The 141,786-nt window shown below is 51.4% G+C and overlaps 4 protein-coding genes and 1 long non-coding RNA gene across 9 annotated transcripts; 3 read left to right on the top strand and 2 right to left on the bottom strand.

The window, feature by feature from the left end:
- Positions 1 to 19,062: 19,062 nt before the first annotated feature.
- On the bottom strand, positions 19,063 to 41,320 carry LOC144580505 (uncharacterized). The gene is made up of 6 exons (XR_013530066.1): positions 41,114 to 41,320; positions 32,581 to 32,693; positions 26,705 to 26,978; positions 24,852 to 25,164; positions 23,808 to 24,316; positions 19,063 to 20,947 (listed from the first exon to the last, which is right to left on the bottom strand). It is a non-coding gene; the product is annotated as an uncharacterized LOC144580505 (long non-coding RNA).
- Positions 41,321 to 60,648: 19,328 nt separating this feature from the next.
- FOXF1 (forkhead box F1) lies at positions 60,649 to 64,369 on the top strand. Its single transcript, XM_002761235.7, has 2 exons — positions 60,649 to 61,667; positions 62,899 to 64,369. The coding sequence occupies exons 1-2, from the start codon at positions 60,692 to 60,694 to the stop codon at positions 63,057 to 63,059; spliced, it is 1,137 nt and encodes a 378-aa protein (XP_002761281.3). The 5' UTR covers positions 60,649 to 60,691; the 3' UTR covers positions 63,060 to 64,369.
- A 9,672-nt stretch (positions 64,370 to 74,041) lies between these two features.
- MTHFSD (methenyltetrahydrofolate synthetase domain containing) lies at positions 74,042 to 102,031 on the bottom strand. Of its 5 annotated transcripts, none has more exons than XM_008986329.5 (8): positions 101,988 to 102,031; positions 100,155 to 100,258; positions 98,709 to 98,822; positions 93,567 to 93,680; positions 91,684 to 91,774; positions 87,010 to 87,122; positions 86,427 to 86,552; positions 74,042 to 76,986 (listed from the first exon to the last, which is right to left on the bottom strand). In XM_008986329.5, exons 1-8 carry the CDS (start codon positions 102,001 to 102,003, stop codon positions 76,516 to 76,518), a joined length of 1,149 nt encoding a protein of 382 aa, XP_008984577.2. In that variant the 5' UTR covers positions 102,004 to 102,031; the 3' UTR covers positions 74,042 to 76,515. The 5 variants fall into 5 exon arrangements, with proteins under 5 accessions (XP_008984577.2, XP_017822477.2, XP_035138468.1 ...); XM_017966988.4 differs by lacking the exon at positions 98,709 to 98,822 and adding an exon at positions 98,855 to 98,968; XM_035282577.3 differs by having other exon boundaries at positions 101,664 to 102,031.
- A 14,611-nt stretch (positions 102,032 to 116,642) lies between these two features.
- On the top strand, positions 116,643 to 119,534 carry FOXC2 (forkhead box C2). The gene has a single exon (XM_002761236.5). The coding sequence runs from the start codon at positions 117,150 to 117,152 to the stop codon at positions 118,653 to 118,655; it is 1,506 nt and encodes a 501-aa protein (XP_002761282.1). The 5' UTR covers positions 116,643 to 117,149; the 3' UTR covers positions 118,656 to 119,534.
- An 8,781-nt stretch (positions 119,535 to 128,315) lies between these two features.
- FOXL1 (forkhead box L1) lies at positions 128,316 to 131,458 on the top strand. The gene has a single exon (XM_035282084.3). The coding sequence runs from the start codon at positions 128,491 to 128,493 to the stop codon at positions 129,523 to 129,525; it is 1,035 nt and encodes a 344-aa protein (XP_035137975.2). The 5' UTR covers positions 128,316 to 128,490; the 3' UTR covers positions 129,526 to 131,458.
- Positions 131,459 to 141,786: the final 10,328 nt, after the last annotated feature.

Below are 141,786 nucleotides of genomic sequence, written 5' to 3' on the forward strand. Positions count from 1 at the left end.
GCCCAGGTAACAGTTAGAGACCAGCCCAGGTAACAGTTAGAGACCAGCCCAGGTAACAGTTAGAGAGCAGCCCAGGTAACAGTTAGAGAGCAGCCCAGGTAACAGTTAGAGACCAGCCCAGGTAACAGTTAGAGACCAGCCCAGGTAACAGTTAGAGACCAGCCCAGGTAACAGTTAGAGAGCAGCCCAGGTAACAGTTAGAGAGCAGCCCAGGTAACAGTTAGAGAGCAGCCCAGGTAACAGTTAGAGACCAGCCCAGGTAACAGTTAGAGACCAGCCCAGGTAACAGTTAGAGAGCAGCCCAGGTAACAGTTAGAGACCAGCCTAAGCAAAACCCCATACGTGGGGGGGGGGAACTTAGCTGAGCATGGTGGCACTCACCTGGAGCCCCAACTACTTGGGAGGCTGAGGCAGGAGGATCACTTGAGCCAAGAAGGTCAAGGCTGCAGTGAGCCACTATACTCCAGCCCAGGCAATAGAGTGAAATCCTGTCTCAAAACAAAAAACAGAAAGGCACGTCAAAGACAGGAATGAAGGACGTTTGAGTATTTATAACTGGTACCTCTGAATGGTGGGATTACTCAAAATCTCTTTTGCAACTTGCTTATCTGATTTTTCTAACTTTTCCACTGTGAACATGTGTCATAGACGTAAATGAACATGAAGAATATGTATCCTTGGGTAACAGGGAGGACAAACACACATCGCTCAGATGTGTCGGCTCCATGGGCAGTGAGTGCTGGGCCCCACCAGCCAGGACGAGGAAGTGGCTGTCAGGAAGAAATGAGAATGGCAGCTATAAGGGACAGAGCCCTCGTGCAGGCCACAGGGACACCTGGCTCAGCGCCAGCCTGCTAAGCCTTGGGGTTGTTAGCGCCAGACCAAAGTAGAAAGCAGTGTGGGCAAAGACATGAAGAGGGCATACCGGCGGCCGCTTTCACATGCGGTCATTTTCTGGCACTTCACACACAGAGCTCAGCAGTGCTTTGAATATGATGTCAGAGCGAAGTCGCCTGTGCAGCTCCCCATGCTGGGAAGCAGCAGCCCGGTAATGCGACCTCATCCCCCTGACCTAATCCATGGGCTGCACCGCCAGCTGATAAAACAGGGCTCGGAGGAGCCTGGGCTGTTGATTCCGATGTGTCTGACTTTGGGTCAGGCCCTGTTACTTCCCAGCAATGTGACATCTGACGAGTGTCCTAACCTCTCTGAAAAAGTGGTAAGCTGGACTCAGTTTCGTCATCTGAATAATGGATAAAATAGTAACAGTATCCTCACAGAGCCGAGGTGAGAATTACATCCACAAGGCAAAGGTGAGCTGCATGGGAAGAAGTGTCGAAAGGATCCCCTGCCCTCGTGGGGCCGTCATGGAGAGCCTCCTTCAGTGGAAAATTCACACTGCAATTTGCGCAACACATATTCATTGTTAGCAAATATCAATGCTTAAGAAATCATCATTCCCAGAGCATGTAGCTGCAAATCAGATTATAATCCCCGCCTCAGTACTGCTAGGCTGTGAAATTTTCTGTGTGTGGGTTACACCTTCGTAAAGTTTACTTTAAAAAAATCCCTGCCTTTCAAAGTGTCGACTACAGGCTGCTTTTCATAAAGAGACTTCGACATATCCTCCCAAGTAAACTGACACACTTGGATCTTCGTTGTAGGACCCAGTTCTAGAAGACTTAACTTAAAACAATATTCTTTTTTATATTAAAAGCACAACAGTTTATATACAAAAAACCCAGAGGGCACAATCGAGCTGCTGGTTTTCACAACACCCGCAGGGTGGCATCTGAGTCTGCACGAAGGGCATTCTTCCCTCTCAGCCACTGAGAAAGTACTGGAGGGGCAGGCTTAGACCTAGGTCTCCATGGAGGTGAAAAGCCCTCCAATCTAACTTCTGAGACGAGCATCTTCCAAACACAACGGCCTCCTCAAGCTCTTGCCATACACAGGGCTCAGAATGCCCCTCAGATGCAGAGTGTGGCCGGGCAAAGACTGGGAAAGGCTTGCAGGACCCAACGCAAGGCACTAGCAGTCCTGCTTCTAGAATGACAGGCAGAAATAGCACTAACAGAGCTTCTCAAAACATCACATCTACACCCATCGGGGAAAACCGCAAAACAGCAGCAGCAACGTTTCTCTTCTGAGTTAGTAAAGGGTTGTCACCTCCAGCATCCTGCCACCACCTGGCTCCATGGAACCACTCGCCCTTGACAAAGACCTGCTTCGGGGTGTCTTCCTGAGCAGGCCACAGTGAACCTCAAGCACTTTCAAGACAAGGTGCAAACTCATGTGTCTGAGCCCCCTGAGAACTGGTGTGTGCATAGTAATTGTTTTCCGGCTAAGGGGCAGATCAACTTTACCGTGAAAAATGTTATAGCACTGTGACGGCGCTGAGAAGGACATTAGAGTCAATGCCGCCATCGCTGCCTTCAGAAACCAGAGACAATACCCTCTGCGATCTCTGCAGTCGTAGAAGAAAACTCAGCCTCTTAGCACTGAGAACTTCATGCAAGTTGCTTGCCTGCCTTCCTCCCTTCCTTCCTTCCTCCCTCCCTCCCTCCCCTCCTTTCTTCCTTCTCCTCCCTCCCTTCCTTTTTTCTTTCTTTCTTATTTTCTCTTTCTTTCCCTTCCTTCTTTCAATCCTTTGTTTTCCCTCCTTCCTTCATTCCTTTCTTTTCCTTTTTTTTTTTTTTTTGGACGAAGTTTTGCTCTTACTACCCAGGCTGGAGTGCAACGGCATAATCTCTGCTCACTGCAACCTCTACCTCCCAGGTTCAAGAAATTCTCCTGCCTCAGCCTCCCAAGTAGCTGAGATTACAGGCACCTGCACCATGCCCAGCTAATTTTGAGTAGAGATGGGGTTTTGCCATGTTATCCAGGCTGGTCTCAAACTCTGGACAATGTCATTTTTTTTTTTTTTTTTTGAGACAGTGTCTTGCTCTGTAGCCCAGGCTGGAGTGCAATGGCACGGTTTTGGCTCACTGCAACCTCTGCCTCCCAGGTTAAGCAATTCTCCTGCCTCAGCCTCCCAAGTAACTAGGATTACAGGTGCCCACCACCACCCCCAGCTAATTTTTGTATTTTTTTAGTATTGGGTTTCACCATGCTAGCCTGGCTCGTCTTGATCTCCTGATCTCGTGATTTACCTGCCTCGACCTCCCAAAGTGCTGGGACTATAGGCTTGGGCCACCGTGCCCAGCCTCAACATCATCTCTATTCTCAGAGGTCATGTGCCAGCTAAACCTAGAGCATGGGAGGGGGTCCTATTGCAATGAAAGACAGGGAGAATGGATATGGGAGTGGCCAGGGGTTGCCAGTGATAGCACATGGGTGCAGCTCTGCCAGTGCTGAGGCATGAAGCCCAACACAGGCTTTGGGGTTCATAGAAGGACCATCTCAGAGCTTTCCAGCCATGGGTCTCCTGCTAGAGGCATGGGCCAGGAGGACAGGAAGTCAGATGAAGCAAAGTAAAGGGAACTTCAGGCAGGTTACAGGCCAGGTGTTCCCTCAAAGGTAGCTATCTCAGGTCTTCCCAGTTCTGGAGCTCTGTGCGATGTAACCTTTTCCAACACCAGGAGAAGTTTTGAAGACCACTTGGCCTGTGAAGTGGGCCTCTTTGGATGGGCAGTTTTCCTAAAACAGGAGGCCATTCTGGACTGGGACTACACCAGAAGCAAGGGTTTGGTTGGGGTCTGAGCAAGGGTCTAGGTTTGGGGGCAGTGTCCAGGCCTGTGACTGGATTGTGAGTAATGGTGGATGACCTGGGGGACCATCTAAAAGGTCCAAAGTAGCCATACTGCAGGGAGGGAGCAGAACTGAAAACTAAGGGAGTTTTTAGACCTCAGGCCACCAACTTTGAAGATGGCTGAGTAGAGAAAGGAAGCCCACTGGGTTCTGACTTGGACACTCTGTGTACAGACCCAGCTCTTCCACTTCCTAGCCACGTGCTCTTGGGCAAGTGGATTAATGTCTCTGAGTCTCTGCTTCCTTCTTCTATAAAACAGAGAAGAGAGCAGCATCTGCCCCTTTGGGTGTCAGTGAGCGTGAATGACATCATGCATGCAAAGCTCGTACCTTTGTGATTGGCAGGTAGGGAGTGCTCTCTGAATGATAGATAGCACTGTTATTTTTATGCTTTCATTTGAAATACCTGTATCATGTAACAAGCCTTCGTGACCTTAGTGAGCCCCAGACTTAGTGACGTAAAACAGCCATTGCTTATTTAGCTCACAAATCTGCATTGCATTGTGGGCAGGGTTCAGCAAGAAGGTTCATCTCTACTCCAATGGGCATGAGCAGAGGTAGAATGACTGGGGCTGGAGGGTCTACTTCCAAAATGGCACAGCACATGGCTGCCCAGTTGGTGCTGAGTGTCAGCTGGGAGCTAGTCCAGCTGAAGGCTGGGAGCCTCGGTTCCTCTAGGGCTTCCTCACAACAAGATGGCTAGGTTTTCAGAATGAGTGTTTCTAACAGGACCAGGCAGAAGTTGTGTGTCTTCTTAGTACCTGCTCTGGGAAGTCACATAGCTGCACTTTTGCCTGTGGTCATAGGCTCTCCGAGATTCAGGCAGAGGGAAACATGCAGCTCCTCCTCCAGATGAGGCATTGTAAGAAGACTTTGGGATGGAAAATCTTGTTGCGGGTATTTTGGAAAATATAATCTGTCAAATACTAACAGAGAATATGAAAATGAAAGAGAGGTATTTGGACAAATCATACCCTCCCTTCCTTCTGGCCTTATGCTGTGTAAGCCAGAGGTCAAAATAATTCTGAAACTTCCAAGCCTATGTCCCTATTTGGGAAATGGTGAGGACAGAATCAATCCCCCCAACCCTAGCAAGGAGGCTTAAGCCATACGTAACAAATCATTACTGGGTACAGATTGCTAACCAGGCTAGTTTCTTCTATAAATAATTCCACAGACCATATGAACACATGATCTGCTCATCTTATGTTCTCAAAAATGGCTTATCTTATGAGCCTAATACACCAAAACCCAAATATGGAAGTCGAGCCTCTTTAAGTAAACATTCCTGGGTACAGAATTGCTCCCTAGAAGTCACCAAGGATGGCATAAAACAGAAAGACGAAAACTAACAAGGGGATGAATTGCTCTGAGATTTTTTTCCTGATTAGACCTCCTGCTTTCCTGCTTGCTGTCATCTGAAATATACTCAGGCCCCCGGCTTGAAGCGTTGGGTGCTCACGAGTTTCGCAGCCATGGAAAATGCAGGCTTTTAAAGAGAGGACACCCAGGTTAACTTTGAAATAAAAGCTAGGTTCAGGCAGCCCCTTGGGGATCCCAGGCTGTGTACTCATTTCAATGTGCGTGGATGCAGAGGCCTTGGGGCCCCTCCCTTGTGTGTGGCCTGGTCAATTAAGCCCCAGGAAGTGCTCATGGTCTTTCCCAGCAGCCTTCCTGCTTTATAAAACCACTGCTATGATGAACTTGATCATGAGTCAACCAAGGGGCTCCATTTCTCCTACACTCCCTCCGTTTGGCCCCCTGGAGCAGGTGTTTGCTGAGCCTGAGGTCTTTCTGCTTACATAACCTTTGTTCCATTTGGACGGATGAAAAATCTCCCTGAGGTTTATTGTAAACAGTCTTAGGTTCGCCCAAACACAGAAGACGAAAGGTCACCAGATTATTCATGCACATCCCCCCTCCTCATTCACCCTCCCCACCCCCACCAGCTGCCGCCACGTCCCCCACCAGGTCCCATACCCAACCTCTCCACCAGGCCATCAGGATACAGGGCCTGGTAACGGGGGTTCAGGGCCAGCTTGGCAGCCATGATGTTGTTCCACACCCTGCTCAGCTTCAGCAGCCATTTTGGCTCTATCTCCATGAGCAAGGGCTGGGGGTGGGGAGCAGAGGAAGTTTCTTGACCAGCTGCCATGGGTAGAAGCTTGCTCATGGAAAGACTGTCTTTCATGATGCCAGAAACAGGGCTGAGAACGGTGAGGGGCCAGCACGTTTCAAAGAAAGGAGGGAGGGAGGGCCCACCCGCTCAACAGGCAGCTGCTGTCCGCATAACTAACGCTGTCTGTGCTCTACCTCCAGAATGCACGTGCATGCAGGGTCTTTTACCCACATTTGGGATGGTGTTCGCAGGCCCATTTTACAGATGAGAAGCTGAGGCTCAGCAAGGAAGATTAGTCTTTACTCCACTGGGTGTCAGCTGAGGTGGGTTGAATGGAGGCTGGAGGACCCACCTCCAAGATGGCTCAGTACATGCTGGTGGGTTAGTGCCGGCTGTCAGCCAGGAGCCCAGCCCAGGTGGAAGCTGGAAGCCTTGCTTATGTTCTCAACAGAGCCTTCTGTGGCTCCTATTTAGAAATGAATAGGGGAGGGCTTTGTTTGTTACAGTGATTGGGGGCCCCAGTGACATACCCTACACACCTATATCCAGGACTCCCTAGGCCAAGACGCTACCAAGCAAGACTGCTGGGTAAGTCAGTAGCAGGGTGGCTGTCAGGGTCCAGACCTACAGCAATGGTGTCATCTGGGAACCTGCTGGGAAATCAGACCCTCAGGCATCACCCCAGACATCATGAAGCTCCACGGGAGAGGGATGTGGGGGGTGAGGTGGGGGAAGACCCAGTATCTGGGTTTTCCAACATCCCCTGATGCTGCTGACACACCATCACGTTTGTGATCCACTGCCTTGGGCTGAGGCCGGTCAGCCCCAGCCCACAGACGCAGGGGCCAGTAGCATCAGTCCATGGAGGATTGGGCTGCCTTTCCCACAAAGTGGCTCCAGGCAGCAGCTGGGAGGGCTGGAAGGGTGAGCTCCCCACCTCCTCTCTTTCTTTGCCCTGTGGGTCTTTGGGATTTAGTTTGGATCCTGCCCAGACCCAGAAAATGGTCAGACCATGTTTTAAGGCTTCTCCTGGGCTTTGGTTAAACCAAGAGGACAATGTGGATGGGGCTTGGGGCCCCCATGTATGCACCCTGATGGTACAGGCTGGCCCAGGGCTAATGCTGGGACCATCATTCTGGTGGCCTGGATGGCTACAGTGGGAGGTCCAGACCACCAAGGATGGCTTAGAAGGACAGCCTAGAGAGAACAGAGGCAGATTCTTAAAGGAATGCAGACCTTTTACTCACTGCTGAGCAGCTTTGGGAAACTTAAACATCCCTGAGCCACAGTGTCCCCACCTGTGATATGGATTGAACCAGCCCTTATTGGCACATAGTCATTTACCCAAAGTATACTTTCCATTACATTTCCTTTATCATTACGTTATTGCCTCCTGGCATGAAGATGCCCTGACCTCCCAGTGGCTTAGGATATTTGGCCCTGGGGAAGCCCTGCATGGATGAGGGTGTGGTGAAGGCCAGGGACAGAAGGAGACAGAAGCTGCTTCCTAGGCACCTGGTGTAGGCCAGGGCTAGGCCCTGTGATCTCTAGTCTAACCCTCATCATTTTACAGAGCAGGTGGCTGCATACTGGGGACTCGCCTAAGGTGGGGTTGAACCCCAACAGGGTATCCTGCCTCTTAGTCCCCAACAATGCCCTAATCCAGGAACTTGGATCACATGAGCCCAGACCAGCCTGTGTTAGCCCCACTCACAGAAGGAAAACGAGGGAGCTAATCAATGACTCAGGCTAAATAGGGTATAAGGAAGTGAAAAACCACCCACAGGGATGAACAAGCCTCACTCCTTGCCATCTACTCAGACAGAAGCTGGGCAGGCGATACCCTCTTCCCAGCCTCAATTTCTCAATCTGTTGATGGAATTCACAAGCCTGGGTCTGTGAAGCCCTAGCATGCAACCCACTGGTTGTGATGCTTGGGTTCAAACAGCCCCTGCTTTGGTCCAGGCTGCACCCTTCACCAGCCACATGACTTGGGAAAAGTTACTCAACTCTGGAAGCTTCAGTTTCCCTGTTAATGCAGTGGGAGTGATGGCACTCCTGCCTGAGAGAGAGAGAAACTATGCCACATGCTTGACCCTTAAAAGTTACTCCAACCACAGCAGAAGCCACCGTTGTTTTTATGAACTTGATAGCAATGGTAGTGGTGACACTGTTGGTGATGGTGATAATGGTGGTGGTGGTGATGGTAATCATGGTGGTGGTGATGGTGATGATGGTGATGGTGGTGGTGATAATGATCTTGGTGGTGATGGTGGTGATGGTGATGGTGGTGGTGGTGATGGTGATGATGGTGATGGTGGTGATGGTGGTGGTGGTGGTGGTGATGGTGATGGTGGTGGTGGTGATGGTGATGATGGTGGTGGTGGTGATGGTAATGGTGGTGATGGTGGTGGTGGTGATGATGGTAGTGCTGGTAATAATGATAGTGATGGCAGTGATGGTGGCAATGGCAGTCGTAGTGGTAGTAATGATATTGATGGTAGTGATGGTGATGGTGATGGTGGTAGTGATAATGGTGATGGTGATGGTAGTAGTGATGGTGTTGATGATGGTAAAGATGGTGATGTGGTGGTGATGGTGATGATGGTGATGGTAATGATGATGATGATGGTGGTGGTGGTGATGGTAGTGATGGTGGTGGTGGTGGTAGTGCTGGTGATGGTGATGGTGGTAGTGCTGGTAATGATAGTGATGGTGGTGATGGCAGTGGTGGTCGTGATAATGATGGTGGTGGTGATAATGGTGATGGTGATGGCAGTAGTGATGGTGATGATGGTGTTGATGATGGCGATGTGGTGGTGATGGTGGTGATGGTGATGATGTTGATGGTGGCAATGATGATGATGATGGTCATTGGTCTTACTCTCATTATAGAACATGCAGGCTCTGCAGGAGTTGAACTCCAGTCTTGGACTTAATCCTATTAATAGTGAGCCTCCTTCCTCATTTCCCTAAATGAGTAGAGGGCAGCAGCATTCTTTACCTGCCTTCCATCATTTTAGATGATCAGTCACAATTGGTCCCAAGGTTGCCTCTGATTTGGCCCCTACCCCAGCACCTTCACCTTGAATTCTCCATTACCACCCCTAAACTACTCCTTGAAATGGTTGGTCTCTTGGAATATGCGCAGGCACACAGGGTGACCTAGGTCTTTGCTCATCCTACATAACAGCTTTGGTAAACACAGGAAATGCGGTTTTGTTTCCAGACATGACTCCTCATGACTCTGACGGGTGGGACAAGCTCCTTCCAGGAAAAGGCCCTGAGTTCAGCCTCAAAATTGACCTCACTGGATTCCAATGCAGGTAGGGCCCCTGAGGCCATCCCAGGTCCAAATCCCACCTCCCTAGGAAGGAAACTCCCAGGCTTGGGGGGCTCTCCAGCACTCTTCGGGGGGGCAATGATGTCATACGCTGAGGCAATTATCACACAAGTTATGGAGGTATCACCAGCTTTTGTTCTCCATTTGGAAATGCCGAGTCGTTCTCAAAGGAGGAAGAGAACAGCCCCAAGCACTGGTATGGGGAGGTCCATGGTCCTGATAGGTCAAATCCTAGTGCTGCCAGTTGGAGTCATGTGACCCTCAATGAGTTACTGTGCCTCAGCTTCTGCACATCTCCAAACAAAGTAATAATAGTTCTTGGAGAATCATCGTGAGAGTTAAATGAGGGCCTATGACTAGGTGACTTCTAATCACGATGCACTGAATGAATGCTGTTTACACAAATGGACAGATGAATGGGTGGATGGGTGGGTGAGTGAATAGGTAAATGGGTATGTGTGTGTGTGGATGGATGAATGGATGGATAGATGGAATGGTAGATGGGCAGATGGTGGGTGAATGAATGGATGAATGGGGGCATGGGTATTTGGACGGATGAATGGATGGGTGGATGGAATGGAGGATGGGCATGTGGGTGGGTGAGTGAATGGATGAAAAGGTGGGCTGGTGTGTGGTTGGATGGATGGATGGATGGATGGGTGAATAGAATGGTGGATGGGCAGGCAGGCGGGTGGGTAAGTGAAGGATAAATGGGTGGGTGTGTGTGTGGATGAATGAATGGATACGTGGATAGAATGGTGGGTGGGTAGGTGAGTGAATGGATAAAGGTTAGGTGGGTGTGTGGATTGATGAATGGACGGGTGGATGGAATGGTGGATGGGCAGGTGGTGGATGGGTAGATAGATGGGTGGGTGAATGGGTGAACAAATGGATGACTGATTCCACTTGAGTGTTTAACAATATCAGACCTTCACAAAGCACCTCTGTCTGTGCAGCTTTCTTTCCCTGGAGTGTTCTCTCCTCCCTCCTTCTTTTTATTCACCTAGAAATTGCTAGGTTCTGAGTCTGCCTATCGCATTACCAAGGGACAATTGCATTTCTATAGGGAGGTCCAAATTTGCATTGTTGAAACTTTAAACAGATGCTTTTGAGTTACATTAATTGGGATCCAGAGGTGAAATCTGATGCCTGTGAACAACAACAACAACAACAACAAATAATAACAATAATAATAATAATAATAATAATAGAAAGCCCACATAGCCAAGACAATCCTAAGCAAAAAGAACAAAGCTGGAGGCATCATGCTATCTGACTTCAAATTACACTATGAGGCTACAGTGATCAAAACAGCATGGTACTGGTACCAAAACAGAGATATATACCAGTGGAACCGAACAGAGGTCCCGGAAGCAACACTACACATCTACAACCATCTGGATCTTTGATAAAACTGACAAAAACATGCAATGGGGAAAGCATTTCCTATTCAATAAATGGTGTTGGGAAAACTGGCTAGCCATGTGCAGAAAGCTGAAACAGGACCCCTTCCTTACACTTTACACTAAAATGAACTCCAAATTGATTAAAGATTTAAACATAAGACTTAACACAATAAAAACCCTAGAAGAAAACCTAGGCAGTACCATTCAGGACATAGGCATAGGCAAGGACTTCATGACTAAAAGACCGAAAGCAATGGCAACAAAAGCCAAAACAGACAATGGGATCTAATTACACTCCAGAGCTTCTGCATGGCAAAGGAAACGGTCATTAGAGTGAACCGGCAACCAACAGAATGGGAAAAATGTTTGCAATCTATCCATCGACAAAGGGCTGATATCCAGAATCTACAAAATCTAAAGCAGATTCACAGGAAGAAAACACACAACCCCAGCAAAAAGTGGGCAAAGGCTATGAACAGACACTTGTCAAAAGCAGACATTTACTCGGCCAACAAACGAATGGAGAAAATGCTCATCATCACTGGTCATTAGAGAAATGCACATCGAAACCACATTGAGACACCGTCTCACGCCAGTTAGAATGGCGATCATTAAAAAATCTGGAGACAACAGATGCTGGAGAGGATGTGGAGAAATAGGAACACTTTTACACTGTTGGTGGGAGTGTAAATTCATTCAATGATTGTGGAAGACAGTGTGGTGACTCCTCAAGGATTGAGAAATAGAAATTCGATTTGACCCAGCAATCCATTACTGGGTATATACCCAAAGGATTATAAATTGTTCTATTATAAAGACACGTGCACACGTATGTTCATTGCAGCACTGTTTGCAATAGCAAAGACCTGGAACCAACCCAAATGCCCATCAATGAGAGACCAGATGAAGAAAATGTGGCACATATACACCATGGAATACTATGTAGCCATAAAAATAAACAAGTTTGTGTCCTTTGTAGGGACATGGATGAATCTGGAAACCATCATTCTCAGCAAACTGACACAAGAACAGAAAACCAAACACCACACGTTCTCACTCATAGGCAGGTATTGAACAACGAGAACACATGGGCATAGGGAGGGGAACATCACACACTGGGGTATGTTGCGGGGTGGGGTGCTCACGGAGGGACAGTGCGGGGAGAGGAGGCTAGGGAAGGAAAACACCGGGAGAAATGCCCGATGTAGTCGATGGGGGAACAGAGACTGCAAACCACCATGTCATGTGTGTACCTATGCAGCGACCCTGCGGGATGAGCACTTGTACCCCAGAGCTTAAAGTACAATTACAATAAAAATAATAATAAAATAAAAAATTAAAATTAAGAAAAACCCATGGGTTTAGGGGTGGAAAGATGTCCTGGTAAAGTGAACACTTCCGAGCACTTACTGTTGCAAGACTGCTCTCTGTGGCTGACTTCATTTTATATCTAAAACAACCCTATGTGGCACAATGGTTATCATTCCCATTTTACAGATGGAGAAACTGAGGCACGGTGAAAGGATATTTTTTTTTTCCTTTAAGTAGCTAATCCAAGGACAGGTCTGTGCGAACTCAGATTTCAGCCAAGGCCGTCTTGCCCCCCACTTAAGGCACCTCCTTTTGCCCAATGGTTGAGGTTAATAGTGTTCCCCTTCCTCCTCAGGCTCTGCTGAGCAAAACTCATGGCCTGGCCAAATGCTGTGCCCAGGTTCAGCCAGAAGCAGCTCCCCGGGTGACCGCAGTCCTTCCAGAACTTGAGGATCCCACCCCTGACCCAAAACCCACCCATGAAACTCACACCGTGTGCCTCACACAGAAGGCCAAGGCCGCCAGGATGATAAGACAGCAGCCCCATCAGGCAGAAGGGCTCCGACCGCCCTGACGAACCTCAGTGGCAATGCAGACGTCAGAGAGGTTTCCTTCGCAGGCAGCGAGGGGAAAGCTGCAACGCAGAGGTGAGTCACCGTGAAAAACGGCGAAGTAATAACAGCGCCCGGCAAGAACTCCGCTCTTAGCCAAATGGCCCAGGAGGGAGGGGTGGTGGCGGGGGCGAGGGGCTGTGATTTCAGTTTATAGGTCTCTAAGGCAGTTTATGAGGCTGCATGGTCTGTATCATAAGTGGGCAGTATGGTCAATTCTATTATATCTGGGCCCATTCCAGGCCTCAGTGGTTTGTAGGGAAGACCAGCTCTAGAGAATAACGGTGCCTCGCCCCATGTCCCCAGATACAACTTTCTTGGATGACTCTTTAAATCTGCCCGCCTTCCACATGGCCGTGTGCCCAGCTGCTGTTTACCGGCCATCACCAAGCTGTCCCTTAGCTTGTCCTTGGGAAGCTCAATCCAGCATGGTTCATGTTCTCTTAGGGATCGCTGCTCAGGGAAAAAACCTCAAGCTCAAACTTTCTCAATCCTGGCCATGCATTAGAATGATCTGGAGCACCAGAAAAGCTAGAGATGCCTACGGTGGCCCCAGAACACACAGGCTCAGATGGCCCTGGGGTGGGGCTCAGGAATTGGTATCTTAAAATGGCCTTGGCCCGCCCTTTGTGTTGCTAAGAGGAGCCTGGGTGACAACTGTGGGCAGTTCTGGTTTGCAGGTGACCTGGGACGGGGTCACAGAGGAGTGCTCATGCCCCCATCCCACTTCTGTCAGCAGATCTGGGAAGGATCCCAGGAATCGGCTTTTTAAAGCAGCTTCATGCCCAGGGGCAGGGTCAGCACTGAGGAAACACTGCTGGCCCAGGTGCCCCTCCCCTGCAAAGTAGGGGACACAGCCTGGTACCAACCTTGCCTGCTTTCACCCTGGCCTGCCTTTCTTCCCCCTCTCGAATCACCCTTAGAAGAGTATTTCCAAAGAGAGTTCCCAGGATCACCCGGCGTCACCCGGGAACTTGTTAGAAATCCACATCCTTGGGTTCTGCTCCAGACGCACCCAACCAGGAAGTGTGGGAGTGGGACCCAGCCCTCTGCTCTGACAAGCTCCCTGGTGTATCCCGAGTCAGGCTCCAGTTGGAGAAACGCTAACTTAGAAGAAGCGGGGAGGGTCTGGGCTGGGATTTCCCGAGGACTCACCCCCACTCACCAGCTGTGTGATCTTGGAGGAGGCGCTTAGCATCTTTGACCCCATCTCTGCAAGACAACATGGATCCCTGATATGTGTGCACCCCTTCTGAGCTGGGGCACCTTCACCAAGCTGCAATCCAAGGGTGTAGGCCAGGCAAGTTTTACCACCCACCCAGCTGCAGACAAGGCAATGAAGGCTGGACAAGCTGTGCCACCCCCTGCGCAGACACAGCAGCAGATGTTCTGCTATCCGCCAGGTCTAGGACACCCTATCCCATCCTGCAGAGTCAGTCTACGTCATTGTCAATATCAATACTGACTTTCCAAGACCCCCGCAGGCTGCATAGCACAACTCCCAAGACCTTGGGCTGTGGTCCCCAAAAGCCAGCAGCAACCAGCACCCAGAGCCCTCCGCTGGCCTGGGAGAGAAGGGAACGCTGCTTCAGAGCTGTACTTTAGAATGGTCACAGCAGGGGATACCCAGCAAGTCCATCGAGCCAGGATCACAATGGGGCAGGGGGCCTCTGGGTTGGGCCCAGGTTCTCCTTGAGAGCGTGTGTCCTTTGGTGCACCCTCTGCACCCTCTCTGGGTGTGGGATTCTGAGCACAGTCACCATGAGGGAAGTAGGGAGTTACAGCAGGGCCTGGCCAAGAGGCTGCCACCCCAGCCCTGCACACTGCAAAGCCCATTTTCCTTCCTGCAGTGAGAGGGAGGCCCCAGCTCTGTTCAACGCAGCAGGGAGGGAGGGAGGGAGTTGAGCTTGAGAACCTGGAGACCTCATCTGGGGAATGGGGATGAGCGTGTATTACCCAAACTGATCCCCGGCCAGAGCCAGGACTAGGATGAGGTCCAAGATGCATTTGTCTCTGGCACAAATTCAAATCAATGTCCCAGAAACCCAGTGATCAAGATAATATATATGTATATATTTTGAGACAGAGTCTTGCTCTATTGTCCAGACTGTGTGCAGTGGCACCATCTCAGCTCACTACAACCTCTGCCTCCCAGGTTCAAGCGATTCTCATGCCTCAGCCTCCCAAGTAGCTGAGATTACAGACGTGCACCACCATGCCTGGCTAATTTTTATATTCTTAGTAGATAAAAGGTTTCAACATGTTGGCCAGGCTGGTCTTGAATGTGACAGTTTTTTATATCAAAATTAATAGCAGAAGAAAACTATAATGAACAAAATGTTAAACTTGTAAATAAACACAGAACCTGACCCTGACCTTGTATGACCCTGCCTTGCTGGCCACCCCCTAATCCTGGCCCTGGTTTCAACAAAACTTTCTTTCTCATAACAGTCTAGCCAGTAGCAGCAAGCAGCAGTTTGCCAGCTTGATTTTTTTTTTAAATATTAGACTAAAGTATTATGTCTCAAGATTTTTGGTGCACAGTTAAATTTTGCAGTGAGTCCTGCCCAATCTCCCACACTTCAGTGAACCTGCCCTGGCCAGAAACACTCCACAATGAGATGCTGGTGAGCCTGCCCAGAGGAAATCGCAGGCGCTGGGTATCCCAGCAGCCACAGGAGTTCTGCTGTCTCAGGCGGCTCCTGTGGGCTCTCTTCTCACTCGGTGAGACTGTATATTTGCAAAGAACCTTCTTGAGTCCATTGATGCTGACTGGGCAGAGCCTTTGCCAGGGGTATGTGCATCAAAGTCTTCTCAACTTTAATGGTGTATGACATTTCTGAGGCAAAATACAGCTCAGCTAATCATATTTTAATAGCTCTACCTTTACAAGCGGCCTGACTTGGAGTATATATGTAATATTTTAATTTCTCAGCTCTGATGAGCATCATTCCAACCAGGTATTCAGTTTCTCCGTTTATAAATTTTGCTCCCAGATGTTGGATGCCAGGGAACTCTACATAACAGCTCTACCAATAGAACATTTAATATTGGATGTCAGTTTTGGTGTTCCACTCAATTTCCTGGAAAGAGCTTGAAACTCCTGTTATTTAGGCAAAATATCCAATCAGTTCCATACTCCAAGGCCCGGCCCGGATTGCCATATGATACCACATAACTCGGAGCTCTCATTTCTGAAATGCAAATTTGGAGCAGATGTAGGAAAAGTGTGTCATTTATTTCCAAATGCAACAGTTATCAGGCCGAGTCACAGGAGGGATAATTAGCAAGAGGTCAAGTTCAGGAGCCGGTCCCACTAAACCAGGAGACTTGCTGGGAGACCCACCTCAGTCCTGGTGGGGAGGGCACCACAAGGGGCATTGGGCTGGGGGTCTCGGATCAGCTAATGATGGAGGAGGCTACCTCGGACCTGTAGGTCTGGAGAAGGTTTTGCATTTGGCTTAGAATTTTTAAAATAATGATTTTAGCCTGCCGGAAGGTGATCAGCATATAACCGTAAACTTCATTTTAAATGCAAAGCTCAGGCCAGGTGTGGTGGCTCACGCCTATAATCCCAGGACTTTGGGAGGCCAAGGTGAGATCAGGAGTACCAGACAAGCCTGGTCAACATGATGAAACCTTGTCCTTACCAAAAATGCAGAAAATAGCCAGGTATGGAGGTGGGCACCTGTAATCCCAGCTACTTGGGAGGCTGAGGCAGGAGAATTACTTGAACCTGGGAGGCAGAGGCTGCAGTGAGCCAAGATCATGCCACTGCATTCCAGCCTGGATGCCAGAAGGAGACTCTATCTTAAAAAAAAAAAAAATGAAGCTCAGAGTATCTGCAGTCACAGTGTCCCCCTTCTTGGCTGGAAGCCAGGCTGACTACCCTCCCTCAGTCCAGCCTTCTCTATGATTTTGAGGGAGGCAGGTCACTCAGTTCTTTGAGACTCAAAGGAGCTTATTTTTTTGGCGATGCCTTCCTGGTGCCTTTAATGCCGGTCGTCAGCAGAGGAAGAGCCGCCTGCGGTGCAAAAGCTATGAAAAACACCACGACGTAGGAGGCCAGTGCCTCCGGGGAGCTGCAGCAGCCTCCAGAGGAGACCAGGGTGGGAGGTCCCAGGGTCGGAAGGGGTTTTTTTCAAGAAAGTTACTTATCAACTCATTGGTACTTCAGTTTCCTCATCTCGAGGGGGAATGAGTGGTTGCTCAGAGGATACCCTGTGAGGATATAAACACGGGGGAGGAGATAATAAAGCAAGGCACGCAGAGCCTCCCGATGGCGCGGGTGGAATCCCGACAGCCAACACTGCGCTTCGCTCGTGGTCCGAATGTCATGGAGGGAAGATGACACGTTCTTCAAAACAGACCCTTCTGGGGGGACCTCGCAATTTCCATCGGTGACTAGGAAATTAAGAGGTTGTGCATCTAATCCGAAGTCTTCTGGGATCTCGCTGTGTACCTCAGTTTCCTCTTCCATCAAAAGAGGAGTTTCGGCATGAGAGCTTCAGAGTCCCTTTCGGCACTCAGATTACCCTCCCTGCTACCCCTGCTGGGGGTGGAGACAAAGACGCCTCCCCATTTTTTTGCCAGGGGAAGAGGAACACCAGTCCTTAGCGTGTTGAGGCCCTGAGAAGAGCTGAAGGAGTCGCAGCTGCGATGCCACATGGGGAAGTGTGTGGGTGGCTCCCGCCCTTCCTGCCTCTTTCATTCTTGGTCTGGCCAAGTTCAAGAGCATCCCTCCTCTGCCCCTGCAAGGACATCCAGTCACCCTCCCCGCCCTTCTCCCCTTGTCTCTTTCCTTCTTTCCTTCTCTCCAGATACCAAGCATCTTGACCTCCCCTGCAAAGCCCTCCAGCCTCCCCATTACCTGGGGGGTCTGCTGCTAATTGGATTGTAAAAGAGGATCCTGCTTCATAGCTGTCTGCAAAGCAGGGTCCCGCCGACTCGGGATAAATGAAATGCAGACCAAGGACGGGCTTACCTGCTGACACTCTGGGCAGAGCTGGGGCTGCAGAAGTCAGAGGCGGGGGCTGGATGCTCAGATGGGAGAGGCAAGGACGCGGGGAGGAATAATCCCTCCCTGGAGGCCACCTCATGCCTCCAACCCCGGGGCTTCTGTTCAACCAAAACAGGCAAAGCCCTCCTCACACACTCCAGTCAGAGCAGGGCTCTCTGCGGCTGCTTCACAGAGACTAGTCCCACGAGACCCCCTCCAGAAAGAAGCCCCGTGTCTGAACGGCTCCACCTGGCCATTCATTCATTTACTCATTCGCCCATTTGAGCTTTGCTTGTTTACCGAGAACCTCAACAATTCTGGCGCTGAGCTGCACCCTAGGAGTGCATGGATGGCGTGGCGAGGACCGTGGCTTCCCGCCCTGTCTGCTGTCACGCCACAGTAATAAACACCCGTGTTTGGTCAGGGATGTGGCCACCCAGGCATGAAACTGCACTTCCTGCCTCTCTTGCAGCTAGCTGTGGCTGTGTGATTGCACCCTGGCCAACAAGACTACACACGGTGTGGGGGACCCTTCCTTCAAAAACAGAAGTGCCGTGGGCCCAAACCCCTGGGTTTCCTCCTCTCAGTCCTCCTCTCTCGTGCTGGCTGAAATGGCAGATGTGAGGGCTGAAGCTGAAGGGGCCAATCTTGTGAAGGTTCCTGGGGACAGAGGCCCCACGTGGGAGAGCCACAGGCAGAAGGAGCCTCATCTCAGGATGGCTTGAGGGAGATGCACCTCTCTACCCTGGCCTGCCTTCCTCCAGACTTTAGCGTGAAAGAGAAAAACACAAAACCTACCTTCTTTAAGCTACTGTGATGTGGGGTTGCCATTGTTTCCAGCTGAGGATAATCAAAACCTACACAGCAGGTCACGGCCAGCCTCCTCAGTAGCCGGGATTGCAGGCACCTGCCACTACGCCTGGCTAATTTTTGTGTTTTTAGTAGAAAAGGAGTTTCACCCTGTTGGCCAGGCTGGTCTCAAACTCCTGACCCCAAGTGATCCACCAGGCTCGGCTTCCCAAAGTGCTGGGATTATAGGCATCAGCCACCATGCCTGGCCTAGACTTCTGACTTTATAAACTAGTAAAAACCTGATTCTAGGCTCCTTGAAAATTTGCACCTGCAGAAATTCACCCGTCACCTTGGCCTTGCTGAGACACTTCTCAGCTTGGCTCAGGACTGGATGACTTGTCATGTCCTCCTGCCCCCATGGTTGACATAATCCTCAGCCAGATGTTAAGACCCCTCCTCTCCCTAGATTCAGACTGTCCCCTTCAGAATGCCAGCAAGTACCCAAAGAACAGCTGAAGACGAGGAGCCAAGATGAGGCCATCCCATGGCAGGCTGGGTGTTGGGCTAGACGGCTGGTGCATCCAGTGACACTGGCCGGGAGGTCCTGGCCAGATGCCAAAAGAGCACCAGCAACTCCGAATCCTTATCTTGCGCATGGCTCCGGGGAATCATTCTTATCAGATTAGCCTTCATACAAATAAATGAATCCATTGCCTCAGGGGGCCCCATTGTCATCAAACGGAATCAACACATCTCTGTTTTTATTTCTGTGTAAATAACATGTTTCCAGAATTATTTGTAATAAATGCAACCATAAAGAGCTGACATTTCTGCTTTGTTATTCCTTAGTTTCTTCATTCATTCTGTGAGACCCTCTGTCTTTTGATCTCTCTCTCTCTCTCTCCTTTCCTGAGGCAAATTACCTAAGACAAGAATGAATTATTGGAAGTGGTTCTATATGGGTCCTGAGGGGGTCACTGGACCCTGCTAGTGTCTGTTTCTTGGCCTGGGTGCTGGACACAGGGCTGTATCCAGTGGGTAGCTGCTGAAAAAGCTATTCCTTTTCATCTGTGAACATTTCTGCTTGTGCATTCTTCTTCAATAAGATGTTTATTAGATTAAAATAAGGAGATACATCTGCACACCTATGAAATGGCTAAAATCCAAAACAATGATGACACCAAATGCTGGTGAGGATGGGGAGCAACTGGAACTCTCATTCACTGATGGTGGGAATGCAAAACGCTGCAGCCACTTTGGAAGGCAGTTTGGCATCAAGCCTTGAAAAGACACGGAGGAACCATCAGCACGTGTTGCTCAGTGAAAGAAGCCCATCTGCAGAGGCTACATGGTGCATGATTCCGACCACATGATATTCCGGAAAAGGCAAAACCACGGAGATGGTCAAAAGATCAGTGGTCTCTGGGGCTGAGGGGAGGGGTGAATAGGAAGACCACAGAGTGTTTTCAGGGTGGCGAAACTACTCTGTATGATACTCTGATGGGGACACATGTCTTTTTTTCTTTTCTGGAGACAGAGTCTTACTCTGTCACCCAGACTGGAGTGTAATAGCGCCATCTCAGCTCACTGCAATCTCCACCTCCCGATGCCTCAGCCTCCAGGGTAACTGGGATGGCAGTCATGCACCACCATGCCTGGCTCATTTTTTGGTATTTCTAGTAGAGATGGGGGTTTCACCATGTTGGGCAGGCTGGTCTCAAACTCCTGACCTCAGGTGATCTGCCTGCCTCAGCCTCCCAAAGTGCTGAGACTATAGGTGTGAGCCACCATGGCTGGCTGGGATACATGTGTTCATGTTTGTCCAGACCCACGGAATGTGCAGACCCAAGAGCCAACCCTGAGGTAAGCTGTGGGCTTCAGTGGATAATAACCTATTAATATTGGCTCATCACTTGTAACAAAAGTGCCACAAGATATAAATAATAGAGAAAACTAGAAGACGGGGCGATTGGGAAAGGAGCATGTGGAACCTCTATACTTTCTGCTCAATTTTTTTTGTGAACCTAGAGTTATGCAAACATTTTTAAAATGTATTGTTGAAAAAAAAAATACTAAAAGCATGACTGGTGGCAGCCACCAGCAGACCTCACCATGCCTGCAATGCCTGCTCAGTCTGTGGGGAGGGCCCATCCCGAGGCCAAGCAGACCACCCACACGGCCAGAGCATCTCAGCAGGCCTGCATCCAGTGAGGTCTCAAGATGCTCCCAGGCATCCCAGAAAGGAGTGCCTAGAACAGCCTGGAATGTGGGCACAGGAGACTGGAGAGAGGAGACCAGGGTCGGACAGGCATAACAGTAAGATTTCTGTGCAGAGATGCCTCCACTCACAAAACCATGCCAGGTGTGCAAGAGTCCGTATTCCTGAAGAACAGTGGTCATGGTCCATGTGTGTAAGCGGGCAGCTCTATACAGGTTCCTTGGGGTGTGGTCAGTATGAAACACCCAGGCTAGGGGTTCTGGAAACCCGGCTCCCAGGTGCCCCCTTGGCTCTGACAGATGCTGTGTTTGTGTTTCAGACAATGAAGCAGCTTGGCCATAAGGTGAGAGGAGCTGAAGTGTGTGTTCAGCCACCACAAGAACACTGGCTTGTCCGTCCTAAAAAGGAAAATCACAGCTCATTAACAAAACAAACACTTGTGATAAAACATATATATATGTAATTTGCCAGTTAGCCATTTTTAAGTGTAAAATGGAGTGGCATTAATTGCATTCACAATGCTTTCTAACCATCACCGCCATCTAGTTCCAAAACATTTCCATCATCCCAGACAGAAACTCCGTAAACATTTAACAATGAAAGCTCCTCATCTCCTCCTCCCCCACCCCCGATAACCCTAAATCTACTTTCTGTCTCCTGAATAGACACCTCATGCGAGTGGGATCAGACAGCATTCACGCTTTTGCGTCTGGCTGCCTGCACTCCCAGTGAAGCCTTCCACCCATGTTGTAGCCGTGGATCAGTGCCACATTCTTTTTTATGACTGAATAATATTCCACGTGTGCAAAGACCACAACTTGCTTATCCCTGAACCTGCTGATGGGCATTTGGGGAGTTTCTCCTTTTTAAACATCGTAGATAAAGCTGCTTTGAACATTTATGACAAGGTTTCCTGTGGGCGTATGTTTTCCATTCTGTTGGGTAGATACCGAGGAGTGGAATTGCTGTGTCATATGGTAACTCTGTGACTAAAGCTTCTAGCGTTTTTAAAACTGCTTATATGGTGGGGTACAATGGCTCACACCTGTAATCCCAGCAGTTTGGTGGACTGAGGTGGGCAGATCCCTTGAGCCCAGTAGTTCAAGGCCAGCCTGGGCAACATAGTGACTATCTGTACAAAAAATACAAAAATTAGCCAGGCATGGTGGTGCACACCTGCAGTCCCAGCTACTCAGAAGGCTGAGGCAGGAGGATGGCTAGAGCCTGGGAGGTCAAGGCTGCAGAGAGCCATTATGACACCACTGCACTTCAGCTCAGGCCACAGAGTGAGAATCTGTCTCAAAAAAAAAAAAAAAATTAAAATTAAATCCCTGCTTATAAATCAGAAAAGGACTTAGTATGCAAATGTTAGAGTCCTCTGCCTTCCCTGATGGTGAAGTCAGCACGGAACGGAGCCACAGTTCACTGAGCACACACAGCCTGTGCAGGGAGCAGGCTAAGGGTTTTACAGTCAAAATCCTGTTTAATAATCCTACCAACAGCATGAGGTAGGTGATACTGTTGTCTCCATTTTCCAGATGGAAAAACAGTCCCACAGCTGATGTCAGAGGTGGAATCTAGCCCTCTCTGAGTCCAAAACCTCCACTTTGACCTGGGCTGTTAGAATTCTGTGAAGCTCTGCGGATGTAAGAATGAGAATGATCATGGCAGTAGATACTGGACACTGAACCTTGCAACCAATGAGGACGTGTGGCTCTGGATTCCCCATGGGGACACTTCCGGTCTATAAAGTGCATAGTGCAGAAAGGGTAACGCTCTCTGACTCAACTCATGCCCTCCCCAAATGGGATAGTAATGAGAGATGATTTTGCTATTCTCACCACCAGGATCTAATCAAACATGAGAACAGACCAGATACGGGAAGGACGCAACAGATATTCGCAGTCCAGGCAGGTGGCTAGTGCTGCCCAGCATTAGAGCACCAATGCCTCCTGCCAGGTTCGTCTGCTGACTGCGTTTTGTCACTCACAGAATAAGAGCTACCTTGCATTTAGAATTTCACTCGTATATTCTATTGTCCCGTCATGTGCTCTGGTTATGACCAGAAAATAAAGTTCAGTACTTTTAAGATCTTTATAAGATGGTCAGTCAGCCAGGCACGGTGGCTCACGCTTGTAATCCCAGCACTTTGGGAAACCAAAGCAGGTGGATCACGAGGTCAGGAGTTCGAGACTAGCCTGGCTGATATGGTGAAACGCAGTCTCTACTAAAAATACAAAACTTAGCTGGGTGTGGTGGCATGCACCTGTAGTTCCAGCTTCTCGGAGGCTGAGACAGAAGAATCACTTGAACCCAGGAGGCGGAAGTTGCAGTGAGCCGAGATCATGCCACTGCACTCCAGCCTGGGCGACAGAGCAAGACTCCATCTCAAAAAAAAAAAAAAAAGAGAGACAGTCACTTGCATGAAAATGCTTGAATAGGAGTCCAGTCAGTGCGGCGTGATGGGGGAGTAGTCTTCAGGATGGCCTCTGGGTACAGTGGGTCACAGGGCGACTTTCTCTAATAAAGGCAGGATTCAACACTGCCGCTAAGCAAGAACTCCTGGCTGTGTTCAGGCCACCTCAAATGCATTTGCCTTCTGTGGGTTATTAAATTACATGCATATTTAACTGAAAATGATTATCTCCTCACTGGTTTCAGTGGACATAGTTAGGAGCGCTATTTCAGTTCTGTTGTAGTTTTAAAACCAAAACTCAAAACATCAGTTTCCATGTTCACATTGATTCTTCCTCAAACATACACACCGGGGTGTGTTACGATCACTTCTCACCATTTGAGTTTTCGATGTGCTTGTAGGTATGTTTATTTGGTCTTGGGCTGCGTTGTTCACTTAAAAATCAGGATCACATGTCTAATCTCCAAGGGTAGGATAATCCCGGCTGGCATGCTCATTTGGCAAATGTTGGCACTGGTTTAGCATCAACACATGGCTTCCACGGGAGGATTTGCAATTTTATACTTTGCGAAAGACAGCTTTCTGTTGCATCCCCCGTATTGTGAGGAACAAACTATTTTCTTATTTGAAAAAAAAAAGAACCTGCCCTTTTATGGGAAAACGAGTTCGGCTCTGTGTATATGACGCCACATGAAAGCAGTTTTGCCTTCATTTGTGGCTGCCTGATTACAAAGACAAGATCTTTAATTAAAATTGGTTTGGTTATGTGTATTTCTTTCAAAGAAAACCATCAAAATAGCATTTGTGACTCATTACCTTCTTAACAGCGATGTTCTTCTTACCTCAGTACTGAGCCTGTTTTGATGAAGACGCTGACCTGGAAGGACCAGGGGACTGTGGCCACAAGGAGCCTGTCTTCATCTTCCAGTTGGCTTTCTGGTGCTGTGACTTTGACCTACGCAGTGAGTCTTTGTCTGATCAATTATTTTGAGATCATGGAAACCTCTGGGTCATACCTGAGCCCGGGAGGGCAGGGCTGAGGCCTCTGCAGGCCAGCGAGCATCCTTCGGGTGGGCCCTGGGCTGAAGCACCAGGGGATGCCCTGGTTCAGCTTGGCTGGAAGGCCAGGGAAGGCCGGAACTGATTTTCTCATTATCCCTAGGGTGGATTTGGGATCACATGGCCTGCGGGAACTCTTCCCAGCCGAGGAACAAGATTGCCTAGATCCGAGGGCTGTCTAACATGTTAGCAAAATTAGTGCTTAGCAACATTTTTGAGAATCTGTGGTTGGGCATTTTGTGTTTTTTCTTCTGCCAAAACAAGCTTGCTAACTTCTTTGCTTCTCTGTTTGCTGCAAGAAAAGCAAGGGGGGGGACGCCAAATCATTTGCACATTTCGCGTTGACAGAGCCCCGCGCTAGCCTGATCCCGGAGGCCGGACGGGAAGCCAGGCTCCTCGGGCGGGGCTTGTAATAACAGGGTGACCTGGGCTCACTTCCCACCTGATCCCAGTGGGAACTGCTCTTCCTCCTCCTCTCCCGTGAATACAGAGCTTTTAAAAAAGTGACAGAGTAAACTGGGATCTTTGACTTTTCTAAGTGTGAGTGGTATTTTTCAGTCTTTCCTCCTCCCCACCTAGTCAAGACCAGCCATATCCCAATTCCTTAGGCAAGTCCTAACGACAACAGCTAAGCTTTAATGAGCACATGCTATGTACTGGGTCCTTGTCCAAGGGCCTTCTGACCCCGATACACGTAACCCTCGTAATAACCTAGAGCCAGATTGTTAAGATTGAATCTTAGTTCTGCTGAGCTGCGTGACCAGGCACAAGTTACTTAACCTCTCTGTGACTCAGAAAGACACAATGGAGAAAATCGTGTGACCCACCTCAAAATGTTGTTTTAAGTAAATAAGGCTAAATATGCGATGCTCTCATTAGTAGTGCTGGGTGCGTGGCTTAGCTGTGACTATTCCACTTTCCTGAAGCAAAGTGATTACGTAAGAGCACACAGTACGTTACTGGCAGAGCTGGGCTTCGGGCTTCTGACCACTAGACTGCAGTGCCTTGGGTAGAAGCAGTGGCTGCGAGATGCCATCACAGTGTCAGGGTATGTGCAGAGAAGGGCTCCTTACGCGAGCATTGCACAGTGGCTGCAGGGCACAGCTGCATGCAGCAAACACAATGCCAAGGCATCTGTGCCTGAAAGAAGGAAAATGTCAAAGGATAACTGCTTACCACCATCCTCTTGCTCCACCTTCTTAAAGATAAAGGGTCCTCCCTTTACCTGACTGGCTCCTGGGTTGGGGTGTGGTGTGGGGACAAGAAAAGCAGGGTGGTGGGGATCTAGAAGGTGGGACAGACAGAGGCTGCACGATGTAACAGCCAGCGTGTGTGACCAGCCAAAGCTTGGTTAAATAAATGGTATAAATTTCACACAGCTGCCACCAAGATGGAGGAAGCTCTTTGGGGGCTGATAGGGAAGGAGTACCAAGGTATATTGCTAGGAGGAAGCAAAAGGGTGTGTATGATGCACTAACTTTCGTGTAGGAGGAATAATATACATACAGACATCCCTTGCTGTACTTGGAGACTTGGTTCCGGGACCCCTGAATATATCAAATCTGTGCATATTCTAGTCCTGCAGCTGGCCCTGTGGAACCCACGATACCAACAGTCAGCCCTCTGTGTGTGCATCCATGAACATTGTATTTCCATCCTTGTTTGGTTGAAAAAAATTCACATGTAAATGGATACGTGGATTCAAACCCATGTTGAACCAGTTCAAACCCACATCGTTCAGGGTCCACTGCAGTTGCATTTTCTCTCATGTGCATAGAGTGGTCCCAGAAGAATAGAAGTGGTTATCCAGGAAGCGGGCAGAGAGGAGGAGATACTAACATGGAGTAAATGGAGCACAGAGATGGGAGTGAGCTCTTTCTACACATGTGTCTGTGCAGTGTATGTACATATATATCATGTATATATGATGCATACATAATTTCCATCCATGTTACATTATTGATTAGATATCAATAAAACAATTTATTAATGTTATAGTTAATATTAAATATTTTATATTTATATAAATGTATAATGTATATCAGCATACATTAATATATAAATGCATATTTGTGTATTAATATGCATCAATTAATGCATATTACTGTATGTTAATAAATTTAAGTAGATTTGTTAATGTTATAATTAATAAATATACATGTGTATGTACATTAACCTATGTGAATAGGTAAACGTGTATATTCCTAATAACAGAGTCTGAAAATATCATAAAGCAAAATTTTATAGTAAAAAAGGAGAAACTAAGAAATCAAGCATCATAACTGGAGATGCTAAAATCCTGCTCTCAGTATTGATCAAACTAGGCAAGGGAAATCAGTAAAAATATGAAAGGCTGGAGCAACACTTGCAAGCACGTTGACATCACAGAACGTACAGAATGCTCGCTCGACAATCGCGAACTCACTCGCCGTGAGTGCGTGGGAAACATTCCTCAAGACGGACCGCATGCTGGACCATAAACAGACTTGTAATCCATCGCAGAGGACTAGACGTCCAGAGTATGTTCCCCGACCGCAATGGAATTAAGTTAGAAATCGGCAAGAAAATATCTAGGAAAAAATCCCAAGAGACTTGGAAATTAAGGAACACTCTTCCAAAGCATCCGTGGGTCACAGAAGAAACCCCAGGGGAGTGGTGATGAAAGAGCAGGGACACTTACGCCTCCAGCAATAGAAGACGGGCTCAGCCGAGCTCTGGAGTCCTTGGATGACACAGCACACAGTGGCCCGGGCAGTCCAGACAAACCCAGAGCTGCGACGCTGTCTCTCTGGCCGAGGCGGTGGCAGAGGTTCCTGGAGTTTCTCTTCTTTGATCGCCCCTCCCAGCACCGACTAGAAGCCCAGCCTTCTGGGACTGCCAGCTGGAGGGAGCCTCAGGCCGAGGTAGGCAGGGAAGGTGACCCTTCATCCTGGTCTGGGAATCATTCTGCATGGCTAAAATAGAAGCAGCACTTTTATGCAAGGAGAGGGGCATAATCATCAAATGCTCATGAAGTCGCTTAAACTCTGGGAGCTGACGGCTCCCTTGGTTTAATTACACAGTGGGGCCATATTCCACTGAAAGCAATTACATTTTAGATCTTCTCTCTCACACACATACAGGCGCACGCACACACACACACACACACACACACACATACAAGTGCCATGCCCAGCCTCCAGGGGCAGCCAGCAGGACTTCCTATCCCTACCCACCCTCCATCTCTGAGAGGGGAGTATATATTTAGCCTTTTGCAGGGTGAGGATATTTTTGAATTAGATATTTGTTCACGTAGTCCAATATGCCTAGGTCTGCAAGGACAGAGTGTAAGTTTCTTTCCCTCCTGTTCTTTCTGCACACTACCCAGCTCCCCAGATGCAACCAGCGTTGTCAATCTCTTGCATATCCTTCTGAAAACCATTCACACCATAAGCCCATCTATCCCTCCACAGTCCTTATTCCGGAAGGGATATGTGAGCCTTTTGTATCATCTGTTTGGTAAGTAGGCAACCACTTCTCTTCCCCGCAAACAACTTGGCCTCCTTCAGGAGAGCTCCCTGTTGGAAGTCAAATAAAGGGTCTGTCTCCAAGGAGGGCCCGTACCAGGTAGCAGTAGCTGGAGCCACAGCCACTGTGCCCGGAGCTGCTTAATGAGCAAGCCTCGAGGTCCCCACCCTCCCCAATCGAAGCCGTGAAAGGCCCCCTTTGTGACAGGGGAGGGCTCCAATGGGGCACAATGCTCTCTTGTTGGAAAGGCCTCCTGGAGCTGTCCAGGAGCAGCTGAGAAGGAAGGGAGCAATTTTGCAGCCGTCCCCATGGCCTGGTGGAATCTGTGGAGACTCACGTTTCCAGGCCCAAGTTGGCAAGTGGGCTCCTTCCCCAGGCAGACCCGACCTCTGCCTCGAGAAAGCCAAGGGTGCAGGGCACAGAGCCTCAATGTCACCCTTCCCCAAGACAGGCCAGCCCTGGCGCGGGGGCCACAGGGGAGCAGCACCAGGCCTCGGCCACCCCTCTTGGCCGCCAGAGGAGCAAGGCTCCCAAAAGGGTGTGACGGCCAGAACAAATCTCAAATCTGTAGTTCCAGGCGATTCCATTCTTCCTGTTATTCTGAAACTAAGTGCTTCACACATTTGGGAAGTATTATTAAATACGGGTCTGTCAGATGGTCTGTGGTCAGAGCTAATTTCTTACAGTTTGCAGAGTCTAGTTACCAGACCCCTCCAGAGGAGCTGTCAGAATTGCTGTGACTGCAAATGCCACTTGCAAAGTTTCTGCTGGCTCCAAGGCCAGGGCCCTGCCTCGGAATAGACCTGTGCCTGTGCAGCATTTCTCCAGAATTCTCTCCAAGATCGCAGTTCTCTACTGCTTGGAATTTGAATCTAAAATCCCGGGCAATTGAGTGATCACTGAAAACCTAAGAGAGTAATTATGTTCATTCACTCCAGCGATGAAAATTTGAGATTTTATGTTGTCTGAGGGTTAACCCAAAGGCAAACCTACAATTGATTTTTTCTAAAAAATGGATCTGACATTTTAAACATTCTTTTCACATTTCTCCAAAGCATTTGACAGACACAAATTCTCCCAACATTCCAGAGAAAAGACATGGGGATCCTATTATGCTCTGGTTAAGAAGATGCATCAGCAAGAGTGGAAGGAGGTTTCCATTTGTCAAAAGAGGAATTCAGGGTTGAGGCGAAGGCTCCCGGGTGTGTGTCCTGCACCCAGCTGTCAGCCCCAAGGCTGACACAGGGACAGATAGTGACATATGATGGTATGTACTCTGGGATCAAGAGAACAGAATGTAGATAGAGCCAGAGGGCATGCGTTCAAATCCTGGCCCTCCCTGTTCTAGCCATGAAAACCTGAGCAAGTTACCTGACCTTTGGGGGTCTTCAGGTTCTCATCTGTAAAATGGGTGTAATAATGTAATCGTATCTAACTGTATACTTAAAGAAGTTAATACTCAGGAGTGGGTTAAAGGCCCTTCGTGCACAATATTTATTTATGTATTATTTTATTTATTTTTTTCAGACAGAGTTTCTTGTTGACCAGGCTGGAGTGCAGTGGTGCAATGTCAGCTCACTGTGACCTCCACCTTCTGGTTTCAAGCAATTATTCTGTCTCAGCCTCATGAGTAGCTGGGATTACAGGTACCTGTCACCACACCAGCTAATTTGTTTGTATTTTTAGTTGAGAGGGGTTTCACCATGTTAGCCAGGCTGGTCTCGAACTCCTGACCTTGTGATCCTCTCTCTCTTTGGGAGAGCTGTGATCCAGCTCTCCCAAAGTGCTAGGATTACAGGTGTGAGCCACTGTGCCCATCCCTTTGGTGCATAATAAATGCCCAGTAGGTGTTGCTATGCTCATCCTCCCTTCCTGCCCTTCTTTCACCCATGGCAAGGTGCCACTCTTTGGAGGAGGCTGTCCACCTGTGAGCTTGCCAGGTGGCTGAAAGGCCAGCAAAGGGCCAAGGCTCTGACTTTTTGTCCCATTGATAAGCTCAGACCTAGAGAACAACAAAAACTTTAAAGTCAGCACCTCAGTATATCCCTACGTGGTGGTGCTACAAGGCTGGGCCCAAAAGCAGAATCAGGCAGAGCCTGGGCCTGCAGGGAAGAGGGACTCAGTCAGGCACAGTGTGATCTGACCTTGGCCCCTGCCATGGGCAGGTTTATGTGTCAGTGTGGACAGGCTCTAGTGCCAGTGATTCAATCAAATGCTCATCTAAATGTTGCTGCCAAGGTACGTGGTGGATGTGCTTAACCTCTTCCGTCAGTCAGCTTTAAGGGAAGCAGGTTACCCTTGACAGTGTGGGTGGCTTCACCCAATCAGGTGGAGGCCTGATAAGCAAAATCCAAGGTATTCCTGGGATGGAGGAATTCTGCTTCAGGACTGCAGCATCAGCTTCTGCCTGGTTTTCCAGCCTGCTGGCCTTCCCTGTGGATTTCAGACTTGCCAGCATCCACAGCCATGTGAACCTAGGGGTGTGTGTGTGTGTGTGCGCGCGCGTGTGTGTATGTGTTCTGTTTCTCTGGAAACCCTGATTGCTAATACCACTCCTATGACTAAGCTGGGTGGGAGGTGTGAGGGGAGGTCTTCTCATCACTGTTGGAATGATAAAGTTCTATGCCGCTTCTTGAGTGCTAGCTGGTTGCTGGGCAGAGTGCTAAGGGGTTCCATGTCTCATTTAAGCCAACTCGTCACCTCCTTTCCTTTCTCAAAACTTTCTCATGAGACACGGCTGTATCACAAGAGTCGTGCATTTAAAATGCTAAGGTTGTTCCCAAGTGACTCAGCCTGGAGAGTCCAGCTGCTGATGCTCTCAGCAATAATAGATTTAGTCCAGTGGGTGAAAAATGTTACCTCCTTTTGTTTCCCCATTCATCCATCAGTGGATACTTGGGTCGCCTCCACCTCTGGGCTGCTGTGAATAGAAGTGTGCAAATATCTCTTCGAGATTCAGTTTCTGTCTTTTCGTTTCTTGTTTTTTTTTTTTTTTTTAAGCAATGGATTATCTCCTTCATCCAGGCTGCAATGAAGTGGTGTGATCACAGCCCACTACAGCAATGAACTCCTGGGCACAAAAGATCCTCCCTCCACAGCCTCCTGAGCAGGTAAGACTGCAGGTGCGAGCCACCAAGCTGTGCCCCATTTTCAGTTCCTTTAGATATATACACCAGAAAAGGTGTCTGGGGCATGAGTATTCACATTTTCTCAACAGTCCTAGTGAGGCTGGACCTAATTTCATATCCTTATTGGCCAATTCACATTATTTTTAGCATAGCAGTTTAGCATGATATCATTGTGTCTGTGTCTGTCTATCCGAAATATCACACACTGCTGAGGTGCAGAGATGATGCCTGGCACAGTTAGCACATGGTCTGGCCCTTAGCACATACTCTTACTTGCTGAGTGGCAAATAAGAGATGCTGAGCCTGGTCCCCCCACAAAAAAATTTCTTTTGCATTTTTAGTAGATATGGGGTTTCACCACGTTGATCAGGCTGGTCTCGCCTTCTGACCCGCCCACCTCAACCTCCCAAAGTGCTAGGATTACAGGCATGAGTCACTGCCCCTGGCTTTTTTTTTGCATCGATTGTACACTTTGGTGCAGGGCACTGTGGCAAGCATTTCTCTATGAATTCAGGCCCCCGAAAGATCTAGGGCTTTTCCAGGCAAAGACCCTTCAGCTTTTCTCCAGCAATCTCCCAGTCAGTGGAAGAATCGGGAGATGCTGAGCCTAGTCCCAGAAAGCCGGACCCCTCCTTCACAGAGAATGTTTGTTATCACCCAGTTATCCATTTCCCTAATATCCATTATTAGAATTTTCTGCCAGGCAAATGGCTACATCTCCCAGATTCCCTTGCAGCTAGTGTGGTCATATGACCAAATGCTGGCCAATGGGGTGTGAGTGGAAGAGGAAGTGATGGGTATAATTTCTGGGTCATGCCCTCAAGGGAAGGGATATACCAGGGGTGACAGCCCAAATATTGAACAACCAATAGAGCACAGGCAATTAGAATACATGGCACCAGGAGGAGCCTCTCAACCGTGCCAGTGTGCACCAGCCTCATCATTAGCCATGGACAGCTCTCTCTTTGGTTGGCAGAGGAACCAGAAAGACAGAGATTTCAGATCTCTGGCACAGGGGACTACCACTCAGCCCTGCACACTGCACACCTGGAGTGCTGTGAATGTTTCCTCTCACTCAGATCTGTGCTGTTCTGGATCTGCACGGTAGCAGCCAAGCCCATACTCCAGATATGTCTCCTATTCTTTCCTCTTCTCCTCCTGCACTAGTTTTGCTTTCCAGGAAAAGAAAATGGAAGAATTTCCTACAACAGCCTCTGTCATCTCAGTGCAGCTGCAGGGTATGGAACAGCTATTGCTGGGTGTAGTGGGCTGAATGGGAGCCTTCACTCACCACTCCTCACCAAGAAGAGATGGCCACATCCTAACCCTGAGCCTGTGCATGAGGTCTTTTGCGAAAGGAGTCTTCGCACATATTATAAGTCAGGCATCTCAACATGAGATCATCCTGTTTGGGGAGATTCCTGAGTCCTATGACAGTGCCCTTATATGAGAGAGAAGAGGAAGACACAGAGACAGAGACTGGTGCAAGGCTGCGCAAGCCCAGGAGTGCCTGGAGCCACCAGGAGTGGGAGGAGGCAGGAAGGAGCCACGCTGGAGACTCCAGAGAAAATAGAGCCCTGCTGACAGCTTGCTTTCAGGCTCTGGCCCCCAGGACTATAAGAAAATAACTTTCTGTTGTTTTAAGCCACCAAGTTTGTGGTGTTAATTTTCTTTGGCCACCCCAGGGCACTCTCCCGCACCACGGTGACTATTTTTCTCTGCCATCTCAGACATTTTTGTCTCCTCCTGCAGAGGAGAGTGTGGCTCTATGTAAAAAGCGTGGATGAGTAGTCCAGGGTAGTTGCTTGGTGGTCCCACAGTCTTCAGACGCCCCTGAGTTCTCAGATTGCATCTACCCCGTTGAGGTTCAACCCTGAGAGCACCAGCCTCACCCTGCCCAGCCACACCCACCCAGCCTCACCTTGCTCTTCTCAGCCTTCCCTTCTGAAGGATCCCCGTTACAGGTGCAGGCATGGATTCCTCTACTTGGCGTGTTCTGTAAAACTCCACAACCTGCTGCAGAGGTCTTGACTCCTGCTGTGGAAAAGGCAGGTGGTCAGAATGCAGGACTGTCTCCTCAAGACATCGGGGCTTTTGGGATAACACAGACTCAAACAGCCTGTTTTGGAAATCAGATCATTTCTCTCTGCATTCCAACGATAACATCCTAATCCTTCCCGGGGTGAACTGCTGCCTCTCAGGGAAATGCAAAAGGAATCAGACATTCAAGCAACGTGTTAGTTACCAAGTGCTTGCAGCTGCTGTAGGAGAGACCTGACCACCGTGGCTTAAAAAAATAGGGCTCCAGTGTCCCATGCACATGTGCTCACCAGAGGCCCAAGGAGAGGGCTCGGGTTTGGAGTGGAAGTTCCGCAGAGCCCTTGGATGGGGATTCTTCATTCCTCTGCCCTGCTGTCCTGTTCTTGCAGGCTGAGGCAGGGGAAGGACCCACCTCCCTCTCATGTGGTGTCCTGCTTGGATGACCCTGCATTTGTGGGGTGACTTCACGCTGTTGCCTCATTTCTGGAACCTCTGTCTAAACGTCCAGGTGGCAAGATCCCAGGCGTCCAGCAACCTGGTCTCATGGCTATTGACTCCTAACAAAAATAGTAACTGTTCCCTTGGAATTTCCTGAAGTCTTCCCAGCCCTCAGGCCAGGCTGCAGCCTGGGGCTCAAGAGTCAAGGGTGCCTGACTCTTGATTCACCTTTTGCTGTGTGACCTGGGCAAGGTGACTTGGCCTCTTCTCACAGTGAAATGGGGCAAATGTCTTGTTCCCACTGAGGGTTAAACATGATGTGGCTGGCACTCCATACGTGGACGTAAATGTCAGCAGCTGAGGTCGGGGCCCAAGTCCCATGTGTCTCCACTGGCATTGCGTGCTTGGTCCACGAGGATGCAGACCCAGGACCTGGGAGCCAGCACTCTGCTAAGGGCTGCGGAGGCAATGACCTCTGGGAACAAGAGAGAAGATTCCCTGCCCGCAGGACCCTGACCAGAGGGGCACTGGACACTAAGGAAGCAGGTAACTTCAGTGGCAAGTAGAGTACCAGGCAGAGAGCACAATGAGGAGCACGAGGGTGGGGAGGGCACCCTGGAGTGGGGACGGCCCTTCTGAGGAAATGGCCCTTGAACTGAAGCCCAGGAAGGTGGAAAGGGGAAAAGGAGCCCGCCAAGTACAGGTGGAGATGAAGCCAAGGGCGAGCTCAGTGGGCCAGCCCCCTTTCCAGGCTGCTAAGCCCCCTTCCTCCTCCTTCAGCTGGATGGTAAAGCTCTGGAGTTCTAATCCTATATGTGCTACAGTGGGAAAGTGACTTTACCTCTCTGTGCCTCAGTTTCCCATGTAGAATGAGGATGACAATAGTCTGGCCTGCTGGAACTCTGGAGGAGCAAATATATAAGCACACAGAGAATACTGAGAACAGCGTTCCCAAGTGCAGGTGTGCTGGGAACACGGGAATTTCAAAGGCACGAGTGCTGTTTGCTTGACACAGAAGGGTTGCAGGTTCCAGCTGGCATGTCCTGAGTCTCAAGGACGGATGGGGTCTCAGGAGTGGAATCTTATTCCAAAGGGTCGAGGCTCCTGCCTGCAGCAAAGCTGCCCCTAAACCCAGATTGCACCATGAACCAGTCAGCAGAGAGCCAGCACTGTGGCGCAGGAACAGTGCACTTCTCATGGGTGTGCACTTCTCGGAAAGGCTCCTACTCCCATCCCTCCAAATAAGCAAAACCCCAAACCCCACAGATGCACACCACACACATCACTGCCTGCAGCCTCAGCCCTGTCTCCAAGCTGGTGGGAACGGTTGATCATTTCAGTGCATTGAACCCTTTCTGTTTGTTTCATGAAAAAAAATAATCTGTTTGCTTTAGCCACATTGTTGTTTAAAAGAATAAAATAATTAAAACAAGAGAAACCCTAGTAGTCCTGGATTTTCCCCATTATCAGCACATAAAATGTGTGGGTGATATCCGTCATATTTAACCAACACAGTGTAACCAGTGGTACCGTTGCCCATTGAGTTACGATGCTTTATCTTTTATTTAACAAATGTACATGCACATCTATATATGAAAATTAGATGCCTAAATCTGCATTCCTTTTCTGTGGCTGCCATTACAAATGACCACCAACCAGATGTCCCCTACAGCAGAAGCGTTTTCTTGTGCAGTTCTAGAGGCCAGAGCTCCAAAAGGGGATGTCAGGCTGGCTCCTAAAATCTCTAAGGGAGAGAGTTCCAGGTTCACGCTCCCAGGGTTGCAAGCATCCTGGGCACTCTCCAGCTTGCAAAGGCATTTCTCCAATTTCTGCCTCCACCATCACGTGGCCTTCTGTTTGTGCCTCTGTCTGTGCCCTTTCTCTGGGTAAGTCTCTATCATTTTCTAATTACTTTATTTGCCCATCTTTGTCTAAGCTGGATAAAAAGCCAGGACAACAGGCATCTGTTCTGTCCTAGAATGTAATGGTCACCCTAGCTCTGCTGTCCCACCAAGTCTGAGTTAGGTATCACTAGCCAGTGGCTCTGGCGTACTCACAGCAGTTGGTACTCAGGCTTCTAAATGGACCCTTCCGCCCTCCACCTGTTTCTGGGGACTACACTTTGGGAAGCAGAGTGGCAACCGTCCATGCAGCAAGCCCCATTTCCTGACTACTAACCTTTGAGGATGTAAACACGGAAGTCAGGTGACCTGGAGGACTCATGGTCAGTTGGCAAGGGGGCTTGGATTTGAACCCGGGCACTGACCTTCAGAGTCTGAGTTTGTATCTGTGGTGCTCTAGTGCCTCTACCCTAGTTTTGTTTTGTTTTTGTTTTTGAGACAGAGTCTTACCCTATCACCCAGGCTGGAGTGCAGTGGCACGATCTCGGCTCTCTACAACCTCTGCTTCCCAGGTTCAAGAAATTCTCCTGCCTCAGCCTCCCGAGTAGCTGGGACTATAGGCGCATGCCACCATGCTTGGCTAATTTTTATAGTTTTACTAGAGATGGGGTTCCACTATATTGGCCAGACTAGTCTCAAACTCCTGACCTCATGATCCACCTGCCTCAGCCCCCCAGAGGGCTGGGATTACAGCCGTGAGCCACGGAGCCTGGCCAAGGGAGACTTCTGACTTCTGTGTTTACATCCTCAAAGGTAATTAGTCAGGAAATGGGGCTTGCTGCATAAATGGTTGCCCCTCTGCTTCACAAAGTGTAGTCCCCAGAAACAGGTGGAGGAGGGAAGGGTCCATTTAGAAGCCTGAGTACCAACTGCTGTGAGTACGCCAGAGCCACTGGCTAGTGATACCTAACTCACCAGGCATCAGAACATACGTAGTGAATATGTGAGTATGAACATTCCTAGTGAAGGAAACAGAACATACCTTTCCTTCAGTGCTTTTCATTGCTGCATAGGATTCCCTCCTATGCATGCACTGTGGGGCTCTTACCCACTCCCCTGGAAAGGACGAACTCAGTGGCCTTCAGTGCTAGGCTTCCCCAAACCACATGCTGATGAATATCCTCATACATAGCACCCGTGGGGAAAAACCGAAGTGCACAGGCTCAGAGCAGCAGGTTGCAGGATATTCCCATAAGCAACTTTTCGAAGCAGAAAGTGTATTCCTCCTGTGAAGTCCCGAAGCTGTGCAGGCTCCTACTTCTGAGCTACACAACTGCAAACCAAAAGGTGCTTTGAGGGGCTGTCATGGCGACGTGACTGGCTATGGGACTGTGTGCCGAAAAGAAATTAGCAAATGGTTTCATGCTGGACAAAGGTGAGGAGCTGTCACCACATCACTCCCATTGTTGCTGAACAGCAGGACCTGTCTTTAGGGTGAACGGTGGGCCATTTCCATGGAGGCGCTGCACCTGCCACAGTCTGGTTTGTGGATGGGGAGTGCCCCTGGAATCCAACCCACAGGCAGGAGCCTAGGACCAAAATCAAGTCAGCTCCTCTGGCATGTCGGTATGCAGGCAGAGGGAGAGGCTTTGATTCACAATGGCTCAGTGCTCTCACCACAGAGAGCACTAATGCACAGGCCGGGGGGCAAGGGAAGCAGGGCTCAGAGCTGATTCTTAAATCCTGTTGGACGCCAAGCACACAACCCACTCTCCACAAGCAAGCACAGTGTACTTCCTCAGGTAGAATGCAGCCCAGCAATTTACTCCTTGGCACATAGCTCCAAAAATGGTCCCCAACAATGCTACCCCTACCTCTAGCACCTGCCACCGCTCCTGCCCAGAGGTGGAAAAATCACTGAGCTGGCCTGTAAATGCTCCGGTCAACAGAGTGATGGCCTGGGGCATCTGAACCCTGGTCTTAAGAAGGCTGGAAGCTTCTACTTCCCTCCTCTTAGAATCCAGCCCCTGTATTGTGAGAAGCCTAAGCCACATGGTGAGGATACAGAGAGGTGAGCTGAGGAGCTCTGCTCAAAAATCCAGCAGAGCTCCCCACAGCAGCCAGCACCACTGACGTCCACATGAGTGAGGCACCTTGAACCCTCAGCCCAGTTGGGCCTCTGAATGACTGCAGCCCTGGCACCATCACATGAAACAGAAGAACTGCCCAGCTGAGCCCATCCCATGCACCAGATCTGAGGAAAAAGAAAATGGTTATTGTTTTAAGGACTCAATTCTAGGACGGTCTATTGTTACACACGTTAGAGCTGAAACAGAAGATTGCCAAGAGACATCCTAGAATACGCATAGCAGCGCTGCTGCTGATGGTCTCCAACTCTAAAGAACTGTTTCCCTCAACAGTAAAAGGAATAAACAGCCTGTGTCCCAACAGTGGAATACTGCATGGTGGTGAAAAGGAAAAAACTACCGCTCCATGCAGCAATCTGGGTGATTCTCACAAACACAGCACAGGGTGAAAGAAGCCAAGCACATTCTGCATGATCCCATTTACACCGTGTTCAAAACGAGGCAGGACTCTCTCTGTGGCTCCAAGTCAGAAGATGAGTGACCTGTGGGTGGCGGTGACAGGAGGGGGCTTTCGGAGGATGGAGATGATGTGTCTGGATCTGCACACTGCCCAGAGAGTATTTCCTTTGAGAAAGCTCATTGAGCCAATATATGGACTTCTCTGTATGTATGCGATGTTTCAAGAAAAAGTCTACCCAAAATATAAATCAAATTTTTTTCTGGCTATCTGTGACCACGTAACAAATCATGCCAAAACACAGTGGCTTTAAACAGCAGACTTATATTACTTCTCACAGTTCCCGTGGGTCAGGAATTCTGGGAGAAGCAAGGCTGGATGGCTCTGGCTCAGGATCTCTCATGTACTCAGTCCTCAAGGAGGGCTGGACTGAAGTCATCTGAAGGCTTCTTCCCTTCCCTGTTTGGCACCTGGGCTGGGAATACCCAAACAGCAGAGGCTAGAGTGGCAGAGGCTTCTGGAACTCTCTATTACCTTTCTGTATTACCTCCACATGGGCTTTCCTGTATGGGGGCTTCAGGATAGCTGGACTCCCTACAAGGCAGCTCCCAAGGTGTGCTTCCTGAAGAAGGGCCCAAGCAGAAGCTTCTCTGCTCACCTGACCTTGACAGTCACGCTATGTCATTTCTGCCAGTATAGCCATCCAAAAGACCTCAAAGGCCTGCCCAACTCAAGGGAAGGAGTCCAAGACCTCATCATCCAGATAAGAAGCGTCAGACAGTTTGCAGACATGGTCTCTAAACCACCAACAGAGTATGTCATTCTCATTCATACACCTCAGTGCTTAACCTTCCCTTTTAAAATAAAATGCATGCTTTTCCTGGCTTGCCAGCCTGGCAGGATCACCACAGCCCTGCCCACTCTTCCCACCCCTACTTTTCATCTTCTCTGCTTTCTCAGATTTCTGCTCCCCCAATCCCAGCACACTGGCCTCCTCCCAGATCCTGGAAGACACCACATTGCTATGACTCCAGGGCCTTTGCATGCACTATGCCTTCTGTCTAGGACACTCTTCTGCATTGTTTCCTGTCTGAGTCTTTATGATGCAAGCCTTGGCTCGAATGACAGCAGGGCAGGTGTGTTCCTCCTGCCATCACTCTCTCCCTCCTTACCTGGTTTACCTTCTTCATTGTACTTAGCTCTGTTTGAAACCATCTTTCCTGTGGACTTGCCCATTCATGCTGTTTATTGCCTGCCTCTTCCACTCAGAATGACAGGTCCTCGTTAACCATGAGGGCGATGCCTGGTGCTAACTACATGTCTGTTGAATGAATAGACAATAGATAGACGGATGCACTGTTGAATATGAATGCAGGCTAATGCTTCCTTTTGAAGTATAGTGTGTGCCTGGTACTGTGCTAGGTACTGGAGATATGAAGTGGATGAGGCGCAGGGAGACAGCGGCTGACTGCTCCAGCTAATTTGTCACCCAGGCTGGGTTGCAGTGGCGCAATCAGTCCCTTTTTGGATGTGTCTTCTTAGTCTAGAAAGTGAATTAAAAACAAAATTTCCAGGCTCCCTTGTCACCAAGGGGCTGGAGGTGAATGAGATTCAGCCAACAAGACACAGGCACAGGAGACCTGGGGCAGAGACCAGCCGGTGTCGCGTCATGGAAACTCGAGGTTTTCTGTGGTAGCATTCCAGCATCCAGGCACCTTGGGGTGCCAAGGAACAGTGAATGGAGCCTTCCTGACCCCGGATTGCAGCCAGAGTTGTTTGTGTTATTTTTCATTTTATTCATTATTATTATTATTTGAGATAAAGTCTCACTCTGTTGCCCAGGCTGGAGTACAGCAGGGTGATCATGGCTCACTGCAGCCTCAATCTCCTGGGCTCAAGCAATTCTCCCACCTCAGCCTCTCAAGTGGCTGGGACTACAGGCACTTGCCACCACACCTGCTAGTTCTGTTTGTTTGTTTGTTTTTAGAGACAGGGTCTCCCTATGTTGCCCAGGCTGGTCTTGGTCTCCCAAAGCGCTGGGATTACAGGCATAAGCCACTGCGCCCGGCTTGCTTGCATTCTTGAACCCAGCAGTTCCAGTGGCAACCTTCTGCCTCTCACCGGTTTACAGCTCTTTGGTGCCAGTCCTACACTGCTCCCAGAGTCGTTTCTGGAAGCCCAGTGTGGAAAACACTGCCTGCTTTTCCAGTGATTCTGGAAGCACCTCATGCCTCATATCAAATCCCATCTTCTCAAAACACCTCCAGTGGGGTGTTAGTCATGTCACCTGCCACCATCTGAGGTGTCTGAAAAGATGCAGAGGTGTGACTCCTGTGTACAGTCACAGCATCTACAGATATGTCAGCAAATCCCAAAACATCCTAAGACAATGAAAAATTCCAGCTCACTACCTAGAAGCTCTCATCACAAAGCAGATATTGGATACGTGGAATGTCCAGGGGGTTTGCCGTGCTGCTCACCTTTTTACCAAGGTATGCTGCACGAGACTCACTTGCCTGCCTGTCTTACTGACTTCACAGCGCTTTGGACTGAATGTTTGTGTCCCCACAATTCCTATGTTGAAATCCTAACCCCCAATGTGATGGTGTGTGTGGAGGGGTGGGGCTTGGTGGAAGATGATTCCGCCATGAGGGTGGCATCCTACGATGGGATGAGTGCCCTTATAAAAGGGACCCTGGAGAGCTTTTTCTGCTAAGTGAGGACATGACAAGATGGAAACCCCCAGCCAGGAAGAGAACTCCCCATGCTGACACCTGATCCCGGACTTCCAGCCGCCAAATCTGTAAGAAAACAATCGTCTGCTGTTTACAAGCCACTGAGTCAATGGTACTTTGTTTTGGCAGCCCAACTGGAGCAAGACAAACAGCAAACACTAAATTAGGTTTTTCTGCTGCATGACATGGTTTTAAAAAGGACCAGTGGTCTATGTCGGTCGGGAAATCTAGCCTGGTGCTACCACTGACATGACTGTGCCAGCTGAGTAAGCCCCTCACCCTCCCTGGTCTTCAGTTTCTCGCTGTAAGTTGAGAGGAGGAGACAAGACCATATTGAGTTTCTTTGTTGCTTTAAATGTCCAGGATTCCCTTCCCTTCCTCTCGGTGTTTGTGAGGTGTTTCGTGTTTTGTTTTTCCATTTGTTTGTTGTTTTGAGATGGAGTCTTGCTCTGTCACCCAGGCTGGAGTGCAGCGGCACGATTTCGGCTCACGGCCACCTCTGCCTCCTGGGTTCAAGTGATTCTTCTGCCTCAGCCTCCCAAGTAGCTGGGACTACCAGCACGTGCCACCACGCCCAGCTAATTTTTGTATTTTTAGCAGATACAGGATTGCACCATGTTGGCTGGGATGGTCTCGATCTCTTGACCTCGTGATCCATCTGCCTCGGCCTCCCAAAGTCCTGGGATTACAGGCGTGCACCACCATCCCCAGCCTTTTTCTGCAATTACAGAGCTTCCTGCCCCACTCTAAAACCCAGCAACATTGGCCCCCCATGAGATCAAGACAGATGATTTTAATTTGTTTTTATTACAGAAAAAATAAAATATATGAAAGTAAAGGAAATAGTATAACCAACCTCCATTTGCCCAGTACTCAGCAACTACCACTTGCCCTGTTCTGGTCCAGTCCTGTTCCACCTCCGTCCCTTCCACGGCCTCTTGCCTTGGTTTTTCAGACGCGAATCCCATCTGTACGTATTTCACTTGATGGTGACGCAATTGCTGGCAAATCGGTTTGCATCCAACACTGTCTTTAAATTCGGGTCACCTCTTCATAAATCCTGTTTGGAAAAGTGCTCTTATGAGGAACAGACGCTGCAGATGAGTCACAAGCACTAAAACACAACTACAAACAGGCATGCCTGTCCTTTCTTTTGCTTGGAAAACAGCTGTTAGAACTTCAGGAGGGATTCTAGGGTGCTCTGCAGTCCACTGCTGACCATAAATGTGATGTGTAGATTTAGTCATTTAGCTTAACACGGCCCAGCTCGGCCCCAAAACCCTGCACTACTGTTGACACTCCTTCATCCTGCACATGGGCCCTGCATCTCATGTTCAATGTCAGTGGTGGCAATGAGCAGACGCCAGGTGCCCTGCAAACTCGGGCTCTGGAATTGAATGCCTGTATGAGACACAGCTCCACTACTCACTGATGCATGCCCTTGGGGGAGTCACAACCTCTCCTCCCCTCCATGTCCCCATCTGAAGTGCCCTTCGTTACTCTGTTTGTGAGATCACAGGCTCAGCACTCTGCCTGGTGCCTGACCGCAGGGAGTGCCTCACAAACATCACAACACTGCCTTCCAAACTGAGTGAGGGTTCCCTGTGGCCAGACGCTGGCTGGCTGTACCCAGTGCCAGGCTCCCTGTAGGTCAGCTGTAAGCGTCTGTGTTAAACCCAGAGAGCAAGCACAAGTATGATACCCAAAGGGAAAAAACTGCCTCAGCAAGGCTAATCCTCCCGTATCTCCCGTTATTTCCTCCACTGCTTGATTGAGCCTGACACAAGGAAAGCATTCAATCTCACTCTTGGAGGGGAAGCAGCCTAGAGAAAACCTTTCTCACAGCAAGAACTGATTTGTGTAAGAAGTGCAATTTTGAGGTTGTGAAGGGCACAATCGGAGTATTGTACTGGTGGCTCCTCATCGGAGCAGCCAGCTCGCCAGATGGCAAACAAGCTTCTAATGAAATAAAACCTTTGGGCGGTAGATTCTTTTGCTGTGACTAACAGGCCAAGTGCTTCCAAGAGTATATGCCACATTTGTCATCTCAGATGAGGGACCCTCCCAGCAACAAAACAACCTGAACAGTAGCAAGGAAGCCAGTTCTGAGCAGCAATGCCTGCTTCAGACACAACCCACCCTGGTCTAAGCCGGAGCTTTAGGCACACCTGCGGGTCGGGAAGACGAGCAGAGGCACCCAGGGGCCTGTCAGGCCGTGGCAGCCTATCTTCCCTCCTTGGAGTTCCTGGGATGCAACCCAGTGAAACTCAAGCCCTGAATGCACATTTTTTATAGCAATAACCCACGTATTTATAACAATCGACCCACAAAAGTTACACCTTGCAGCGCCATTTAACAGAAACTCCAGGTTAAATGGTGGATCTATGTAAGTAACCCTGTTGCATTTCCCCTGAACCCCTGCTCCAGCCATGGAACCATGAAAAGCCTGGGGGCCAGGCTCACCTTAGGACAAATTCTCCACTCAGATCCCTAATCACCAATCCACAAGCACCAAGGATGCAGAGAGGTAACAAGTGTGGCATCACTCACTACTGTGTGTCCGTGGGCTAGTTATTCAACCTCTCTGAACCTCAATTTCCTCACTTGGAAAAGCAGGACAATACTGCCTGCCTTGGCAAGGTGTGATGATTAAATGCTTGTGAAGCAACTGGTGTGTGTTTCACAAAGGTGGCAGCAGTGGTGACGAAGGTGACACCCAGAGAAAGAAAAGATGATTAAAAAATATGGCCCCATCAAGTGCTCAAGGCAGAAGACATGGTCTCTAAAGAGTTAACTAAGAATCCCTACTTCCCAGAAGAAGAAACACAGACCCAGAGATGGAGCAGGACAAGGCCACGGGCACAAAGCACCGCCACCCAGTGCTTCCGTCTCAGAGAGGCAGGCAGCTCCAGAAAGGGCCATGGACACCCCTCTCCTTGCCAGAACTGAAATTCAGAAAGCCACCCAAGACTCGCCACTGTCTCTGTATTCAGATGGACATGAGGAGGCTGCCCTAAGAAGGTAGTGACAGGGTACTTGTTGGGGTTTGTGTGTGTGTGTGTGTGTGTGTGTGTGTGTGTGTACAGAGGAGAGGGTCTGAAGAATCTGTTCTTGGCCCAGCACAGCCCGCATCTATCTGGCAGGAACTCCCAGAATCTCTAAGCAGAACATATATAGGGGAGGGAAGAAAGGTCTGGTGTCTTGCCCAGCTTGGAAGCCAAGAAAGTTGGGCCTTGGCCAGTGGGGGTAGAGGACATGGCCACTTTCCTCTAGGACACAACTGTCCTGCCTGGGGGGGCCAATTAACCTTATAAAGAATCCGCCCCCTTGGAGGCATTGGGCAAACATTTAGACAGGGGACTCCCTCATCTGGTTTCTCCAAATATTTGTAGGTTGCAGGTCACCCGGCCACTTCCTGAGAGGGTAAATCTGGGGATGTCCCTGTCCACACAATCCCCATCCCCCCGGCACTGCCTGGGTGAAGCTGAGCATTGATGGTGTGTCTGGAGGCCTCTGGTTCCAACTGGGGCCACTTCAACATCCAAGACATTGGCAGGGGGGTGGCAGCAGAAAACGAGATCCTGTGTGAGCAACTCATGGTGAGCGATGCGATCACCAACGAACAGGATCTCAGGAAATCACGGCAACTCTGAGAGGTTGCTGGGCAGGTACTGCCCGGGGTAACCGTCTGGGCTCCCCTTCCTGAACCTGCAGCTGTCCAACCCTGCAGGCAACTGGGAATCCTGTGCAAGGGAAAAAAGTTACCCAAGCTGGTGGGCACAGCTGGGGATGATCTGAGCCCCACCCAAACTAGAGGCTGTCCAATCCTGGCCTCCAAATCACAGCCCCTTACATGACTGGTTTCATTCATATCAGCAGCCCCAGAATCTTATTTTTATCAGCATCGTCGTGATTTTGTCATTTAGTCACCATGGACTAAACTTTTCTGTGCCAGACACTGGGCTACAGGCTTCACATTAACGTCGCATTTAATTGTCCTAAGCTTTCTGGGAGAAGCCACGGCATTTCCCTAATTTCACAGAAGAGGTTACTGAAGTGAAGAGAGGTTAATTAACCCACCCATGGCAGCCAGAAGAACAACCTCCCTAGAAGCCAGATGTGCTGACTCTACCAAGCTCCAGATAGTTCCACAGCAAGACTCGGCTAGCACCTTGTTACCATCCTGACAAAGGCTTCCCCACCACAACCCAGGCGAGCCGGCTGCAGGGAGCTCCGAATCTGGGAACTGAGACAGAACACCATCCATAAGCCCCTGAGGCTCCACAACCATGCTGTTCCTCCACCACCGGTGCAGCTCCTTCTTGTGCACTAAGTGGCCGGAGGCCGCACGCCAGTGCCAGGCTGGTGGCGGGAGGCACAGGCACAGCCGGAAAGGGCCTGAAAGAGCGGCTGATCCTGCTGGGGCCGCCTAGAAGACTGAGCCTGTACTTAGCTCTCGTGGGAAATAACAGCTCTGGTTTCTGCTAAAAGGATTCATTCCCAGAACACAATAATTTTCATCTCCTCGTAACTGCAACCCATATTTTTTGGCTAAATATACGCCATAATGAGCCACTGGCCTGATAGCGTTGTTAAGGAGATATTTGACCTCGGGTTTAATTGCAGGATGGAATAAATGGCTGGGGTGCTCAGAAGGGGCCCTACCAGCTCGCAGGCGAGTTCAGGGCTCAGCATCTGGCATCTGCCAGCCCCAGAGAAAGTGGTGCGGGTAGAGAAAGCAGCTCCCGCAGTGCCCGAGGAGTTGAGACGCCAGAGGGCTAAGGCGCCCTGGAGCAGCCGGGTGCAGTCTATGGCTAGAGCTGCTCCTGGTACACACCGGTGTGGCCGGATTAGGGAGCCCCCTGCCCCGGGAAGCGCCCCTTTCCAGACTCGCTCCCTCTTTAGCCGGCAGGCCTTCCTTTCAAAGCACCCGGAGAAAAGGCCAACCCCACCCCCTTGAACAAAGGCAGGGCCGGCTACCTGGGCGCATGCCTTCCCACCAACGGGACATATTAAACACAGGTGCGAAGCCTATCTGTGTCTATCCCATCGGCCAGGCCAAGGCCCAGAGGGAGCGGGAATGAGGACCTGACACCTGCTGAAGGTTATTCAGAGAATGAAACCCGCACTGGCGGACAAATTACTGCTCACAGCTGAGCATGGCGGCTAGCCCAGCTGGAGGGGCTCCGCGGAGCAATTGCACCGGGCCTCCCACCCCGGGTCTGCAACTCCAGCGCTTCCATACACTGTCCAGCCGGAGCGTGCGGCCTCCGCCACCGGGAGGAGAGGGCGCGCATTCAGGCCTAGGGCTGCGCGGGGGTTTAGCGTACCCATCCCTGTCTCTTCTCAGATTTTTCTCTGGACTGCTCAATGTCAAGGCTACACAACACGTCAAGGGAGTGTCAGCGGTACGCACAAGTTTGACAAATCATAGTTCGCTGAAAGAATGGGGTGCCCGATAGCTGTTACTTTGGTGCACTTCATTCTGTCTGGGCCGTTCTTATTTGGGAGGGAGATGTGTTAGGGACTTGCTGTATCTGATGGAAACGATTACACTGCTATTCCGAAAAATGCACCTACACACCTAGGTTTGCACCTTCCACTTCAATATCCTTTGATCGGGAGTTAAAAACACAGTCTTTAGCCCTCCCCCTGATTGACCCACTCTGTTACCCAAGGCCCTGGGAGCAACCCCCAGGCTGACCGTTGATTGGGGGCAGCAACCTCCCAGTCCCCAATCAAGGGGTCTGCTGGTCTCCTCTGAGGTGGCAAACAAGAGAAAGTGGGAGAAGCCCTCAAAGAAACGCCCGTGTAACTCGCTCCACACGCTGTGAGTGAGCATTGTCGCTCTGTCAGCCTCGGAGGAGTTGGAAAGAACCACCCTCAGAACAACTCTCCTTCCAGTGGGGACGAAGTTTACAGGCAGGACCTTCATTTCAGCTAGTAACTATCTCTATCGTGCATTTGTGAACACAAATTCCTCGATGTCTCCTCTTCCTTGTGAAAGTTTTGCTTCCTGGGATGGATTGGCCTCTTTACCGCTGGGGTGCTAATCCGATTACCAGGTTGGTGAGCAGGGCCTTCAAAGTGTTTTTGAAGCGGTGTCGGTCTCCTTTGTAGTAACAGGGAAAGCAGAGATTCAGAACAGGACATGGGATATGGGCCCCAGAGTTGCTGGGAGGTCCAGCTTTCCCTTTGGAAACGCCAGGCCGGGTGGTCTCCAGGCCCTACCTTCCTTCTGCAGGCGACCCAGGTCCAGTAAACCCACACCCGGGCAGAATTAGCCAGAAAGGGAGGAAGCAGCATCGATACAAGCAGACTATGGCCACAAGGGAAAATAGAGCGGATAAGCTAAGTCTCCCCAAGCAAAGGTGATATAGGAAAATATCAGACACAGCCCTGAAAGTTCCACTGGACAAGACACCCGCTGAGTCTCCTTTTCACCTTGTCTGTGGAGGCGCAGCTGTGCGGGGTCTGGTAAGCAGACCCGACCTGGAAGCGCGGGGCCCGGGTGGCAGAAGGGCGGTGCCCGCAACAGCCCGGCTGTCCTGGCCCAGGTAACAACGACCCTGTCCTAGGGCCACAGCCACGGCTCAGGTCACCCAGCCGCGTGGGTCGGACTCTCTCCCGCGGCTGCAGGTTGGGCTGTCTCCCCTGTTGGCGGTTCTCCTCTAACCAAAGCAAAGGAGGAGGGTCCTTTCCTATCAACGGAGGAAAAGACGGCAGTGGGTTCCGGAAAAGGGGGCGAGGAAAAATGTTCTCTCGGGATGGAAGGACTGGATGGGGCTTTTAGAAAATCTAATTGCTTTCCCCCGGTGGAGGGGGGAAAGGGCAGTGGCCAGAAAATAATGTCAAAATCCGGGCTGATTATATTATTTAAAAGAAAGAAAGAAAAGTGAAAATGAAAATGAGCGGGGCGGTGAAGGGGAGAGGGGAGGCTGAGATCTGGCCTCATCCGAGGTTCCCGGAAGCCTCATCTGAGTGCTCCTTTAAAAAAAGGAGCTGCGGGACTTCAATTACCGTTTTTCTTATCCACAAACCTGATTGCGCTACCGAGGATTGGTGAGGAGAGCGAGGTGAGGGGGCTGATTGCAAACAGAGAGTTCTCGATTTGGTGAAAGTTGTGGGAGAGGACAGGACAATTTCACCCAGTTAGGGGAGGGGGGAGAAGGTTTCTGCTGGAGGTCCCAGAGCGAGCGGCCGAGAGCGCGCGCCCTTTGATTGGGCCTGGGACCAGAGCGCGGCGAGTCTCCCGCGGCCGCGGCGCGATCGGCTGGCTGTTTGTAATTCCATCCTTTTTTCATTAACATAAACACCACTTGAACAAAAATATACATGGCCACCTACTTCGTCGGGAAAGACAGTCCAGCCGGCCCGTGCTCGCCCGCCTGCCGGGCCCCGAGTCCCGACGGCGCCCCGGGTGCTCTGGTCCACTCAGTCCACGCCGCGCAAGGGGCTTGGCCGAGGTGGCTTCGGGTTGGCTTTGAAGCCTCGGGCTTCCCAGCTCCCAGGACGCCCCCCATCCCCCCACCCCCGCTCTATTCAGCCTGTCACCTCGGCCCTCCGCCGCCGGAGCCCGGACGGAGGTGCTGAGTTGTCAACGCAAATTCCTAGTTAAGCCACTTGTTGATAAATCCTCTAGGCAAATTGGTTCGGTCTTTACCTGCCCGCCCCCGCCGCCGCCGCCGCCGCCCCCGCCCCCGCCCCCGGCCCGGGACACAAGGCGCGGCCCCAATTGCCGGAGGAGATCGACGCCGGCGGCGGCCTCTGCAGCGAGCTAATTGAGTTGGAACCGGAGCCGTCTTCGTTAAGCCGGACGCGAGGCGGAGACGGGGGAAGGGGGCGGGAGGTGACACGCTGCCTGGAACCTCCGGCCTGGGGTTGGAGGCCCACGCTTGCTGGGGTGGGCTTTTGGTGGAGGAAGAGCAGTCATGGGGAGGGGTCTCTGCCGCCGGGTTAAGTGGGTGCAGCGACCATCTGGCGGTTCTCAGAGGCCTGCGTTCCCCGGTTCACTACCACCCCACCCCCACGCGCCTGTGCACGCGTCCCTCCCGCGGCACAGGGTCTCCGCGGGTGCGCCCCGCCCCAAATAGAGCTTACTACAGTAACCAGGGAGTCTCACATCTGCTTGTCCCCCAAACCCCCGCACCGCCTGTACCCCCAATTTCGGCCTGCACGCGCCCAAAATTTAAATATTGGGAGGGTTTCAGGGACTGCAATGGAAAATCAGCTGGCCTTGGCCTCAGACTCCGTCTACACTGGCATAGGCAGATGGAATACAAAGCCGGTTTCCTGGATGATTCAGGCCCTGAATCTTAGCAGAGACATGCAATGGAGCTTCGATCTGCTTTTCCTCCCTTAGCACATAATCCCTAGTGTTTGCTATTTCCCGTTGCCCCTGCAGACACGTCCCAGCCAATCTCGCACTGTAAAGTGCATTTTTTGGGTTTTCCGGGGAGAAGCACGTTCAAGGCACCCCAGATTCGTGAACCTCGGATTCCGACCCAGGCGTCACCCTCTGGTGGCAATCTAAGTTGCATCCGGAGAGCAACGCCGAGGCCTCCTACCCTCAACTCTCTCTCCTACTGGCTGAGGCGGGCAGGGGCTGGGATGGGAGTCTGATCGTGATACCTGGGACGTGGGCAGTTTCACCACCACCCAAGGGGCAGTCCCGGCGGGAGACGCTCAGGGCCTTGGTTTCCAGAAAGTGCCTCCCCAAGGGGGCCGGCCCCAGGTTCATCCCGGCACCCCGAGGCTCCCCAGCCTGAGAGCAGGCTGAATCCGCCCTTGACAGAGGCAAGGCCAAGAGAGTGCAAACAAGGCGTGGTAGGAGGGGGCCCTAAGACTCTTCCCCAGCCTGAGGAGTTTTCGGATTTGCAGCTCCGGCGCCCCTGGACCCTGGATGCTCAGGCACGCACCCCTCCCCTGGGCTGGTGAAGGTAAAATAAACACGGGGTTCACGCGGGCAGGACCCATCCTTAGCCCAAATCGCAGTGGAAAGGAACGCTTGGTCGCAGAGCGAGAACTGCAGCACCAGCCTGGTCTGCCAGGCACCCTCCCACCGCTGCCGGCGCCAAGGTGGCCGCCGGGCAGCCTCGCAGCCAGTTCCCAATGCCAACCCCAAGGGGTGGCGTCCCCGGATCCCGCGGGGGTCCCAGGTCATGCCGAAAGGTCCTCGCGCTGCTTGTTCCGGACGTCAGATGCACCGCCTCGGCCGAACGCCAGCCCTGGACAATTTTTTTTCGTCAAGGCGATGTAAAGAATGTCAGACTTGCAAAACCAGAGTGCGCCTCGGCTGCTTAAAAAGGAGAGAGAGACAGAGAGAGAGAGAGAGAGAAAGTCAGGGGCAGGTGGGCGGCAGTGGAGGGGCGGCTGCCCGGGAGCCACGTTCTTCAGTGGAGGCGTCTTTGCAAAAATCACAGAGAAACAAACGCCGGGGCGGCGGAGGGAGTGCTGGACGTTTACCGCTGGTCTCTCAAAAGAGTGAATTTGATTCCTAATTAAGTTCGTTTTCACGGTGCATTAAATGGATCTCAGCTTAATTTTGGGGGAAAAACAATGACCCCGCGGAGAGAAAAAGCGTTGCCTGCAGTTGACAGTGCCAGCCAAGCGGTTTTCAATCGCTAAGGGAGGTGGGAGGAGAAGCCAGATAAAAGGACCCATGTTGACCTTGAGTATATAACAGACTATTTAAAATATTTTGAGGTTTATGCTTTTAAAAATAGGGGGCCTTAGGCATCTACCCATGTCAGGGATAGAATTTTTGCAGGTAATAAATTGCTGACTATTAAGAAAAAAACCCAGGATGAGAATAAATTGGCACTGGGATAGAGAAATAAAGTGCATATTTGAAAACCAAGTGAGCCACAGAAATTACCTTTAAAAACGAAAAGGCGCTAGAATCTGTGCGTGATCAAATTGTTTAAAGATTTGGTGTATTTCAAACATTAAGAAAATACATTTCAAAATAAAGGGCTAGAAAATTTGAGTGGCTACTTTATGTTTTTGCCTCCATTTGATCTTTAAATTCTAGAGGGTAGAAAGCTGCTGGCTGGTAGCAAGGTGAGCACTGAGAGGCAAAAATAATCATCATTAAGAAGGGGGCCGTGCGCGTGTTATTTACATTGCTAGGAGGGCTCCTAGCCTTAGGCTGCAGAGCAGTGGAGCAGTCTCTGTGACCCCCCAGGTAGAGATACTGCCTGGGCCAGTCAGGGCCCCTACTCCAAAGAATTCCCCTTCCAGGTCTGCTTTGCAGAGCGGGGAACAGGGGCCCCTCTGACCTCCAAGGAGCTAAATTCGAGCTGCTCCAAGGGCCGTGCTTTGCTCAAAGTCCTCCTGCTCCAATTCTATGACTTGAAAAGAGCCTTCAGTAAAGAGTCTCCATGAACACCCAGGAGGGGCAGTCAAGGGGCAAACGAACACCTCCTCCAACCCCGCAGGAAAACAGGAACAGAGAATGCAGATGTTCGGGGGATGTTCAGGACGGAACCCCCACCCCTCACCGTCAAGGTCATTTCTCAGAAACTGGACTATAGGGGAGTGAAGGCCGGGGGTGGGGGTGGGGGTGGGAGGGGGTGGCGGTGGGAGTTGGTAGGGCCTCCCCATGAGGCCTCGGATTTCTCCCGATTTCGGGGGTGGTGGTTCCATGCAAGACTGTAGCCTAGAAATGGTTATTTTGTTATTAGGCATTGTGGGGTGGGCTGTTATTTTGTTATTAGGTGTTGGGGGTGGAATGTTGTGAAGGTGGACTGCTATTCTTGCCATCCTGCAAAAGAGAAAGGGGGCTCAGAGAGGTCAAGAAGCTGGCCAGGGGCCACACGGCAGATGGGGCAGCCAGGTGGGACTCTGACCCAGCTCTGGGGTAGCCAGTGCAATGCGGTGGGTGGGGGGGCCTTGATGAGGGGCTCTGTTGCCTGCAGAGGGTGACTGAGGACCAAGCCCAGCCAGGAGGGCATGGGGGCTACATCTGAGACTGTGGCATCTTCTTGGTGTTAAGAAGTCGTTCTGAGTTCTCAAAGGGCTCAAGGAGGCCAGTCGCTGACCCCCGGCTCCTTCCAGAACCCAGAGGAGGAGGCACTCGTCCCCCAGGACGGGAGAGCTTGAACTCCCCACTTAGGCTCATTCCAGGCCATGACCCTAAACTGCCAGGCTTGAAGGGGCTCTATGCTCCCAACAATAACGACCACAGCTAACAATTTCTAACGAATTTCATCAGCTCAGCCACCCAGAAAGGAGGTGCTGTCATCGTCCTTGTTTTGCAGGTGAGGAAAACCAAGCACAGAGAAGTAAAGCCACCGACCCACGTCACACAGCAGTGGAGTGGAGTCGGCCAGGCGGGGCCCACACTGCCACTCACTACCGTTATGTCTGTTTAACAATTCTGCCATGCTTCAAGTTGACAGTGCCTGTCTCCCCGACCCCTGCCAGGCCCTGCATGACACACTCGGGCTGTTCCTTCCCTGGTCCTCGCATTGGCTCTGTGGATGGGGGCTGACATTATCCCCACTGTAAGATGAGGAGACTGAGGCATCTAGAGGTCAGATCTAGTGCCAGGCGGCAGGACTGAACCCTTTTCCACCCCGGGGGGGGGGCCTCTCCTGCATAAGCAACGTTTTAAACTCTGAGCTGAGGCTGAAGCCCACTGGAGTGACGCTCTGGTCACCCCAAACCCCACTTCTTCCTCAGGGACTGCCCTGCAGCCAACCAAGGAAATCTACCCATGTGAATGTGTTCTGTGTGTGTGTGTGTTCTGTGCATGCCTGTGTGTGTATCTGTGTGTCCTCTCTGTGTGCCTATATGTGTATGTGTGTGTTCTGTGCATGCCTGTGTGTGTATGTGTGTCCTCTGTGTGTGCCTGTGTGTGCATCTGTGTGTTCTATGCATGCCTGTGTGTATGTGTGTGTTCTGTGCATGCCTGTGTGTGTATCTGTGTGTCCTCTGTGCGTGCCTGTGTATCCGTGTGTTCTCTGTGCATGCCTGGTGTGTGTATGTGTATGTTCTGTGCATGCCTGTGTGTGTATCTGTGTCCTCTGTGCATGCCTGTGTATCTGTGTGTTCTCTGTACATGCCTGTGTGTGTATCTGTGTGTTCTCTGCGTGTGCCTGTGTATTTGTGTGTTCTATGTGAGCCTGTATGTGTATTTGTGTGTTTTCAGTGTGTTCTGTGTAAGCCTCTGTATGTATTTGTGTGTTCTCTGGGTATGTTCGGTGTGTGCTTACGTGTGTATTTGTGTGCTCTCTGTGTGTTGTATGTGTTGCGTATTTGTACATGTGCCTGTGCGTGTGTGTGTGTTGCTGTCTCTCTGCACGTCTTTGCTCTCCATCCATGCCTCCCTCACTGTGCTGAGACCCTGATTCTCCATATACAGTCTCTGTATATGTCTCTTGGGGCCTCGCCCCCATCCCTGGGCCTCTAGATGTCTCTGAATTCTGATGAGGGACCATTCTCAGTCTCTCTCTGGGGTGCGCAGGGGTCTCTCTGCCTCCCTGTGCCTCTGTTCTGCATACACCCCGCCTGGCTCCATTCTGAACTTTTCTTCTTTACTAACATTCCAGGAGCTGTGTCAGCTTCGCCCACACCAGGCACACAGGAGCTGGCTCTCCAATCGATTTTGCAAAACAAACAAACAGAACAGGCTGGTGGGTCTGGGCACGTCTGCACACGCACAGGTGTAAACCCTTCAAGGGGTCCCCAGAGTGGCTGAACTACAACCCGGCTGGGACAAAAAGGACCCAAACTAGCCTTGGAGGAGGGTGTGGAAGAGAGAAGTACCTTCATTTTCTTGGGGAACCCTTGACTGGGGGCAGCATCTTTGAACTGGTGAAGCTCCCCTTCCTCCCTTCCCAAGCCTGGCACTGCTTGGCTGAGTGGATTTTGTTTTCTCCCTTAAAACAAAATAAAACAAAACAAAAACTTGATTTCATCATTTTCAACATCCTCTAAATGGGAACAGACAAATGGAGACCAATGGGCACATGTTGACTGTCCACATTGGCAGGTTTCTGGGAGCAAATCGTTGCCTTTGGTTAAGAAACAAATCTGAGCACATTCCCCTTTCACCTCTATTTCCACGATCCGCATTTCCAGGAACCTTTCCGGCTTCTGGTTCCCTCTCTCCTGCGGGGTGAGCATGCATGCCTATCACACCTCCCTCTTTCATATCTGAAACGACACAACACCTGCCCACGGAAATTTAATTGATGTTTTCCTTTTGGTTTGTCTTTTGGAAATCAGTCACATTCCAATCTCCCTTCTCTTTGTTGCCTAGCTCCTGCCCCGTCTCAGGGGGACTTGTAATTCCGCAGAGAGCCACTGAGTCACAGGCCCACCCCGTTTCTCTCTTTGCTGCTTCGTTGTCATCAGTCTCCTTCAATGTGGACTCTTCACTCAAAAACAAATTCTGGGAGCCCCTTCAACACCCCCCTCAGCTGACACGCCCCAGACACACACATTCATGCTGTAAGGAAAGTATTCTCACCATCTTTCCAAGCACAAGTGTCCAGGCAGCAGAGATTAAAAATCTAGCTGGATGCTTTGGGCACTGCCCCTGTGGGAAGATAGAGCTGCAGATGGGCCAGGCATCCAGCAAGGGAGTGCCAGGAAGCTCACTGTCTCAGGCGCTTTCTGTTTCTGAGAGCCACATGCACTGCGGCTGCAAGATATCTCCTGAAAACCCCACCGGGAAGAGGGCTGCAGACTCCCGAGCGGCATTGTTGTAGATTATTTCATTGAAGAACGTCATGGAAAATGCGGGCTTTTGGGTAAAAGGGCCGGTGGAAGGGGGCAAGCTCCAGCCGCAGCACAAGAACTTTTCCTTTCTTTTTTTTTTCTTAACCAAACTATGAAGCTGTACTGTACAGCTGAGAGGAGAATCACTGCCAGAGGTTGGGAGCAGGGATCACCCTCATCACAGCTGCTCCTGAACTTGACCCTGATGGTCCCCACAGGTGGGTTCTTAGCCCCATCTGTGCTAAGAGGATGTGGCAGCGCTGGGCAGGCCAGGGGGTGCTGCCTTTCTCTCCTCCTCACCTTGGGGTACCCCCATGAAGAGTCTGGGGAGGAGCCTGGAGCCTGGCTTGCTACTTGCTACTGACTGACTACCTTGGTTTGAGTTTGATCAGGCAGCAGCAGGTACAAGTGAAGACAGAGATAGCACCCCAAAATGTGTGGCTCAAGCCAGGAGCTTTCAAGCATGGGGGACCCCAGGATTCTGGGCCTCTTCTGCTGCCAGTTCTGCACATCTCCCGGGCCCCTGCGTCTTCCCTCTGCCCACTGCAGACAGGAGGCTCCATGTCCTGGGCCCACTGGGAACCCAACACACCCCTTCCCAGCATCTCCACACCACACCAGGCACCGCCGACACTCCTCTCCCAGAACCATGAAGCAAGTAAATATCACTTGATGGCTACAAAAATTAAGTAGGAGTGTCATTTTGCTTCCCTGGAACCTGAGATCAAAAAGAGAATCTTCCTTACAGCACTGTGGTGGGATTTTGTGAGCTGGTGATGACCTTGAGGCTCCTAGCCAGGACACACAGGCAGGCATCCGAAAACATTCGCTGTGCAGTCACTGCATTACTGCGTTCTTACTACCACAGCCGCGTGTCAGGCGGCACGGTAACCTTGGGACAGTCTTCCCTTCACGCGGCCATGCACCCCTGTACGAACATGGCCTGGTGCTTGGATGGGGCCAGTACTGGTCACCACGTGGACCCCGTCCTTACAATTTGTTGTAGCCAGAATTCGTTTGGCATCCACTGGTCTCCCTCGAGCACTGTTCCCTCAGGCACTGCACTGTATACATTTTAAATGCACCATGTATACAACGCACTGCAGGACATGCGCAGCCTATGTACACCCTAGGTCCTATGCTCACAGAACCTACCATACTCCGTGTCTGGAATGAGTTACGTGGTCCACACCCCCCCGAGTAACATGTAACGTGTGTGGGTGTAGCATGCTATCCTGCACACATCTGAAGGAGTCTGTGGACATAACACTATTATGCTGTGCACACATTTCCTCATATTCAGTGGAAGGTGCCTCATTTTGTACTCAGATATTTGGCTTCCATAACGAGTTATACTGCTCACATCTTAAAATGTTCATTACACGTGAAACCACCACATGGTACTGACATCCTCCTGGAATGTCCCGCGCAGAGACTGACGTATGTGCACACTTGCTGTTCTGTGTGCCTAGCCGCTCACACTGGATGCCCACCTCACACTCTTCTACCTACAGGACCGGCCAGCAGCATGACCTGTGCGCATCTAGATGTGCAAGAAGTCGCTCAGACACCTGGACACAGATCATCCTATAATCCACCCGCTGGACCTGATATTTCCCGCAGTCCCCTAGCCCCCAGGGCTGCATTTTCACCCACAAATATTCCCCCCGCCCTGCGCCCCTCCGTCGGGCTCGAAGTTTCCTTTACCCTTGCCGGATCCTCCTTCCCTCCCTTCTGAAGCCCCCAGGACAGGCCGCTTCCCTCCTGCTCAGCGCCCGCGTCGGTCCCGGCTGGCCGCCCTACCTTGAGGCGTCTTTTGAACCTCGCCTCGAAGGGAGTTGGAGGGAGCAGGGGCCAGGGGGGCGCGGGCCCAGCGTTACTTCGGAGCTGGAGCGGCGGCGGCCAGCGGGGCGGCTGCCCTCGCGGTGGGTGGTCTCGGCGGCCCCCAGCCCCGCCCGCTCGGCCGGCCCCGGCTCCTTGGGAGCGGGATCTGGTTCCCCGCTCGGGTTACGGCGCGCTCTCGGCCCCGGCGGCTTCACTTAAGCAATTAGCCAGTAAAAATATCGTGGGCCTGGGGAGTGGGAGACCTCGCAGACGCGCCTGTTTTTACACCCCCCACCCTCACCCCGCTCCACCAATTTCAGGATTCCTAGGGCCCGAGCTGGGGCACAGATTTGGTTTGGGGTGGGAGGGGGCCGATCTTCGTGGATTTTAATCCGAGAGCAAAAGGCTGCCCGCTATCTCCGTCCCTTCTGCATTTTCTCCTCCGTCCCTGGAGCTGAGCCCCTGGGGTGTTTGCTTCTGTTTTAACAACCTTAACTTTCCCTGCCTGGGCTTGTCCAACCCTCTCTACGACCCTAAGTAGGAACCATCATTAGTTCCATTTTGCAGATAAAGAAACGAAGGCACAGAGAGCTTCACGTCATCCCCTTGTCTTGGGGACAGTTCAAATACCCCTGCCTTTGTGGTTCCCGGTAGAAGGGCCCCTCTGCCCTGAGCGCCGCGGGGCTTCACCCGATGGTCAGGACACCTAACGCCCGGGTTCTGCCATCAGGCCAGGTTTGAATACTGGCTCTGCAGGGTGACCTAGGACCTGGAGTGACCTTGCCCAGCTCCATCTGTGAATGAGGAGGGGAATTATACTCACTTGGTAGGGGCATCGGTGAGTATGAAACAAGTCTCTTTGGGACATTTAATCAGGGTCCTGTGTTCATGGTTAGTGCGTCACAGGTTCACAGATGGGCTCCAGGCGTTTGGTGAAAACTTCAAAATTATTCTACGAATGTCACAGATATGTACCTTCTGGGGGTGGGGTCAGGTGGGACTAGTTGTCAAAGGATTGACAGCCAAGAGAAAGGTTAGGAGCAGACAAGGGCAGTTCATCAAGTGAGGAGCAGAGCCTGGTGCCTGGGAGGCAGATGACCCTGTTATGGTCAGGTAGTTGTAGTTGTCCTTGCTATTTTATCACCATCGGTTCTCCAAGGGGCCTCTCTGGCCCCCTGCGCCTGGGAAGCCCGTGCTGTGCGGTGTGGTAATGGGAGAGGCATTCCTAAGCCCCACTCTCTACTCCCAGCCTATACAAAGGCACCTGGGAGAGTGAAATGCTAGGGTATTTTGTCCTTGGGGGTAGAGACGCGAGATGGAGAGATGTTCACCTCTCAGCGCTGGCTGATGCAAGCCACGTCCATGCCGGGCTTCCATTTCCCCACCCTAAAAATGTAGGATTAAGGGATTAAGGGAGCCCTCTCAGGGACATTTTAAGAGCTGAGAATGCAGTCTCTGGATATGCAGGAAAGCCCTTCTTGCTCCAGCTGTGATTTTCCCCAGAATTCAGGGGGTTCCCTCCAAATTACAGAGCTAGGGGCTCATTCCCCTCCTCTCTCATGCCCCCACTTCTACACACACGCCCAGTAGAGAGCAGCAGTTGAGGAGCCTCCACTTTTGGCATTGCCCAGAATCCCCGGACACTGGGCCTGCGCTTTCCCTGGGCTTCAGAACTTGCTGTTCTGTGAGGTCTGGTTTGCTGTCAGAGCCGGTGAAAGGGCAGAGAGGAGGGTGGAAAAAGAGGAAAAATGGATCTCCGGGTGAGCCAAAGATGGGAACTGCTGCCTCCCTTTCCCAACCGAAGAGGGCCTAAGAGTGAATAAGGCTGCTGGGAAAGGGCTCCCCAACTTCATGCTCTGGAGACCCCCTCACTTTGATGGCACCCCATGAGTGGGGGAGGGGCGAGCGGAAGGGAGATATTATTTCTACTTTCAGAGAGCCCAGCCTCAGGGTGCGCCCTGCACCCCTAGCTGGCTTAAGAGCTGGGCAGACTCCTCTGCTCACGTCTCTGCTAAAGGCCAGATGTGCTCTGGCAGTCGGCAGTAGCCACCCCTTCCTGGGAACAGAACTTTCCTCCAGAGGCCAGGGTCTCCCCATCTGCAACTGCCATTTGCTTAAAAAAAAAAAAAAGTGTGGAGAGAAGGGAATGTGAGAATGCGTGTGTGCGTGGACCTGTGTGCGTGGACGCGTGCGCACGTATGGGGCGGCGGAACCTATGATTGATTGTGTGTGCACGCGCCTGGCTATGCATGGGCGAACGCGCAGTGCAGAACATGTAGGTGTGTGGTGTGCACTTAAACCAAGGTGTGCTCTCCCCGGTGGGCAGGCCTGTTTGTTGGTCAGAGGGTTGGGGCACCCGAGCTGAGGGTCGCTGAGAAGGGTGTTCGAGGCTGTGGGCGGTGCGAGCGTGTCTGCGTGCGCGGTGGCTGAGCTGGTTGTGTGCAATAGAAGTGGGTCTGCCAGTGAGCGTTTACCTGCATTAACGCACAATCACACACCACGGGTCACGTCCCACACTCACTCTTTCCCTGGGCGGGCCAGGCTGTCTGCGCGCGGAAACCCAGAGAGGCCCGCGGAAGGGCAGCGCGGGGAAGGCGACTCTATTCTCCCGCGAGCGCGGCTGTCGGGGAGGAGAAAGCCACAGTCGGGCAGGCTGCGCTGGCGAGCCCCCCAGTTCCTCTCACGGACGTGCCAGCCGCACTGAAGGCGACAAGCCGTCTCCTGCCGAAAACTGAAGGCGTCCGAGCAAGGAAGGTGGGGTGGAGGATAGTTCGCAGGGTACAGGGATTCCGGAGAAACCCGAGAGGCGGGTGGGCTTTGAACGCGCTGCGGACAGTGCTGCGAGCCCGGCACACGCCTCTTGCCACAGCTCACGCCGGCGCTGGGCCTCTAGGCTCTCGCAGTGACCCGCAAAAACACCCCTCGCCCCCCTCTTCCCAATCCCGGATCCTGAAGGGAGAGGCCGGGCCCCGCGCTCAGCTGTCGTTGAGAGAGCAGCACTCACCTGGGTCTGTGCGCGCCGCGTTGAGAGGTGGCTCCGGAGCGGTCCTGCGCTCGGCTCCACCGCCTCCAGCCCGCACCCCAGCGCTTAGGGGTAGCAAGGGCCGGCCTCCGTGGGAGCACCCTGAGGGCTGGCAGCCAGGCGCGCTAGGGCCGCCCTGGGCCGCGCTCCCCGCCCGCACTGTCTGCTCTCAAGAACCTGGCCTGGTGCGCAGTGTCAGAGGCCCCCGCGGCGGCGGCGGCAGACCGAGCCCACAGGGGCATTAGGCCAACTCCCCCCTCCCGCCCAGCGCACGCGGAATTCTCTATTATTATTATTAAAGAATCCCCCAGAACTTGTTTACGTTAAACCCTGTAAACTTCCTGCCAGGGCCTTTGCCATCTCTCGGGAAATCGGAACCTGCGCTTTGAAAATGGGGCCCGCAGGGCCAAATAGGCGGGTTTTCAATGTGTTGGGGGTGGGGGAAGCCAACGAACTACCAGTGAATTCAGATCCGAGTGTGGCATGTATACGCGTGAGTGGGAATGACTGCGAACCTAAGCTCCTGTGGGCCTATTCTATGTCAGCGAGCGCATTAGTGGATGCGCACATGCCTGCGCGCCCTTTGCACTTGAGTGTGCACACACACACGTGTGTGTTTGCACGTTTGCGTAATTTACCGGGTTTACATGTGCATCAAGACATGTTTGTGTGTGCTAACGTGTACACAACAGCACGAGTGTGTGCGCGTACGGGTGAGTGACTGAGCACGCCGCTTGTTCCGAAGCCTGTGAGGTTTCTGTCGCCGCTGGGCCAGAGGGTTCTCACACGCCCCCGTCAGGCCCGCGGAGCCCGAGATAGAGCGGCCGCGACTAGTCCAGCGCTTTCGTTTTCCGCCTGTGCTCTGCCCCGGCGGCTGCCCGCCCGCTCGCGCGCCGCTGGGAGAGTCCGAAAAATCCCGAGCGCCGCGCAGTCCTTCCCGGGGCGGGGAGACTGGGTAGGCGGTCCCTTGCGGGAACTTACGCCGGCCGGCCGCGGGGACCCGGAGTCGAGCCGGCTGTGCTCGCGATGGTCACGACCTGGCGGCCGCCGCGCCTGCGATTAGCCACCCGGCTGCGCGTCTGGAAGGCCCGGGCCCAGGGCGCGTTTCCCTCCGCGCCGCCCGGGCTGGGAAGGCGGGGGCCAGCGCGCTCCGGGGCCGAACCGCGGGAGGAGGGCGCCTTAACACTTGCTCGCCAGGTTGGTGGAGGCGGGGCGGATTCTCCTGGCGGCCGCGGGGCGGCGAGAGTGGGGGCTCTTTAAGCGCCCACCAACGCGGGGGCCCAAGTGGGCAGAGAGGGAGGGAACTCCGGGAGGGTCTTGCGCCGGCCGGCGAGACGCTGCCGTGCGGAGTTGCAGTGAAGGCGGCCTCGGCCGGAATCTCGGAGCGGAGCCCTGCGGGCGTTGGGGACCCAGAGCTGCTCCCGGCGGGGGCGCACAGCTGTAAGCCCTGGAGGCAGTGCCTCCCCCAGAAAAATACCGGCGGGGGTAGCTTCCTCACGGCCTCCGCCCGGGCTGCCCTCGGCCTCAGCTCCTTTCCTAGTGGGAGGGCGAGAGAGAAAGAGGGAGGAGAGAGGTGGGGGAGGCGGGAGTTGAAGAGAGAGGGGCTCTGAGCCAACCGCCGGCGGATCCAGCAGCTCCTCAGGGAGGGCGGGCGGGAGCGCGGGGGCGGGCGGGCCGCTGCTAGCTCGGGAGAAGTGGCCGCCGATGACGGCAGAGGTGCAGCCAGCCCCGCGTGCGCAGCCCCCTCCCCCTCGCCCTCCTCCCCCCCCTCGCCCTCTTCCTCCTCCTCCTCCTCCTCCTCCCGGCCCGTCCGCGGCGCAGAGCAGCGACGGCAGCGGCGGCGGCGGCAGCAGCCACCCGATGTCTTCCGCGCCCGAGAAGCAGCAGCCACCGCACGGCGGCGGCGGTGGCGGCGGGGGAGGCGGCGCGGCCATGGACCCCGCGTCGTCCGGCCCGTCCAAGGCCAAGAAGACGAACGCCGGCATCCGGCGCCCGGAGAAGCCGCCCTACTCCTACATCGCGCTCATCGTCATGGCCATCCAGAGCTCGCCGACCAAGCGCCTGACGCTCAGCGAGATCTACCAGTTCCTGCAGAGCCGCTTCCCTTTCTTCCGCGGCTCCTACCAGGGCTGGAAGAACTCCGTGCGCCACAACCTCTCGCTCAACGAGTGCTTCATCAAGCTGCCCAAGGGCCTCGGGCGGCCCGGGAAGGGCCACTACTGGACCATCGACCCGGCCAGCGAGTTCATGTTCGAGGAGGGCTCCTTTCGCCGGCGGCCTCGCGGCTTCCGAAGGAAATGCCAGGCGCTCAAGCCCATGTACAGCATGATGAACGGGCTCGGCTTCAACCACCTCCCGGACACCTACGGCTTCCAGGGCTCGGCCGGCGGCCTCTCGTGCCCGCCGAACAGCCTGGCACTGGAGGGCGGCCTGGGCATGATGAACGGCCACTTGCCCGGCAATGTGGACGGCATGGCCCTGCCCAGCCACTCGGTGCCCCACCTGCCCTCCAACGGCGGCCACTCGTACATGGGCAGCTGCGGCGGCACGGCGGCCGGCGAGTACCCGCACCACGACAGCTCGGTGCCCGCCTCCCCGCTGCTGCCCACTGGCGCCGGTGGGGTCATGGAGCCGCACGCCGTCTACTCCGGCTCTGCAGCGGCCTGGCCGCCCTCCGCCTCTGCGGCGCTCAACAGCGGCGCCTCTTACATCAAGCAGCAGCCCCTGTCCCCCTGTAATCCCGCGGCCAACCCCTTGTCCGGCAGCCTCTCCACGCACTCCCTGGAGCAGCCATATCTGCACCAGAACAGCCACAACGCCCCAGCCGAGCTGCAAGGTGAGTGGGGAAGCAGAGGGCGCCCTGGTCCCCGGAAAGTGGAATCTGAGTGGGAGCGAGACCCAGCCAGGATCGATCCCCTCTACCCCAAGGTTGAGGGGAAGCACCAGCTCCCCAGGATGCCACTTAGCCCCACCTTTCCCCCTTTGAAAAGTGACTAGCGCTCTGGACCCTAGTTTGGGACAATTTGTTTCTCTTTCTGTTCCAACTCCAGCTGCTGGCTGCCCCAAGCCTGACCAGGTAGGCCGGTCCTTAGCAAGAAGTCCCAGACCCAGTGCCCTAAGCCCTTAAGTCCCCTCACACCTTGGAGAGGTCCTGGTGTGGACCCAGGGCTCCTAGCCCTGGCCAGATGGCCCTCCCTCCCAGGTAGTGGCCCTCAGGCTGCCTGGAGAGCTGCCTCTGCTTGCGGTTGGGCAGAGCGGAAGAGTTAGGCCTTGTGCTCAGAGGCTCAGCCCCAGCCTTTCATGGGACTAGGCCTGGCAGAGCCACAGCTGAGTCCACCGGCATTTTGTGGTGTCAGGGTCAGGGCAGTGCCGGTCCAGACCCAGGAGGGTCAGAGCCACAAGCCGGGGACTTCTTATTTCTTAGAATCCAAGTTTTTAGGTACCCACACTGCTGATACCCCAACAGGCCCAACAAGCAGAAGCATCTGCCAAGGGAGATGCATCAGCTTGGCCTCCTGATTCTGCCTCAGCGCCCCTGGACAGCCTGCAGGCCCAGCTCTAGAGAGAGCTGGAGTGATTTCACCAGGGCCTATCCAGGGTCAGCTGTCAGCAGCCACGGGAGGCAGGAGCCAGGCCTGGAGGACTTAGGCAGCCTCTCCACAGGGGACTCTCCCGCTCCAGGCCCGGTTCTCTGGAGAAGCCTCTTCTCCCCCCTGCTGCTGGCCTGGCGCTGGCCTCTCCTTCCACACAGACATCCAAGCCTCAGGTCAGGAGGCAGCTGCCTTGATGGTGGCCGCCATGGGAGTTAGGGGCCCTCCCTGGGGCCTTCAGGCAGAGCTTGGCCTCCCTCACCGCTTTCCCTGTGGCTTCTGGAAGCCCTGGGCCCATGCACGGTGTCCAAGGCTGGATAGGCACACGACAGGCAGGCACTGGCAGGAGGGAGGCCATGGCAAGCGTTCTGGGGAAGGCCTGGACTCCCGGGAACATGGCGGGGTGATGGCTGTGTTCCTCTGCCTGAACTCTGGCTTTTCTGCTCCCCCAACCCCTCCTGTCACCTCGCCTTGCAGGCATCCCGCGGTATCACTCCCAGTCGCCCAGCATGTGTGACCGAAAGGAGTTTGTCTTCTCTTTCAACGCCATGGCGTCCTCTTCCATGCACTCTGCCGGCGGGGGCTCCTACTACCACCAGCAGGTCACCTACCAAGACATCAAGCCTTGTGTGATGTGAGGCTGCCTCCGCAGGCCCTCCTGGTGCAGGCAGTCAGGTCACAGGGACCCTGGACCGGCACAAGAAACTGCTTTATTATCGAGGTATAACTGTCAGCAGAAGAAAAGGGTTCGACCCCTCCCCAACCGGAATTTTTGGCAAGGAATCCCCAACGCAAAGACATAGTGCTGTGGTTGGCATCTCCTTCCCCACTCCCTCAAAAATGTTAAGAAATGGTAGTGGTGGGTCTGATCGGACTGCAGCCGTCGGTAATAAAGGTTTTTGATCCTGCTGAACGCGGCTGAGACGGTGCTGTGCTGGGGAGAGCCTTCCTCATCCACACGGAAATTCTGCTGAGGTCCCCCCTCCTCCCTGGCCAAGGGCAGAAGTCGGAGGAGATTTTTAGAAGAAAGGCACACACGTGAGACCAATCATTATCAAATACTTTTTATTTTTGGTTATTTATCTTTTTATTTTTAATTTTTTTTTTTGGAAAGAATGTCTTGGACTGTACAAGTCTCCCTTTAGAGCCGTCTTTAGAGGGGAGCAGGAGGGGACGGATCTCCCTCCCCACCTCCGTAGTCTCCTCCGTGGACCACAGGTGGATCTTTGTGTGAACAAGTTGCATTTCGGAAGCCACTGTCCGTCTTTGTCTTTAAACAGAAAATTGAAGGAGCCGCGAAGTGAGCGGCCGCCGGGCCTCTGCCTCTGTCCCCATTTGTCCATTTCCCTCTTTTTCCTTCGCTTCAGCCTCTTCTGTTATGTTTTGTCTTGAATTTTATTTCCACTTTTTCAGTGGGTATTTTTCTCTCTCCCAACCTCTACTGTAAACTTTCTGGTCCGAGAACGAGCCGAACACAGCGCGACGCAGGGACTGGGACGGCCGGTGACCGCGCGGATTCAGGATTGCGGGCACGCAGAAAGGTTAAGGCACTTTTTAAAACTGTAGCAAGGCTCCTGTTTATTTATTCTACTTTCTTTCCCTAATAATCGAAACACCGCATAGGCTCCTCCGTTTATCAGTATTAATGGTGTAACTTCGTTGGCAATATTTGCCGTGTAGAATTTTTTTTTTAGATATCCATTGTAAATTTGAAACGAAGACAGATCTGTGTAAAAACAAATTTCCATATGTTTTATATAAATATATATATAATATGAAGGACTACCCTTTTTTTTGGCATTTTCGCTGCTAGAGTGCAGCATTTGTGACACGTATTTGAAATTTTAAATTTCCTTCTGCACTGTATAAAAGGACCATTTGAGGATGTTTTGCCTTTTGTGTATTTTTTCCTAAAAAAAAACAAAAATAAAAATGTATAACATTTGTACATGGCCTTTAAAATTGTGTCAACTAGAAATAAAACCGCATGAGTATTTTTTTGGGATTGGGGTTGCAGAATATCTTCCAGACTCACAAATAAAGAAAAAAACAAAACAGGCTTTGGATCTCTAGGCTTTTAAAAATTTACAATTTGGGTGATTCTGAATGCTTTTCTCTTTTTTGGCGAATCCCCCTCTTTTCACTCTTCATTCCACATTGAAGTAAAATCTAGACCAGAGGAACTATTTCTCTTGGCTTCTGTTTTTTAAGAAGAGCCCTCTGCCCCTCTTAATGTCATTGCTTGTTTTAAAGAAATAATCAAACGTTTAAAGAACTCTGTAGTCCTCCTTCCCCTAGGGAACACCAAGTAAACCATATATGTGCACATATATTCTACAGATCTGTGTGTGGGTGTATGTACACATATGTACACGTGTCCGTGTACATAATATATATTTTTTTGCCACTACAAGACCAATGGGAGTTTTACTCTGGGTTTCAGACTTTCTGATTCTCTTACTGTAGCTGTTATAAATATCAATCAACTTTAAGGGTATTTTTTGTAATTGTTGGTTTTGTCTTGTTTTTTGGTTTTTTGGTGCCTTGTTCTTGGTTTTCCCCAATAGAAAATTGAGTAAAATCTAAATGAGGCAAAAGGGCCTTTGGTGGGCAAAGTGACAGGCGTGTTTCCAACAACCCTGTAACATTTATCTCCTAAGTCACAGTTCCTCCCCTCTGGGGGAAAAATATTTAACGCTTGTGCCTTCCACTGACCACCCTCTTTCTATTTCAATTCCCGATTTCTGAGGAGAACACACAGGTCAGTCGCATTGTTGGTGAGGCCCTTCCAGACCCCCGCAGGGGGTCTTGCGTCGTGGGGTCGTGAGTCTCTGAACCTGGTTCTTCTCAGACTTGACATTTTGGACGTAGGGGGTAATTTCTCTGGTGCTCTGTTACATCAAAATTATCAATAAACTAGCCTGGGCAATTGATGTCCCTAACCAACAGCTGTCTATAAAATCGAGATAAGGGGAACAGGAAAAGGCCGGCGACACCATCCCTTGGAGTCTCCGGCGGGAAGCGTCAGACCAGGCTTTGCTGGGCGCTCCTAGAGCAGGTCCGCAGCAGACGGAGAAGGCGGTCTTCCTGGGGAGGAGGTCTTCTCTGCACCCTCCGCCTCTGACTAGAGCCGGGAAACCCAGTGCGGAGATTTCCCGGGCCTCCTAGCGCCGAACGCTGCTCTAGCGTCCGGTCTGCCTCGCGGGATAGAGGAGCTGTGGACCCCTTCTCTCTCCCACAGAGGCTCCGGGGAAATGGGGCTGATTTGGAGAAGCCCAACTGCCCTCCCAGGTTTTCTTCTGCGGAGTCTCCAGCCCCTGCACCCACTCGCTTGGCGCCCTGGCGCGCCAGAGGCCCCCGTGCGCCCGGTTGTGCGTGGCTTTGGCGCCGCTGGACTAGGGTCCCGGGCGGCGGCAAAGACCGGTTTCCTGTTCATCTCCTTGCCTTCGCTTGAGGAGGCTCTCCCAGCGCACCCATGCCCAGGTCTGGCGGGGCGGGAGGCTGGTGGAGATCTAGAAGGCTTGTGCAGGAAAACTGGCCCAGATTGCCCGGGGACAGTGATCGGCCTCGGTCTTCCCGCCTGACTTGCGGCCTGGGAATGAGAGGGAAAGTCCAGCCTTCCCGCAAGGAGATCCTGGCTCCAGGCAAGCCCGGAAGGGCCAGATAACTCAGGCGAAACTGCCTCTGCACCCGAGTCCGAGATTTCGCACCGCCGCTGCTGCAGCGCGGAGACTGCGCTCGGCTGGGCTGTCTTCCTCCGGGTCCACTGAGTGCCGGGCTCGCACAGGGGTCGTGGGTGAAACTCCCACTGCTGAGCGATGCCACAGAAGCGTGCCCAGTACGTGCAAGTGACAAGCTTAAAAAGCAAAGGGCTCCTGAGTCTGGTGCAAAATTATGCGCCCTGCGTGCGTAAAGGACCCCTAAGGATCCACGGGCACAGAGGCGCCCTACGTAGAATTAATGCATCATCGCTCAGTATTATCTTAGGGGTTTCGTTCTGGAATAACGTAGAATTAATTCACAATTTCTTCATATATTTTAAGCGTTTTGCGCTGAAACAGGGAAGTCGAGATGCCTGTTGATGTGAAATCTCCCCTGTAATAAAGCCCCGGAACAGAGGTAGGAGCCGCTCGCTGCAGGCTTCTGCGGGTGGATTACACGTTCGCGGACGCCTCGGTTCCCTGCGCGGGGCCGACGCACCCGAGCCCCCGTCGCTTTCCCGTTGCAGCCCCAGGGAGTAGAAGCGCCAGGGCGCGGCCTCCGAACTCCTCAGCCCCAGGCAAACGGGATTTAGCCTCGGGGAGCTCACCCCCAGGGCCTGTCCTGGCGAGCAGGTCAGTCGCCTGGCCAGCCGGCCGGAAGGCGCCTGGGGTGTGAGCTTCTGATGCGGTGGCGCCTGGGCCACCGAGGTGTGCACTTTCTATTCTCTTTTCTCTTTAAGGCTGGAGGGGGTTACTAGCCACAACAGCGCGGCTTCAGGCCTCCCAGCCACCCATCAGCAGGCGGCTTTTGCTCAAAGCAGTGGCAAGAGGAGCTAGGGTTCCTGCTCTGCGGCTACCCCAGCCTGAGCAAGCCATGTCGCCTCTGAGCCTCGGTTTCCTGATCTTGAATAGTACAGTCTTGGTGGACCTAGCGGGGCCAGGGTTAATAAGGCAGATGCTTCTAAGGAGTCAAGGGGTGGCCTGGTTCCTTGGTACCCAGAAAGGAGTGGCCAGTCAGACCTGGCTTTTCTCTCCCAGATGTCTCTTGGGGTCAGTGTGGAGTGGTGGGTGTGTCTGCTTGTGAGGGGTGTGGAAACCATAAGAGGTGCAAAAATCCATATTTTACAAAGCCCTCTGCTCAGGGACTTCTGATCCCAGTGTGGAGACAGCTAAATTCCCATCTTCACCGACCTTCCCTCCTTTCCCAGGGAGAAGCAAGATGGCTCACATAGCTGAGAGAATTTTCACAGTGGGTTAGGGCTTGAGGTGCCAACATAAACCAGCCACCAGAATCTCCCTCAACCTCACTGACCCCTCCTAGTCCTGCTGAGTATCCTGCAGATGGCCCCGTGGGGAAGAGGGAGGTCAGAAGCCCCGAGCCCAGTGGCTTCACCTCTGATGGTAACTATCAGAGTTCAGCCCAGGAATCACCCTCATCAGACATATTTGGGATGTCTGTTTAAACTGCAGATTTGAGGGGTCCCTGAGAGCTCCTGGTTAGAATCTCTGGAGGGGAGACCCAGGAGTCCACGGGGTTCCCAGATAGCCAGGTGGTACTGTGAGCACTAGTTTGGGTCTCCTCTCTCACACTGGCCAAGGCTGTTATGAGTGGCCTCTGCTGCCCCCTCTTGCCCGCCTGCTGGATCAGGCCCCCGTGTCTTTGCAGCAGCTGGTTGGGAGAACTTGGAGGCCAGGCCAACAGGCATCATGGCCACATTTGCAGGTATACCACATGTACGCCGGGCCGGAGCAGGCCTTCTTCCCCCGCAAGCAGCTCAGTCTACCCCAGACCACCCTCGCTCACTCCTGGCTAGGCTTTGCCCTTGTTACTTTTGGAGGCAGACACTGAGCTCAGGGAGGGTCAGTGTCTGCTCCAGACACGGTTGGTAGGACGTGGAATTTGGACTCGGACCAGTACTTTCTGACCCTAAAGCCTGTTTCCCCCACCATTACATGACACAGCTCCTGGATTCCGGTTTGCCTCCATCCAAAAGGCCTTGTGGAAAAAGGAAAGTTGACACGGGGTCCATGATTTAGCAGGGGCAGCAATGGGCAGGACCACAGGAGGTCGGGGGCTCTCAGACCCCCTCTTGGCTTCCAGCTGAGCTAGGAGGGCCCTTGCAGGCAGGGCAGGGAGCTGGCCTAGCAGCCAGCCAGAACTTACCCTCTCAGAGCTCCAACGGTGATTCACAGGTTCCACCATGGCCTGCCGTGGAAGCATCCTTTGCTTCATGGGGTCCCCTTAGACCAGCAGAGAAAAACTTCAGATGAAAGTAGGTGCTCAAGGTGAGTAAGGCTGGCCACACAGCACTGTGGCCACCTCCACACTCTGCTTATGGAAACTTCTGGGCACCAATATCTCAACGTTCTGGACTCTGCTTAAGTAGAAAGGCCCTTTGCCGGTGTCTGAGCCCCGAGGCATGTTCTGGGCCATGTGGCCAGCAGGGTGGGACAGCAAGGGAGGGAGTCATATCCATCCAGGAAGGGACACTGACTTGTTGTGGGGCTGAGAGGAAACCTGGGCCTTTGACAATTCTAGGTCTTCATGTGCTTTGAGGGTGGACAGGGGCAGAAGAACGCCCGCAAGTATAAAACATCGCGGGAGTGAGGCGTCTCCTAGCCAACTCTGGCTGGAAGGCTGTCCGATTCCAAATTGTTCATTGCTCAATTAAACTCTTAAATAAAACATCGCCAGCATAAAATGACAGACAGAGGGGAACCCTCATGGAGCTATCCCTTCCACACAGGGCCCTGGCTCTGTGTCCACCACTAGACTAGATTTATGATGGACATGGTGACATACACCCATCATTACAGACAGACCAGCCAGTGCCCCGCTGCCCCAGCCCACTGGCAGAGAGCATGTGGTGGTTGCATAGTGGCTGGCATTGAGGTGGGAAAGTGTGTGGTCCCCTTAGGAGCAGATGCCCAAGCCATATGATGCCCAGCAGCTGAATACACAGGCCATGTCCTGTGGGACCATCCGGCTGCTACCAGCGTCAGGACACCTGAAATCATGTGGACACCATGAAGAGACAAGGACACCAAGGCCAGGATGACCACAAATGTCCTGAGCAGACTCAGAAAGCTGGCCAGATGCAGTGTCTGCAGGGTCCCTGTGGTGGTCTTTCTCCCATCCTACAGCGCAGGACACTTGCTGGAGACAGCCAAGAGGAAAAGCAGGCAGGGTCACTGGGGCAGGTGCAGGCGTCCTCTCTGGCTTATTTTGGACAATGTTCTATGCCCGTGGCCCGGCAGCGTAGGGAAGAGCAGTGCCACAAACAGGGGTCTTCAAAGTGCTGTAGCACTGTGACCAGCCACTGCAGGCATCTTATGGGAACCAGCGCCAGCACACCAGAAGCAAGCAGGGACCCCCGTGTTCCCCCGACTCTGTGTTCCCTGGCAGGTCTGGGTTTGGGCCACGGGAAGTGTGCTGAGTCTGCAAACGTCCCTGGAAGAGGACAGGAACATTTCTGTTTCGGATACTTCCCCAAACACGCTGTAGATCAATCAGTGCACGACGTTTCCGTGAGGCAGGAAGCACTGGCCGGTCCTGGCTTTCTGCTGTGATCCTCCACAGGGTCACCAGCTTGGGTGAGCAAAAATTCTTCACTTATTTATAAGCCTTACAGCAATGAAGCTCACATAAGTGAATACCTGCCTCACTGCAATCTCCGCCGCCTCTGTCCAGGTGCAGAAGCCTCCCAGAGTATTGCTGTGAGAGACTTAAATAAGTGAAGCAGCCTTAATGTAAGCTTATCACCTTAAAGAAGCTGCACCCTCGGCAAAGTGGGCAGGGCAAAGGGAGGCAGGCAGGGGAGGATGGGTGAGGCCACAGCAAGCATGGTCTATGGGGACAGGAGGACGGCTGTACCAGCTCACTTCCCAGGGGCCCTCGCTGCGATGCCCACCCCAGGGAGAGAGCGCAGGGTCAAGGACCCCCTTGGGAAACAAAAGAGGAAGCCCAGGGCACCAGGATCCTTCCTGCAGGGCGGCTTGTGACCCGCCCCAGGGATTTTTGCGCTCGACTGTTTTTCTGCAACGAGGCAGCGCCACCTGCTGTCCACTCCGCGCAGATGCTGTTCGGGGCCTAAAAATTAGTCTTATCAGGAAAATTGATCTCCCCAGTCTGGGCAGCCGCGGATGCGAAGAATAAGCCTGATGACCGTTTCAGACCCTGTGACCTTTGTTAATGCGTAACTGCCTTTTTTTTTTTTTTTTTTTTTTTTTTTTTTTTGGTCAGGGGGTCAGTTACTGTAGTCTTTTTCTAACTACACAAATGAGGTGGCTTATTCCAAATTTAAGAAATAATAAAACTTTAGAAAAGTGATAGGAAGAAGTAAAACTGACTCCCAACCCCATTCTTGGAGTGAGACAGCTGCGTTGGCCTCAGATCTCCCTGCGCCCTCAGCGAGCCCGTGGTTCCAGGAAGAGCAGATAAGGGATACAGTTAGCACTGGAGTCGGAGGGCCTGGGTTAGAGTCCCGACTCCACCGCTTCTTACCTTTGTGCGCCTGCACAGGTGTCTCTCTTCTGCTCACCTCGGCTTCCCCATCTGTACAGTGGGGATGATGGTAAGAGCAGGCCTCCCACAGCATTGCTGTGAGGGTTAAATCCGTGAATGATCTGTGAAGAGCGTACAGTGAAGAAACCGGGCACAGAGAGGGCAAGCTCCATCGAGGCCACACAGCCAGGACATGGTGCAAACCCTGGTGTGCCTGGCTCCAGCACGGCACTCCTCAACCATTAAATGCGCTCTCTGTTCTGACAAGCTGTGGTGGCTTCGTTACCCCTGAGGCCCTGCTTGTGGTCAAGAGATGAACGCTCGGTGTTTCTCAGGAGCACAGCCTTCCCCCACCCACAGGGAGGGGCTTGGCGCCATGGCCAACTCTGCTGTGAGACCCTAGGGAGTCACAGAGCCTCTCTGAGCCGCATCTTTCCTATCTGGAAAATGGAAACAGTAGTACATGCTTCCTGGGACTCTTCTAAGGCTTAAGTGAGCTAATTTGCCCTCCAAAGTGGGCGGGGATGTTTAATTTGCTCACAATTCAGCACTCAGGGCCTGGGCTCATTATTTCTAAACCATCCAGAGTGCCAAATGCCCACACCACACGGTCACACATCAGCTCCATTCCGCCCTTTGTGATTTATGGACATGAAAAATAAAAGGTTCCGTTCACAGGAAAAAGTCCGGCCTTATTCATGGGAATGTGAATGTGGTTCCCCGAACGTCTCTGCTTGTTGGAAAAAGTGCCCAGATAGTCTCCGGTAAAAACACAGGATGACCGCTGAAACTGGCAGAGTCAAGGGGACTTCCTGCAGCAGTGGGTGGCAGGGAGAGGGGGACAGAAGAGGGGCTCCCAGATCCCCTGAACCTGCATCTCTGAAATGCACCAGGAAACAAGCTGCCAATACTCTATGCCTCAATTTCTCCATCTACAAATGCAATCAAATACGGGGCTACTTCCAGCAACAGGACAAGGCCTGTGTGGGGCTGTCGCATGGTGGGCTGGGCACAAGTGCGGATCCCAGTTGAAGCGTTTTTCGCTCGGCTGTTTTTCTGCAAGGAGGCAGCGCCACCTGCTGCCCACTTCACGCAGATGCTGTTGGGGCCTAAAAATCAGTCTCATTAGGATATTGAGTTGAAGCCTTCAGGGCAGGCCAGACAGGGACTCCCAGCGGCCACAACGCGCCTCAGCCCTGTGCACCGCGTGATCTGTTGGAAGCTGCCCACCCCTCCACAGGGCCCTGCTTTTCTAGAAAACACCCCTGGCTTTTTCTGCCTATTCCTGTCTCAGCTGGCAAGCAGGGGACGATCCCCAGCGAAGGCAGGCACGCGGGTACTGCTGGCTCAACCTGTGGGCAGCTGCTGTGGCAGTCTGCGCTTCTCTCCCTGCACACGGGGGCACGGTGGGCAAATGGACCCCTCTGCAATTCGGTTACCTTGGCTGTGAAGTAGGAGGCCTCTCAAAAGTGACTGTGAGGATTGTGTGAAATGATGTGTTATCTATGTAATGTCTTTAATAATATACTTTATACATCTATAAAGGGAGCAGGATGGAGGGAAGCAGGCTCGGCAAGCCTCAACTGGTTATTTTAGCTGGGGGGAGGTGGCTGTGAGAATTAAAATTCTGGAAACTGAGTCAGCTGCAAGCCAGGTGCTTCCTGAGGGCCTGTGGGACAGGGAGAGGATACTGCCCAGCCATCCCCAGGAGGACGGGAAGAGGGGAGGGGAGGGAGCCCTCATCTTTGCTCCTTTGGTAAAAGGCAGAAAGCTTCACATCTCCTGTCCATATCAGCAGGTCACGGGCCTTACGTTCTGGAAGGCACCGCGGATCAGCCAGCAAGAGCTAGGCACAGGGATCATTACTGATGTCTGCTGCGGGCGCCAGAGGGGCCATGTTTACCCTCAATTGGCCACCATGCCTACACCTGGATTTTACTGCTTCCTTTTAAACGTTGTTCACATCTGACATTTCATCCTCCCCACTATCGCTTTGCTAAAATGTAGTCTTCATGGCGGTCTCTGCACTGGCCCTTTCTTGGTGATTCTGTTGGGCTGCTGTTCTCGACCTTTCTTATTTGCTGTCGTGCGTCTCCATCCATTTCCTTCTCTATGTGGGTGTTGAGGTGAGGGATGTGGGGGCCACTGGCTGAGAGCTAGCGGGGGCAAAAATGCCCAGAGGACACTTCCCCTGAGTGCAGGGGGCAGCTGCTGCCAGAGCTGAGGGGCTGCAGTGGGCTGGGAGGATGGGCGCCAGCTCTGCCCATCTGGCTGGTTGAGAAGTAATGAGAGAGGCAGGCACAGCTCTGGGGGCAGAGAGTCTGGGGCCCGTCTTAGCTTTACCCCGGCTTAGGTCTGGGGCCCTGGCAATCCCTTAGGCCTTCTGAGCACAGCCGTGTCCTTTTGCCACAGTCACAGAATCCTTCTCCAAAGGCTGAGCGGGCCCTGCCAGCAAGAAGGGCAGAGGCAGCCGAGCACCAGCGTCCTTCCTGCAGGGCAGCTCGTGACCCGCCCCAGGGATTTTTTGCGCTCGGCTGTTTTTCTGCAAGGAGGCAGCGCCACCTGCTGTCCACTTGGAGCAGATGCTGCCGAAGCCTGAAAATCAATCTCATCAGCAAAATTGATCTCCCTGGACTGGGCAGCTTGTGACCGCCCCAGGGAATTTTGCTCCCGGCTGTTTTTCTGCAGGGAGGCAGCGCCACCTGCTGTCCACTTTGCGCAGATGCTGTTGGGGCCTAAAAATCAGTCTCATTAGGAAAATTATCTCCCCAGGCTGGGCAGCTTCTGACCGCCCCAGGGATTTCTTGCGCTCGGCTGTTATTCTGCAAGGAGGCAGCGCCACCTGCTGTCCACTTCGCGCAGATGCTGTTGGGGCCTAAAAATCTGTTTCAGGAAAACTGATATCCCAGACTGCGCAGCCGCGGATGAGAGGAATGACCCTGATTACCCTATTTCAGACCCTGGGGTCAGCAGCCAGGTGTGTCCCAGCTGTTTGCCTGAGCAGTGTGGTGGGATTGCAGAGAGGAGACATTAAAGGCGGAAGAGAAATGGAGCCAGGGGTTTGGGCTTCCTCCTGAAGCTGAGAATGCTTTTCCGGAAGCTAGACTCAGGCTGTTCTATGCTTGGGCAGGTCACCTTTACTGGGCTTAGCTCTGCCAGAGCTGGCTGTGGGACCAGGCAGGTGCAAAGTCACTTCCTCCTTTGGCACCTCAGTCTTTTCATTGGCAAAAGTGGGGAGAGCACTATTCCTCCCTACAGGGTTGAGAGGGTGTGCTGGGGGCCTGCCCCCAGGGCAACCTGGCTGCTTACCCAACCTGTGGAGCCAGACTCACGACCAGGCGTATTTGCCTGTGTAAGTGGAACATGAAGCCTCCGCCACGAGCATTCTAGAAACTGCTTTCAGGAGGAGACAAAGTTTACAAAATGTTTTTATCCTGGCTATTGTTCCAAACATGATTTAAGTAATACTAAAAAAAGAGAAAAACTCACTTATGCATAATGACAAATATTAGAAAAGATGCCCCGGAAATCCCGGTGGTGCTTCAGTGAAGTGGCGGGACGATTCTTGCCGGCCCGCACCGCTGGCTCTGAGTCCTCCTGCAGCACAGAGGGAGCCCTATGCGAACGTGAGTTTCAACACACTGCAGGACTGGACGTGCCAAACACGCCGAAGAACAGGTCTCAGGGGTGCTTATTCCATCACCCATCACTTCTGTTACATTACCCAGAAACAACTAGGAACTACTTACATCACCGAGACTTGACTTCACATGGAAACCAAGTGTGAAAAAACCACACAGATGTCAATACAGGCTCCTGGAACACCAGCACCTGTGTCACAGCCCTGCCGCTCACCTGAGGGGGTGGAGTCTCGGTAAGAAGACGCCTGGGGTCCGCAGCCAGGTGTGTCCCATATTTTCCTGAGCAGCGTGGTGGGACTGCAGGGAGGAGCGATGAAAGGTGAAAGCCAGGGGTTTGGGCTTCCTCCTGAAGCCGAGAATGCTTTTCCAGAAGCTAGAACCAAGCTGTTCTATGCACTTCATCCTTTTTAGTATTAATCGAAGCAAGGACTGTCCCCACAGGCCTCCCTGGAAGGACAGGACAGTGAAAGGTGTGCAGGCTGACATGTGTGGGGGATTTTATTTTAGGCGCTTACTCTTTAGTTTTTCTTAGACAATGTTCCACAAATAGAAAAATGAGGAACTCTCAGATGATCTGTGTATCAGTACACCTGAATTACTCTGGCTAAAGTGACAGAAAACCCAAGCAGTCTGGCTTCCCTGACTGGTAGAAGGCCGCCGTCTGAAGGTGGGGTGGGCATCGGGCATGACTGGACACAGGAGTCCCGGTGGTGGAGTCGGAGCCCAGCTTCTCCCTCCCTGGTCTGGTGGGTCCCTTCCCAAGTCCTGTCTGTCCTGGCTTGCTCCTGTCTGCAGGAGCTGTTCCTACTGCTGGCGGGGCAGGGAGTGGACAAGGTGGGGCTGACTCACTTGCCCTTCTCCTGGAGATGCTACTCTAATGGCAGCAGATCCACGGGGAAAAAGTAAACAAAAAAACCAAATGAAAATCTTTCAATGAAAGACGTATTCTTAAATAAAAAAGAGACAGAAAAGATGAGTAGTTCAGTGTAACCAGGTGACTCCTCTGAACTGGGGACTGAGTCAGCCTCTGACACTGAGCCGAATGCCCAGTGACAAACGTGACCAGCCGAGCGGGCAGGGGCGGGCCAAGGACGCAGCAGGCCCAGGTGGCGCCGTCAGACTCTCCTTCTCCCTCACTACTCATGACAACTTGGAAAGGAAACCGGTGTTTAATGAGCAAATCTGAGGCTGCATTCTCTTTCCAAAGTCTCCACAGAATCTTCATGGTAAAACCAATGAGAAAATGCCCTTAAAATGCCCTTTCAATGAGAAGACCAAGTGTCCTGAGAACATTTTCTTTTAAGTGCACGCAAGGGCTGCCCTCTTGAGGCATAATAAGTTGCTTAAAATAACATTCAGTAAAACCCTCTGGCTAAAAACTCAATTTCCAAAGCATATACATTAAAAAAAGAATCTCCACTTAAATGCTTATTTTGACTTGTTGCCCAGGACCAACTGCAAAAAGCCTTCTGTGGAGAAAGGACCGTTCAGCTAAACTCCAGCTGGTGTTTCAGAAACAGACCTGGAGGAACAAAACCCAGAAAACATGAGGCACTGGGCAAACGTGATGTGGGCTGGGATGAAGCCTGGCCTCCCAGAGCCAGTCTCTCCACAGCACAAAGCTGCTCCCGTGCAGACAGCTGGCTGAGGGCCTGGCGTGTGTGTCCGCAGAGGGAGGAATGTGGCTCGGGAAGTGACCAGGGAGGTTGGCTCCCCAAAGTGTGGCCTGAGAACGGAGCTGAGCTGCAGCAAGTGCTTTTTACCCAGGGGCGGAGCTCCTTGGGCTCCTGCGATGTGAATGGAGCTCTCCCTGCAGGGCTGCCAGCTCAGGAGCCTGGAGCCCAGGGGCGCCCTTCTGTGCCAGCATGAGGTCCCTGCTATGGCCTCTAGGACGCCGGTTTTGTCCATCTTCTGTTGAGGCCACCCTGCAAACCCAACATCACCTTCACACTTCCCACACCTGCTTCGCTGCTCACTCAGTCCCTGGCCCATCTGCTGTCCCTCCAGAGAAATACAAACTGGCTTGAGGCCTCCATGAACAGGGGGCTGCAGCCTTCTGCGCACTGTGAGATGCACTGCGGGCTGGCTTTCCCACTCACAGGAGGTCCTGGGATTCACTGAGACCCGAGCAGCTCACACAGAGGCTCCGTCACGTCTTGCCACACAGGCCTCTTGAGTGCCACGGGAACCGGAGTGGCAAATGACGGGGGTGGCAAACTTGCAGTGGGCTCTGTGGCTTTCCATGAGGTCATTTGTCCCTCTGCTGCCTGGCCAGTGCCACCCTCAAAGTGTCAGTGCCCAGGCGCAGGCCCTGCAAGCAGGAGACGGCCTGCTGGGCTGCGGCTGAGTCCTGGTAATGGAGGAAGGCCCTGTGCCGCCGGCCCTCCCACGTGAGCTGCAGGGGCACGGAACCGAGTTCCCGCAGAGCTCTCTTCAGATCGCTCACACGGGCATCCCGGGGGAGGTTCCCAACATAAACATCGGCTGCAAGCAGGGCACCCTCCCCTGGTGGGGAGCCACAGGCTGCCTCCATGGAATTGGCTTCTGGCCTGGGTGTGTCCTGGGGCCTTCTGCCAGCACTCGGGGGCACCGTCTGCTGCCGGCCTGGTTCCGGAGGGTGCCGGTGCTCACCCTGGAGGGTGACATCCTTCCCAGCCTGCTGCTCTTGGGCACGGAGGCTCCTCAGTATTGGGATTTTCTCCATCATCTCCCGGCTGATCTGGAAAGTAAAGCAGTTGCAGGTGTTCTCAGGGACAGAATCACAGGGGCGCCCGCCACGCACATCCGTCCCTCTGACTGTTCTCAGGGACAGACTCACAGGGGCGCCCGCCACGCACATCCGTCCCTCTGACTGTTCTCAGGGACAGACTCACAGAGGCACCCGCCACGCACATCTGTCCCTCTGTTCTCAGGGACAGACTCACAGAGGTGCCCGCCACGCACATCCGTCCCTCTGACTGCCGGCTGTGCTGCACACACGACCTATGCAGGATGGTCTATCTCAGCCCCAGGGACATGGGACTCTCCCCATCCCACCCACTGTCTCACAGACCATGCCACCATTCTGTAGCTCTGCCCACACCCCCGCCCCAGGCTTAAGGAAAATCAGCACTCATGAGGGCTCCCCAGAGCATCTGCCCACATGCTACAGAGGTTGCAGGATTGAGCCTCCATTTTTTTCCAGGCCCAGAAGCAGAAAAGTGAAGCTGGGGCTCTCCGCTCAGGCCTCCTACCCAGAAGAGGTGCCTAAGGTTGCTATTATTGGGATTACAGGGCCACAAAAGGCAACTCCCCTAATGGCCCCCTCCCCCGGAATAACATGGACTGCCCCTTACCTGTGCCTTTGGGTGGGATGAGGCCTTTAAGAGGGCTACAAGGGTCTCCTCTGCACTGGAAGAATGTGGCTTAAGGGTCAACCCTTCAATGCAGAGCCAAAAAAGCAGAAACAAGGCACATCTGAAACACAGCTTTGAAAACACTCCCTAGCGATGGGTCATCCAGCTATGAAATCAGCAATACTACGCAAAGCTTAAGTCGTATGGGACTTGTAGACAAAGGACATCGTTGGCTTTATCTAGGTTTTTCTAATCAATCAGTGACTGCAGCGGCCCCCTTGGAACAGACTGAACTGGCTGGATACAGCCTAAACCATGGAGACCTGAAGGCTTTGTCCTGGTGGGACAGTTTGCACTGGGAGCTGCCTATGGTCAGGACACGTTGGGTGACACCTGGACAAACATGCCCTGTGCAGAAAACAAACAGACACTGTGTAGTCCTTCTGGACAATTCTCATTCTTTAGAGATGCTTTTTGTCTTTCTTTTGGGCACCAAGCTTTCACATGAGCATAGTCACCAAGAGGCGAGCTGTGGTCACCTGCAGGCCTCCAACAGAGGCGAGTCTGTCCCAGCACAGGGCAGCGCGAGTCAGAGAACTGCAAACCGTTCTCCAAGACGAAATCGTCCAGCTAGGATCAATGTTCTCATTACACTCAGAATAACATGCAATTTACAGCAAGGGTTCTTTTCCTTGTCAGGGTGAGAGAGGAACCTTTGCGAGGAGCTGGGGTTCCCTCCCAAGAATGACTCACCTACAATTTTCTGTACGATTTCCCAGGGTCAATAAGGACGATTCATGTTCCTCCATACTACAGGAGGTGCAGAGGCCCCAAGTTAAGCATCAATACTAAGAGCAGCCAAGTGCGTTCCTGCAAACCTAAAGGCTCTCAGTCCTCTGCAATCGCGAACCTGGCTGTCTCCCAATGCTGGGTGGAAAGCAACCTCCCCCTCTTAGTCCTCTGCAATCGCGAACCTGGCTGTCTCCCAGTGCTGGGTGGAAAGCAACCTCCCCCTCTCAGTCCTCTGCAATCGCGAACCTGGCTGTCTCCCAGTGCTGGGTGGAAAGCAACCTCCCCCTCTCAGTCCTCTGCAATCGCGAACCTGGCTGTCTCCCAGTGCTGGGTGGAAAGCAACCTCCCCCTCTCAGTCCTCTGCAATCGCGAACCTGGCTGTCTCCCAGTGCTGGGTGGAAAGCAACCTCCCCCTCTCAGTCCTCTGCAATCGCGAACCTGGCTGTCTCCCATTGCTGGGTGGAAAGCAACCTCCCCTTCCTATTAAAGCCTTTGCTTTGGTGAGAGTCTTCTGTGGCAGGATGCCACTGCTCCCTGGCACTGCTGCATCAGAAGCCTTGGCAGGTGGCAGGCCCATGGCCTTATTTTGGTCTTGAACAGCAAACAGACTCTTAGCTGTCATAGCAAGGCTCCACAAAGGAAGACTTCCTCCCACATTCCCCACTGTTTGGACACAAAGGAGAACAGCACACGTCTATGCCATGAGCACAGCAACGACATGCCTTCCCGGTCCAGGGGCATTTCTCTTCCACTGGGCCCTCCACCATCCTGACCTGACTCAAGGAGCAGCAGCACACAAGCTCTGGGGCCCACGGAATCTCAAAGGCGACCTGAGTCCAACCAACCCCACCTCTACTCCACCGTCTCAGAAACTTCAGACTTCTGTGTTCGAGACATTTGAAAACAGATATAAACTGGTCATCATTTGATTTTGAAGGATTTTTTAAATTACCAGATTTAGTATTGAGAACAGACGATAAAATTTAAAGCTGCCATTACAATGAGAGAAAGGTCGGCCACGCATTTATCTGGAGGAACTAAAGCTACTTGGCTCTGAGCACAGCGCCAAGATCCTCGAGGCGAGGGTATCCCGTGGGGTGGAGGTGAGATGAGGGCCACGGTGAGGGGTAGGGGTTTGGGGGCAGGCGGCACCCTCCAGGTGAACACTGCTCTTCTGACGGGGTCCATCAGGAGCTGCCCCAGCCCCGCCACCTGCCCCCTGAGTTACCTCCCCTCCCATCTGTGTCCTGTAGCACCTCATTCTTGGTTGAGGCTTCACACTTGGGGCTTTGCAGCAGAAATCTGTTTTGAAGCATGCCATGGGAAAACAAAGATGTCCTTCCACATGCATCGCAGAGAGCTCTTGTATTCTGCCAGCAAGTGTACAATCCACTGAAGAATAATGAAAACATTTTAACCACACATGCTGAGCTAAGTGGACAACCATGGCACTGACACACTGGCATCCACAGGGGGGTCTTTAGAATGGAAATGTGAAGCGTGTTCCACTGAAGTAAAAGCACTTTACTCATCAGCAGTGTTTTGGGTAAAGGATGACCAGGCTTCGAATGGGCTCCCTCCTGCACAAGCTCTAATAAAACCATCTTCATGGCTGTGGGGCGGCTTTACCACTCTGCCAGCTGCTGGCCATGTGTGCATTCTGTTGAACGGCCAGCCCAGTCCCACAGCTGACAGAAAGCCTCCTGTGTGCCACGGGGCGGCTGGACAGCCATGGTCACATGAGTCCACGGCACTGCTACTGTGTTTCCTGCTGGCAATGAGGAACGGTTGTTATATTCTGTCAATTTGCCATGTGAAGTGAAACACTTTGCTTCTTAATCAAACGTGAGGAAACATTTTGCCCTTCTATAACTAATCCTATTCTTAAAAAATCAACTCTAAGTTAAAAAACCTGTCCCTTCATATTCAAATATGAATCCGAAATCTGACTTTCAAGATTTCTGACTGAGAGTCAGAAATCTGATCAAGAAGCCGAAACTTGAGCTCCAATCTTAAGGCAACTACATGCTACTTTTACCATTTTGGATAAACTGCTTGTCTGACTCTTGCATTACTTGACGTGAACATAAGGAAACTGGAAGGATGATCTTTGAATCCCCCTCACAGGGTCTTACTGTGTCACCCAGGGCAGAGCACAGTTCATAGCTCATTGCAGCCTCCAATGCCCAGCTCCAAGCAATCCTTCCGCCTTCACCTCCCAGGCAGCTGACACGGCAGGTAGGCACTCACCACCACACCCAGCTAAGTTCCGTATTTTCAGTAGAGACGGGGTCTTGCAATGTTTCTCAGATGGTCTTGAACTCCTGGCCTCCAGTGATCCTCCCACCGTGGTCTCCCAAAGTGCTGGGATTACAGGCATGAGCCGTGCTGGCAAAGATGAGCACACATCACAAGTATTTCTAACACTCTTGCAATGTTTCTCAGATGGTCTTGAACTCCTGGCCTCCAGTGATCCTCCCACCGTGGTCTCCCAAAGTGCTGGGATTACAGGCATGAGCCGTGCTGGCAAAGATGAACACACATCACAAGTATTTCTAACACTAAGTCCAACCACCGCAAATAAAGAGTTCTCTTGCCTGAGACTAAATTTGATTGTTCACTGATGAAAATGCTTTAAGACACTTCCAAATGGCCACCGTGAGGTAAGCATACAGAGTAGGCATGCTCAGGAGAGTGCAGGGAGGGCCGAGGGACTTTGCTGCCTTCCGTAAATATAAACGCCAGGCAGGCCCCAAAGTCTCTGCTCGATCTCTAAGGGCAAAGAGTCTTCAATCCAGCTCATGGAAACCCTTTTGCACACAGCCGATCCAAGGTGTCAGTTGGCATATTATTAAAAAAAAAAAAAAAGGCTCAATAGGGTCACCTCTTCACAATCACGCTTCTCCTGGGACTGCTGAGGGACAGCAGGGGCAAAGCCTGGATCTCCCAGCGAGGGAAGGGGTCTGACCACAGGCAGCACCGATTCAACGGTGCCCCAGCATTGGGAAGGGACAGTACAACTTGCATGGAAGTTACTATTTAGTAAAAAACATTTCTGTGTTCTGGCACACAGGATCACCTTAAAACCGATGTTGTGAAACGCCAGCTTCCCTCTGCATGCCGTGGCTCCTGCCTGGGTCACTAAAAGGTCCCTGGGAGTGGCATGCCTCCCTCCACCTGCTCCAGAGTCCTGCGTGGGACCAGCAGCTCTGGTCTCACTTCCACGCTTGGGCTGTCAGCCCTTGGAGAAGAGCAGCCATGCGGTTCACGTCACACACACATGCCTGGGCTTTCCATGATGGCTATTCCAGTGTTACCTACACACACGTGTGTGAGTTTTAAGAACTGGCGCGTATTTAACTATTTTGGTTTCTGAATTCTCGTTTCTACTAACTGAGCACACTGGAACAGAAACACGTACCTAACTACTGTGTGGCTGGGTTCAAATGCACCCAGACACAATGTCTTACCTTGGAAGATGTTTAACAAATTTACTATTGCTTTTCCTAGATGTTGTTGATTATAAAATTAGTACATGCTTGTTGTGGGAAAAAAAGTAGAAACATTTGAAATCCTATCTCCCAGAGACAACTACTGTTAATATTCTGCTATATTTCCTCCCGTCTTTTCTCTCTGCCTTTACCACACGGAGCAGAATATGAAATTCCACATCCAGCATGTATAATATCAATTGTGCCTTTTCTCCTTTATACCACATGCATGTTCTCACGCCACTCGATATTCTTTAAAAGGCTGTATGCACTGAAATGGGCTCCCCCACCTCCATTTTAAGGCCTGCATGTCTTCTATAGAAATTCAGTAAATCCTTATCTGAATTTCCACAGATTTCTTTAGGACCGATTCCTAGAAGGTAAATTATCGGGCCAAATATAGTAACTCTTTTTCAATGAAAGTGTCTCTCAGCACTCTAAACTTACTGGCCCAGCTGTGAGTAGGGGTTGGTTCACAGTTAGCTACGTTATTTCCAGAGAACAATTTTTTTTTTTTTTAATGGGATCTGAAATTGTGCTTTGCTGTCCCAGGACTGCTGCTCATAGAGAGCATTTTGCGCCTCTTCCCAAATCCTTTCTCTTGAGGTGTCTATAGATCACGCACCCTACCGTGGCCGTCTGAGGACCGCCCTCCCCAGAAGGCTATGTGAGGGAAAAGTGGGCCAAGCTTTGAAAGCACAAAATCGTTTCCTTGAGTATAAACATGAGACTGGCCCTAGGAGAATCGTTTCCTTCATTAAGGAGCCATGAGTTGACCCGAGAAAGTCAGACATGCAGACCTCGGTCTACGGTGTCCTGGCCATCCCTGTGGTAATCAGCCATGTGCTGATGGGAGCTCCCATGAGGAACACAGGACCGGGGAGAAGACGTGCGTGACTGACAGTCCTTCTACTGGGCAAAGGCCAAAAGCTCCTCTGGTTTGTGGCTGTGATGATGGTGACCACAGGCTTGTGGACCCCCGAGTCGCTCCTCCTGAGCCCTCAGTCTCCCAGGCAGGCTGGCCTCTCCTACGGTGCAGCTGAGGCTCTGGAGTCTGTAGCCATGTCCTACTGTTCCTCTCTACCTCCAAGGTATTCTTAACATACATCTTGCCCATGCCCCGCCTCAGGCCAGCTCTCCGGAAACACTACAGCGGTGTGGCGGGTCTCCCTGTCCAGGTGCAGCAGCTGTAGCACCCCCATCTCCCCAGAGGCTCCACCTGCTGGTGCTGTCAGGTGCTCACTTGGGTCCAGCAGGTGGCCACAGGTCTCAACAGGAAGTTCTGTTCTTCTGTTGTCAGTAACTCACAGGACACCACTCAGCCCTGGGAACTGGCTGGGTCTCTGCGTTTCACTCCCTGCACGGGCAGACTGGTCAGCGGCTGGGGCTGCTCAACACTAACGAGTCAGGGACTTCAGCCATTTTCGGTTTGCTACTGCACAGAGCGAAGGCAGCCAAATGGCTCTCAGCCCACTGTAGATCACCTGACACACGGCTGTCACAGGGAGGGATGTTGTATGATCTCCTGGAGACCCCGCAGATCAGAGACCACCTGAGCCGGATGAACTGCCCAGAGGTTCAGGACCATGTTCCAACTTCAGGTCCAGGTCTCTGGTATCACTTCCGGCCTGGCACAGTTCCTTGTAGCTGAAGGCTCAGGGAGTCCTGGGTTTTCAGGGTACAGTGACCGGTGGTTGGGGCAGAAACCTTGAGTTTCATGGATCTGTGGGTGAGACGATCACCCCCAGAGACAGAAGGGCCAGAGGACAGAGCAGACAATGTACCTTCTAGAAAGGAGGAGTAAAAGCAGCACCTCCTGTGGAATGTCTCTGTGCCTCTCTCTTCCTGACAGAAAGTTTCTGAGGGTGCAGGGTACTGGAATGCACTTTCAGCCCTTTACCCAACCATACCAGGCTTCCTTTGCTGAAGAGGAGACGGAGGAGGAAGAACAATGTCTGCTCGTGGGGTGCGGGTGGTCTCTGCAAAGCACCTACACAGTCACAGGCGGTATGGAGCAGCCACGGGGCTGGAGAGCCGGGTCAGTGCCTCTCTCCTTGTCTTCCACCAAAGGTAGAAAGGGCATACCAGGGCATCATGTGACAAGCACGGCCACAGAAGACAAGTGCAGGACCCCAGCTTGGCTCGGTGAGCTACCCAGAAGGTCCGTTCTAAGGATCTGCCAACAGCACAGAGAAAGAAACGCGCATGGTGTCCAGGAAGACGCCTCAACTTTATTAACAACCTGCCTCACATTTGTGACCGTAATGACGACTGTGGCCATGCTCCCAAGCACCGTGCTGGGCATTTTACATGCACTGCCTGGCACCCTCCCTAGGAGTTAGTGCTGACCGTGTCCCATTTCAAGGACAAACGAGGGGCTTTGAGGCTGTGCTGGAGGTTACAGACAGAGCTACCAAGTGGGAAACTCTTGACTGCTAAACTCAGCAATACACTCGCTGGCCTCCTGGTCTCCCTTCTTTAAAATCATGAGACACAGGCTGAGAAGAGCCCCCGCTGATGTCGACGGTGAGTCGAGGAGATGCGCCGTTACAGTGACCGCACTCAAACCATCCGTGTGTATTAGACCGGTCTGTAAGAGGGGGCAGGATGTCACTATTGGAAAGGTGGAACAAAGGCCAGGGAATCAGCAGCTGAACTATTTTTGTGTATTGAAAATGAGTAAAGAAAAGGCATGGTTTCCACTTCCCTCCATCCTCCATCGAGAGACCTAAAGTGTCTGTATCCCAGATATTCCAGTAAGACACCCAAGAGGCAAATTATGGGATCCTAAAACCTATAAGCCTATTATCACTATCGTGTCATGAGAGTATACCAGATACTTGCCAAAAAGTCCATTTGAAACAATATTATAACCGAGCACTGAACTGTCCCCCTTCTTTACCCAAAATCCTTACTGGAATTTAGGGATTCTTTTTTCTACCAACAAATGTTGATAAAGACTCACTTTGGCTGCATGGCTAGCAAGAGTAAAACAGAAACGCAGGGGGTTGGAGAAAGTGCCTGAGTTCCTCTGACCCTGCCAAGGGATTACCAGGTGGTAAAACTGAGAACAAGGCCCTGAATGAAAGCTGGCTTTTTAAAAGTTTGAGTTTCTTGCTGAGGCCTCATAAACAGTGAACGTTTTCCTGAAAGAGGGTCTTGACAAACAGCGAGGCCCCCAATGCCCTTCCCCCGCCCCTCCTGCCCCACAGAGCGCTGACCCTGGTTGAGGAAACTGGCTGAGTTTGGTATGCTTTCCTGTAAGAGGATTATATTCATCTAATGAGTCCAATGACTTCATTTGTTGCTACTTTTCTATTTTTCTTATTAAAATCTTCAGAACGTAAGCAGGCTGTTCCTGTCTCTCTTCCAGGAGAGGCTGTCCAGGCTCCCCCTATCATGGCTCCAATGAGTCCCTTCCATGAAGGGCTGGCCTGGAGGGACTGCCAGAAGCCTCACTGTGGCCACTGCCCTGTGCCATCTTCCCAGCATCCCTGTTCTCAGCTCTGAGTCGCCGCCGCCCTCATGCTCTAGCTAGTGCACTGGCTTCCACTTACAAGGAAGCTACGGATCAAGTTTCACAGGTGAACCCAAGCTTTAAGAAAGACATTTCCAGGAAGGGTGGTGACCACTTTCTCCCCAGTGCTCCGGGGACACTTGGAGAGCTGCCCATCCACTTCTGGGTCACAAAGGCTGCTCCCCTCTGCTTTTATCCGAGGCCACGTGAGAAGGAGTACATGCCTCAGGAGGCCCCAACAGTGCCTGCCCAGGACACCTGCAGGGAAAGGCCCCGCTGGCCTGTGGCAAACATAGCAAGTATCTGATATTCATCCTTAGAGGTGGATGTTGTTGATTTTCCAAGCCCAAAGGAAGGAAACTCTCAAACGCTGAATGATTTGGGTTTAAAGAATGGGAGACGTTAACAAATATGCTTATTTGACCAATAGTTTTGTCCACATGAAGCACAAAGGTCTTCTCGGTAGTTCTGGCTGCTTGCCAGGTGACTGTCATCACCTACAGGCTGGCTGGCAGCATGTGCCACTACCTCATCTGGAGATAGAAACCACACATGCGTCAAATGTCCAAAGGCCTGGCACTGCCTTCTGCTCAGGCTAGTTCTGCTTGAAGATGCAGACTTTCAGTAAAAAAAAGAATCTGGATTCAAAAATGGAAGGCCAATGAGATACAGCCAGGCAGAGCTTGCTGCAACTGGGATGGCAGAAAACAACATTAAAAATGAAAACCGGGTAGCAAATAAAGCTTCAAGGCATTCGCCCTCCTAGCCCACGTGGCCATTTCTGCCATCAACAGACGCAGACTTTAAACCCAGCTGCTTTTTAGAATCCCAGAGATCTGTAAGCAGATTCTTAGGCCTGGGCCTGGAGACTGTCATTCAGGAGCCAAATTGTGGAAAAGCTTCTTGGGTAATTGTAACGTACAGCCATGCTGGGACTGCCAACAGCTCCTGTGCCAGACAGGAACACTTAAGAGAGGGGGAGCCGCTAAGCTACAGGCCAGAGCTGGCCACTGCCGTGACTCACCTTGGACCAGGTGATTCCCATTGGCTTTGGGCGCTCGCAGCCTGTGGCGATGACTCTGGTTGGAGTGAGGATGTAGTCGACAGTGATGTCATGCTCCTCAAGGAGCTCTTCAGGGATGTCCACAACCTGGGGGAACGGGGGTGGGATAGAGGGGCCGCTGGGATACCACTGTGGGACAGAGGAGCAAGCGGGAGCGCCTCTGCGGGATAAAGGGGCTGATGGGAGCGCCTCTGCGGGATAAAGGGGCTGATGGGAGTGCCTCTGCGGGATAAAGGGGCTGATGGGAGAGCCTCTGCGGGACAGTGGGCCAGCGGGAGCGCCTCTGGGGGATAAAGGGGCTGATGGGAGCACCACTGCAGTCATGCACACTACACTGCTCGGTAGGAATGTGAGGCTGGCTACAGAAGCAGCCCCAAATCCAATCTGTGGCTAAGGCTTAGCCAGTGCACCACTAGCAAGTCCAGCCCCAGTTGGTCCACACCACTAGTGACAGGGCAAGGTTCAATAGCAGACGGTCTTTTTCCCCACCCCCTCCCTCAGAAGAGAGTGGCAGTGGCTCTGCTCAGCCCCCTCATAGGAGCACCTGGCAGTCGTGGACGATGGTGACCACTGGCGTCTCCTTGCTGACGGCGCCCATGGACACCATCATGGCATATTCCAGATCGGCGTAGCCTTCTCCCTTCCCGATTCTCCAGCCTAAGAGACAACCGAGAATCAGTATCGCTGTGTGGTCCGGGGCGTCACTGAGAAGCAGGTTTTCCATCAGGTCCAGCAGAAGGAGAAACAATCTCCCCGGCCAATCTATAGGAATTTCCACAGGAATGCCCACAGGCAGCCCACACTGAAGACGGACTTTTGGGCACTGAACAGGAGAACACACGGCAAACGTACGATGGTGAAACACAACGTGAACACCGACGCTTTTAAGCACGTCGCAAAGGGAAATGCGTAAGCCTTCTGTCAAACGTATCTAAAACAATGAAAAGAACAGTTTTCAAAAAGACTAAAAACAAACTCCTACTAAAAGGAAAATACGTTTAATCAGCTTAGCTTGGAGGGAAAATCGCTACTCTGAAGTCGGGACTGTGTGACGGCACAGCCTTGCTTCTGAAAAAGCACTGACAGCAGCCACTGGACACCTGCTCCCGAGGGACGGCTGAGGCAGCAGCAAAGCCGCTTTGAAAATCTGTCATTAGTGGCACAACAAAAGGATTATCTGAGCCTAAAAGGGTAGCTGAGATGAAACCGAGGTTTAACAGTCTCTCCAGCCAAATCAGCTATTCAGAGACAAAAATGCAGGAAGACAGGGAACGTCAAATGCCTTCTGGCCCCACAGACAATCGGCAATTCCTCTTATCAGAAGCCTGAGGCACTTCAGAAACTGAGGCCTGTGTGACCCACCACCAGCGTCACCCCCAGAGCGCCCGCATTACCGCTGCTGTGTCTAAGACTTGCATCTGGTCCTGTTACTCTGACAATCACAACCTTCGGCTGTGCATGCAAAGGAACAAGGGAAGAAAATTCAACAGAAAAATAGCAAAGGATATGAACGGTTCACAGCAAATGACAGGCAGATAAGCAGCAAACATGAGGAATGCTTGACTGGCTCCTAATGAACTGCAAATCAAGGGCGAAGGACACTCCTTACTGCTCACTAGCAGACCGCTCAGTCAGAGCCGGACCATTCCAGCCAGGAACAAGGAAGCGGGGAGAGAGGCCGGGCACTACCCCTGCGGGCCCAAAGTGAGCGGCCCTTCTGGTGGCAACATCAAGGCTGACAATCTACCCTTCAGCTCAGTAATTTCCCTGAGGAAGGGGCCCATGGATAGCCTCGGAGGCACACCTAGACCATCCCACAGGACATACTTCACTCTAGCATCATCTGCAAGGAAAACGACCAAAGCAAAATCTGGAAATAACTCATAACCTGTGCATCCATCAGCCAGAGTGGGCTCAGTCACTGAGGTGCAGTCACATAAGAACACCTTGCCACTGATCAACACGGGATGGGGAGGCCAGCCTGCTGCACTGACAGGGAATGGGCTCTGAGACACATTCTCCAGCAAGGCATGGAGCTCTGTGTGTGCACTGTCCCTTCTGTAAATGTAGAAAAGGGATGTATATAAATCTATACCTATAAACTACAGGCCAGGCACAATGGCTCATGCCTATAATCCTAGCACTTTGGAAGGCCAAGGCAGGTGGATCACTTGAGGTCAGGAGTTCAAGAACAGTGTGGCCAACATGGTGAAACCCTGTCTCTACTAACAATACAAAAATTAGCTGGGCATGGTGGCACATGCCTACAGTCCTAGCTACTTGGGAGGCCGAGGCAAAAGAATCGCTTGAACCCAAGAGGCGGAGGTTGCAGTGAACCGAAATCATGTCACTGCACTCCAGCCTGGGTAACAGGAGCAAAACTCCATCTCTCACACACACACACACACACACACACACACACACACACACACACGACAGGGGTTCCCAACTCCCGGGCCACAGACCAGTTCCAGTCCACAGCCTGTGAGGAACCAGGCAGCACAGCACGAGGTGAGGAGTGGGTGAGCGAAGCTTCCTCTGTATCCACAGCGGCTCCCCATCACTATCATTACTGTCTGCCCTCTGCTTCCTGTCCGATCAGCCGTGGCATTAGGTTCTCGTAGGAGTGCAAACCCTTGTATGAACTATGTGTGCCAGGGATTTAGGTCGCATGCTCCTTATGAGAATCTAATGCCTGATGATCTGTCACTGTCTCTTGTCACTCTGAGATGGGACCGTCTAATTGTAGGAAAACAAGCTCAGGGCTCCCACTGATTGCATATTATGAGTTGTACAATTGTTTCATTATATATTCCAATGTAAGAATAACAGAACTAAAGTACACAACAAATGTGATCTTCTTCAATTATCCTGAAAGCATCCCCTCCCTGGTCCATGAAAAAATTGTCTTCCATGAAACCAGTCCCTGGTGCCAAAAAGCTCGGGACAACTGCTATAAGGTATCTGTGTCTCGGCAAAAGAAACCATCATCAGAGTGAGCAGACAACCTAAAGAATGGGAGAAATCTTTGCAACCTGTCTGACAAAGGTCTAATATCCAGAGTCTATGAAAAACTGAAACAAATTTACAAGAAAAAACCCCAAACAACCCCATTAAGAAGTGGGCAAAGGGCAGGAACAGAGACTCCTTGAACTAGGACGTCTGTGCAGCCGACAAACATGAAGAAAGGTCATGTTAACATCACTGGTCATCAGAGAAATGCAAACCAAAACTACAATGAGGCAGCGCCTCATGCCAGCCAGAATGGCGATTATTAAAAAGTCAAGAAACAATCGAAGCTGGGGAGGCTGTGGAGAGGCAGGAATGCTTTTACACTGTTAGTGGGAATGTAAATTAATTTGAACATTATGGAAGACAGTGTGGCGATTTCTAGAGCACCTAGAACCAGAAATACCATTTAACCCAGCAATCCCATTACTGAGAATATACTCAAAGGAATAGAAATCATTCTACCATCAAGACACATACCATGTATGTTCACTGCAGCACTACCCACAATAGCAAGGACATAGAATCAACCCAAATGCCCATCAATGACAGACTGGATACAGAAACTGTGGTACATACACACCATGGAATACAATGCAGCCATAAAAAGGAATGAGATCGTGTCCTTTGCAGGGACATGGATGGAGCTGGAAGCCATCATCCTCAGCAAACGAACACAGGAACAGAAAACCAAACACTGCATGTTCCGACTCATAAGCGGGAGCCGAAAAATGAGAACATATGGCCACAGGGAGTGAAACAACACATACTGGGCCTGTCAGGGCAGGGGCAGGGAGAGGGGGAACACCAGGAAAAATAGCTAATGCACGCTGGGCTTAATACTTAGGTGATGGGTTGACAGGTGCAGCAAACCACCATGGAACATGTTTAACAAACCTGTCCTTCCTGCACACGTATCTCGGAACCTAAAAAAAGGTATCTGTATCTCACATGCAGGCCACCATGTACGACATCTATGCTAGCAGCTCCTGACGGGGCAGCTGGGGAAGCAACAGGGAAGATGTACGGTGGAGCTCTCTGTGCTGCTGAATTTCCTAAGCAGATGCACGGCGACCTTACCACTTTACACAGGGGGTTATCTGAATGATGACACTTAGGAAACACTGCTTCCTTCTGTATACATCCGTGAACCTGATGCTCCTTTTAAAGAGGAGACCTTTGCTGATATCCCACCGCCAAGAGCCCAAATCCCACCGTCTGGCCTCGAGGCTAAGAAAGGGCCACAACCTAGTAAAGAGCCTGCTGCCCGAGGACCCTTCAGCCCCCTCTGCCTGGACAGTGGCCACCATGCAGAAGCCAGCCCTGAGGCCCGTCCCAGACATGTCCCCTCCCAGCTGGCAGGTCCCTACTCAGACTCCTCCTCCCACTCCCATGAGTTCCCACTTGTGTCCAGCACTGAGCATGTCATGTCCTGTCCTGGTCTAGTTCTTGTGTCTGCCTCGCCCACACACTGTGCACTGAGGTGCCTGCCTGGCATACAGCAGGTGCACCAGAACAGTGTGCTCCCGAGTCCCAAGCCCTGCTCACACAGATGAAGCACTGGAAACTGGGAATGCGCTGAAAACAGAATAAAGAACAGCGTACCCACAACGGCTCCAGTGGCAGCTGGAAAAAGAGGGCGCCCTGCAGGTGGAGACAGTGAGGGGTGGCGCAGTGACCCTGCTTTCTTGGCAAGGGCCCCCTGGCCTTGTGGACCGAGAGCACCTGTGTCACACGCAGCATGGCAAAGCACGAGGCCCTGGAAGAAGTCTCAGGGACACACCATGTCGTTCAGGGTCTGCAGCTTTGTAATAAAAGCAAAGCTTAGAACATACTGTTTTTCATTTAGCTGGAGTCCCTCCAAAACCAACTATTTACTGACATACTGAAAAGAAATTCAGTTCCAGCTCCAGCTTTTAAGAACAGAGAGAAAATGTGTCACTATCTGAAGAGAGAGTGATCTCACTTTGTTTTTCCTGCTAAGCAAAGTGAAAATGCTGTACACATGTTGGGCTGGGGCCAGGAGTGGGTGGGCTGAGCCAATTCTTCACTATTGAAAGGTGCAGTGGCTTTGGGACCAGGTAAGCGAATTCAGAAAGCAGAAATCATCAGCGACTTTTTAAAGACAAACAGCCTAACACAGAGAGCCTGGCACGCAGCCACCTTCAGGCACAGCTGTCACACCCGAATTTCCATTTGCTCATCTCACCTTTTTCCGAAACGGCCACGGATCCCACCACAACTAAATCCACAAGGACTCTGGAGTCCAAGCCTACGGGGACGCTGTAGTTCCTCACACCCTGCAAAAGAGATGGGTTTGAACACTTGACTCCGGCTGCTTCCCCATTTTACAATTCGTGATCAAAGTGCCTTCAGGGTTTGAGTTAGCCTCTTGGACAGAACCAAAGCAGCACACTCAGCACTGGGGATGTGGCGTTTCAGGAGAAGCCAAATTCTAGAAACCACTTCAGGGCATAGCTCCCCCAGTCTCTTTCCCAGAAAAGTGGCCAAGGGGAACTGACAGCACAAATTCATAGGCTGCCTATTCCATAACATTTATCAAATCGTTTATCCCCATAAGGCAGAAGAGCACAGTGGTGAGAACACAGTGGTGGGTGGGGTCCCAGGGAACTGGGTTCTAGAGCCTCTGAGCCACAGGACTCCAGCGGGCCGGAGCTCTCTGAACTTCAGTTTCTTCACCTGTAAGACAGGGACACCGCCCTCTGCCTCGTGGGACCAGTGGTGGACTTAAATAATGAAATGTATGCATTTGGCACGTAAGACACGGTCAGTAAACGCTGTATGACATATTTATTCACTACAAACCCTGAAGGTCACTATCTTTATGTACAATACACTCGCTTCTAAGAGATATCCTCAAAGTGTATCACTTTACACTAACGCGGGCCTGCCTTTGAAGAACAGGGAAGCTGAATGTGCTCATGATTCTCATAACATGGTTTACATAAATCTCAAGAAAAAGCCACTTCCGGTCATCATCTGGTGGTAGCTGATCATTCGATGTGGCGTCGGGCCCTGCCTGCCAGTGAGAGCTATGACAAGTTCCACATGGGTTAGTGCGGGCTTGGGGTCTCCCGACAGTCACAGAAGGGGGCTTAGTCCAGAACACCCTACACTGCAAGAAACCCTGTGTTCTCATCTCACAGGGGCCGCAGCGGATGGGCATCGACCACATGCAAAGAACAGACGGTTTGCGTTTGTGAGTGCTGACCATCACCTGTCTCATTCTACCACCTGCATTTTTCCTTTGCTCCCCCCACCCCCCTCTCTCTCTATATATATATACACACATACATACATACATACTTTATTGTATGTATTTTATAAGCCATATCGAATTCTATTTTTGGAATAAGCAGAGTGCTAGTAAGTAAACAATCAAACATTCCAGTTTTAGATATTAGGCTTAAGTGGCAAATCCCATAAAAAGAGTATCTTGCGTTGCCTTTTTTTAATTCTCAGTAGATCAGGCATTACATGACTTGCGGTTTACCTTAGTGTTCCTAAAAAAGTCCCCAACCCGACTTCCTTACCTGTAAAATCCATGACAAATTTTATTAGATGCCCGCTAATGCACACTTGGCTTTACTAAACCGTGAGGCATTCATGAAAATCTGAAACAAACATTTCTCAGCAATGACTCAGTTAGAACTGCTGAGGCAATTTCCAGTGGAGCACATTTGAGAAATTCCACCCTGTCTCCCAGTGGCTCTGGTGGCATCTGATGCACAGACTGGGAATAGGAAAAAGCCACATGATCCTAAGCCCTGCAGGTTAACACTGGGGCACGCCAGAGCTAGAGCACCTGTCTTCCCTTCTCTTACAATAAGGAATTCATAACTTGCCAATTTCGTGCAAAACACAAAGAGTTACAGAAATAGAATCCATTTACTCACATTTTTCTACTTGGCTCCATTAATCACAGAATTCTTGAATACTTTAATCTGCTATTTTGGCTCTGTTAAAAATGAATTCCAACTGTGTGATGCTATTTTATGCTATCCTAACTGGCCAGAAGGCTTCACAGGGTAGAGTTCTCTCCCAGGTGGGGCCGGTGTTTCTAGCACTTACCTGAGAGGTGGCACATTTTCTCAAGACGTCTTTCGTTGCCCCAGGGGGCGGTGTGATCTTATTAAACAACCCCGTTCTCAGTCGCGGTGTTGGAACCAACAATGTTTTTTTGTTCTTTTAAAGAAAAGACAATCAATACATTACAAAATTAAATTTTGCATAGGACTTTCTCATATGTTTTTACCACTTCAGGAAAAGACACAAATTATTATTATCCGCTTTTGTTTTTTTGTTTTTTTTTGGTGTGTGCCAAGGAAATGACTTATTTGAAAACCTAACTAACTAATGTGTGGGGTGGATTTTTCTTACAATTGCCACTTGGCACCTCCTTACTATGAAGAGGGGAGGGTTTACTGAACTCACTATGAAGAGGGGAGGGTTTACTGAACTCACCAGGAAGAGGGGAGGGTTTACTGAACTCACTATGAAGAGGGGAGGGTTTACTGAACTCACCAGGAAGAGGGGAGGGTTTACTGAACTCACTATGAAGAGGGGAGGGTTTACTGAACTCACTATGAACAGGGGAGGGTTTACTGAACTCACTATGAAGACGGGAGGGTTTACTGAACTCACCAGGAAGAGGGGAGGGTTTACTGAACTCACTATGAAGACGGGAGGGTTTACTGAACTCACCAGGAAGAGGGGAGGGTTTACTGAACTCACTATGAAGAGGGGAGGGTTTACTGAACTCACTATGAACAGGGGAGGGTTTACTGAACTCACTATGAAGAGGGGAGGGTTTACTGAACTCACCAGGAAGAGGGGAGGGTTTACTGAACTCACTATGAAGACGGGAGGGTTTACTGAACTCACTATGAAGAGGGGAGGGTTTACTGAACTCACTATGAAGAGGGGAGGGTTTACTGAACTCACTATGAACAGGGGAGGGTTTACTGAACTCACTATGAAGAGGGGAGGGTTTACTGAACTCACTATGAAGAGGGGAGGGTTTACTGAACTCACTATGAAGAGGGGAGGGTTTACTGAACTCACTATGAACAGGGGAGGGTTTACTGAACTCACTATGAAGAGGGGAGGGTTTACTGAACTCACTATGAACAGGGGAGGGTTTACTGAACTCACTATGAAGACGGGAGGGTTTACTGAACTCACTATGAAGAGGGGAGGGTTTACTGAACTCACTATGAACAGGGGAGGGTTTACTGAACTCACTATGAAGAGGGGAGGGTTTACTGAACTCACTATGAACAGGGGAGGGTTTACTGAACTCACTATGAAGACGGGAGGGTTTACTGAACTCACCAGGAAGAGGGGAGGGTTTACTGAACTCACTATGAAGAGGGGAGGGTTTACTGAACTCACTATGAAGAGGGGAGGGTTTACTGAACTCACCAGGAAGAGGGGAGGGTTTACTGAACTCACTATGAAGAGGGGAGGGTTTACTGAACTCACCAGGAAGAGGGGAGGGTTTACTGAACTCACTATGAAGATGGGAGGGTTTACTGAACTCACTATGAAGAGGGGAGGGTTTACTGAACTCACTATGAAGAGGGGAGGGTTTACTGAACTCACCAGGAAGAGGGGAGGGTTTACTGAACTCACTATGAAGAGGGGAGGGTTTACTGAACTCACCAGGAAGAGGGGAGGGTTTACTGAACTCACTATGAAGATGGGAGGGTTTACTGAACTCACCAGGAAGAGGGGAGGGTTTACTGAACTCACTATGAAGAGGGGAGGGTTTACTGAACTCACCAGGAAGAGGGGAGGGTTTACTGAACTCACTATGAAGATGGGAGGGTTTACTGAACTCACCAGGAAGAGGGGAGGGTTTACTGAACTCACTATGAAGAGGGGAGGGTTTACTGAACTCACCAGGAAGAGGGGAGGGTTTACTGAACTCACTATGAAGAGGGGAGGGTTTACTGAACTCACTATGAAGAGGGGAGGGTTTACTGAACTCACTATGAAGAGGGGAGGGTTTACTGAACTCACTATGAAGAGGGGAGGGTTTACTGAACTCACTATGAAGAGGGGAGGGTTTACTGAACTCACTATGAAGAGAGGAGGGTTTACTGAACTCACTATGAAGAGGGGAGGGTTTACTGAACTTGCTAAATTGACTTCACCTGCCATTCAAAACAGTTACCGGTAAAAACGGACAACAGAAATCCAAACTTAGGTCAGTTCTGACAAAATCCCAACCTCGACTTTCCCGTGCCCCCTCTGCTGTCAGCACCAAGCGCTACACCATGACAACAACGCTGTGATCGGAAACTGCGCCGTGTAACTACCTTACTCAAACATTTCTATCTAGTGGACTGTTCTGTACATCACAAAGGGATCAGTAATCATGATCATCAATACACCGACACATGCCAGCAGCCCTTTACTTCTACTCAGTTCTTACATGCCCACTGTAAGAACCTCTACAACAGGGCTCCTCAAAGTGAAGGCCCTGGGCCAGTGCATCAGCACTCCTGGCACCTGTTGGCAAAGAATCAGCCCCTCTGGGGGTGGGGGAACTTTGATGAGCCTTCCAGTGATTCTGATGCACACGGAGGTTTGAAAACCACTGGCTGGGATGTGTCTGTAGATTATGCAGGGGAAGCCACAAGGCGATCATAAGATCTGAGACATCTTTCAAGTAGAGTAGTGTATTTTAGTTTTTGAGCAGGAGATAACTCAAGACCAATAAAAGACCTGTAACACCTATGTGGCCTATTTCAACAAAGGCTTCTCAACCACGAGAGCAAAGCCCTTCAACACAGCCAGCTGTAACTGCCTCGCTGCTTTTCTGAGTGGTGGAGGTGTGGCTCCCCTCATTGGCAGAGTTGGGGTCCTGTGCACCACATGATGGGGATCACTCCCTCTTTTCTAGAATCTGCTCATCCCCTGGCTCCGTGGATCTCAGCCTTTACTGTGCACTAGAAACACCAGCAAGCTTTAAGAATTAGGGAGGTCTAGACCTAACTCTAGCGGCTGACTGAAACCTGGAATGGCCAACAGTCTTCAAAATCCTTGAGTGACACCAGTGTGGCCAGGGCTAGCAAGTGTCACCTAAGCCAGTGGTCCACAAGCCTGAGTGCTTTGAGCATACCCAGAGAACTCATTCAACAGTCAGATGCCACTCTAGAGACTGACTCACAGGTCTGGGGTTGAGCCTGGGAAGCTGTGCATGCTCCCAGCACTGGCAGCTGTGCCTGTCACCTCAGGTGTGGCCTGAGGCTGTGTATGTCACCACTGCCTGCCCAAATACAGCTGGGGCTCAGTGACGTGGATTTTTACCTGTGTCCCAGCTGATTCTTAAGTCTTCAAGTTTCCAAAGAAAACTGAGGACTCTGTAAGCACCAGAAAGCAGGGACCACATATGCGATGGTGTCTTCACACTCCATCCCTGTGTCCAGCATGCATCCCCGGAGATGGCTGTTATTTATTCAGCCTGAATAAACGACGGACTGAAGCAACAGGGAGGAGCTCAGGGCTGCATTCCACTCCCAGGCTGCCTTGGCTAAGGCTGACCTCCACACGGTGAAGGGTTCTGATTTTTGCTCTGAGGGGCTGACAGCTGAGAACACCCTGAACTTCACACCTGCAAGGACTGGCTCTGGAATCAGATAGCTGGGTCAGAATCCTAGCTGCACCAAGACTGGCATGCGGTAACCTGAGGTGGAGCCTCTCTGCCTCTGGTCTCAAGCGTCATAGAGGAGCAGAGATGGCTCCCACGGGACTACTGGAGAACTAAGCCAAATAATACAGGGAAACGTTTCGACAGAACTGTGCCTCGAGAGCAGTGACTGCCGACTGCTGTCCTTCCTTGCTACTGCCATTACTACTTCCAGCTTAGTAAAATGATTCACTGGGAAAACAAGGCTGACAGGAAGCTATCCTTCTGCAAGAGCCTGCATGGAAGTCTCTTTGGGCTGAACCGCAATCAGTATACAAAATGACCTCCCACACGAGCTCAGACCCAGGGCAGGACCCTCCTCTCAGCCCTGGCAAGAATACACCCTGCCATTCACCTTACCATAAAGTGTGGAAAGTGCCCCTCTAACCGGGGCTTCTCAGGAGTTTGACTTGACAACATGATTGGGAGAACGGAGTCGGCACACAACACGTGGCAGCGTAAGACAGAACGACAATGATCCTGCCACATCAACCACAGTACTGCAGCGCACAGTATCAGCTGTGATTAGCTTCAGCAAAGTCACATCAACCACAGTACTGCAGCGCACAGTATCAGCTGTGATTAGCTTCAGCAAAGCCACATCAACCATGACATTAAATTAATGGGCTCATTCGAATGTTACTGACTTTATAGTTTTGTCTGCCTTTAATGTATATGCTTATTTTGGCTTATTTATAATGTAGGTGCATAAAAGCCACCTACATTAAAACCTACACCAAGTTTTATGTTTCTCAAATTATATGACAGCAAACTAATTTAAATCAACCCTGGGGGTTGTGTTTTTCCTTGAAAGGGGCCTACATATTTCAAGCTGAGAAACAGTCCTCTAATATAAATATTTTGAGGACACATCAGACTTCCTAATCGTGATTTGTTTCAAAGAATTATAATATTACGACTGCGGCAAAAAGAACTAAATATGTGTCATCTTCCTCTTCTGATGAAGCACATCAAAACCGAGAATGCTTCGACGCCATCGTTTTTTTGTTTGCTTAGGAAGTGAAAATAGTAACAATTTATTCTAAGAGCATGCCTGAGTTTGAGAAGAAATCTCTCAGTTCTTAACCATGGTCTTTAGAGCATCAGAACATGACAAGTGACTCTGTCATCCAGAAGCAAATGACTGTGTGTTCAGCAAGCTTGCTGGCATGCTCATTTCAAACGGTAAAGCGGTGCCGTCTATTTTAGCTCCAGCTCCTCAATTCTGGAACACCACAGGCTCTGCCTGGATTCCCTCTCCTGTGCCGATGCCTGGATGCCATTGTTTTCAAAAGCCTTTATCTCCGAATTTAGAAACATTCAGGGCTCCTGATTGACTAAATGCTAAACAGTTGAACTGTTTCTGGAAAAACCACCACCAAGGGCACTTTCCGTACTGGAGGAGGTCAGAAGCACCGACTTTCCAAACCCGAGACAGACGTGTGCACTGAGCAGCTACCTGGAAACGGCGCCCCCTGGCGTCCAGGAGTTGGCTCCGCTCACTGAAGTGCAATTACCTGCAGCGCCAGCAGCCGAACGCCTTCTAGTGGTTTATCAGGGTCCACTTTAACTTCCTGAGTTCTGGCAAAAACGTCTAGGTCTTTGATGTTTTGGCAAGCCAGGTAAGACCCCTAGTTAGGCAAACAGACAGAGATGCACTTACTTCAAGAACGAAGAAGCGAGCGTTTTTCTGGGGAGCGTCAGGATTTACTTTTACGGTCCCGGCCGTTTTGAATGCGGGCAAGCGCAGGAGCTGCTGGGCAGCATGAGAAGCCCCCTGTTTTCAATGCAATCACCTGTTACTCAGAGGAAAACAGCCCTCAGGTCAACCGCCGCCCAGGGAGCTCCGCCCAGAATCTCGCCCAGACAGGCACTGAGTCACCCAAAGGAAGCTCTAAGGAAGTAGTCGGGGGAGAAAGGGATTTGATAAAGTAGCCCAGCCCCAATTCAGTTTCCACTGGAATAAAACATGCATTCCAAAAAGAATACAGATCATGAGTACAAAACGGGATGATCTGTCACGAAATGAACACAGCTGTGTAACCACCACCCAAATCAAGCAATAGCATGACCTGGAAGCCCCACCTCCCTCCTGTTGGATTCATTTTTAAAGATTTCTACATGTTCTCTACATCCTTCATCTTTGTAAAGCTACGTTTCCCTCTCTGGGGTAAGAAGCATTAAAACAAAACACAGTAACAACAAAAACCATACAAAAAAAGCAGTTTTTCAAAGGTACTGGACAGTCTTGGAACCACCTCAGCTGAGGACCAGAAAAGGTGGAGCCTGCTGTGGAGAAGCCAGGCTTGGGGAGAGACAATCCAGACAAGATGGGCTGAAGAAAGCAAACAGCTGAGTCCTTCAGGCCAGAGAGAGCTTTTTTGAAAAGCGTTTTCTTTTTGCCTTGGAAAACCGGCATGGCAAAGATCATGAACTGTTGCACTGCCTCTTTCAAGTAACCTTTTTTTTTTTTTACTGTCAACACTCTTAGGAACAGCCATCTTTGGTTGTCTTATATTTTGATCAGCTGGGAAACTGAGGCCCAGCCTCGTCAGGCTGGCAAGGCATCCATTTCTTTCCGACCGCGCTGGCATCTGGGCTTTCCTTTCAGTACCCTTCACTCCCTAACGCTCTTAGCAGAGCCAGTGTTTTGAAGAGCCTCATAGCAACAGCATGCTTCCAGGCAGGATAGGGATTTTACTTTGTATCAAACACAGAACAGCAAGTAGCCCCACTTCACCCAGAAACAGCCAAACCGCAGGCTCAGAGAGGGAAGAGGCCCCAGGTGAAGGGTAAATGACGGCTCTAAATGCTAAGGACGCCCTTGCCAAATGGTTTTGATTTCACACCACTACTCACTGCTCACCACATTCTGTTCCATGAAGCACTGTAATCATTTTATTAGTGTCACTCATTTAGGAAGACCTTGTTTTCCTTTACATACTCCAGGAATGTGTCCGTACCTTAAAGTTGGGAATCCTGTGGTGAACAGGTCGGGGAAAGTCAGCTAAATTCTGTGATTCCATGTAGTCCCAAATGTGTTCGCGAATGTCCTGTTTGGAGACACCTATTAAAACAAAAGATTCCCACTTATTAACACACAAAGGAATTCCACAGCACATGCGGAGAGCCCCTCCCGGTACACACTCAGCCCCCTACACCAGAGTTCAGAACTACGCCAGACCAGATTGAGGTCGTTCGGTCTCTACATCAAAAAATGTAGTAAGTGTTGGGTGTGTGTGTGTGTGTTTCTTTGAGACGGAGTTTCACTCTTGCTGCCAAGGCTGGAGTGCAATGGCACAATCTCGGCTCACTGCAACCTCCACTTCCCAGGTTCAAGCGATTCTCCTGCCTCAGCCTCCTGAGTAGCTGGGATTACAGGCACGTGCCACCACATACTCAGGAGAAATTATTGAAGTTCAGGGAAAATTAAACATAGCCCTACTATTTAATCCAGTTATAGTAATCTTGTAGCAGTAGGGAGAACAATATAACCCACGCCTTGTACCAAGCCCTCCTAGAGTTCTGCCGATGTAGAGCAACTGTCCTCTCAGTCTTGATGTAACTACGATTCCTCTATATTTGTCATAAGTCAGGTAAGCTGCCTCAAACTGAAGTAATCTATAAGCCAGCGATTATTTTGGATGACTGACTACAATCCCTTTATTAGTGTGGACCTAACAATCAGATGGCCACGTTGGCCTCATCTATTGTCATTCCTCACTCTGAACCCAAAAAGTGGCTCAAGGACTGCTCTTCCGTGGCCCCAGTATACCTGACCTGCCTACCTCTCCCTCGAGGCCCTGTACCTCCTCTGCTCCCCTTCAGGTCTAGCCTAGATTCGGCCTCCCCCCAGGAATCCCTCACTGTGTGCTCAGTCTCAGGCAGATGACCCTCCTTTAGGAATGGAAAGAGGGCCCCTGCCATTTGGGTTCTTCTTCAAACAGAAACAACGACATTGGAACAGTCACTACAAAGTTACCACATGAGCTCCTTCCACTAACAGCCCAGGGGGCCTGGAATACACCCTGCACAGTGTTACACAGAAATATAACACTGTGGCCCCTGCTCTGGAGTCAATTAATCCCACAACCCTGACTTCCCCTAAAAAAGCAATGGGCTAACTGGCAGGCGGAGCGGGCAGGGCAAAATAAAAGGGCAGGGCCTTTCCTTTGGAGAGTTCCAAAATCGTGAGGAATAATTACAATAATGAAAGGTGACATTTACCAACGTGTGAAATGCCTGAACCCTATTCTGTAATTGTCTGTTTGCTCCCCCAGCAGGCGGTGGGCCCTGTTGGGTCACCGTGGGTCTCATTCACTCCTCAGTCTCCAGCTCCAGCTCCGTCCTGGCACAGAGCAGGCTTCCCCAGTGGTCACTGTGACCGTGCCAGCATATCGATCGCCCTCTGTATATGGACTGCGTGCAAGCTGCTCACCCTGCAGCTCCGCAGTTAAAAGACCCTGGCGCACCTGGTGTACCATCCTCCAGGCAATCCTGCGAGCAATCACCCGGCGCTTTTCCCACGAGAGTGACCTCCCCCACGTGCGCGGCAAGTGTCCCTTCCACCTCGTCCTCCCGTTATCTTCGTTTCTCCCGACAGCCTTCTCGGGATCCCGGGTCCGAGAGAGCCGCTGGTTCGACCGAACCCAGCACAGATCCCCTCCGACCCCCTGGGTCGCCTCCGGTGATTCCGCCCCATGCTCTGCCAGTCCCGGTGGCCCTGCCTCGACCCTCACCGGTCCCGGCCATCCCTCCCCACCCCGCGCCGCCCAGCGCCCCGCAGCACCCCTCACCCGTCCTCGGCAACATGGCTACGCCGTCTCCGCGCGACGCCTCCGGGGGCCAAGTCCGGCGCACAGTGACGTCACCCGCTCCACGCCTGCGCAGTGGCAGGAGAGGCGGGGCCTGAGTGGGCGTGGACCCGGGTGCGCCTGCGCAGTGGCAGGAGGGGCGGGGCCTGAGTGGGCGTGGACCGGGTGCGCCTGCGTGGGCGCGTGGAACCTGCGCCAGGGACAGTCGCGCCGCTCCGGGTCCTGCCGCTCCTGCTCTCAGCAAGTCACTGTCGAGCGCCGCCCGTGGCAGGCGCTTTACCAAGCCCTGGAGTTACTGAAGTGAACGAGTCCCCAGCCTCTCGGAGCCCGCTGCCGGTTGACACACACCCCACCTCCTCTTCCAGGCCCAGAGGCCGCCTCCTCCGGAAAGCCCGCCTTGATTGCTCCTCCTGCAGGACGCGCCTTCTGAGACCCTGCAGAGACCCTCGGGTGCTCACATCTGGGTGTGCGGCGGACTCAGCCGGCAGCTCTTTATAGGGTTAGGGCAGATGGAGATTCGGGGCCCTCCCAGGCCCAGCCCCGGCGACTGCGCTGCGGGCGGCCGTGGGCCGTCCTTTGAGAAACACGCGTGGATTCTCACCCTGACATCTGCATACCCTGAGAGGAAGAACGTGGCAGCCTGCGCTTGCTCCTCTCTGTCGTTCATGTTTGTCCACCTAAGGGTCGGGAAGGGCTCGGGGAGACCGGGCTGCCCTGACCCTCACGTCCATGCCCTCCCAGGCTCCAGTCCAGCGGGAAGAAATGAGGGCGTTCAGCCTGGCGGTGCATTCGCTTATTGGGAAGAAGACAGACCCCACCCCATCCAGCACACACACGGCAGGCACCAGCCACTGGGAGCACTCCCTGAGCGTAGCCACGTGCCTCGCACATCACAAGCACTCAAAACGTGCTTGCCACCTTTCAGAACTACATGCCCAAAACTTTATGGCATCCTCACCACAAACTTATGAAACAGACAAAAGCGCTTGAATGCCCGCCCACTTGACCGATAAAGAAAACGCTTTTCAAGCGACTTATTCAGGCCCCCCGGTAACTGCCACCGTGCCCTTTGCCCTCCTCAGGACATAATTACTGATGGCAACTAACAGTGCTACGACGTGCCAGGCCTTGAGCTTAGCGCCTTCAAAGTCGTGGCTAAACGCGTTTGGCAGCAACCTGCAGAGGCTAATGTGCCAGCGTCCTACAGAGGAGGCCACAGATGCTCAGACACGTTAAAGCAGCCTGGCCTGTCTCCCAGCTGGAAATGGGTAGAGCAGTGATGCGGCAACCTGCTTAACTGCAACCCTTGTGGGTCCCATCACAACTGCCTCTCTATGTGGTGTCCACGACATTAATCCACAGGGACACTGAGGAGCATTAGTTCTGCTTGTGGGTGGCCCTGTCTTTCTCCAGGCTTGCGAAAGCAGGGCAAACATCATTTTGGAGGTCGTAAAATAACATCTCTCAAAGAGGTTGGGTGCCCTTACCCCCCTTTCGTGGAAGTACTGTAGATCTGCAGAGTGTTATGCAACTGGATTTGGTCCCAGCAGTAAAAGTGTGTGCAGGATTCAGCTACCCAGCTGTGCTCAAAGCGCAAAAAGCCCAAGTCTCTCAGATGGACAGCCTGGCACGGCCTCCAGATGGTAACGAGATGCCAGGGACAATCTGCCAGTGGCAACTCTAGAAAGCAGGTGGTGCTTCAGCTCCTTCATATCATGTTTTCAAGTTAGAAGTGCCTCAAAAAGCTCAGGCATTTACTCCCAGCCCCCTGAGGGGGTGAGGTAGAGGACCACTTGAGCCCAGGAGTTTGAGGCTGCAGTGAGCTATGATGGCACCACTGCACTCCACCTGGGTGACATAGCGAGACCTCTCTCTGAAAAACATAACAATAAATAAAATAATACAGAGTAATAAGAGATCCCTTAGAAAAAATCAACTGGCTCTTTTATGAAAGGAAGATGCTTTCAGGAAAAATAGCTAATGCATGTGGGGCTTAATACCTAGGTGATGGGTTGACAGGTGCAGCAAACCACCATGGCACGAGCTTACCTATGTAACAGACCTGCCCATCCTGCACATGTATCCTGGAACTTAATTTTTTTAAAAAAGAAAATGCTATTGAACTTTAACCCAAATGCTTCAAACTCAATCATATATGTAAATTTTTATTTGGGCATTTTGAGAGAGAGAGAGAAATTTTGGCAGACTTTATCATTTAGAAAAGTTTTGGTTTGGCAGGGAGTGGTGGCTCACACCTGTATTCCTAGCACTTTGGGAGGCTGAGGTAGGCAGATCACTTGAGGTCAGGAGTTCATGACCAGCCTGGCCAACAAAGTGAAAGTCTGTCTCTACTAAAAATACAAAAATTAACCAGGGGTGGTGGCTCATGCCTGTAATCCCATCTACTCTGGAGTCTGAGACGGGACAATCGCTGGAACCCTAGAGGTGGAAGTTGCAGTGAGCCAAGATTGTGCCACTGCACTCCAGCCTGGGCGACAGAGTAAGACTTCATTTAAAAAAAAAAAAAAAAGCAAAGAAAAGTTTTGGTTCACAGCAAAATTCAGCAGAAAGCACAGAGTCCCCATATGCCACCCCCACTGCTGCATGTTACACAGCCTCTACCTTATCAGCCTCTGGTAGCAGAATCACACTTTGTTACAATGAATGAACTTACACTGATACATTGTAATCATTCCACACCCTGCGCTGAAAGGTAAGTCAGTTACAATCAATGAACTTATGCTGATACATTGTAATCATTCCACACCCTGCGCTGAAAGGCAAGTCAGTTACAATCAATGAACTTACACTGATACATTGTAATCATTCCACACCCTGCGCTGAAAGGCAAGTCAGTTACAATCAATGAACTTATGCTGATACATTGTAATCATTCCACACCCTGCGCTGAAAGGTAAGTCTGTTACAATCAATGAACTTATGCTGATACCTTGTAATCATTCCGCCTCTGGCAAGGACTGCACCTTTGTTATGCACCTTTGTTATAATTAATGAACTTACACCGATACACTGTTACCATTTCATATCCTGCAGTGGAATGCTACACTTGTCACACTCAATGAACTGATCCATTGTTATCCAACATCCATGGTTTACATTAGCGCTCAGGCTTCCTGCATGTTCTGGACTTTTGGCAAATACATAATCGCATGTGTCCGTCCCTGGTGTATCACGCTGAGTGTTTTTACCGCCCTGCAGGTGCTGTGTGCTCTGCCTCTTCTTCCCTCCCTCCCTGCCAACCCCTGGCAGTCACTGGTCTTTTTTCTTTCTCCATAGGCTTTTATTTTCCAGAAAGACATATGATTGGATCATATACTATGTAGCATTTTCAAACAGGCTTCCCGCACTTTCTATTAGCATGTAAGGTTCCTCTGTTTCCATGCCTGGACAGTCCTCTCTCTAGTGCTGAGTAATATTTCATCGCTTGGGTGTCCCACGGTTTCTTTATCCATCACCCATGGCAGGACCCCTCGTTGTCCCTACACTTCAGCAAACAGGCATCAACCTGCTGTAACTATTCCTGTGCAGGTTCACGGAGGACTTCAAAGCTTGTCACAGGCACCTGATGAATCCTCACCATCCTTCTAGAACCTGGCTGGAAGGCATAGAATGAAAATGGTGAGTCTGCCTAGGCGTGAAGAGCGTGACTGTGTATCTCCAAGCTGTGTGACTTTGGGTAACTACCACCGCCTCTCTGAGCTTCAGTTCCCTCTTCTGTAAAACATGGCGGGGGACGGGGGGTGACTCTTTCATCAGAGGTGCTGAGAGAATGGAGAGGGGTTTGGTGCATGGGGAGTGTGAGCACCTGCCTGGCCAGCCCTCAGAGGCGGAGCATGGAAGCTAGCTTTCCCTGTTCTGTCACAATCCTATGAGACTGACAGGAGAAGGCAGGCCTGCAGAGATGAGGTCCACTGAGGGCTCACCTCCCGCCCGTGTGCTTCTGAGGCTCCAGCACTTCCCAGAGCCTGCGCATTTTGGGCATGAACAGCAGATTCGCTTCCTGCTTCCTGCCTCATATTCATGCGCACACAACTCCTACACTGTTAATGAGAAAAGAAAAAGAAAAAAAAACATGGATGATTCTATTCACAGTGAAGTCCAGCTCCTGAGGAGCTAAAATAACCCTGCCACCCTGGGGCATCCCTGTGAATGGGCTCTGCTGCTCAGCCCTGCCGACGCCCCTTCCTGCGACCAGGTGAGGCACGTTTGTCAGCACCTGGCACGGCCTGGGAGATGGTGCATGGCAAGATGGTGACGCCTGAAGAGTCACAGTCAAACCTCCTGCCTTGGGCTCTCCCCGCTCCCGCAGCTGCCACCCCTGTCTTTCCTTTTACTGGCCCTCCATCTGCCTGGGTCCCTGTATGTCTTCCAGTGGTGACCTGGTGGCTTCCTACGGCCTCCCCCAGGGAGAGCACACATTTCTTATCTCAGCAGCTGAAGCCTCACCAAGCCCTCTTCCACACCAACTGTGCTGCCCCAGCCAGCTCCAAATTCAGTTCTCCTCTTCTCCTTGCTGGTTCTCATCACGTTTTTCCCATCCCAGTTTCCACAGGTCAAAAATTCCACGGCCCCCAGTGTGAGCACTCATGTGAACCATGGACTCAGGTGACCATGATGCATCTCTGTGGGTCAGGGACTGAACTGAATGCATCCTGGGGGTGTTGATGGAGGAGCTGGGTGTGTGCAGGGCTGGGGGCAGGGGAGAACGCTCTGCGGCTTCCACTCAGTTTTCCTGTGCATCTAAGAATACCAAATATGTATATATAGACTATGGAAAATAAAAGTGAGGCTTCAGCAAACTTCATTCCTCACATTTTACAGAAAAGGGAACTGAAGCTCAGAGAGGTGGTGTTACTTACCCAAAGTCACACAGCTTGGAGATTCATACTCACACTCTTTGCACCTAGGCAGACTCACCATTTTCACGTTATTCCTTCCAGCCGGGTTTTAAAAGAGTGATGAGGATTCACCCGATGCCTGTGATAAGCTTTGAAACCCTCCGTGAACTTGACCAGGAATAGTTACAGCAGGTTTACGCATTTTTTTAATCCGACCAAGTGGGGAACCAGCAAGTGCGGTGACAGGTAACGCAGGGAGCCACGAAAACGGAGATGAATGACTTCACGGTGTGAGAAAAGAAACCCACTGCCGGGACAGGGCTCCGCATCCTCAGAACCCAAACGTGAATGTAAAATACACTGTCCACAGTGTGGGCCGATTATGCTGACAACAGACACTTTGGGTCATGTCGGAAAACATTCCCTTGGCACCTGGGAACCAACCAGTTCCTTCTGAAGTTAACTTACTGCCTGTTTTAAAATACAGAGCAGGCAGCCTGCGGACCCCAATTTAAAGTGCCAAAGAGAAAGCAGCAAAGCCCTACTCTTTTCTTTTCTATTCTTGTTTTTAAGACGGAGTCTCACTCTGTCACCCACACTGGAGCGCAGTGATGTGATCTCGGCCCACTGCAACCTCTGCCTCCTGGGCTCAAGTGATTCTGCCTCAGCCTCCTGAGTAGTTGGGATTACAAGCACCCATCACCATATCTGGCTAATTTTTTTGTATTTTTGGTAGAGACAGTTTTCATCATGTTGGCCAGGCTGGCCTCAAACTCCTGACCTCAGGTGATCCACCCACCTTAGCCTCCCAAAGTGCTGGAACTTCAGTCGTGAGCCGCTGATCCTGGCCTCTTGTCTACTCCTCTCTTTTTGCTTGTTTGTTTTTTTAACTTTTCTTTTTTCTTATATTTTCTTTCTTCCTCTTTTTTCTTTCTTTCTTTCTTTTTCTTCCTTCCTTCCTTTCTCCCTTTCTTTTTCTTTCTTTCTCTCTCTCCCTTCCTTCCTTCCTTTGTTCCTTCCTTCCTTCCTTCATTCCTTCCTTTTCCTTCCTTCCTTCCTTCCTTCCTTCCTTCCTTCCTCCCTCCCTCCCTCCCTCCGTCCTTCCTCCCTCCATTCCTCCCTCCTTCCTTCCTTTCTCCCTCCCTCCCTCCTTCCTTCCTTCCTTCCTCCCTCCCTCCCTCCGTCCTTCCTCCCTCCATTCCTCCCTCCTTCCTTCCTTTCTCCCTCCCTCCCTCCCTCCCTCCCTCCCTCCCTCCCTCCCTCCTTCCTTCCTTCCTTCCTTCCTTCCTTCCTTCCTCCCTCCCTCCCTTCTTCCTTCCCTCCTTCCTTCCTTCATTGTAACTGCCAGAAGACATCATGAACGTTGAGTCAGTGGTCTCCAAGTGGGGAAACTGTGGCTGGAAAGCATTCCTTTCATTTAACGTCTTCTGTGGGAAGGGGTTTATAGCCGTGTAATTCACATGTGGTGCTCATGCTTTGTAACCATCAGTACAAACTGAGCAACCCTTGCCGTCTCCTATATCTGACACTGCACGAGACAGAGGGAAGCCAGGGCATTCTCCTTCTGTGTTCATAGTTCTTCAAAGCTATATCCAGTAGCTTTAATTGTACTTTGAATCTACCTTCAAAGTCATGGCAAAAACCTCAATTACCTTTGCACCAACCAACTTAACAAAATGTGAGATTGTTTAGGAAGCTAATAACTGAAAAGGTATTTCAATAAATGTTTTCCCTCAAATTAGGGGTTGCCAGAGTAAATACAGGTTTCCCAGCTGCACTTCAGATAAGTCGACTTTTGTTTTTCTTTTTTTTTTTCGTTTTTAGTATAAGCATGTCCCGTGAAGTCTGTGGACACTGCTATTTTCATTTGCTCAAGCTGCCAACCCAAAAAAGCCAAGGAGAAAGGACACTGCAGCCTAAACTTGTTCCTCTCCCAGCTTTCAACTCCCCCAGTCTGTTGCCACCGTCTCCAAGAGACTCACGCAGCCTCGTCCTTCCCTCTGATTCTCCTGGGCCTGCTCGGCCTGGCCCCTCCCTCCCTCCCTCCACCGCCCCGTGGCAGGGACAGCACCACGGTAGAGGCTTGAGCCTGCCACCTGGCTGATTCAAATCCTGGGCCTGGAGCTCCCGAGCTGTGTGAGGCTGGGGGAGCCACTGAGCATCTCTGTGCCTCGCTTTTCAGTCGCAGAGTGGGAACAGAAGCACCATTGGCATCTGCCTCTCTGTGCCGGGAGCATGAAGTGCTGAATGTGTGCGCAGCCTTGCGAACAGCACCTGGAACATAGCGAGAGCTCTTTAGAGGCAATGGCCTCAGAGAAAGTCTCAGCGGGTCATTGACTGTGTACCTGCCACACCATGGGAACCAGAGAGCACTTGACAATGAGTGCCCGTTTCTTATGTGGTGTCTGCCTAAAAATAAGTGCTGGTAAATGTTTGAAGCAAATCCTGGGGTTGAACCACAAATGGGAGACAAGGCCTGTGTGTTATGGTTGGGGAGGCAGTGAATTGGGGGGGGGCGGTATTTCTGAAGCCCCTTTGTTCAATGTATCATTAAGAGCATGGAGTCTCTGCCAAGACAGCCATGCACAGGGCAGCCCGGGTCCCTGCCTGCCTTCTTGGTATGGGGTGGGGGTGACGGAAACAACAGACAGAAGAACACAGGAGACCACTCCAGGCAGGGTGGCCTGTGCCACTGAGAACAGGAGCGAGGAGAAGCGGGGAGGCGGTGGGAGGGAGTTGAGCAGGTGGCTGGGGGCGGCCTCAGGGGTGGGGCATGGGAGTAAAGAACGGGGATGAGGGGTCAGGCCCAGGAGAGCAGGTGCAAGCGCCCTGCGGTGGGTCCGGGCTGGGCTGGCCATGGAAGGCCCCTGTGTGGATGCACACAGGCAAAGGTGGGGGCCCGGGTACGGGAAGGTCTTGGCTTTTGCTGGCTCCTAAAGGTGGACAGCACCCGGTGGGAGCGCCCTACACTCTTGGCTTTATTCAGTCCTTCCCAGCTCCCGCCGGGGTCTCAGTTATGCCACTGTGGGCCCCAGCCCTAGTCCCAGGGGTTACTGGAGGCACTGGCTAAAGCTGCCTTCAGACTGTGGCTTTTGAGCCTGGCTTATCCCCTGGGGCTCAGAATGCCCATCCTACAGGCTGCAAATTTGGGGAAAATCAAATTGTCCCCCCCGCCTCTTTCTCACCCTGTCCTTGCCCAAACACCAAAGTCCTGTCTCACCTCCTCAGGGCAGCCTGCTGTCCGCAGCGTTTTCAGTGAGTCCGTACCCCACAGGGTCAACCACAGGGGTTCAAGCTAGTGGTATGGAAAACAAAAACCCATCCACATTAGGTTGCGTGGGGTCGGAAGTCATGACCTCAGGCACACAGCACTGACTCTGTCTATCTAGTTACAGTTTCCATATAGATTATGTTTCTTCATGTAGAAGGTTTTCTTTTAACTTCAAATCTCCTCTAATTTCCAAGTTTCTAACTCTTAATCTCAAAGAGGCAGCAAAGGACTGGGTGAAGAGTTCCCAATTTCATCACTTGGCAGCTGCGAGACCTGGTTTAGCTATTTAAGATCTCAGCTTCGTCAACTGCAAAATGATGGTCTTAATAGCGCCTACCCTAAGAGAGGAGTAAGTGAGAGATTGTGGCCAAAGCACTTAGGACCGTGCCTGGCACACGGTGTGTGCACATCACTTTCCCCCTTCTCTATTACGGAGAGCAATCTTGGAAACAGTCACACCCTCACTCAGTAAGCACATCTTGTGCAGAGGCACTGGGCAGTGCGCTGGGGCTGCAGAGAACAGAGGACACCTGTTACCCACCTGGAAGGACAGGATATGAGGCTGCTGAGCAGATGCCAGGGCCCAAGAGTTGTGGATCTTCCTGTCCCCTGGGCTTGTTGGGGATGTATGAACAGCTGTAGCCTATGAGCTGTGAATAGAGGTGACACATGTCACTTCCAGGGTGGGAGATTTAATTCCCAGGACTGGATCTCCTTTCTCTCCTGCCAAGGTGACAGGAACAGATACGAAGAGAGGTGGTCTTTGAAAACTCAGACTTCTAAGTGAGTTTGATGAGCAGAGCTAGACTGGGGTTAGCTCGGGATGAAGTCACTGTGACTAGCTTTCTTTAACAAGAAACATATATGTATCTTTAATGTTATGATTATTGAGGCTAAGAGTCCTAGGCTACTGTGAGCTGTGAGCCACTGCACTCCAGCCTGGGCAACACAGTGAGGCTCTGTCTCAAAACAACAGCAACAAAACCCCACAACATCCATAATACTGAATGCCTGTCATCTTTGCTGAATTGTGGCAATGTCTGAATTGTAAAACAGATAAGCTCCTTGCAGAATGTATTTTTTAAAAAAATGTAACCACAAATTATTTTGATAAACTCCATAGCCGTTGATGGTAGTTTTCCGTAAACTTCCAGAAAAGGAGAGCAGATGCTGGACAAGTTAGGCCCTCACCAAATGTTCTGCGAATTCCTTCCATGGAAAGACCTTCCTTTTCTGTCACAATTCTTTTCAAATTTTCACAGTAAGAAAGGTGTTTTTACTCCCATCTTTTTATTTTGAAAAAGTTTAAATTTACAGAATTGCAAGAACAATACAATAAACACCCAGGTACCAAGGGTTCAACACAGTTCTCTTCTTACTACCTTTGCCTGGCCTTCTGCTCTCCTCCCATCTGACCCCACCTGGGTTGAATCTTCTCTTCCTCCTCCTCCTCTTCTTCCTCTTCCTCCTCCTCCTCCTCCTCCTCTTCTTCCTCTTCCTCTTCCTCCTCCTCCTCCTCCTCTTCTTTTTGAGACAGGGTCTTGTTCTGTAACCCAGGCAGGAATGCAGGGGTGTGATCATGGCTCACTGCAGCCTCAACCTCCTGGACTCAAGTAATTCTCTGCCTCAGCCTCCCACATAACTGGCACTACAGGTACTCACCACCACGCCTAGCTATTTTATTAAAAATTATTATTATTTGTAGAAACAGGGTCTTACCATGGTGACCAGGCTGATCTCGAACCCCTGAGCTCAAGCGATCCTCCCACCTCAGCCTCCCAAAGTGCTGGGATTACAGGCATGAGCCAGTATGCCCAGCAGGTTGAATATTTAAAGTTTGCAGAGATGATGAATATCAGCCCCAAATATTTTGAACACACACCTTCTAAAAACAAGGACATGCCCTTACCTGATCATGTATAATTATCACACTCAAGTATCTACCCTAATGCAAGATTATTATCTCATACACACCCCAGATGCAAATTTCACGACGTAACCTCAAACCTGTCCTCGACTGGGGTTTAAAATTTTCGTCCACTAGGATTGAGTATTGCATTCAGTTGTTGAATGTCTTCAGTCCTTTTAACTGAGAGCAGCTCTCACTACCATCCCCTACTCCTCTTTTTTTTTTAATGGAGTCATGCTCTGTCACCCAGGCTGGAGGGCAGTGGCACAATCTCAGCTCACAGCAACCTCGGCCTCCCGGGCTCAAGAGATTCTCCCGCCTCAGCCTCTGAAGCAGTTGGGACACGCCATCACACTCGGCTAATTTTTGTAGTTTTAGTAGAGATGGAGTTTCACCATATTGGTCAGGCTGGTCTTGAACTCCTGACCTCGTGATCCACCCACCTTGGCCTCCCAAAGTGCTGGGATTACAGGCCTGAGCCAGCACGCCCGGCCACTACCCACCCCCTTTTGTTGTCCTTCCCGGCCCTGCCAATTGTTGATGGTGCTGCGCTGCTTTGAATCCCCAGAAAGCTGGCACAGTCAAATGAGCTTCAACTAAGTTTTAGAAAAGACACCTTTTCTTTGGGCCCACAAACGATAATTTCCAGAAGCCGTATTTGCAGTGATTTTTAGGAGATGGCACTGACTTTGTGTAACCCAAGAACTCTTCAGTTCCCAAGCTGTTTCTGGAAGCCTGGGGCTCCTAGGCTACCCGATCCCCTTCCCTTAAACCAAGGCACCTCGTGACCCCAGAAAAGAAATGTTGGAACGATATTGAAATGAACGAATGGGAAATAGTGAGAGAAGAAGCAAAACTCCTTCCAACTTGTCCCTTCTTTGGATTTTTCTGTTGTGCCTCAAAAGCAGAGTGGCTACAGCCCAGCTTCAAAGTCTTCCTCTTGTTCAGACCAACCCTCTAAACACACGCCCAGCACAAACAGCTTTTTGATGAATTCCCTGAAGCTCACGCCACACCTCGGGCAGAAAGACAGCTGCAGCAGGAAAACATGGACGAGGCAATTTGTTTAACAACTCTGGGGGGAAAGAAAAAATCTAGACTTCTCACCATCCAAGCAGCGTAGGTTTTATTCGCTGAAAACCTCAGCAAGTTTCCCTAGAGAAAATATCTTGCTCCCCGAGCAGTTTCAAAGACATTTTTGTTTCCCCAACAGATCACGTTCTTGAGACATTGCAAAGCTATGGAATACGGTGGTTTTTTTTGTTTTGTTTTTTGTTGTTGTTATTGTTGTTTTGTTTGTTTTTTGGTTTTTTTGAGATGGAGTTTCGCTCTTGTTACCCAGGCTGGAGTGCAATGGCGCGATCTCGGCTCACCGCAACCTCCGCCTCCTGGGTTCAGGCAATTCTCCTGCCTCAGCCTCCTGAGTAGCTGGGATTACAGGCACGCGCCACCGTGCCCAGCTAATTTTTTGTATTTATAGTAGAGATGGGGTTTCACCATGTTGACCAGGATGGTCTCGATCTCTTGACCTCGTGATCCACCTGCCTCGACCTCCCAAAGTGCTGGGATTACAGGCTTCAGCCACCGTGCCCGGCCGGATATGTTGCTTTTAATCGACGCGGCTCAGTTTATCTACTTTCCCTGCTTTTACGGATTTTTGAAGGCTCTATTCCTGCCCGTGCAATGCCCAGGAGTATCCACAAGGTGTCAGCACCTTCATGAAAAGCAGAGCCGGCCGGGAGGTCTTTTTCCTTTTTTCTGTGGCAGTTCCCGAGTTGGCCACAAGACGGCGTCAACACCCACGGAGTCCGCCCAGCCGCTCCAGGTGCAGCAGCCTCCGGCCGGGAGGAGCGCGGTGCTGGGCGCGGGGCGCGGGGCGCGGGGCGGTGCGGGTGGAGCGCGGCTTCGGTCCCTTCAGGCTTCACCGCCGCTTATTATTCCAGGAACACGCCGGGCCCTCTGGGACCCGGCTCCGCTTTCGGCTCACTGACTTACAAGGTCAAGAAGGGGGAAAATCGGCCAGAAAGTGGCAGCCCCCCCATCCCACATACCCTGGCGGGTTCAAGGAAAGCTCGGAAACACGGTTTTTGCGAAGTCCAGGTGTGTGGACGGCGTTGTTTTAACAACCTGAACAAACATCTCTCCCGCAGTCCCACTGCGCAGAGAAGAAACCTAATTCCTGGGCAAAGGGAAACGTCTCTTTCACCTTTTCTGCCTGGATTATCCGAATTTCTTTCCTCTCCCCTCTTCATTTCTTCGGGGCAGGGGAGGATGGTTAATATATTAAGCGACTCCATCCGCCCCCCGGATGACATTGGTTTAAACCTGGACACCCTTGTAAATGCAAAGGCAGGCGCCACTGCCATTTTGGAATTTATTTTTTCATAGTCCTTAGCTATTTTAGGTTTTGCTATGATAAAGCTGTTTCTCTCTCTCTCTCTCTCTCTCTCTCTCTCTCTCTCTCTCTCCCTCTCTCTCATTCTCTCTTTTCCACACACGCACACACCTTCGTAAACGCAAAGTAAAACGCAGAATAAATATTCCTTCAGGAAGCCCACAGGCTGAGTGTTTCTTGATCAATAGTTTGCATTTCCAGTAAAATCCTGACACGAACTCACTGTGCCTGTCATGCGTTGCGGGACAAGGGCACTTTTTGCTAGAGTCCTTTTAAAAAAACAACAACAAAAAGCTAGATGTGGAAATATCCGAAGCATTAAAAAAATAAGATAGTCAGGGTAGCAGTTCGGGGCTGGGACAGAAAGCTCAAATCATTCGCCTGTGAGCTGAGAACTGGGCGGCTTTACTTTACTTTGTTTCGACGAAAGAAAGAAAGAAAAAGATCCGGTTAGAAAAAGACCCCAGAATACTCACAAAAACAGTCTTTTAGAAGTGAAATATTCAAGGTAAAGAAACCTGATTTGTAGTTTCCCTTTGACTTTGAGTAGATCAGGAAACGAAGATTATGCACATAGATTTCCGTGTTCTGTTCTTTGATTGGAAACGAGTAGATGCCCCATTGCCTTCTAGTCACCTCCCTAAAGCGAGGAGGCCTGGTGCGTTCTCCTGACATCCTTCTGCTGCGAATCTAATACCAGCCGAGGAGCAGGCAGGAAGGACAAGCAATCCTGAAATACACATGTTCTCCCTGAAGCCCTCTTCCCTACCCGACCAAGCGAGCAACTTCCACAATTCTACACCGTGTTTAGCCTTTTTTAGGGGGTGTCTCACTCCTTCAGGGGAAGTGGGAAAAGGGGATCTGATTATTGAGGTGTGAAAGAAATAAATAATCAGCCCACAAATAAACAAACTGTCCGGAATTCCTAGAGGGAAGGAGAGGTCTTTGTAGGAGATGCGAGTGGCTCCAGGTCCGCCTCCCGAATAATACCATCTCCAAGGGGTCTTGAACCGTCTGCGATCAACCCTCGCCCAGTCTCCCCTAGGAGCCCGCTCCCCAACTCACCCTACCCAAACCCAACAAAACAAAAAAGAATAAAATATAGAAAATCAACTTGGAGACTCCCAAGGGGACTTTGCGAGGAGCAGGAGTCTGGGACAGCGCCCTGGGGTCGGTCGTAGCCGCCGGCGCCGGCTGGGCCAGGGGAGGCTTCCACGCTTGGTGGCCGCGGCGCGCGCCGCTCATTGCGCGCATCTTCGAGCGAAGCCCCCGCGGAAAACAGGCTCGGGTTTCTACTCGCAGGGCCAGGAACTCGGCTCTGCCTGGCCCCGGCGGGTCGCGGCATCCTCCCGGTCTTCTGGGAGCGCGGGGTCAGCTCGTCAGAGGGAATTTCTATCTGGGAAAAGGGAGAGGAGCTTCGAAGCTGAAGTCGGTGGGCTGCGAGTGTCCACGAGGGAGACAAAAGGGGGAAATAGCAGAGTCAGTTCATCCCTTTCCCCAAACCCCACAAAACTGCTCGCAGTGACTTCACGGCGAATTCGGAGAATTAAATTGTCAGGACGTCGCTACCTTCCCCTCTATCAGCAGCGCGGCCTGGCTCCTCGGCGGGGGGCGAGGGAAACTCGGTTTCTAGCGTTTGACTCTAAAACCTCGGTGACCCTAAGACTGGAAACTCCCTGTTGATGATTAATTATTGGCTTAAATAAGTATAACATCTAGGGGGGGCCTGCCATTCCAATCCAGCGCGTTTGCTTTGAACCCATTACACCTTGGCCCCCATAATTAGGAAATCTAATTATTCGCTTCATCACTCATTAATAAGAAAAATGTCCCAGGATCGTTGCTACTTACAAGGTCTTTGGGGGAGCTATTTTACTCCATTAATTCATTCTATTTTGTATTTCAAACTGATTTTTTTTTCTTACAGAGGAAAAGCGGCTATTTTTTGTTCTGGGCATGTGGGCCCATTCACCAAAATGTGATCATAAAATAAATTTTAATAAGATATAACTCTTAAAAAAAAAATCTTTTCAAGGGAAGGCGGAGTCGCAGCAGAGGCGCCGGGTCTTAGAGCCGACGGATTCCTGCGCTCCTCGCCCTGATTGGTGCCGACTCCCCTCAGCTGCCGGGTGATTGGCCGAAAGTTCCGGGAGGGGGCGTGGCCCTAGGAAAGTAAAAACTCGCTTTGAGCAAGAAGACTTTTGAAACTTTTCCCAGTCTCTAAAAGGGACTTGGCCTCTTTTTCCGGGCTCGGCCGGGCAGCCGCGGGAACCCCGGCGCGCTGACCCTCGGGGCTGCGGGGCTGCTGGGGGCTTGGAGAGCCTCCTGCGCCCTTCCTCGCGCGGGCCGAGGGTCCACCCGGCTCCCCCGGCCGCTGCGTCTCCGCCGGGTCGCGGCCACCCGCCTGCTTGCGCTGCCGCCGCCGGGTCTTGGAGCGAGCGAGGAGCGGGGCCGGCGCTGCGCTCGCCCGGGGCGCGCCCTCCAGGATGCCGATCCGACCGGTCCGCTGAAAGCGCGCGCCCCTGCTCGGCCCGAGCGCCGCCGCCTGCGCCCCCCTTGCCCCGGAGGCTGCCAGGAGCCCAGGGCTGCCCCTCCCGCCCCCCTCCTCTCCCCCTCCGGCTCTCTCGCTCTCTCTCGCTCTCGGGGCCCCCCTCGCTCCCCCGGCCGCAGTCCGCGCGCGCGGGCGCCGGCGAGCCGTCTCGGACGCAGCATGCAGGCGCGCTACTCCGTGTCCGACCCCAACGCCCTGGGAGTGGTGCCCTACCTGAGCGAGCAGAATTACTACCGGGCTGCGGGCAGCTACGGCGGCATGGCCAGCCCCATGGGCGTCTACTCGGGCCATCCGGAGCAGTACGGCGCGGGGATGGGCCGCTCCTACGCGCCCTACCACCACCACCAGCCCGCGGCGCCCAAGGACCTGGTGAAGCCGCCCTACAGCTACATCGCGCTCATCACCATGGCCATCCAAAACGCGCCCGAGAAGAAGATCACCCTGAATGGCATCTACCAGTTCATCATGGACCGCTTCCCCTTCTACCGGGAGAACAAGCAGGGCTGGCAGAACAGCATCCGCCACAACCTCTCCCTAAACGAGTGCTTCGTCAAGGTGCCCCGCGACGACAAGAAGCCCGGCAAGGGCAGCTACTGGACGCTGGACCCGGACTCCTATAACATGTTTGAGAATGGAAGCTTCCTGCGGCGCCGGCGGCGCTTCAAAAAGAAGGACGTGTCCAAAGAGAAGGAGGAGCGGGCCCACCTTAAGGAGCCGCCCCCGGCCGCGTCCAAGGGCGCCCCGGCCGCCCCCCACCTCGCGGACGCCCCCAAGGAGGCCGAGAAGAAGGTGGTGATCAAGAGCGAGGCGGCGTCCCCGGCGCTGCCGGTCATCACCAAGGTAGAGACGCTGAGCCCCGAGAGCGCGCTGCAGGGCAGCCCCCGCAGCCCGGCCTCCACGCCCGCAGGCTCCCCCGACGGCTCGCTGCCCGAGCACCACACCGCGGCGCCCAACGGGCTGCCGGGCTTCAGCGTGGAGAACATCATGACCCTGCGAACGTCGCCGCCAGGCGGAGAGCTGAGCCCGGGGGCCGGACGCGCGGGCCTGGTGGTGCCGCCACTGGCGCTGCCCTACGCCGCCGCGCCGCCTGCCGCCTACGGCCAGCCGTGCGCGCAGGGCCTGGAGGCCGGGCCTGCCGGGGGCTACCAGTGCAGCATGCGGGCCATGAGCCTGTACACCGGGGCCGAGCGGCCGGCGCACATGTGCGTCCCGCCCGCCCTGGACGAGGCCCTCTCGGACCACCCGAGCGGCCCCGCGTCGCCCCTGAGCGCCCTCAACCTCGCCGCCGGCCAGGAGGGCGCGCTCGCGGCCACCGGCCACCACCACCAGCACCACGGTCACCACCACCCGCAGGCACCGCCGCCTCCGCCGGCTCCCCAGCCCCAGCCGACGCCGCAGCCCGGGGCCTCCGCAGCCCAGGCGGCCTCCTGGTATCTCAACCACAGCGGGGACCTGAACCACCTCCCCGGCCACACGTTCGCGGCCCAGCAGCAAACTTTCCCCAACGTGCGGGAGATGTTCAACTCCCACCGGCTGGGGATTGAGAACTCTAGCCTCGCGGAGTCCCAGGTGAGCGGCAGTGCCAGCTGTCAGCTGCCCTACAGATCCACGCCGTCCCTCTACCGCCACGCCGCCCCCTACTCCTACGACTGCACGAAATACTGACCTCCCCGGCCGGCTCCGGCTCCGGCTTCGTTTCCCAGCCCCGACCCAACCAGACAGTTAAGGCTGCAGAGACGAAAAAAAAAAAAAAAAAAGAAAGAAAGAAACAAAACGTGTCCACCAACCTTTTTTCAGACCCGGGAGCAGAGAGCGGGCACGCCAGCCCCCAGCCGACTGTGAAGCGCGCAGGTAACTTTAATTCGCCGCCCTCTTTCTGGGATCCCAGGAAACTCCCTTTAAAGGGACTCAGCCCAACAAAATGAGTATTGGTCTTAAAATCCCCCTCCCCTACCAGGACGGCTGTGCTGTGCTAGACTTGAGCTTTCCAAAGTTAAGTTGTGGACCAAATCCCATAGCGACCCCCTACTGACATTCTGTAGAGGTGCCCCTGTGTGTATGGGGGGTCTCTACAGATAATGTATGTGCTGTCTGTAATTTTAAATTTCTCCAACCGTGCTGTACAAATGTGTGGATTTGTAATCAGGCTATTTTGTTGTTGTTGTTGTTCAGAGCCATTAATATAATATTTAAAGTTGAGTTCACTGGATAAGTTTTTCATCTTGCCCAACCATATCTAACGGCCAAATTGAATTCGAGAAACCGATGTGGGTTTTGCTTCCTGTTCAATCCTGAGGTATAATTCCTTTTCCCCTTGTAGGTCTTACAAAACAAGAAAATAATTTATTTTTTTGTTGGTGGATAAAAAAGTCAAGTATCTGATACTTTTTATTTACAAAGTGTGATGGTTTTGTATAGTAGGTTCCACCCTGAGTATTCCTAAAAGAAAAAAAAAACTTAAAAAATCTAACTTCATCTATGTTTGTTTTATGTGGTCTTAATTGTTGTACTTACCTTAAAATAAACCCATGTTGTTTTTCCGCCCACAGTTTGGACAGTGTTTGTGTTCTTGCATTTTTAAAAAATGAGGTGTGTTTGCAAACCCACCCGTTTTGATTATTTTTGTTACACAGGTGGGTATACATGTAGACGCATAAATCCGATCAGAGAATAGAGGTACATGCCTGCTGTCTTGTTTAGTGACAGAAAAGTATTTTTATTTCTTTTTAAATCCCAGTCTAGGATTTTTTCTTTTGGAGAGACTGCCCAGTTGGAGAGGGCTGCCCGAAGGACTGGACCATGAGCTTGCTGTAATGCATGTTGTTAAATGCAGGAAAAACATGCCAGATGTCAACCAAACAGTGCCACTGCGTCTCAGTGTCCAGCCGTCCCCAATTCAGTAGGTGAAGGAAGGGAAGGGTAAACATGTCCCGTTTGCTAACTGCAGCGCAGGCTAAGTCGTGCTTTCCCCCGATTTTCTAAAATTCGAGCTTCTAAGCCTGCTCTGATGGTTTTCCTGAGAGTTTCAACCGAGCCAAGGAAGGGCTGAAGGGGACAGATTTTCTGACGTTTAATGTCCATACCCTCTTAGCAGCCAGATCAGACCTCTTTACTTCTGGGTGTCATATCTAAATCTGTACCGTCATCGCAGTGAAAAATTTTAAACCTCATTGCCCTTCAAAAATAAGTTAGGAGGCTTTTAGAGTTCTAAATTCATCGTTTGTCAATCTGTTAAATAATAGCGATTATTTTCCTTTTCAATGTTAATATCTTGTCTTTTACGTTTTTAATAGCAACCTAGTTTTCTTGAAATGTAGCTGGGGAAATGGCTTTATTATCTATTTCAATGGCTGAAACCCACAATTCCCCTGCTGGTCTCTTTGTGTGAATTTTGGGACCAAAGCTTCCTCAGTTCCCACCCCATCAGGTGAGCGGTGAGCTGTGCCTTGGCAATGGTAAAGTTCTATTTGAGCTTCATGTTTCAAGAGCTGATGATTTTGCTAAAGGTGATTTTGCTTGATGCCCTGGCGCTGAACGTCACCTGGGTGTTGTTCTTGTTGCTTTAAACAAGGCAGTTTATCTGTACGCTGTGTTGAAAGAGAATTTGGGGAAGCTTAAACTATGCTAATCTTCCCATATGTGCAACACAGACTCTTTTAATCTGTGGCCCCAGAGGTGGCGCACAGTTAAGACGCAGAGGCTGTTTCATACCTTTTCATAAAGTGCGGGTGCCCGGGTGCTAGGCTTTCCTCAGGCCCCAGGCCAGGCGGGCTTTGGTTGAGTGAACGGGAGGAGGAAGTTAAGGACGTAGGGGTGGGGAGAGACCCTCTCCAAGCTGCAGAATAAGGTGGCCCAAGCTCCTTGCCCGCGTCTGCCGAGATGGTTTCATTTTACTTCTGCTCCCTTCATGCTGTTTGCCCCAGGAGAAGAGGAGAGGATTGCAGACCCTAAGCGAGCTGGCTTTTTTCCTTCCCTGGATGTTTTAAAGACGTCTTTCTGGAAGCCTGCCCTCATCGTCAGATTTGAAACTATCGGTGTCCTGTTAATGGCAAAGCCTGAGACACACACGGAAAATAAAGGAGTGCAGCGGTGTGGCTGAGAGCCCCCAGCCCTGCTGTTGAAACCACGCTGGGCTTTCACACCTTTAGGAGGCCTTTTTAAAAAGTCCTGCTGTGTTGGTGCTGGAAACCCAAGCGAGTGGCCCCTGAGGAGGTTATCGGGAGGGAGTATTTCCATTCCCCAGGAACTCGGGCAGCTGCGGGTTGTATTTGGGGCTTTATTCAGGTCTTCGGAGGCAGCAGTGTGGAGAACCAGACCCTAAATGTGTTTCAGCCTGGGCATTTTGGGACTCATCTAAGGACCCTCTCACTCAAGGCTTCCTAGGTCTGAGTGGACAGGGATAGGTGCAGTAAGTGCTAGAAGGCCCACGGCCCCTTGTGCTGTGAACTGGCTCAGAGCTCTGTGCAGCCCCGCTCTCCGCTGTCCTGCAGTCCAGGCCTCCTGCAGCGCCTGTGTGGACCTCAGGCCCGGGAGCTTAGTGGCCTCTGGGACATCTGCTGCTCTCCCAGCGGAGTGGGAAGATTCTGCAGCACATGCTGTGAGCAGCCAATGCTCTCGCCAACAGTCGTGCGTCTTGGCAGCCACCCTGCTTGTCTGCTGCCCACTGCATGTGGCATTGACTGTTCTTGATCCCCTCGTCCACCACCTTTTCCTATGGCCTTTTGGTCCTTGAGAGCTTCTGGGCCTTTCAAGGAAAGGGGAAAGGAGGTTAGGGATGGAAGGGCCATACTGTCTGTCGTAGGCTGTAGAGACTGGGCTTGGGGCGACTCTGAGGACCACGCAAATGCAGTTTGCATGAAGTCTGTCTGATCACCCTGTGCCTTCCTAACCCAGTAAGAAGATATCCCAGAGCCAATGGCAAATGAAATGAAAGCGCCTGAACACCACGGCAGAGACCTTCCCATTGAATTCACACTGCATCCCTGGTGGGTTTTGGCTGGGTGGCCTCTGACTCTAAGCATAGTCTGGCTATGACAGATATGGGCCACTCGGAGACACCCCATGGCCCCTGAGCATCCCATACATTCTCAGCTCCAGAGAGGCTGCAGCCAGAGTAGCCTCCTCCAATGGGCCTCTGAGGCTCCACCCCACATTCACAGCTTTCAAGAAGAGGGACTGCCTGCCTCCTGCTGGCCATGCCTGGGCCTCTTGAAGGCTGGGCTTGGGTCTGTGGTCGAAAGGCCATCACTGCCATGGAATAGGTGGCCTATCCCTGAAGATGCAAATCTTGCTGTGACTTTTGTCCAGGAATTGCTGGAGCACTGGGCTAGGAATGAGAAGACCACATCTCTCTGTGTGAACAAACCTCTTCCCCTCTCTGGCCTTTTTATCTGTAAAATGACCCAGTGGCCAGGGCTACACTGCACTGTCCTTCTGGGCATAGCCAGGGCTGCTTACGCTGCCAACCATTCTGCCACCAAGACATGAAGATCAGAAGCCAGAGGCAGAAGAAAACACAGGGTCCTGGGAACTTCTGTGCTTGGCTCATAAATCTTTTGGGGTCTGTCTCCTCCCTTTTACTTGATGACTGCCTAGGGGGTGCTGCTGGAGCAGGGAGAGGCTTGTGACAGAGCTCCCAGCTCACTGGTGAAAATGAACCCTGTGTGCTTGGGAGGGTCTCCTCACTCCTCCCCACCCCCATCCAGAAAAGGGGGAAGGGGTGTTAGGTACAAGGTTGGCTGATGGGAACTTATTGTTAACTGAAAACGATCTGGGTGTAGATAGAGACACCAAGAAAAGACACCCATGGAAGGGTGGCAGAGTCCTGTGCCTTGAGAAGGTGTGGGTCTCTGAGCCTGTGGCTGGACTTTGGGAATGTGTGCTTGCCCGGGTCCCTGTCTGACTCTCTCAGTGGGATGAAGGTGGGTAAGTTAAGACCTGAGGTTTTATGCCTTACGTGCCAGTAGGCTGAGGCTGCCTGGGGTCTGGAGTCTGATGCCTTTGTTCCAGGTGAGTGGGACTGGCTGGGTCAGAGCCTCCGAAGAGCCCGCCCCTCGCCTCCCAGTGGGCGCCTTCTTCCATCGCATATTTGAAATGCTTTCCCAAACTTTGAGACGCGTTCACTGCTTGCCTCTTTCATGGCCTCAGCTCGCCAAGGCATTTGAAATGTTTGCTTTTTGACATAGGCATGTAAGGAAGTGGGTGGACAGTTTCAGGGGAGGTTGGAAGGCTGGCAGCCGTTCGTCAGGGACAGCCATTAGGTCTAGGAAGACACCAGCCAACTGTAATTTGTGCCAGGCTTTCTCTTCCCTTTTCAACCTTCCTGCTGTAGAAAAGCAGAGGGCTGGGATTGAGTGTTAGCCTTGTGGGGTTGCCGGTGTCTGAAGAGGGAAAGGGGATGGTTGGTAAAGCTGCTGGCATACCTGACCCATTTAGGGGATGGAGTTGGGAGGCTCTCACCCACTTCATGTCCTGAGACGCAGCTTCCTGCTCTGGAACCTCAGTCATTGCCCACCCAGGCTTCCAGGTCATGGAGACACCGAGCTTTGCCAGTCTCAGCCTGGTGGCCCTTCTGTCCTAGGTCCTCTGGCCCTAGGTCTCCATCTATCTTGTGTTATTTTCATAGGTGACCTCCCCAGTGGAGTCCCTCTCTCTAAGTCTGAATCCATGTGCACCCTCTTTGGCCCTTACAAAGGATTCAGGTGACATCAGACAGGTCACCTTGAGCTCTCTGGGGCAGCCTCTCGGCTGAAAGAAAAAAATAGGCTTGAGAGGGTTATCTCCAGGATTGATGAACCTGACACAGGTTGGCAAGGTGCGTCCATAGTGCTCTGTTCATAGTAAACGCTCGTGACCAGCCATTAAGGTTTACCTGGAGCACAGGAGAGAAAAAGAGAAAGGAACCTTTGGTCTGTATGACATGCATTTGTCACACTGTGCTGTATAGCCCCAGCAGGGAAAGCCACTGTGTCTGGGACGATGCCACTCACCTTTAATTCTGCCAGGCCTTCCTTCCTTTTTCAACCTTCCTGCTCTGCAGGGAAAGCAGAGGGCTGGGCTTTCCAAAAACCCAGTGAGTGCACATGTCCCAACTGCCTCCGTTTACAGCCTTTCCGTCATTTCAGGGAACAAGGTGTGCCATGAATAAGTGGATCATTTGGGAAATCCCACCCTGCCTTTTGGGCCTCCTGCATTAGCTGACTCAGACCACCATCGCCTTCACGTCCTGCTCACTGCCCCCCCCCCAGAGAAGGGAGGCCCTAGGCCCTGCTCCCCCAGCTCTGGAACTCTTCCACTCTTTTCAAAGTGGGAAGGGAGGGAAGGAGGAAGAGGTGTTCTGGGTTTTGGTGGAAGGTAAGTAGGGACTCTGTGATTTTCTGCTTACACTGTCCCAAATCTCCCAGCTCCAGGGGTGCTGCATAGCCTCTCTTTTCTAGAGGGGCCCTCTCCCACTGTCTACTCCAGACATTCTCTGCCTCTGAGCCCTTCTGGATATCTGAGCATGTCAGACCCCAGAGCACCCACTATTGGAGGACAATCACATGGGCTATGAACCCTGTGCCTCCATTTCTTATTTTCAGGGTCTTGGGGTGTTCTATGCTGAGCCTCAGTTTCATCGTCTGTCAAATGGGTGGATCTGCCACTCCTGCCTTTCACAGACGTTGTAAGGGTTGGCAAGAGAACTTCCACTGGGTCCTGAGTGTCCACAGATGGTGCTATTCTAAGATGATTGTTTTTCTGTCTTTTAGGAGCAGTTCCTCCTGGGACACCTGAGGCAGGTTAACTCACAGGGCTTCAGTTTCCTGGTTTGCAAAATGAGAACGACAAAGCTCTCTATTTCTTAGGGCTGCTGTGAGGACGAAATGCCTCAATACATGTTAGTTATTAATATCATTATCATCTTTGTCTCCAATGTTTTCAGGTTGTCAGTAAGGTGATGGGCTGAGTCCTTCATCTTTTCACCAGGGCTCTTCTCAAACATGCTACACACGCGGTTGAATCATATATATGTATGTAACACACACACACACACACATTATATATATATGTTAACTGTCTTGGAAAAGTGACGCAGGCATTTGGAAAGGTGACTCAGATTACTGTTAACTCTGGTTTCTACTTTTTACTTTTAGTGGGAAAGGTTGAGTGGATGGCTTGGGGGGCAGTGGAAGGAACTCTTGTCTCTCACCCCTCAGCCTTTTTATCTGAGGCTGTTTTTATCACCAGTGCCTGGGCTCCCATCTGCCTTCCTGAGGAGCACACATGTGCTTTGTCCCAGGACTGGGAGCGGAGCTGTCTGCCCTCATCTCACCGGGAACCCCTTTTCTGCTAGAGCCTCAGAGTTGGAAGCTCCAGTCCTCCCGGAGCGTCAGGGCAGGCCCGATATCAGGCTTTTCCTGCAGGCTGGGAGGTGAGCACTCACCAAGTGACTTCTCAGATGACGAACTTGCCTGGATCTGAGGCTTATGAATCTGCAGGGAACGTTCAGTGTCCCCATCTGGCTCTCTGGGACACTGGTTCTAGGGGCCCAGCCGGCTGTCTCCCAGGCTCCGCTGCCCTCGGCAGGGCCTTCGCTCAGTCCTCAGCCAACAGAGCTTCCGCACGAGGGCGCATCCGCTCTCGGACGCCGAGGGCTACAGCGCGCACGCCCCGGAAATATGGAAATTGCCCCAGCGCCGGGTTCCTTCTAACACAGGCCCCTCCTAGGCTCAGGTTACAAACTCATCAATCACCCGGGAGCCCGGGGTTCAAACCCGCGCCGAGCCTGGGCTGGGGCGCAATGCCGGAGTTCCACAGCTGAAACTTCCCAGAGACTTTGCACACTTCTGCAAACGCGCAGGGCGGGGTGTGCGTCTCCAAACCACGGCTAGGATGTGGGCATGTGTGTTGTTTTGTTGTTTTTTGCTCTCTCTCTCTCTCTCTCTCTCACTCTCTCTCTCTCTCTCTCTCTCTCTCCCCCTTCCCACCCCTGCCCCCACCACCACCATCTTTCTCTTTCTCTTTTTTCTTTACTATCGGTGCCCCGCCCACCAGCCGCGGGAGTCTCCGCCCGCGTCCCGCCCATTACCAAATCGGGCAGTGTTTATTATTGTACAAATTCAAGCTCAGATTTGCCTTAGGGTTTAGAAGACGCGCCGGGACCGCGGGCGTTTCGGTAGAGGCAGGGATGTGCACGCTGGTCTTCGGATGCCGCGGGGGGAGCTCCAGGAGGGGCTGTGGGGTACGAAGGTGGGGAAGGGGTTGCATAGTGTGACATCGGTTTATCCCTTGGTCTGGGTTTGTTGGATCGAGAGCCAAGGCTGGAAACCGAACTGGATCCAAACTTGAGCGTGCTGGAGGCAATCAGCACCGAAGAGGTTGGGTGACCCCCAGAGACTGTGGGGCCCGCGGGTTGCAAAGGCGCGGGCATTGGGGTTTCTTCACCCCAAGGTTGAAAGGGGTGCGCGGGTGACAGCGAGTAGTCCCGAAAGGGCAACGCCCCGCCCCTCCTGGCAGAGTCCGCCTCCAGGATCTAGGCGGGCCTGGCCGGGCTGCCCGCGGGCCCCACGTTACCTCTAACTGGGCCGCGGAGAGGGCCGGGGTGCTCAAGGGACTGGCCTGTCGCCCCCACAGGCAATGCCGATACCCAGACCGGTTTTTCCACCCGTACTGCGACTTCCTTTTTGGTATTTTAAATTTACCTGTTTCCCTGCGGTCTCCTTATTCCATGGGTCGGGTAGCCGGGACCCCCAAACACAAGGGTTTTCTCATTTTGCAGTGGGATTCCCCCCACGTTTCTGTGTTCAGAGGCTATCTGGGCACTCACATACCCAGCCGGGTCCCCAGCCGGGTGTGGCAGCGACAGACACTCCCCCCACCCCTGTGAGTGCACTTGGTGCCTCTCCTCCTTCCTGGCCCACCGGAATTGGGCCATTTCTACACCCACCTGCCATCTTCACCCTTCCCTCCTCTCTTTGGCATGCTCACGCGATTTACTCAATGAGATGCCAGTTACCCCGAGTGTGTGTGTGTGTGTGTGTGTGTGTGTGTGAGAGAGAGAGAGAGAGGGAGAGATTGTGTGTTTTAATATTCAGGGGGAGATCATAAACAGGAATTAGTCTCACTAGGTACCCTCTACCCCTACCCTAACGGGTAGAGTGGGAAAGAGAAGCCTCCTTCGAAATCAGCATGATTCAGGGTGTTTTATTCAAACAGTGACGTGGGGAATTGTAAAATGTGATGGGGGTGGGCGGCCACATACACCCTAGGGTGGGTGGATGCGGGGAGAGCAAGCAGGCTTCCCAAATGCCTAATGTAATCACGGGCCAGCTGCATGCACTTGTAAAGTTGTTATAACCCCCTCCTTGTTATAAACAGGAAAGCCCAGAATATAAAGCTGGAGACCCACAATCACAAATACCAGGCCTCCCTCCCGCGCCAGCTGCCACGGCCTCCTTTTATGGTGTTCCTCCCTTGCAACCTCGGCCCCATCAGGAGGACCTCGGTTTACCCCCATTCTCCCAATGGGTTTATTTTGAAATCATCCTCAATGGAGCCGTAGACCAGGTGCTCTCCCCAGCTCCCCAGTGCCCTAGGCCTTCCCTTGAAGAGAGGCTGGGCTCCCAAAGTCCATTTCCCTTTGATTTTCAGGGAGCCCTGGAAGGGAGGGTCCCTAGAGGGTGCAGCCTCCTACTGGTTCTGCCACCTGTTTTTCCAAGGAGGGCTGCATTCCCTTCTCAGCTGACACTCAGGCTTCTTAGACACCCTCCTGCCTCAGTCTAAAAGGTTCCTAGGACCTCGGAAAGCATCTTCCTAGACTGTGGCATCTCCGCATCTCCAGTTAAGCCTGCGAGAAGAAAAGGCCTTTTGTGGGAGGCCCTGGGGTTATGGGGCTCCCCCAGGCCAGCATAAAACTCATCCCTGCATACCCACCCCCATCTCCGCCTCTCCTTCCTGCCTCAGCAGCCCCTGCTCCAGCCACCCCGGTCTACATCCTGCCTCACTGACTGTGTGTGCTTACAGCGTCAAGGGGTGGACGTGATATTTCAAACATCAGATCAGTGCGTTTATATATTGGGTGCCCGGAAATTTTTCCAAATAAACACAGCTTGATTCAACTTGGGTGGGCGGACTTATCAACAGACTAATTCTATAAACAAATGAAGGAATAGCCCCAAAACCGATTGGCTGGTATCAAAAAGACACGTGGAGGGAAAAGCTTGGAGTTTTTCAGCAATGAAATTTTAATTAATGTGGGTGGGCTGAGAACACAAGGACTGTTTATCATAGACAATTTATTTTCCAGCGCTAAGTCAACATATAACAGCAAACTTACAACAATTATTTAACATTTTTAAAGCCATGAAGAAGGGACAGAGCTCGGAGCGGCCGGGGAGAGCGGCGGAGCCAGAGGCAGAGGCACGGCGGGCTCCCCAGGAGGGCCCTTGCGGCGCAGGGCGCTGTGCCTAGGCCGCCGGGGTCGCCTGAGTCGCGGGGAGCGCAGTGCAGGCTCTCGCTTGCCATGAGCCACCTCTTCGATCCCCGGCTGCCTGCCCTGGCCGCCTCGCCCATGCTCTATCTGTACGGCGCGGAGAGACCCGGGCTGCCTCTGGCCTTCGCCCCCGCCGCTCTGGCTGCCCCGGGCCGGGCCGAGACCCCGCAGAAGCCTCCCTACAGCTACATCGCGCTCATCGCGATGGCGATCCAAGACGCGCCCGAGCAGAGGGTCACGCTCAACGGCATCTACCAGTTCATCATGGACCGCTTCCCGTTCTACCACGACAACCGGCAGGGCTGGCAGAACAGCATCCGCCACAACCTCTCGCTCAACGACTGCTTCGTCAAAGTGCCCCGCGAGAAAGGGCGACCGGGCAAGGGTAGCTACTGGACGCTGGACCCCCGCTGCCTGGACATGTTTGAGAACGGCAACTACCGGCGCCGGAAGAGGAAGCCCAAGCCGGCCCCCGGGGCCCCGGAGGCCAAGAGGCCCCGCGCGGAGACTCACGAGCGCGGCGCGGAGGTGCAACCGGAGATGAGGAGCGGGGAAGGGGGCTCCGGCCCAGGGATCCCCCGCCTAGAGGGAGCGCCCGCCGGCCCCTCGCCTCACCTGGATGGCCCCTCTCCGCCGGCGCCCCTCCACTGGCCGGGGACCGCGTCCCCAGACGACGACCCCGGTGACGCTGTCCAGGGCGCAGCGGTCGTGGCGGTCGGCCAGCCAGCGCGCACGGGGGACGCCCCGGGGTCCCTTGTGCGCCCCGCCTCCCGAAGCTCTCCGAAGAGCTCCGATAAGTCCAAGAGCTTCAGCATAGACAGCATCCTGGCGGGAAGGCAGGGCCAGAAGCCGGCTGCAGGGGACGAGCTCCTGGGGTGCGCCAAGCCGGGGCCCAGCGGCCGTCTGGGCGCCTCGCTCCTGGCCGCTTCTTCCAGCCTCCGTCCGCCTTTCAACGCTTCCCTGATGCTAGACCCGCACGTCCAGGGCGGCTTTTACCAGCTCGGGATCCCCTTCCTCTCCTATTTCCCCTTGCAGCTCGCCGACACGGCGCTCCACTTCCAGTAAAGCAAACAATGACGCTCTTCTTCTCCCTGGCCGGGCCTGAGCCTCCGCTGTGCGAAAGGCCTCAGCTCCCAACGGCCGGGAATTTTAAAATGATCTTTGCCTGGGTCTGCCTGTGGGCTCAGGAAAGTGTTACCAACCATTGCGCGCAGGTGGGCGCGCTCGCCTGACTTCTTCGAAGCAAACTTTTCCCAGCAACCCGGCGCGGCTGCGGAGACTTAAAAGACCCGGTCCCCGCGGGGTCGTGGGCACTGCACGTGGGCACCGTAGGGACCTCTACCGCAGGAGATTCCTTGACCTTTGGCCTGCCTAATGGAGTGGTCTTGAGCCGCCCACCACAGGTCCTGTGTGTCCCGGGCCTGCGAGGGCCCGCAGACCACCCAAGGCAGGCCTTAGAGGCTCAATGTGGTCCTTTCCACCGGGGACCCCCGTATGACTTTCGACTGCTTCGCTGTTGCCATGTGGCTCAGGTCTTGGTTTTGAGCCCATCTGTGTGGTGGGTGGACACAGCTGGGTTTGTCCCTGACTTGAAGTTGTGGGGGTGCTGGGGGTGACCCCGGGTTTTCAGGTTTTCTGGGAGGTGTAGGGCCTGGGGAGGATTTGTGACCAATGTCAGGTATAGACGCTGATAAACGACCCAGAGCAGTAACACTTTTATTTTAAACAGAGAGTTTTTCTCTTAATTTCTTTCCGGGTAGTAAAAAAAAAACCATGTTTTATTCTCTGCATTAATACTTGACTCTAAGCACCGACCTTTGAAAACGCCTGTGTTAACAGCTTTGATTAAGAAAGTGCACTCTATATAATCTATTCTTGCATGATGCCAGCTCATTAGCCAATACACATGCAGCAACGTCACCGAGACAGCAGATGTCCTATCTTTTTGCTTTTGTTTTTAAGGATCAAAATATTTCAAGGGATACCACGGGGAAGAGTGTGAGAGGGAGGGGACAGGTCTCACACAGTGTCAGAGTTTTGATTTCCATGCTGTGTTTTTAAGATCCAGTCTTGCTTGTTGCTATATTTTTCAGAATCATAATGAAGGACTACATTTCTAAAAAGTTAGATGAAACAACCAAAAAGCAGATGCGGAGAGAGAGAGAGCAATGTGGGGGACAGAATAAGGGGACCTGCTGGTGTCCGCTAGAAGGGGCTTCTCTGGGCCCCAGAAGACCTGAGTCTTGATGGCAGAAATCTCCCAGACACCCCCAGTCTCTGTACCCCCTCTGCTGTACGCTCCTCCCTCCAGCCCTGCCTGGCAGTCCGGGAGGCTGATGCTAAATCAACAGCCTAAAGAGGTAACTGGCAGTCAGGGGACGGGAGCAGAGGGCTGCAACAGAAATCTAATGAAGCACATTGAGATGTTCACAGCCAAGTTCAGCTTGCAACTTTGGGGAGAGGCACCCAGCCTCTATGGCGTCTCCAGCTGGGTTATCTTCGAGGTCCTGAAATGCAATTTTCTGAACATCCAAGTAACTTTTATCTTATGTCATGTGAGAAAGACACACGTAGTCACACATTCTTGGAAGTAAGCTGGGAGGGAGGTCTTTCAGATAGCCTTTAAAATGCTTTCCAGACTTATCTAAAAATGATGACAAACTTTGAATCCAGCGGGCCTGTTGGTCAGTGTGTCGAAAAGAACATTGCAGGCTGGCAGGGTCACTGAATAATTCATAGACACAGAGGTGACTTTTGGAGAATTCATTCTCATCGCCATGCTGAAGCAGGCTTCCACAACCAGGTTCCACCCAGGCCAGCGGGAAGACTCTGGGAAACGGCAGCCCAGCCTTGACTGGAAGAACTTCCAGTAGACGTCATTGCTGAGATCCAGGCTCACCGATTAACCGAAAATGTGGTGGAAGGGCTGTCACTGGATATTTTGTTTTCCCAAACTCTCAGCCTCTGTGAATAAAGTTGTTTTTTCATTAACCTCTCAGTGACTGGTTCAGTGGATTACTGGAGGGAGATAAACAAACAGTGTAATAAGAAAGAGGAGACTGGGATTCTATCTGGGAGTCGTGTTAGCATCTCAGGAGGCTCTGGCTTCCAAGGGGTAAACACACAGATGGAGGGGAAGGAGTGGAGAGGATGCCGGCTCTCGAAGCTGCCTGGATATCCAAGCATGATGAGTAAATCTGCTGTTTTGAATCAGTTTTTAATCTTTTCTTTTTTTGTGTTTGATATGCTATCTTGGGGGATTTTGTTAATTTGTGGTGGCTAAGTTTTGAAGAAGCCAATAATTTGATACCGCAATTTTAAAAGAATCCTATTTTAAAGTTACCATTCTAAAAACTATTGTACAAACATTATTTTATGACACAGAAAAGTGCAGATGTATCCACTTTTGTGTTTATACATGTATAAAGAGAAATTCTACTTAATCTCCACTTTCATCTGGTTTAGGGAAGCTAAGAGAAATGGATAGTGAGGTCATTTTTATGTAATCTGTATAATTTCATGTGTACTCCTTCCTCCCAAACCCAAAAAGAGGAACTTTGGCTCTTAGCAATCTGAATAGCTATTCTATTGATCCAGATTTAATCGTTGGCTCAAAATTATGTCTTAATAAGGTCAATAGTTTCTGCTCTTAATTAAAACAAAATCTCAACTATGATTAGGGTGAGCCAGAAGCAAGTTTATCATTGGACTCTTACGCAATCTGAAGGAATACCTCTCTGCTCTCATCTAAACAAAGGGAACAGATCTGTCTTCTGTAAATGATCTTTGGTTCAAGCCCTGATTACACACACATGCGCGCGCATGCACTGATCATGAGGATATGGCAGGTACGTGTATAATAACTGCGTATACATATGTATATATTTATATGTGTATTGCATACACACGTATACATGGATGTGGGGGGTGTGTATTTGTTCTGTGTGCATGAATGCTTACACACTCAGATCACGTACTGAGAACTTTCACATTAGCCCAAGTGTTGTTACTATTTGAAAGATTGTTTTTCTATATAGTTTTTAAAAATAGATATAATTTCTATGTTGCTTTAATAGTTTCTTTCTCCATGTAGTAACATAGAGAAACCAGGGGTGACTTTATTGTTCTGTGTTATTGTAGTGAAACAAAAAGATTTTATTTAAAAATCATGGAAGACATACCGGCTTTGAGACGTTTTCCCTCTGTTCACAAGGACAGAGAACTTGACAAAGGACTCTTGCTCTGCCTGGCCTCATATAGTTGCTGGCTCTTTTAGAAGCCAGTGACCTCCTGTGTCTCCAATGAACCATATGATTTTTGAAACATTTTCAGATTTAATTGTGCCTGTTTGAATGGTGGTCTTTACCATTTCAGTCAAAGTGTTGAGCCCATACCTGTGTGTGTCAAAGAATCAGCCACATATCATCCCTGTTACCACTGAAAGTCAGAGCCAGCCTACCCATGCACTGGCAGGTTAACGTTAATGCCACAAAAGTGGGTGACATTTCCAGTAACCGGCTGCACCCGGGAATGAGAAAACTGGGGGAGAGCCACAATTTTGTGCCCTTCCTGTCTTCTTGGTGGCTGAGGTTTCGCTTCCACAAAATAAAGGTTGTTTCGTGGAATGAAAAACAGAAATGATAAAAAGCAAAGTTTGTCATTAAGAATGAAGAGCATGAGTTTGTTGTGAAACTCAGGTTATTTTGGCCTATGTTTAAAGCAGTGTTGAAGATGTGCCAGGACAGCCGCATGGCAAGCTCTCTCCTCTGCCCATCCTTATCCAGAGGTCCCAATGCTGCGTTCTCCACTCCAGGGTTCAGGCAGGGGCCGTAAGTGTTTATAGTGACCTGGAGTGGGGCCTGATCGCTGGAGTGGACACTGGTGGGGCTTGGGCTGAGCTGGGGTGGAAGAAGTTATGTCCCTTCAAATTGGCATCCAAATGCCAATTGCACTGGTCAAATCAAATGTGTGGCTTATAGGCCAGATGTAGAGTCGAGCTCAGGCTCTCCACCTTGGGGTGCAAATGAAATCTGGGAGAACAGTCATCTCAGGTGTCTTTACACATGCAGTGAGGGAGGAGGGAGGCAATGAGACAAAAATTTGGCCCCAACCTGTTTTTTCCATTAGGTGCAAGAATCGGGGTCCTGGCAGGAAATAGAAATTCACTTAAATGAGTCCACGGGAAGGATGGGGTGGAAGGACTATTTATGGAGGTGTGGGCTGGGTGAAGGAAACTGCCAGTGATTAGCAAGGGTGAGAGCGGCTCCATCCTGGCTCCAACCCCCTCATGCTGCAGCAGGTGCCACCTTCAGAGCTGGAGTGGGAAGGAGCCACAGTGCTGCAGCAGGCAGGAGGAAAGGGAAATAGCCCGCCTCTCCTCATTGGATACCTCCGATGGGCTGAAATCTGCTGAAAGCCGAGCCTACAAGGGAGCCCAGCTAATGCCGTCCATAGGGGTCAACCTGCAGAGGAGGTGAAGAGGGCTGAGAGTGGACTAGCGCGCGGCTGGCAAGCTGACTGTGAGAGCCCAGCGGGGGTCCTTCTGCTGGGGCCAGGAAGCTGCCACGCTCCTGACCACACCTTGATGTACAAGAGCCAAGGATGGGATGTCTCAGACCATGCTGACGGCTGCCTCTGGAGTTCCAGAAGATTGGAATCTCCCATCTGGCAAGCTTCCAAGAGAAGCAGGCTGTAGGCATTAATCTGGGACACTCTCATATGGGCAGGGCCTGGGCCTGATCTGAGCTCCAGAGAGGGCCTGCTCTGGCCACGCATCTTTGCCCAGATGCCTGGAGCCTGAGAAGCTGCTGGACTGCCTGTGATTATGCACAGTAGCAGTGTTTCTTTTTTTTTTTTTTCTTAATTTGTTTTTGTTTTGAGGCTGAATCTCACTCTGTTGCCCAGGCTGGATTGCAGTGCAGTGGTGTAATCATAGCTCACTAGCCTCAAAATCCTGTGCTCAAGCCAGCCTCCTGCCTTAGCCTTCTGAGCAGACGGAACTATGCATGCACACTGTTACACTTGGCTTATATTATAATTTTTATGTTTGTAGAGCGGGGTCTGGCATGTTGCTCAGGCTGGTCTCGAACTCTTGACCTCAAGTGACTCTCTCACCTCAGCCTTGCAAAGCCCTGGGATTACAGGCATGAGCCACAGCACCCAGACTTCACTGGGATGTATGGTTGATGCTGTCCTGCCCTTCTAGAATGTGTGGACCACGTGTTGGCAAGGGCATCCCCAAGCCCAGTGCAGAGGAAGATGGGATGAAGGAAGGTGTCTCTAGCTCAGGACAGTATCCGTGTTTAGCCTACTTGGAAGGGTGAGGAAAAAACCCTGGAAGTTCACAAGGTCATGTGGACTTCAACAGCGCGAACTCTAAGGAAGAGCTCATACCTTCACAACGTGTAGCGGGAAGTATTATGAGTCTCAAGCCTCCCAGGGCTCTTGGCTCCTCACCTCTCCCAGGTAGCTGGTCACTGTCTCCCATCCCCCTGTTCCAGGTCCGTCCGAACACACCCAACAATGGGAACAAGTGCTGTAATTGCATCTTATTTATTCCTTACCACTCAGTCATTGATCTAGTCTGGGTGGGGTGGCCCCGGAAGAGGGTTCCTTAACCTGGATAAGAATGTGGTTTCAGAGCCCATCAGACAGAGGCGAATAATGCAGCTGAGCTCTCGCTTGCTGTGAACATTGGCACAGTGACCTTACTCTGCTGTCCCTTAACTTCTGGCATGGGTACAAATAACACTGCAGAGGTGTTGTGAGGTATAAGGTAAATGATGGTTATACATTCATGATAACAGCCCGCCCTGGTTCTTGTCTGTAACACAGGAATAATAATCTCTTCTCCTGCATGGGACCTCGCCAGAGTTCAATTAGTTGATATCTGTAAAATATCTGGCACACAGAACACACTCAATACACGCTAGGTCTTATGGCTATACACCGATGTGGCCTCTAGTCTCCACTCGTGACTTCTCTGTTCAGTAACGAAATCACAGACCAACAGCGGTGCTCATGTTAGAGAATTCTGTCGAGAAACAAAGGCTCCTGGGACTGATTTCTCCAGTCCTCCTGCCCGGGCAGGCCGGGATCCATTTCATCTTTTTGTTGCAATGTTTCCTCTCTTGAGATGATCCAACCGTTTGAACATGAAACCAAAAGCAAAATAAGCTGCTACGCACGGCAGGGGATCTTCAGGAAACCTAGGAGAGCTGATTTTCACAGGCTGGAGGAGAGCAACATGCCTCTGGTGCTTCTTTGCTTTGCCCAGGGGTAGAAGGAGCCTAGAGGAGACTTCCCAGGGCTGGCTGTCTAGCCATTGTGAACTCAAGGGCCTTGGGAATGAATACAACTCTTTATTTCTGCCCCCCAGCACTGAGACCATTCCTATAAGCCAAAACAGAGGCTCCACCCCTCTCCTGGGGAGAAAGGGCCTAGGCTGGTGGAGCAGTTTTCCCTAAACACATGCATTTCATAGCCCGCCTTATAAAGTGCAAAGAGCATTTCTTTGCAATGCTGTAGCTAAATATAGCAGGGCTTGGTCAGCTAGAACATTTTTAGAAAGCACATTACAAATCAGGAATGTTTTGAAGAAATAAATAAACTTTCCCACATTTTTGGACTTGGAGTCGGTACTGCGGCCTCCATCTTGAGAGCATGATGGGTGGGTAAATGATGAATAATTCATCACTGGCACTGCCCAGGGCCCTTTCTGGAACCCTGAGTGCGCTGGACATTCTGCATGGATTGAAGTTGTGGTGCAGGGATGGATGTTGGGGGAGACGCTGTCACGGGGAGGGCAGCCTCGTGTCGCCATCACAGCCACTCCGTGTATAAAGAAGAGAAACAAATGTATCCCCAGTGTGTTCCATTTCTGACTCAGCCATTTTGGGAGGTGTTCACTGCAGCATCCGTATGTGGTGAGAAGACACCCATAAGGCTGTTGTTCCCACCTGCTCTGCACCAAGAATGACCTGGGAGTTTTGGATCCACCCAGCACCTGTGTGGTGACCTCAGACCCTGATTCACTTGGCCTGTGGTGAAACCAGACAGGTGTATTTTTTAAAGTTCCTTAAGCAACTCTACTGATTCTGCAACCAGAGTTGAGAGTCACTGCAGTGAGGTATCAATGCCATCAGGTGCATTTGTGGGGGTCAGCATTAGTCACCACTTCTTTCTCTCCCTCTGTGTATATTTACGTACAGGTTTCATTTGCACAGAGTAGACTCTCGGCATCATTCTCTGACCCTCAACTACACTTTTTCTTTATTCTATGTAGTTGTCTTCCAATAAAATATGACTGTAGAAGTTATATGTGTTCATACAGGACATGCGTAACATTCAGAAAGGTGGTAAAAAGGGAATAAAGGTAATAAACCTGTAGTCCCACAATTACTTGTAATAATATTACCTCCAAGAGAGTATGCTTGGTATTTCTAATGTATTTTTGGGCTTCTTTTGGTATATCACCTTTCTCTATGTTGTCTTTATTTCATTAATGCTACCACAATTACCATGGCCACCACCACAATCATCACCATCATCATTATCACCACCACCACCACCACCGCAATCACCATCACTATTAACATTATCATCACCACCATCATCACCCTCACCACCATCACCACCACCATTACAATAATCACCATCACCGTCACCATCACCGTCATCACCATCATCATCACCACCACCACCACCATCACTCTTACCATCATCATCACCTTCACCACCATCGTCACCACTACTATCATTATAATAATCACCACCACCATCATCATCACCATCATCATCACCCTCATCATTACCATTACCACCACCACCACCATCACCATCATCATCATCACCCTCACCATTACCATTACCACCACCATCACCACCATCACCATCATCACCATCATCAGCATTACCATTACCACCACCATCACCATCATCATCACCCTCACCATTACCATTACCACCACCATCACCATCACCATCATCACCCTCACCATTACCATTACCACCACCATCACCATCACCATCATCATCACCATCATCACCCTCACCATTACCATTACCACCACCATCACCATCACCATCATCATCACCATCATCACCCTCACCATTACCATTACCACCACCATCACCATCATCATCATCACCATCATCACCCTCACCATTACCATTACCACCACCATCACCATCATCACCCTCACCATTACCATTACCACCACCATCACCATCATCATCACCATCATCACCCTCACCATTACCATTACCATCACCATCATCATCATCACCATCATCACCCTCACCATTACCATTACCACCACCATCATCATCATCACCATCATCACCCTCACCATTACCATTACCACCACCACCATCACCATCATCATCACCATCATCACCCTCACCATTACCATTACCATTACCACCACCATCATCATCATCACCATCATCACCCTCACCATTACCATTACCACCACCATCACCATCATCATCACCATCATCACCCTCACCATTACCATTACCACCACCACCACCATCACCATCATCATCATCACCATCATCACCCTCACCATTACCATTACCATTACCACCACCACCACCATCATCATCATCACCATCATCACCCTCACCATTACCATTACCACCACCATCACCATCATCATCATCACCATCAACACCCTCACCATTACCATTACCACCACCATCACCATCATCATCACCATCATCACCCTCACCATTACCATTACCACCACCATCACCATCATCATCATCACCATCATCACCCTCACCATTACCATTACCACCACCATCATCATCATCATCACCATCATCACCCTCACCATTACCATTACCACCACCATCACCATCATCATCACCATCATCACCCTCACCATTACCATTACCAGCACCATCACCATCATCATCATCACCATCATCACCCTCACCATTACCATTACCAACACCATCACCATCATCATCACCATCATCACCCTCACCATTACCATTACCACCACCATCATCATCACCACCACCCTTTCCAGTATTGTCATCATGACTGTCACCAAGCTGCATTTTCAACATTGCCTGTGCAGTGCACATGCAGAGTACTGGGGACAGAGAACTCTGCATTGACACTTCTTTCACTTTAATTTCTGACAGCTTGGTAATGGAAAGAGGTGAGTGAAAAAGATTTATTTATTAAAAGTTTTAATTTAAAATAAGTGAAGATTCACAGGAAGGTGCAAAGAAATGCATGGTGAGGTGAGAGACTTATTTTGTCCCAGAATTTTCATATCCACCTTCTCATTCGATTTGAACCACCTTCATGCAAGCAAGGCAGGCACTACCATTTTCTCCACACGCACACAAACACTCACATGGGGACGCTGAGAGAGGGTTAGGCGGCTCTTCTTAAGGCACATAGCTAGACAGTTTCAGAATTAGTCCTGAAATTGAGGGTGCAGCACTCCCAGTCCTCTGGCTCATTCTGACCTCCTGCTGTGACATCTGGCACCAAGTATTGGGAACAAAGGCTTCTGCCAAGTGACCCCTGGCTGGCAGGTTCGGTCAATGACCTCGCTGTCCCCTCCATCACTCTCATGGGGGAAACCATACTGGCTTCTCTCTCTAAGCCCTGCCAGAATCTACTTTCTGTTTTCAGGTTGACTTTTATGCTTCCTGAAATTACAGAATTAGCTATCGATTAGAAGGGTGACTTCTGTTGTCTGTGTAGACCAGTGAGTCTCAATGTGGGCTAAGCACTGAAATCTGTGTGTGTGTGTGTGTGTGTGTGTGTGTGTCAGGGGGAGTAGCTTTAAAACGTGTTGGCAGCAGTGTTGCAACCCCAGATGGTGTTTCAGAAGCCTCCCGAAATGATTCTAGTGTAACTGATTTTGGGAACCAGCGGTTTTGACATCATTAAGGGATGGCTTGAGGTCAAGTGCCCGGATTATTCACTGAAACCACTTGGCATGAAGGAACAAAAAAGTGGGTTCAGGGCTGAAAGAAACAGCTCAGCTGCCTGACATGAACCAAGCGCTGTACCCTCACCTCCTCATCCATACTCTTGGGAGAAGGACTGAGTGCACAGTCTTTGCCATCCATCACATCCTTTAATAATTTCAACAACTCCAGGAGGTTGGCTAGAGTCTCTCCATTTGACAGATAAGAAATTGAGGCTGGGGCACAGGACTTCATGAGTAGCACACAGGAAGAGGCTGAGTCAAAAATCGAGGGCCATTTCTTTTACAACCCTTGCTCTCCTTCACACCATCTTCCGTGCTGCACATGCTCATCACAAACGTTAAAACACATTCCAGCGCAGGGCAAAGGAAGTGTGTGCATTTAGGAATGTCCATAGAGGAGGAGGGTGGCTTACATTTTTCCATGATGAGGAACATGCCTTGGACCCAGTGGTCTTTGTAATCAGCATAGTTTGTCATTTCTCACCTAATGAATAGTGATTGCCATTAACTGCCAGGCTGTGATGTGTCTTAGGAATATGTCAATGAGCCAGATCAAGGTCCTGACCTTCAAGGGCTCATATTCTGGTGGGAAAAATGAGAGAAGTAAATTGACATGCACCATCTAAGGCAATTTGAATTATTTCCGGGTACTCAAAATCTTTTAAACACCCTTCACTTTCTAATAGATTCACATACTTTAAATCCTACCTTCCCAATAGATAGGATTTAAAGTATGTGAATCCATTAGAAACTGGCAGGAAGCACAAAGAGACAATTAGGCAGGAAGAAAGTCCTGACTGTCATCTGGAGTCAACCAGTCAGACACACAGGAGTGAGCTTTGGATTTCTTAGGGAGACAGGTGAGCGAAGAGGTTTTGCTGCTGTGGATCGTGGAGGTGGCCCAGGGGCCAATAGTTGTGGCAGCTACTTTGTGTGTGATTCGAAGGCTTCTGATTCCAGAAGAGCCAGAAGTTTCCTTGGTCCTTATTTCTGCAATAGAATGCAGGGAATCACCCTTGGAAGCTCAGCCTCAAATCTGTTTTGTAAGTTTTGCAAAGATTCTGTAAGCTGTGTGCATCCCTTAATATAAACACCTTCTGTGTAAATGAAGGAGAGTTTGCAGTAAAACTAAAGCCAATAAGAATGATAAGATATATGAGGGGCTAATAGTAATTTTAATGTTTTCTGATTACTTGGCCTCTGCTTGGATTGCTCTAAGCACTTTATATGTACACGGCATTAACTCATTTACTTTTGTCTGTCAGGAACTGTTTTCCCTTACTTATAGATGGTTGAGGTAACAGAGGTTTAACGAGCTTAGGCATTTGCCCAAGTTCCCATAGCTAGTAAGTCCTTGGTCTGCCCAGCACATCACAGCCATCTAGGGAACTTAGCAAAATGTGATATGTGGACCGTGCCCTCAGAGATTCTGATGTATTTGGCCTGAGGTTGGGTGCACGCTCGCCTGGTGATCCTGGTGTCCAGTTATGGGTGGGAGCCATTAATCTCACAGACTCCAGCACTGCTCTAGTACAGTGGTCCTCAACTGAGGGCAGTTGGCCATGTCTAAAGCCAGTTTCGGTTGTCATGACTGTCATAGGGATGCCACTGTCACCCTACAAAGCACAGGACAGCTCCTCACAGGAGAAAATTATCTGGCTCAAAATGTTACCAGTACTGAGGTTTGAGAAACCTTGTATAATCCCTCTTTGTGAGGTCTTGACTCCAAAGAATGCAGTAATGGCACAAGTCATGTTTCTGTTGCCTTCTCAACTCTCTGTGAGAAGTTCACAGAACTCTGGGATTTCCAAGCTGAAGGGCATAGAATACCTCTTAAGCAGGGATGCCTCTTAGGACCTTCTAGGCCAGTGAGCCAAAAAAAGAGTAATTTAACAATGTTCAATGGCCACATTAAAAAAAAACAAGTGAATAAATTTTAGTAATATGTTTTATTTAACCCCACATATCCAAAATACTATCAGCCAGGCATGGTGACTCACACCTGTAATCCCAGCACTTTGGGAGGCCGAGGTGGGTAGATCCAAGGCCAGGAGTTCGAGACCAGCCTGACCAATACGGTGAAACCCTGTCTCTACTGAAAATACAAAACTAGCTGGGCATGGTGGTGGGACCATGTAGTCCCAGCTACATGGAAAGCTGAGAAAGGAGAACTGTTTGAACCCCGAAGTCAGAGGTGGCAGTGAGCCAATATCGCACCACTGCCCGCCAGCCTGGACGACAGAACAAGATTCCATCCCAAACAAACATACAAGCAAGTGAAAACCCAACATGCTAACATTTCATCATGTAATTTAACTTAATAAATCAGGGCGAGCTCACTTTTTTTGGTATTAAGTCTTCA

The sequence above is a fragment of the Callithrix jacchus genome, chromosome 20 (genome assembly GCF_049354715.1).
Source record: "Callithrix jacchus isolate 240 chromosome 20, calJac240_pri, whole genome shotgun sequence".
Lineage (NCBI taxonomy): Eukaryota > Metazoa > Chordata > Mammalia > Primates > Cebidae > Callithrix > Callithrix jacchus.

Excerpts from the sequence above, each read along its gene's own strand:
- FOXF1 (XM_002761235.7), top strand. The coding sequence starts at position 60,692 with ATGTCTTCCGCGCCCGAGAAGCAGCAGCCACCGCACGGCGGCGGCGGT. Across the intron at positions 61,668-62,898 it reads CGCCCCAGCCGAGCTGCAAG|GCATCCCGCGGTATCACTCC; the intron begins GTGAGTGGGGAA and ends CTCGCCTTGCAG.
- MTHFSD (XM_017966987.4), bottom strand. The coding sequence starts at position 101,675 with ATGGTACACCAGGTGCGCCAGGGTCTTTTAACTGCGGAGCTGCAGG. Across the intron at positions 98,823-100,154 it reads ACAGGATTCCCAACTTTAAG|GGGTCTTACCTGGCTTGCCA; the intron begins GTACGGACACAT and ends TTGCCTAACTAG. Across the intron at positions 91,775-93,566 it reads GAAAATGTGCCACCTCTCAG|GGTGTGAGGAACTACAGCGT; the intron begins GTAAGTGCTAGA and ends TCTCTTTTGCAG.
- FOXC2 (XM_002761236.5), top strand. The coding sequence starts at position 117,150 with ATGCAGGCGCGCTACTCCGTGTCCGACCCCAACGCCCTGGGAGTGGTG.
- FOXL1 (XM_035282084.3), top strand. The coding sequence starts at position 128,491 with ATGAGCCACCTCTTCGATCCCCGGCTGCCTGCCCTGGCCGCCTCGCCC.